This window comes from Triturus cristatus, chromosome 5_1 (genome assembly GCF_964204655.1).
Source record: "Triturus cristatus chromosome 5_1, aTriCri1.1, whole genome shotgun sequence".
NCBI lineage: Eukaryota > Metazoa > Chordata > Amphibia > Caudata > Salamandridae > Triturus > Triturus cristatus.
In genome coordinates, this window is record NC_140587.1 from 602,857,956 (window position 1) to 603,002,134 (window position 144,179).

General features: G+C 45.4%; 1 protein-coding gene across 2 annotated transcripts; it reads right to left on the bottom strand.

Annotated features, from left to right (window-relative positions):
* Nucleotides 1–485: 485 nt before the first annotated feature.
* On the bottom strand, nt 486–107,498 carry LOC146831256 (lectin-like). Of its 2 annotated transcripts, none has more exons than XM_085604119.1 (6): nt 107,423–107,498; nt 101,792–101,862; nt 95,051–95,139; nt 38,519–38,659; nt 18,683–18,794; nt 486–738 (listed from the first exon to the last, which is right to left on the bottom strand). In XM_085604119.1, exons 2-6 carry the CDS (start codon nt 101,847–101,849, stop codon nt 653–655), a joined length of 486 nt encoding a protein of 161 aa, XP_085460245.1. In that variant the 5' UTR covers nt 101,850–101,862; nt 107,423–107,498; the 3' UTR covers nt 486–652. The 2 variants fall into 2 exon arrangements, with proteins under 2 accessions (XP_085460245.1, XP_085460246.1); XM_085604120.1 differs by lacking the exon at nt 107,423–107,498 and adding an exon at nt 104,505–104,654.
* Nucleotides 107,499–144,179: the final 36,681 nt, after the last annotated feature.

Sequence of the window (144,179 nt, forward strand, 5' to 3'; positions counted from 1 at the left end):
TAAGCCTGTTTTCACTGATTTACTGTTTGAAGTGTTGCACAAATACTTTACACATTGTCTCTAAAGTCAAGCCTGACAGGTCTGTGCCAAGCTACCAGAGAGTGAGCATAGGTTAATTTAGGGTGTACGTCTGCCTTACCCTGACTAGGATTGTGGTTACTGCTTGACTAGGGCTCATACTGCAGTAATATAGGAACCCAATTTCTAACATATTTTATTATGCGTATTGGATCTTTCTTCACCCCTGTAAATTAGCAGTTTTACATTTTCAAGGTGTATTTCATTCTTTAAGTCTTTGACATCAATAATTGACTTCTCCCAACTTCTGGTACGGAAATAGTAGCCAGGAAAAACAAAAGAGCCTCAGTAGTTTCAAGGTTCGTACAGGATCAAAGACAACTCTCACATGGAAAAAGTGTGGTAAAGTGAAGACATTATATCAAAGTGTACAGCATATATTCATGAAAATAGAAAACGAAACCGCATTTGTTTTCAGTTTAAGTACTATGATTTTATTTTTAAATCAATTGCCGAAAACCCCAGTATCTGATTATCTGACATGTGGTTATGATAAGTAAGGATTTATCATTTTTCAGCTATTTCCAATCATTCAGGCAACAGTGTGTGGTCCTTTTAGATATGGCTGGTGTGCTTATCCTACAAAATCAAGGGGGCTATACACTTTACACACAAAAGACATGGATCCGCTGCATTTCTCATCGTTCCACATTCCAGGTTCTGTTAAAGATACAAAAGACATAACATATTTCAGTCTTTTCCAGGATGCCATACAACTCAAGGCAACATTTAAAGTTAAACATCAGAAGAAATCTGCTCCAGAACATTACTGAATCTCCTTGTTGATGTTTGTATCAGATGTTTGCATTACCTGCACTGCGAACAATGGGGCTCAGACCAATCACAACGCCTCATTGCAGCATTGTGATTGGCTGTGGGGAGCCTTGGAGTCCAGGTGCTTCTTGTTTGCACCAGAGAAACCAAGAAGAGGATTGAGGAGAGGTGACTGCCAGCAGGTAAGTGCTTTTTTTTTTTAATCCCTCTTTTTCCCCTTTCTTGCCCACTGCTGCTTCCAGGGAGCAGCCGCCACGCCACATACCAGATAGATAAATGTACAGGTCTGATTGACTATGTAAGTGCTACAAATTTGAACGTTCTGACAAGCCAACAAATGCATGCGATTGTGTAGAAATAATTCCATAGAAGCATGTTCATAGAAAAACATCATGACAACTTGATAATGACGTACACTTGGACTATGCAGATGGAACAGAATGAGAAGACGATACCAAGGGAAGAGGAAACTTGGAAGAATTTCAACTGAAAGACTTATTTAGAGTTTGGTGGCCAAGATACACCAACACACACAAGGCAGCTAGCTGCTACAATGCCATAGTATAAGTGCATTAGAGCCTCTGGGAAGAATTGACTTTTCATTCACACAATACAATGCAGTCTGGCAATGTGCTGTGCTGTGGTGTGCTGCGTGAAAGGGAGAGAACAGAAATGCGCCATATATACTAAGATATGTTGCACTACTGCTCTCTCACAGCGCTTGCACACAGTTTGCTACCTAGCATCACTCCAGTCACCTGCTTTATAAGCAGGATTGTTTTTGTGCAGGGAGGAATATCTTCCTGCACAAAAACAATCCTTAGAAGCACATTCCCCAGGTATACTAATGTTTGTAAATCTGCGTTTGCATCAATACATGAGGAGATGCATTGCAATGTCGATGCTCCAAACATTTAACGCCTACCCAATGCAAAGTATAACAAAGCAAAATTATGCACTCTGTTGGGGTACTTTCTATTTACTAAACCCTGCAAAGTCACACAAATCATCTTTGCATGGCTTAGTAAATGCCAAAAAGGATTTTGCCTCAGGGCTGAGCCAAAACATGACATAACTCGATGCAAACATTAGTAAATCTGGGCCTGCGGCACTTATGTTATGACCGGTGTGATATATGTGATGTTTTGACAGAGTATCTTATCTTCCAGACTCTATATAAGGCTCTGAGATTTTAGCAAAACCATTCAACTCACTACTGGTATGATTTGCTATGACTTAACAGGCATTAACAAGCACTTACTAAATCAATGTCACCACTCCTGGGGAGAGAGAGTGAGGGTAAAAGGACTTGGCTGAGCAAGAGTAGGAGTGAAACTAATGAAGATTACAGAAAAGTAATCTGACATTACAGCATCGTTTCTGTTTCTTTTTCCCTCTTTACCTATTGAGGCTATCACAGGTAGTTTAAGGCATTAATTGGGCAGGACAATATATCATCAGAAATGTTTTATCCTTTTTTACTGTTAAGAGAGATTAGTAAGTAACAGTACTCTGAACTGGAAACCTGTAAGCTAAAATGTTTAACAAAATTGTTAGGATAGCCTATATTGATGCCCTACATATATCAAAAAAGATAATCTATGTGCTACCATTTAGGAAGGAGAGCGACACCTTGTTAAATGAACTGCAACAGCAGACAGTATTGGTGTACTTGGTGCATCATAAGCCATAAAAATCGCTAAGTGTACCCACTGACTCACAGTGTCTACAGATGGCTTGAGACTCGGATGAGAAGTGCTACAAGAAAAAAAACAGAGTCACATTTGCATAATTTAGCTATCCTTTTTCAGGTATTCCTTGACCGTCCTACCCAGGTCCAAGGTACGTGGTACGTAAAGAAAGTTCTTCATCAGATAAAGAAGGACAGAAGAAGGGAAGAAAGATTTCTTGGTTATGATGGCATTCAGAAGTTACTTTCTGGAGAAGAGTCTGTGAAAGATGTAAAGGAAGATCCTTCAGAAAAAATTGAAGGTATGACTCTCAATTTGAAAGCACACCAATCTCTTCTAATCTTTGTGGAGCAGTTATTGAGATTAAAGAAACGACATTGATAGATAACAATTTTATGGACGCTTCCTCTAGTGATTCAGATGGCAAGTACTGTTAAGCCCTTCAAAACAGATGGTGATGGTATAGTGTTCTGGCCTCTAGGGTAGGCCAAGTCAACACCATTTAGTAGGCAAGGAGCCAACTCAGGTAGGGGACCTATAATCTCCAAAGGAGGATTAAATGCTGAAATTACACGAAAGATAGAGGATTATAGAATAGCAGACTCAGGTCTTTACAACCTGAACAATGCATCAAGGGGGGGCAATATTTATTGTATGATTTTAAAGTGGAGGGGCTATGAGCCTGTTGTGTTACTTATACAAACTTCTGATTAAGACCCAATCTACAAAAACCTAATCTCTCACAAGCCAATCCTTCAATTTAGGCCGGTCAGGGTAAATTGAGGAAGGCTCAAAAACCTCAATGGAGATGGATGGTCTGTGAGTGTTCAGCCATTGTACAGTCAGCTGCTTGAGAGAGGAAAGCCAGAATTTACTGGTCCAGTAAGGAGTTATGTGAATTACTTGACAACTTACCCTGCAAAGCTTGAACAAAATCTTTCTAATTGAGGGAATTGAGGCAAGGAATATGGGAGTCCAAGAGGTCAAGTAGATGACAGAGCATCATAAGCTAGGACCTGCAGATCCCTTTCTCTGGAAAACAAATTGGGGAGTTGGGCATCTCTTGAGTTGGCAAACAGATCTTTTACATGTTACCTGAACCCCAGACATACCTTCTGAAAACAACCAAATGACCATGAAGCAACAGGTTAATGCTGTCTCCTCTGCCGCTTCCACATCCTCTGCATTCTCCACAAGATCTTCTGATGGATCTCCGTCTCCACCAGGAAGATGGCCTCCCGAGCCCTCATCTCTAGCCGCCTTGGTTACGGCAACGCACTCTATGCAGGAACCACCAAACAACTCCTAAACTGCCTCCAGACTATCCAGAATTCAGCAGCAAGACTCATCCTCAGACTTCCCAGAAGAACCAGCATCACACCTCATCTCAAAGCTCTCCACTGGCTCCCTGTCCAAGAAAGATGCCTTTTCAAACTCCTCACACACTCCTACAAGCCTCTCAACAATCACGGACCACCCTACATCAACCAGCAAATGACACTCCACCGACCAATAAGAGAGCTATGCGCCTCCCCCCTCACCCTGACCCACATCTCCCGCATCCATCAGAGCCGCTGTGGAGGGTGTGTCTTCTCCTACCTCACGCCATGTCCTGGAATGACCTCCTACTCCACTCACACCCCTCCCCATCGCTTGAAGACTTCAGGAAAAAGTTCAAGACTTGGCTTAGACTGAGTTTCACAGAAACCCAGCACCTGGAGGCCCCCTGGGGTGACAAGTTGTGCTCTACAAAAACCTACTGATTGATTGACTGATTCCCCAAAGTCCGATTTAATGTGACATGCACCCAGGCGGCTTCCTTACAGGTTGTCCACCTGCTTCCCCCATCCTTTCAGGTACCCTGGCCTACAGCTGCTGCAACTAACACAGGAATCAGACTCCCTGTTAAGAGGTATTAACTCTCTCGGGAGGCAGAAACAAAGGCCTGCCAGTGTGGGAGGTATCACCTCCCTCTATGAAAAGATGGCTAATGACATGGCACATCAATGCAGTGAGCTTCCAAGTACCCACTGCCTCTCATATGCAATCAAGCTTCTTCCCAGAGAAAGGGAAAGTCACCCTCTGCCCATGTACATTTACATCCTGGGCAGCCAGGAAAATTAGATAGTCAGGAGATGTACATCTCTAGAAGGCTGGCCACACCCATAGGGTGGGCAACCTAGTCTATTTAGCAAGGAAGAGTTTTGCCATTTTTAAAAGTGGCAGAATACAGGCTTCTGAATAGAAAAGGTGCCACACTCCACAGAAACTGGTCACCTCAGTGTCAGATTAGCTGATGGAGCTGGTAGCCCCTTGGGTATTAGCTCCCACACCCATAACGCCACAAAATATAGGGTTTAAGAGGCTCCACTGGCACCAGAATCTCAGATCTGCTTGAATTGCAACCAAGGACAAAGAAGAGACCCTTGCCTGTAACTTCAGGACCTGCACAAAGCAAAGGCACGATACCCTGCATCAGCAGCAACCATCCTGTAACTGCATGACCATGTCTCATCCTGGACCAGAGACTGGCTCCTAAGGAAAGAGAAACCTCTCTGCAAGCCAATTCCAGAACTCTCTTGGACCAGAAGTACTTCTCACCTGCAGTCTGCAGTCAAATCACACTCCCAGAAGCAAAGAATTATGGGCCACCAGGACTGCCAAGGGAACACCCAAAAGTAAATGGTCTAGTGCATTGTGGGGAATGTGGTCCTGACCTCCAAAAGGTTTCAGGTGGCTTCAGTTTTTCTCCTGACTCCAAGACATCACAGTAACCGAAAACTGTGTTTGCTACTACCAAGGCTTGTTGGTGACCAGTCAGGCTACCACTACCTTTGTTCAACGTTGTGCCTCAAGGTACATCCACAGTATTTTCAACCTGCTGCCTCAGTTTCCCTGTTGTCAAGTTTTGCATTCCTTTCCACACCAGCGCCATCCAAGCAGAAAAATCAGCACCTTGGAATTCCACGTTCTGCACCAGGAACAGCCAGGACAACTCTCCACCGAGGCCCTATGAGCAAGGCAAAATTCAACTGACTGTCGGAGCCTGGTACTGGGACACACATCCCCTTAATCCCGAGTGTATCTAGTGTGTCTTCCCATTGACCGCATCATTATCGTTTAGCAAGTGTTAAATGCACTGATATTTTTTGTCTCAAAATCCATAACTCCGTTTATACTGATCCCACTATCTTTGTTTTGGTGTCTGAAATAATATAAAAATCTGCTCTATTTTTATAAATTGGTGTCAGATTTCTTTTGAGTTGTGTCAATTACTTAAAATTTATTTTGGTACTCTGAAATGCTGAACACAGGTTTCTCTAGTAAAGCCTGACTGTTTTGTGCCACGCTACCAGGGCTGAGCAATGGATTTATTAGTGTGAATCCAAAGGACCTATTTAGGACATTGTTGGTGTACTGCATACTGAATCCTAACAATTCTCACTACATAATACTCCACTTTCCTACAATGAGGAATTGGGGCAGGAGTATCTGAAGACATCTTGCAACTGAAGCCTTTGCTCTGATTGTTTTCTATTTTGCTGAGATCCAAAACTATCATTAACCATCTCAACTTAAGGGACTGTATATCACTTGATTTTGCACCACAGAATCCCATGGCTGAATTATGTCAAAGTATGTTTTGACAAGATGGGATGACTTAAGGTCTTTGACCGTCCCAATGTCATAGTGAAAGGTGATGCTGTTTGGACTAATAAGGCTTTCATGGCTTAGAAATTGGATGAGAGAGAATCACATGAATAAAACGAGTCATCTGTAAGAGGCTCTATGTCTTGTTAACATTCTCTTCGTTCACAGATCGTTCACAGATCCACCGAACCACCATTGTTTTTTATGGACTCATTTGAGGTTGAACGTGATGCATCTTCTGTTGGCCATCTCTAAGCGGAGTTTGAACTGTCTTAACCTTGTACCATGTAAATGCAATCTTGTGTCAACTCAGGACACTTTGCAGTTCGTTGTGTTTTGTCCTTTTCATAAAACTTTGCAGAAGTCTTTTATTCTCCCACTGTTGGCTGATAAGCATTTTAAACGAGTGAGACATGTGTTGTTGCACTTACAGTTATCACCCATTTTTAGTACCTGTGTTTATGTGGCTCATTATCTGAGTCTGATTATCAGATTGAGGAATTAATTGTGAATTGATTGATGTATTGTTCTTTTTTTATTGATGTCTTTTATGGTTTTATTCTGTTTGTGACTGATAAAGATGAATTGAATTGGTATAACGTATGCCAGTTCCAGAATTTTGAAATTTATGCCATTCATAGATCATTGAGTGACCCATTTGTGAAAAAAAACTCAGTATGATAGGGCTAGCATTTTGTCATGGTTGGCATCCTCCTATATGCTAGGTCGATAACCTTTATGCCAAAACTACCTCCATAGTGCTAGTACACGCATTCAGGCACTGTTGTCCTACGTTTCAAACAAACGGATCGACCCTGGAAAAGAAAAGTAATGTTCCTCTAGACCTAATGCGTCTCCTACTATAAGGAAAGCACACAGCTTTGTTAAAATACCCCTCACCCCCCAAAAGGACCCTTGGTGGCATGCTTCATCATCGGGGTCTTCCCGTCCCGCATCGGGGTCTTCCCGTCCCGCATGCGTGTTCCCATAGTACTCAAGAGTTTTGATACAGATCTCTATCTACAAACACTGGTAGACAAGAATTTGTGCCAAAATCTTGCAAGGCTCGTGTATAGAGGAAATATTTTTTATTTCTCCTTGTATTTCTTAATTGTATGTGTGCTACATTGTAAAGCACACATACAAAGTAGAAAAACCTTAAAGAATTGGTTTATTACTTGAAGATTCCTTTCTAGTACAAAACCTATGCTTCAGAGAATGCATAAACCCTTGCACTTTGGCACAAAGGTATGTGATTTGGCACATGGCTGTCAAATGTGTGCCAACACACGAGGAGAGAAAAAATGAAACGTCTTAGTAAATATGATACTCTTTTTTTCTCTCTCCAATTGACGCACGGTAGCGCACCAACTTTGGTGCAGCAATACTTTATACCAAAAAATAGTACATTTGGGCCTCAATCTCACAAACTCACAAATTCTCACTCACTACCTACCATGGACTCTCGCTCACTTTCACTCATACACACATGCTTACATATACAGACACACTTGCTCACACAAGCACAAGCTCTCTCTTAAAAACACTCTCACACACATTTTTTACATTTTTACATACCACATCTGCCACCAAAAATCCCATTTCAGCTTAGTTTGCTCCATTTCTCATTACATTAATAGTGAAAAATTCAATATTATTCACTATTATTATAATGAAAACCGGCAGAAAATTAGGAATGCAGACCTTCCCTGTATTCTTGGCACTGATTTTTCCACCTCTGAGGCCAGGGGTCTCGAAAGCAGTGCCAGGGGTTGCAAGGGACAAGCCAAGGGTCGCAGCTGCAATCCCTGGTGACCCCTAAATGACATCCAGTTTTTTTTTGGCTATTAGGTTTATTGGTCTGGAGAATTTTGTGAAGCATATTTTATTGGCAAAGATTATTAAGCATCTCTTAGGGTTATACTCCCCTGGAATCAAGTTGAATTCAGGCCCTTTGTTACATTTTAGACCTTGAATTTCTTTACACTATATCTGGGAAGAACCACTTATATGGGGCCTCCATAGCCGTGTTCTCTGATTCTTTATGAGCAAATAAAAGTGGTAGCAGACTTTTTTTTGTAAATGATTTTTCTGAAGTGTGATATTCCATCATCTGTCCGTATATTTACATTTATATTTGATTGTAGGTTGCTTGTGCCATTTGTGACTAGACACAAGAATTCTGAATCCAGGGTCACTGTTCCATCTATTAGAGGTGCCATTGTGACATTTCAAATTCCTTTTTCTTGAGTTAGGTTATTGTACCCGTAAATGAAATTGGCTTACTAGTTGAGGGGGGTGAAACCCTACTCGAGCAGTAGCCTCAATTTCTGTTAGGGAGAAACACACAAACCCCAAATTAACCTACGCTTAGCCCCCTGATAGCTTGGCACAGAGCAGACAGGCTTAAATTAACAGGCAATGTGTAAAGTATTTGTGCAACACTTCAAAAAGTATAACAGTGAAAACTCCAGCCAAAAAGATTCCACACCAAGTTAGGAAAATAGCTATTAATTTAGTAAATAAAATAGGAGCAAAACAACAAAACGTTATTGAGTACAGCCAGTGATATTGAATTTTAAAGAAATAAGTGAAAATACTACAATATAGCACTAAGCACCAGACAAAGTTCAGGCCAACTGCAATGGAGCAAGTACAGGCTACAGGGACCACATTGATCCCGCCAAGCAAAAGTAGTTTAGTCCAGGTTGTGTCAACATCGAAGATCCTGTCGATGCAGCCAAAGTGATGGTTGATGTCAAAGCAATGCTTCAGAGTTGATCCTCGCATCGGCAGCGATGCGCTGGCACTAATCAGTGCATCAGCGTCAATGTATCGGCTCCCATGAGTGCCAGGGCTGCCATGCAGAGTTTTCGTCATCGTTATTAAGGCTGTCATTGACAGAGATGTCATTATCTCGAGTTGGGTGAGCGTCGCGCAGTGCTGGCTCTGAAGGCGATGCATCGATGTCGACCCTTGCATCAGAGGAGATCTGCCAGTTCTGATCAACAAGCAGAGGCGATGCACCGGTTCTGATCCACACAATCAATTAATCAATCAATCAGTACATTTGTAGAGCGCACTACTCACCCGTGAGGGTCTCAAGGCGCGGGGGGGTGCTGCTACTGCTTGAATAGCCAGGTCTTGGGAAGCCTCCTCAAGGTTAGTAGGGCCTGGGTCTGCCATAGGAGGATGGGGAGGGTGTTCCAGGATTTGGCAGCGAGGTGGGAGAACGATCTGCCGCCGGTGGTCGCTCTTCAGATACGGGGGACGGTGGTGAGGGCAAGGTTGGCGGAGCAGAGCTGACGGTTCAGGGTGTAGAAGGTGAGTCGTCTGTTGAGGTATGCCGGTCCGGTGTTGTGGAGTGCCTTGTGTGCGTGGGTGAGGAGCTTGAAGGTGATCCTCTTGTTGATGGGGAGCCAGTGCAGGTCTCTCAGGTGTGGTGTGATGTGGCTGTGGCGCGGTATGTTGAGGATCAGGCATGCAGAGGCGTTCTGTATGCGTTGTAGTCGTTTCAGGAGTTTGGCCGAGGCTCCTGCATAGAGGGCGTTTCCGTAGTCCAGCCTGCTGCTGACAAAGGCCTGGGTGACCGTTCTTCTTGTTTCGGTGGGGATCCACCTGTAGATCTTGTGGAGCATGCGGAGGGTGTTGAAGCAGGAAGTCAAGACGGAATTGACTTGCTTGGTCATGGAGAGTGTTGAGTCGAGGATAAACCCCAGGTTGCGTGATTGGTCGGTGGGTGTCGGTGCTGCTGCAAGTGCGGACAGCCACCAGGAGTCATCCCAGGCTGAGAGGGTGGGGCCGAGGATTAGGACCTCTGTCTTGTCCGAGTTCAGCTTCAGATGGCTGTTCTTTATCCACTCGGCTACTGCCTTCATTCCTTCCTGGAGGTTGGTTTTGGCAGTGAGGGGGTCCTTGGTGAGGGAGAGGATCAGCTGGGTGTCGTCTGCACAGGAGATAATGTTGAGGTTGTGCAGTCGGGCAACGTGGGTGAGCGGTGCCATGTAGACGTTGAACAATGTGAAGCTGAGGGATGATCCTTGGGGTACACCGCAGATGAGCTCGTAGGCTTCGGAGCGGAAAGGGGGAGGCGGACGCTCTGGGTTCTGCCAGAGAGGAAGGAGGTGGTCCAGTCCAGAGCCTTGTCTCGGATCCCTGCTTTGTGGAGTCGTGTGTGTAGGGTGCGGTGCCAGACAAAGTCGAAGGCGGCTGATAAGTCCAGGAGGATGAGGGCCACAGTTTCGCCGTTGTCCAGCAGGGCCCTGATGTGATCGGTGGTGGCGATGAGGGCAGTTTCGGTGCTGTGGTTGCTGCGGAACCCGGACTGGGATGGGTCCAGGATGTTGTTCTCCTCGAGGTAGCGGGTCAGCTGTTTGCCGGGAGCAGGGAGATGGTCCGGAAGTTTTTGAGGTCCCTCGGATCCGCCTTGCATTTCTTCAATAAGGCGTTGATCTGGGCGTGCTTCCAGCTCTCTGGGAAGGTTGCGGTCTCGAAGGAGATGTTGATGGCCTTGCGGAGATGGGGGTGCGATGGTGGCGCAAGCTTTGTTGAAGATTTCGTGTGGGCATGGGTCTGATGGAGAGCAGGAGTGGATGGTGTTCATGATTTTGATGGTGTCGTCGTCATTTATGTTGGTCCAGGCAAGAAGGGGATCGATGTGGGTGGTGGCCGCGGGGTTTTAGGTGTCGGTGGTTGTCGGGGTGGTCAGTTTGTTAAAGCTGTCATGGATGTCTGCGATCTTGCGTTGGAAGAAGTTGGCAAGGGAGTCGCACAGGTCTTGCGATGGTGGGATGTCGTTGGTGTTGGAACTGGGGTTGGAGAGTTCCTTCACGATGTTGTGCACGTTGTTGTCGAGTCGGTCCTTGAAGGAGGCCCTTTTGGCGAATCTGATGAGGTGCTGGTGTCTGCGGATGGCGTTCTTGTGGGCTGCGTAGCTGTCTGGTGTCTGTTCGCGGTGCCATTTCTTCTCTCGTGTACGGCAGGTTTGCTTGGAGGCCTGGAGGTCTGCGGCGAACCAGCTGGCTTTCTTGTTAGTGTGTCTGTTGGAGGGTTTCTCGATCGGGACTAGAGTGCTGGCGCAGTTGTCGATCCAGCTTTTGAGGTTGCGGGCGTCGGTGTTGGCATTATTGGGGTCGGCGGGTTGGCTTCGGGCGAGGGTGGTGTTTAGCTGGTCTTTGGTGATCTTGCTCCAGTTGCGGCGGGGGATCTGTTGAGTGTGGTGGTGCATGGTGGGTTTCCGGGAGGTGAAGTGGATGCAGCGATGGTTGGTCCAGTGGAGTTCGCTGGTGTGGCTGAAGGTGACGTGGGGGCTTGCGCAGAAGATTGGATGACGCGTGTGGCCGGCGGTGTGGGAGCTGTCTGAGTCCGAGGTTGGCGAGGTTGTCAATCAGGGTGGTGGAGTTGGTGTTGTTGTTGTTCTCGAGGTGGAAGGTCAGGTCTCCGAGGAGGATGTAGTCTGTGGAGGTAAGGGCGTGTGTGCTGACGAAGTCGGTGATGGAGTCGCTGAACTGAGGCCGGGGACCGGGGGGGTCTGTAGACGAGAGTTCCTCTGAGGGTGGTGCTGGGATCGGTGTGGATCTGGAAGTGCAGGTGTTTGGCGGTGCTGAGGGTGTCGTCGGTGCTGGTCGAGACCCTGAGGGTGTTCTTGTGGATGATGGCGATTCCACCTCCACTCCATTGGTGCGGCCCCTGCGGGTGATCTTGTAGCCATCCAGGATGGCTATGGCGATGTTGGGTGCCAAGGAGGCGTTCATCCAGGTCTCTGTCAGAAATGCGACGTCCAGGGAGGAAGTTTCGAGCAGGTCCCAGAGTTCGACGGCGTGTTTGCGTGCAGAGCGGGTGTTCAATAGTATGCATCTGAGATGGTTGCGCCCTGTCACTGTGGGCGGTTTGGTGTCTCGGAGGCTGGTGAAGCTGCTGCTCCAAAAGGAGAAGGGTCCTTTGGTTTGCTTCGGGGCAGCCAGGAAGCAGGTGTGTGGTCGTCCGTTGTTGAGTGTGTGGAGGGTGTTGGCGTCATAGTGGCGTCGGGTGTCCTGGCATTCAAGGGGCCCAGGGGGTTCGGCGCTGGGCGCGGTCCAGGCGCAGACGGGCACAGACGGGAATGTGGTGCAGCCGCGCAGTGGCTGCCATAAGAAGGGGAGGTGGGATGGAGGAGCAGCTGGGAGGCGGGAGCGTGGCGAATGGGCGAGCAGGGGGGCCGGGCCGCAGGGGACGCATCGGCGGGAAAAATGGGCGAGGAGCGGGGCACAGAAGGCAAAGGAGCGGGGCACAGAAGGCAAAGGCAGGGGGCACAAGGCGAGGCAAAAGAAGGGGCACAGAAGGCAAAAGGGGCACAGGGTTGCTAAACAGGACAACAGTAAATAAACAACGGTACAACAGCAATTAAAAGGCAAGACAACCGAGGCAGAGGGGCCTCGAACTTACGGCAGCGGCGGTGGCAGCGAGCACAGGGACCAGGGCACACAGGTGGTGCTGTGCTGCGTGGGGGAGTGACCTGCCTGTGAACTGGGTCAAGGGTCGCTCTCCTCACCGCACATTGACAATGGTGCTGATGCGCCTGTTCTAGTGAGGATGCATGGGTTTTGACTGAAACAAGCAGGCCCACTTCCAAGGATCTAGGACTTGGATGGCCCTAGTTGACAGTACAGACTCACAGATGGCAGAGCCCAGGTGCAGAAGCAGGATATTTGGAAGTCTTTTATGTGCCTGAAATCTCAAATCAAGAGGTCAGCCAACTAGCCCTTGGAATCACTATGGTTTCTGGGGCTCAGGTGATGCAGGTCCAGTCCTTCTCAACCAGACCAGGAGGGCAGCAGGCAGCAGATCAACACAGAAAGAAAGCAGTTCTTCCAGAGCAGCAGTCCAGAGTGGCAGTCCTTCAGCAGCTCAGCAGTCCTTCTTCCTGGCAGAGTATCTTCAGGTCCATAAGTGTACTGAAGTGGTAGGGTCTGAGTTCCATTTCTCAGTGGTGACTTTGAAGTGGGAGAGACTTTAAAGAAGGGTCTTTGAAGTGCACAGAGGTCCTTCCTTCCTTACCTGGCTCCAGACTCATTACAGGGGGGAATGCAGTCCTTTGTGTGTAGAAAGGACACAGCCTATTCAAATTCAAGGTTGTGCCTAGCTCCTCCCTCCATTCCTGCCAGGATGGAGCATCAAGTCACACCTAGGCTACCATTGTATGTGACTGTCTCGGGAATACACAAAGCCCAGCTATCACCCAACCCAGAAATGCGATCAGAGACAGACGGCAGGCACACAGGGCTTAGAGCGAGAAAATGCCAACTTTCAAAAAGGAGCATTCTCAAAATTATAATGATAAATTCAACTTTGCCTTTAAAGGGAATATATCATTATAATTCCATAGGTACCAAGCATGACAGATCTATTCCCTCTCAATTAGCAATTACAGTTTATTAAATGTAATAGGGAATTCCCAATGTTATCCTATTAGGGGGTAGGCCTTGCAGTAGGGAAAAACAAATTTGGCTGTTTTTCACCATCGGGACATGTAAAACTTAAGAGTGCATGTCCTACCTTTTAGCTACACCGCACTCTGCCCTATGGGCTACCAACGGCCTAACTTAAGGGTGGCTTATATGTAATACAAGGTGAGGTTAAGGCTTGGGACGGGGTTTTACATGTCAAATCAAAATGTTTTAAAGTGCTACCTAAGTGGGTGGCACAATAAGTACTGCAGTCCCACCGGTGTTGTGCTCATAAAAAACAAGGGCCACCCTACTCACAAGGAACCAGGGTATATATTAAATATCCAGAGACAATGGTACCTGTGGAAAAATTGAAACAATAACAATGGTACTGATAATAATGGTAATAGTTAAGCACAATGGCATGGGTAAAGATGCACAAGCACAGAAGAAGAGTCCAAAAGCTCAAAGAATAAAATGCAATATTGTTAATGGCAAAATTGATATTGAATGAGGAAAAAAGTGTGAGGTTTCCCAAGTAAAATTAGAACCTATATACAAAAGTGACAAGTTGTGACATACACTGAGGTTTCAAACATACAAAAACGACCATCTGGTAAATATACAATATTTATTCACAGCCTTCAGTAACACTGATGAAAGATGAGTTCAATGGTTCATTTTAGAAGCGTGTCGGCAGCGTTTTGACTTTACAAACAATAGGAGGTCTCATCAGGACCTAACAATGAGAGACACCTGAAATCAAATAATTAAAAAATGGGGGATTCAGTGGTCTGAAAAAAAACAGAAACTGCAAAAGACTCAAAAGGGTATTGGGGAGGGTAATTACTTACATGGGGTCCATTTGAGCGGAGACAAAAAGGGTATACATAATGGTTAACTGAGATTATTTGAATCTAGTTAGGGAACTGTCCAGAACTAATGGTGGTAAAAATTCACCCCTGTAAGTGGGAGTGGGTCTGACAGTCTTTCCTGTGTGTATTCATGAACACATCCGTGATCAGTGACGAATTGTCAGGTGGGAATCCTTATTGGTATTTTACTTCTAGAGGGTTAAGGAAAATATGGATGAGCGTATAAAACAGTGATCTTATACTTTTACTGCCAAACTGAAGGGTTTAAAACTCCCGATATACAAAAATGGCAACAACTCTTACTGCTAGTGAAGAATGACGGAATTAATTTGCATCAGGGAAGTAGGCCACTTAGTCAGTCGAGCAGCATGCTAGTGGGAATGCCGCTTGTCGGAGGACCACTTCAGTCTGCCTCCATCTAGGTAATGACCTGAATGCAGTGCGCGGCTCCCATAACTAGTTATGGAATGGGCCACATGACATGGCTAGACTTTACTTGCGATTGAGAGTGCTGATCTGGCTAGAGCTTACTTGGAATCAAGAGTGCCGATCGTCATTACTCTCTGTGCTTGATGGAGCTTGCCAGAGAAGTTTCTATTGTTGACTAAAGTTTTCTTTTTTTTGGACCACGCGTGAACGGAACAGTCAAAAAGAGGGGCATTTAATGTACACGCCCTGGGTATATGGTATACCACTCTGCAAAGGGCTTATAAGCAAATTAAATATGCCAGTTGGGCATATGACAATTAAACCATGTTTAGGTGAGTGAGTATGAGCACTTTAGCACTGGTAAGCAGTGGTAAAGTGCACAGAGTCCTGCGGCAAACAAAAACAAATTCAGCAAAATTGAAGGCAAACGTTTGGGGTAAGACCACCCTAAGGCAGGCAGGTCTAATAGGGAGCAATGTGAAAGGATTGCTGCGAACCATGCCACCTTGCTTCATCATAATCCTCACTGTCAGCCCCTCATTTAACATGTCTTTCATTGAAGTCTACAAGTACTGTATTGAGACCAATTTCACACTTTTTACTATTGTTTTTTGGGTTTCTTCAAAAGACTCAATTTTTTCAGATTGCAAAGGTATTCCAAGAGGTGCATATATGTTATCGACGAAAATGTCTGGTTAGGAGAAAGCCTTTGAGAGATTAATTCCATACATAGGTCAATAATGCAGCTAATTTGGAGTCTACTTTTTTCCTGCTGCATCTGTTTGCAGTTTATGAGGCATGTTAGATGGAGTTGTTATATAGCCATGAATCCTCTAGAGCTATAATTGAGTAGAAAGTCAGTGCTGTCTAGCTAACACAGTTTGCTTGAAATCGCTGTTGTTGTACTTGACTCTCTCTACAAAGCACCCCGAAACCTTTTGCCTTCACCCTCCCTAAAGCTGGCCTACACCTCATTTGCATATTCAATTTACTTCTAAGTCCCTAGTATAGGGTGCTATATTTACTCAGGGCATGTAAATGATAATGATACAACTATGCCTGCAGCACTCATAGTGCCATGCATTAATGTAGCAATTTAAAACATGTCTCAGCCGTGCCATTACAGCGTATTGAGCAAATTTAAAGTGCCAAACCTGTCAAAACGAAGACCTAAACCATCCTCTTTAATGCATATGTCACCCCTAATGGAGGTGCTAAACAGTCAGTACAGAAGGGTGCTTTGTATTTAAAAAGTATGACATTCATTTTTAAGTTTACGTGTCCTGCAGTGAAAAACTCGTAAATTCATATTTCACTACTGTAAGACCTACCTCTCTGTTAAGATAATATTGGGTTAACTTATTATATTTAATAAGTGCTACCTTTTGATTGGGAACTGGTGGATATGTCATGTTTGGACTCCAAAATATTGTTATTTAAAATTCCTTTATATGGTAAAGTCTGATTTTCGATTAACATTTTTAAAATGTCACTTTTAGAAAACTGTCATTTTCCTGCACTAAACTTATGGAGGCCTACTCGGATTTTCCATTTACCTAGACCTGTTATTTGCTCCCCCATCAGGAATGCCTATTAGGCCAATACAGTGAACAATAGGATGTGGGTATAGCGAGGAGAGGGCCACCCTGCCAGATTTGCTGTGTGATGAACTGTTCTCTGCCCCCACTTACATTTCAAAGGGCTTGCCTGCAGCACACAGAGGAACCTGGCACTAGTATTTTTTTAATCCCAGATTTATTGGAATCTTTGCAAGGAAAGGGAGGAACTTTCCAGAACTAGATGTGGTGGGGAGATGGGGTAGCCTAGAAGATTTACCCACTTCAAAGACTAGCACCAGGTATAAATATTGGACCCTCAGAGCAGCTCTTCAGTACACTCCTGGACCTGGGAACATTACAGAAGAGGGACTGCCTTGTTCCCCAGAGGACTGCTACCCTACTGCTTGAAACCTGCCTTATGCCCCAGAGGACTGCCATGCTGCTTGAGGCCTACCTTATTCTCCGGAGGACTGACCAGCTATCTGCCATTGAAAACTGAACCATCTCACTATATACCAGACTACCTTTGTGACTCAAGGTTCAGTTGGCTGACCTCCTGGAATGAGCCACAGAGATAAAACAAGCACAAGAGATCTTCCTGCCACTGCCAACTGGCCTGCTGCAACTGGACCTGCCTAGGCCAGCAACTGGGTCTACCTGAGCACTGCTGGCCTTTGCTAGAGTGAGTCCTTCCTAAGGTGTTGGATCCTTGGCTGGCATCATAGTGCACTACCTTATTAGAAAGTAATAAATCCTGAAGTTATGACCTCTTAGCAACAGACTTTGAGATGGTAACATTTTCAGTGCGACTAACCTGGTCCCGCGCTCCATTGTAGTTGGCCTGTACTTGTGACTTTCGCTGGTCCAGCACGACCAAATGACTTCGAGTGGCACTTTGTACTTTTAGGTGCTATACATACCTAAAACTTTAAAATTGCATATTTCTGGGTTCTATATTTGATCTCTTTGTATTCATTAAACTTTACTGTATTTTCTTAATCGGTTTGGGATTATTCTTGTGTTGTGTTTTCATATTTTTAGTGTTTGTGTGCTGAATAAACACTTTCCATGGTGCCTCTAAGTTAAGTCTGGCTGCTTTTTGTGCAATGTTACCAGAGGATTAAGTAAAGGTTAATTTAGTGGCATATGTGGTTCACCCTGACAAGGCTTGTTGTCATTGTTAGAGTAAGGCTGAAACCCTATCAGTAAATAAACCAATTTCTTATACCTGTGATGATCCAGGAGATCAAAGATTGGAATTTGGAAGCTAATCCTTTCACCCCAGAGGTTGGTTCTTGTGTTATTTGTCAGGTGGTTGTGTTTTCCTGGAGCTGTTTACATTAGGCCATTGGGAGTCCAGTGGGGGAATAGAGCTGCGGATAAACTGTTCTGACCAGTGTAGTTGTTGAACATTAATTCTTCATTTTGCTTCCCAAACCTTTCAACCTTCTGGTTCGCTGACCTGCCTACATCTGCTGCTGATGCCGTCAATACTGCTGACTTCGTTCAACCTGATATGGCTCTGCTCAATTGTGTTCCACTCAGTCTTGCGAGGTGGCCAGTGGTGCTCCACAAATTGCCAAATGAGTGTCAATGGTCAAAATGAAGGCACACATGTGGATACATGTGAGCACTAAGGACACCAGTCAAGCAGGAGTTGTGTATTGGAGTCTGCATAGTGATGAGGGGACCAAGGGGGTATTAACAAAACTACCCATGGAGGGCCATTTTTGCTAGTTTTTGGCTGACATCCAGCATTGTTCCAATCCATATCAGGCTCTCTTATTAGGTGTCCAGCTGACAGGCACCATATAGCTAGGTGTCAGGTGACACTCATCACACACCCATTCCTGTGCATTTCTCCACCATCCCCACTACTGTACTGGAATCTAGACCCGCACTTTCTGTGGGTTGTGAGGGACTTGTGAGGAGATGACATTAGGACAACAGTCACAGTGTGCTGAAAAATCCAGAAGGAAGGTAACCTGGCCAGGCAAGGGAGGCCTGAGCTAGGACATTTATAAATAACACATGCAACAAGCAACAAAGCGCAAACCGCCAGCTTGGGAGGCTTGACAGGACAGACACTACCAATCTAGCTGAATTAGGGACTAACAGTATACAATATTATAATCGGGGCAGTTACTGTGTGGTATTCTAGAAGAAATACCATTAATTTGAATGAGTGAGTTCTCACTTACTGTCAAAGTTGAATTGCAGGCAGGGCTCCCGTCCACCTGAATTGTTGGGTTCTCGCTGATTCCATTTCTGGAAGTCCCACGAAGAGCCATCCGTCCACATGAAGGACCTATCCTGCAGATGGAGATTAAAAACACATATTTACTGGAATCAGATATGTGTTTGTAGATATTTAGGGTCATCCTTCTTTTGAAACCTCCCTAATCAGACCAGTGTGCCATTGCAATGTCAAAAGTAAATGAAACATGAGCCTATTGGCTGTTCATAATAGTTAAACTTATCTTAATGTGGTCCCAAGGTTCCCAGTTGAAGGCTTAAACCATTTCACCAAACTTTGTAATCTGGTCCTACTAAGCAGCATTCTAAACTGGCAAACTCCATGCTTTGATCAGACAAAGCTGTAACTATTTGTCTGTTGTAGATTTAGCAGTGCTTCATTGAGCTAGTGCTTGACAGTGGAGGACACCTGGGGCCTGACACTTATTTTTAATCATCAGATAATTCCCGAGAGCAAGAGAGGGAAAAACAAACAAACAGGAAAGAAGGAGGAAGAGAAAGAAGGGAAAACTGCTATCAAGAGAGAGTGCAGGAACTTGCAAGAGTGAGATGAACGGGCAAGGAGTGCCTAGTAGTGGATTAAAGAGGCCTGAGATAGATTCCGGACTACGCAGGCTTGGTCTTTGATGTGCTAACATTCAATAGCCCCTACTGCAAACTTCTGAGAAGTGCTTGTGGCACCAGCACTCATTATTTTACCAATTATGCACTGGATAAAGGGCTTGTACACGATGCACCATTGCCGAAATGGAAAATGAAGACAGGATTTGAATAGAAGTTACTGGAAATAAAATAAAGACGAGGGCTGGAAGTACTGAACTCATCAGGGAGGTAGGATTTTCTACCATTAAGTGCAAATGACTGTAAAATTTGTAAAGTAAAAATAAACAAAGGAAGGAAAAGAAGATGTGACAGACAGCAAGGCTTCATGCAATACGTTTCTGGGAACTGCCTACCCATAACTACTTTGGCTCCTTCAATCTGCAGAGAGGCAGACATGGGTGAAGGGGTAATATATTGCAGGACTACTTTTCAAAAATTAGAGATGGAAGTGGGAGTAGTATTCAGCTTAATGCTCAAGTGTGTGAAATAATCACATTTACAATGACGTGGAGCTGCTAAACATCAGAGAAATAGAACTGATGGTCTGTGACAATGATTATGAGTTAGGTGTAGTGGTAATTAGCACATGAAAGGGTAAATAGCGCATGACTTTAAAGAATCGTCTGATGATGAGTTAAAAACTGTACGTGATATTAATGCATGTGTTAAATGCGAAATGTGTGTTATACTTATAATTTGAGGATTTATATAGCTCGGCTTATCACCCTTAGGGTATCTAGGCACTGTCCATGGGCACGGGGGAGATTAAGTGATCTGACCAGAATTACTGGATGTTGAGCCGACGCTGAGACGCGAACCTGGATCCCCTGCTCCTGAGTCAGCAGCTCTGGCCACTGCACCACATCCTCTCCCTCCCTGTTATTCAGAGCATGTGATAAATGCTGCACCCAATAAATAGCATGTGTACAAAATATCAGAAAGTGTCCATTTTCAGCCATTGAAAGTTCCTGAAGTGAGGACAAAAGGACCTTAGGACACCCCAAAAGTACAACTCCTTCCTGTGTGGTAGTGTGCAGACATTCATTTTGTGCAGGCAAAACACAATGAAGCAAGAAAAACAGAAAATACTGCCATCCTCGGGTATCATTCAATCATCACAATTAGAAACCTGCCAAACCTTGCCATCATGGGACCAGGCCGGGAAAAGAAGTACAAGTTTATGGATCCTGAGCAGGAGCTCATGGCTAAAGAGATGGTAAGACACCATGATCATCTAATGTGCCATCTCAAGCTGAAGATGCCACCAAAAACAAAGAAAAGCATGTTTAGTGAGCATGTTTGTTGAAAAAGAAAATCGACAAAATCAATACTGAAACAACATCTTCACTAGATGTTAAGAATCTTAAAAACTGTTTCTAAACCTTGAAATTCTGTGTACTTAAGTGAGTTGCCAAGCACAAGCACTAAAGAATAGCACCTGATGGTAGTTCTCCACCTCAGCTGTACCTCAAGATGGGCAAAGAACCAATAATGACCATCCTCAACATCTCTGGAGTGGAGGACATGAAAGAAGTTCTTGAAGTCAGAGGAATCCAAGTTAACAGTCATGAGAGTCATAATGGAATTACAGGCGGCTGTTAAAACATTGACTTAGCAGAGAATCCTCATCATTGTGAACAGTAGCCAATGTAATTTGTTACACATATTCACATTGATCCTTGTATATGTCAGAGGGGCTAACAACTCTTTAGAGTTACTGCTGACAAGTATAAAGATTGGGCTACAATAATTATAATGCACTCTAATATTGATGATGAAGGATTAATTTGTTTGCACAGTACCTTAAGTTAGATGTTTTTCCACAGTATGACTAAAGGTGGAAGGAGCGCACTTCCTGGCATTCCAGCACACTAGCCCAGATGCATTGTGGTAAATGCAGTGCGTGATAACACTCACTTCAGTTGAAAAACTTCAGTGTTCACCATTGTTTGTGCAGTCAGTGCTGGGTATCTCTAGATGTTTCAGGATTGTTGACCTTCTACAGAAGAGATTAACAAGTCAACTTTGAGGATGCTGGCAATGCTGCTCACAGACTTCTCAGGTTTAGTACCACTCCCAGAGCATAGGTACATCCCGGAGCTCGTCAGCCCAATAACTCAGCAAGGAGCCAATCACAAAAAGAGTACAGAAAACACTGCCTGGCATACCAGCACACAATTAGCCCAAATGCTTTGTTTTATTGCATTGGATCCCATAATTGTGCTCCAGGGTATCCGTCTAGAGGAAAATATGTTTGGTATGGTGCTTATATTGAGCCTGTGTATCCTCTCGATCTCAAGCGGTCTCATGTTTATGTGTTCCAGTCTTACTCTGCCCCCAGCCCAGGTGGAATACCACCAGCCCTTAACAAGGAGGACCCAGCCTTCTGGGTCACTCGGCTTGGCCCGCTTTACTTATCCATCCTAGAAAAGAGCTCCGTCTCAGCCTCATGGCGGGGATCAATTCTCGCTCCGATCATCAAAGGCGGCGACAAAAAATCTCCATGGAACTACCACTTGATTGCCTTAATTCATGATGAAGCGAAGTACTTCGCAGGTATACTGCTGGACTCCCTACGATCATGGGAGTCAAACTCAATTATACCACCAAATCAGACTGGATTCACAAACAACACCGGGACAACTGTTAATCTTATTACACTCTCCCTCTTGATCGACCATGCCGAATCCAACACTAGCCCCGTATACATGGGGTTTATAGACTACAAATATGCCTCCAACAGAGTCAACAGAAGGAAACTGTGGCAGAAACTCTCCTTGCTGAACATTCCAAACAGCCTACTTAGGGCTTTGCAGCTTTTGCACCATGACACATGGGTCTGGATTAAGATCGGGGACGGCTCACGACTGTCAGACCCATAGCAACAGTAATAACGCAAGGCCTCAAGCAAGGCTGGGTCCTTGCTCCTATGCTTTTTAATCTATTTTTGTCCGAACTCTATGCAGTTCTAGACTTAGTCAATTCATATCCACCCAAATTGGGTAGCCTTTGTTTATCCAACCTACTCTACGCTGACAATCTGGTTCTTCTTAACCACACAAAGATTGGCCTACAACGTCTCCTGATTTCGACCGCCATATATTCCAACAGGAATGGGTTACAGATAAACAAAAAGAAAGCCAAAATCCTTGCGGTCCGCACATCTGGGACCAAAAATACGGTATAGTCCCCAAACCAGGTAAGAATAGAAGCAACGAGATGTCACAAGTACCTAGGCGTCCTCTTCAACAACAATGGCAGGTATGTGAATCAGCTGGCAGAACTAAATTACAAATGTATTGCGCTGTCCTTTGCACTTAGATCCATCTACAAAAGACTAAATGACCCAACACTCACTCCAATCTTTCAAGTGGCCCAGGTACAGGTTATCCTAACCCTAACATATGGGTGTGAGGTTCTAAAAGGGCAAGGCAGCGGGTAATTAGACAAAGCAGTTGCACAAATTTACATAACAATCTTCTAGCTTCCCTCTTACACGTCACCAGCACAAATCAGACTGGAATTCGGCATCTGCAGACAGGCACTGGCCAGTATGGCGGCCTTCCTAATAAGCTGCCACAAGCTTAAGGCATCCAAGAAAAGCAGCCTGGCTCACTACTTATGGATCCAGTTGAACACAAGTCAATGTTCGGCGGGGCATTATTACCTGTCCTGCGGCCTCAGCTCTCTTGGCTTGACAACCTTTGGGATTTACAAGTTAGCCAACATGAATTCAAGAGGCTAGCAACAATCAGCACAAATCAACTTTCCTCATTAGAAGACAGGGCCAGCCTCTCCGTACGGAACAACGGTTGGATGACTCTACGCACTTACCCACAGCTGAAACCCCAGAGCTACCTATCTATCCCTTTTAACGAACATACTAAGCTCCAGTTCCTAAGGCTGAGAATGGGGTTGATTCCCCTGTCCTGTCACCTCCCAAAATGGAAAAGAGACTGTGACCAGGAAACGTGTCGGCTCTGCGGCCAACACAGGGAAGACATAATACTTGTGATATGCTTGTGTCCTAATCTCCTAGAAGACACATGGACCCTATTACGAAGGGGTTGGATTGCAAAGAATATAAGATCTTGCAGAGGAGTAGTTCTGGTGTGCCTTGACCTCTTGAACACTACTCTTAACTAGGCCTTGGTCAGATTTATGGATCGTTTCATTAACAAGCTAGAGGAGGTGAGATGTGCACACGATGGTCGGGCAGACAACCTGACTCCTCACCTCACTGAGATTACCGCCCCCGGTCACTGACCAACAGACATGCTCTAGACCCACCATTAATGCATGACATAAGCTGAGGAGTCTATTTGTCCATACTGTTTTCTCATACTATTTCTCCCCTCTTCTTGGGAAGATGCCAAACTCTCCTCCTTAACTGAACATAATCCACAGTGTGTCATGGACTGTGCATCAAGAAATAGAGCTTTTTATGTCACAATGACTCTCTTTTTCTTAATTCTCAACTGTTTAAACTAGACCTCAGATGGACACTGAGGTCTTGTTTAAACAGTTGATTAGGCTTCCATAACGCTTTTAAATTTTATATCAAAGCTAAGTACTTAGCAATGAGTCTCTGTTATTGTATGTTGTTGCAAGGTTTTTAAAAAAATCACGCAATAAACCAATTTTCAATTTTTACTCTGTCACTCCAGCCTCTTATCCTGTGTGGCTGCGCCATTTGATTGATGGGCTGGTTCCAGCCTCATGCTTCATGGTTTGGTACCAGACCTGGATCTGGTATAGCATGATAAAATGGCTTAATGGTGCAGCATGCATTTCGGTGGCCTGCAGACTGGAAGTGTGAGCTGCTGCAATCAACCTGTTAGGGCTTCACCGGCCCCTGGCTGTTAATGTGGGTATGGCCCTGGATGCAGGTGTGTGAAATTGTATTATTTTCAGCTCAAATAGTCCTTTTTTTGCATTATTGTCTTGGTGTTTGAATTTTCTATTGTTTTACAGCTTTCTTTCATTCCTTACACTATCATGAATTGTTACCCCCTGCTTTTGACTGGAGGTATTTTAGGGTGGTATTTCCAATGGTCTTTAATGACCTTTCATACTTTTAATTGGGTGCTATTTACCATGTTATATTTTTTGCTGTGATAAATAGTACATAAGTTACTTAGCGCATATGTTAAATGGTGCACATGGACTGCAGACATGCAGTATTTAGTACATGTGCTAAATATCACATGCAGGGATTAGATGATTCATTAAAGTGAGGCGCTATTGACCCCTTCATGCAGTAATTACCACTATGCCTAACTTATAATAAGGGCCATAATCAGTGTAATATAACATGTGTTATTTACCAAAACCCATGGTATTGGTTTGTACCCGATGTTAAAGTTTGATGTTTTTTACCACCAAACTCGTAATCCAACCCTGGGTGGATTAATGGAAAATTGTGTCTGATTATTAGAATATGGAAGACTCTTGCAACCAGCATTGAAAGATGAAAGGCATATGGCCGATTTCCTGCCACATTCCTGTCCTTCCTCAAGGAACCCATCGCCAGGAAAACCAAAATGAACAGGACCAGCTTTCTTCACTAAAGAAAGTGAAACGGTTCCCCTTTGAAAGTGACAGCAGATCTGCTGCTCACGGCGTCAAACTTTCACATTTTCATGGTGGCAAACCCCTGATCCATGGCCTCCATGACTCTACACTGCATCCCTTAAAGTCATCTTCCATCCTGCAGCACCTCATGAAGGGCCTGAAAAATATGACCACATTTCTGTCACCCTGATAGAGCCCCACTGTTTCTCCTGAAAGTCATCACATGGCATGGTTCCATATTTTGTGTCAAGACTTGCACATTAATTAATTTATACCCCACACTCACAACAGTTTTACCTTTCTCTCAAGCATCCTTAAGAGGTGAACAAGATTTGTCCCTGGCGCCTATATCTCATTGTTCCCTGTGCCTGTCACCGGAGGCCCAGTGATGTGTGACTGCTTCAAGGCATTCCCTCTTCTGTACTTAGGAAGCAGACTGCTTATTCTCTGCTGTCAGATGTGGCTCTTGAGAGGCTAATTCAGGCAGTGAGTTTTCCATCAAAGACGAATCCATCGTGACCAGAACATCTTGTTGCTTACATTTCTTAGTCTTCCCATCTATCTTAATCATATCATGGCAGGCTCAGCAGACTGTACTGAATGTCCAATGTTTAAGTCTTGATCTCAGTGCAAGGTATTTTCTTATGTTCTGATCGGTCTCATACGAAAATCTTGAGAAATGTAGATCTTGTTTTACTCTTCTCCATACAGAAAAGGAACAAGTTTCTTCACTGCCAGGATTACTTGGTGCGCTTGCGAATGCCTGATGAAGCAGGCAACCACTACCTGTGGATTCACTTTCCTATTGTTGTTGCTGTTTTTTGATCCAATGTGCTCTCTGTAGTTCCAGTGGTGGATCAAAGGTTATTTTGGTGAGGCCGGAATGAAGCAGGCGAGGAAATCCATCATATTAACTTATTCAAGGATCTCTGGGATCCCTGACAAGCGAGTGCTATCTAACCTATTTCTGCCTTGGAGTTCAGTTGTCTTTGTTTACATATTACAGTGATCAAGTATTTAAATTTCACCAGTTTTGTTCAATAGATGATAATTTGTCTGCTGCCCAGATGTGCAAGTTAAATGCTACTATGTTTTTTCTTATGTAGAGGACGCTGTGTTTTCTTCCATGTTGCTAATGATAGTTTTAATCAAAGGCAGCTCTTTAGTATTGTTTTCAGAGTAATCTCTTGCATCATTGTTACATGTTCTTTGGCAGCCTTCTAAAATGTGCCTGTGACTGTTTGTTTGAAAAAAAATATAGTTTTTCTGGTGTCCGTTGCAACATTAGTGTATTTGACCCTTTTCCTGAATTACAGTTTTTTTCAAATAAGTTTAGGGAATTTTCTGGTACTATGAGCTTTATAATCCTTCTTTCGTCATGTCTCTCGGAGCATATCGAGAGAGACTTTCTCTTTCATTCGTAGGTCTATCTATCATCTACTTTACGTTTTGCCTCTAATGTATCACCCTTATGATACCCTTTTACACTCGTGTTTCTGTTCCTTGTTGTTGTAGGATGAATATGACCTCTATTCACTGGTCCATTGCTGTTGCCTGCTTCCTATCCTCAGGGTCCCCCCTAAAAAATTCACTGTTTTCACCTGGTTATTTTCTCTGCTCTTTTCTGTGGATGCTTTTTACAATCCCTCTCCTCCTCCTCGCTTTTGTCCCCAGTTGTTAAGTCTTTACATATGTCTCTAAGAAGAAGGCGCTCATCCCCGTATTGCTGAGGTTTCGTTTTCCTTGTTAATCCTCAGCTGTTAACATCAATATTTTCCTTCATGTATCTTTTTCAGAGTGTTTCTGCCTTCAGCGCTGCATCCTCCGTATCAGTGTTCCTGTACCTCGTTATTGTCATGTGCCAAATATTTATGCCGTTCATTACCTCCTCGTCCGTCTTCCCATCCCATTCCTTAACAATGAGTAGCTTGTCTGCGCTTCAGAAACCCCTCTCTTGAAAACATCCCTGAGCTCCTTCCTCGTAGCGAGGGGGTTGTAGCCTGCGGCATGACTAGGTTTGTGACGCAAGGAGGTATCCCTATGATGAAGCATGACACCTGTGGTGTGTGAGGGAAACCATCCTCAAAAGGGACTCCTCTTCCCTTCACCCCATCCCAGCACAGTTGTCTTTACCCACACGTTCGCCCAGCCTGACCTCGAACCCGATGGCTCTTTGTGTGATAGATATTATTAGGATTGGGGAGTTTGCCCTTGCTGGTCCATAATAAACCTCCTCAGTGACTTCACAGCTCGCCTCTGAGGTCATTGTGCTGGAAATTATCACATGTTCATCTCCTAGCGGAGTCTCATTAGGAAGTGTGTGTTGACCATGCTCCAGTGAGCACCCAGGTTGGTTTGACATTTGGTTCCTTCACCTGCCAGGGCTCCTGGTTTTGCATTTTTTTCTCCACAGGAGCTGAATGCAGCTCTCTACTAGGGCATTGCCACTGGTGTGTCCGTTGCCCTTCTATAGCAGGCCGGGCCTGCTGAGTGGAGTCCTCTGCGAGAACATACTTTTTTGTGCGCTTCGTCTCCCTGATCACTTCTGCCCGTGGCGACCTGCCTCTGTGAGCGGGGCTGTCCCCTGCGCATTCTTGTGCCATTTTATGACAATGTGTTTGGTGTCCCCGGCCCCTGTTGCTCTGCCTAAGCAAGCATGGCTTGAGGTCTCAGGATTTGGCTCCTTCATGTCCCTCGCCCGCTGTGCTTGGCATTTTTGGGCAGGGCTTGGGGGTCTCCATGTACTATTTGCCCTTCTGTTTTGGGCATGTTGGTTGTTTGCCTCTTGTCGGGGCTCTCACTACGGTCTTGTGGTGAGGGGGTTGGGTTTGTTGTGGCCTGATTTGTTTTCCCTGCATTTCTTATGGGGGTTAGAATAGGTTGGCTCCACCCCTGGTCTGTACTCCCCAAAAACCTTTTTGTGGTATGGTGCAGTATGTCACCTTTGCTACCTTGTGTTTTTAACACTGCAGTTTGGATCCCTGCGAGCCCTTTAGACGTTTCCTCCTTCTAGGTTTTGTTGGCCAAGTTCATTTGTGCTGTGTCACTTGGTATGTTTGTCATTCTGTACCCCTTGCCCGAAGGATGTGTGTGCCCAGTTAGGGCTGGTCTGTTCCCATGGGGGTCAAGACTGATTTGCATTTGTCTGAGTCTAAACTGGAACGGCGTGGCGTGCAAAAAAACATTGGATTCAACCCAGATTGGTGACTGGAGGTGAATGTTTGATTAATGCTGCATACCCTTCCTGCCCTAAGTGGGAAGGGTATGCCCAGACATGGTCCGGTGTTCACTATGCCACCAGATTCAAGCTAGCCTGGCTGGTGAGGGGTGGTACCCGGAAACCCATCCCAGGATGCTTGTTTCTGGTCAAGGGAGGACCTGGCCTGGCAGTTCGGGCTGGACTGTTCCCATGGTGAACAGAGTAAAGACTGATTTGCATCTGGCTGGGTCTAAACTGGAATGGCATGCAAAAGAATGGATGGAATTAACCCAGATCAGAGACTGGGGGGTGAATGTTTGATTAATTCCGCATTCTGTCCATCATCTGTTCTTTTTGCAATTGGCTGCAGAGGCAGCAGCTTTTTGCTCCTGGATATCTCCTCCTTGAGTCCCGCTGCAGGTTGTGTTGGGAAGAAGAGCCAGAGGGTTCATTGTGTTCGGGATTCTGCATGAGCAGGCCTACTGTGGAGTCTTGGTGGCTGTTAGTTTCCCCTCATCTAGCACTTTTGCCCCTTGTCTTTTTGTCTGGCTGTTTGTCTTTCCTTCTTTCTCTTGGCGGAGATGGTACGTGGAGTCTGTCATCTTTTGGTTTCTTCTCCCGACTGGTGGCGCCCCTCTCAGTCTGTTACGGGTGATTTTGGTTGGATTGCGATACACTTCTGTTTTTTGTGCCTCAGTGCCCTTCTGAGAGCATGTGCATGTGCGCTGTGCACTTGCACTTGTCGCATGTATTGCATATGCTGGACAGGTCCTTTTTCCCTTGTTTTCTGTTGTAGTGTTCTTCTGTGGACATGTTTTGCAGTTGCTTTCCATTGGTGGCATCGCCGAAATTGGGCTTGCCAGGTCTGGTGGTTTAGTGGACTATTGAATCCATGGATGGGGCCTGTGTTTGGCCTCATGGTCACTGGTTCAGATCCTGGTGGGCCCATTCAGATGTTCCTACATCTGAAGTCGATCAAATGGGTGCCATGGTGTTGCGTGGCTATAGTCATCTGTTCTTCATCGCCAAAGTGCCCTTCTGGGTAAATTTGCATTTTCCTTTTACTTATGTTGCACTCTCCTGGTCTTTGTTGGGTTTGCCCCTCCTGTGAGGGGTTTTGGTACACGGGATTTCTAATTTTTTCCATCTGGTGGGCTTTGGCTGTATCCTGGCTTTGGTTTTCTCCCGTCTGTCAGGGGTCACGGGGAACTGTGTTTTAACGGACTCCCAGTTGGCATGGTTATTTTTTGTGTCTTGCAGGTGGATGTTGGTACCCTTCCTTTTTGTTTGCACCTGCTTACTGTGCAGGGGCCTGCTCGATCTTTAAAGGGACTGTTCCCACAGCTCCTGTGTTTTGCTCCTCATATCCCTCATCCTGATGGACGCCTTACTGCAAATTTCTTTCCATCTGGTTGGTCTGCTCTTGCCTCACGCTCCTGCCATTTCTGTGTGCTTCTTTTGAGCTTTTCATCGCCACCATGTGTTTTTCTGACCCTGTTGGACCCCTTGGATCTGTGGTTCTTTGGTGCTCTCTTCCATGTGTTCCACCATCTTTTCTGGGTTCTTCTTTTTCCCTGGGTGTCTGCTAGTCTGTGTCCGTGACCTCCACACTGCCCAAGCTCTCAGGCTCCATCTCTGTTTGTTCCTTGTTTTCCGGCTTCTCCTGGATCAGCGGTTTCATTCTTGAGCCCCCCGAGAATGGGAGTTTCTCTGGTGGTGGCTGTCACCTCTGGCTGCATCAAGGGCTCATTTTTTTCTTCTCCCTCAATGGTTTTGGCGTGCGCTTGGGAGAGTGGCACTACTGAGAGATCCCTGATCTGCTGTTCTCATTTCTGGGCTCTCCAGTCTATGTCCTGGTGAGTGTTGGTGGGCTTGTGGCAGGCCCTGTCTCTGTTTCACTCCTCTCCTGTTTTCTGTGTTCGGACGTCCGTCCTGGTCATTTGCGCCTCAGTCGACCGGCATGGGGGGCAGTTGTACCGGTCCGTGTTTTCCGATTTCTCCAGAGGATTGGCTAATTTGCAAGCTTTGGGGAGTCTCCTTTCTCTCTTGGCGGTCTCTCTTTTGAAGGTGGTGACCAGCCTTTCGTTTCTTTTGAACCTGGGTGTGCCCCTTTTCTTTCAGCCACTTTTCTCCTGGTTTGGCCTTTCCTGGCTGGGTCTATTTGCAATGGCGGTATTAGCCCTTCTCTCTGTTTGGTTCCTTTGGGCTTTGGCCTGGGCATTCACTGCTTCCTTACTCACATTGTCCTTGCTTTCTGGTTCCTCAAGGGGTTTAACTGGTTCTGCAGGCAGTTCTTATGTTTGTTCCCTCCTGGTTCAAGACTGTGGTTTCCCCTTCATGTAGGTTTGTCTGCTTGTCTGCATTAATTGGTTCCTGTGCATCCACCTCTGCTGCTTGCTTCTCTTGTCAGCTCGTCCTCTCTCCTGCACCTCAGGCTGGCAGTTTGTCGCTGAGATGGTTGTCCCTGTTGGCTTGGGGTTTTTTGCTTGCGGTTCTCTCAAGGACCTTGCACCCTGGCATATTGCTGTCATTATTGAGGGTGCTTTAGCTCTTGGTGTAGGGGGATGGGTCTGTCTCCTTTTTTCATAGTGCCTCACTTTTTGCAGAGTGTTTTTGCTTCTGTATCCTGTCCCCTGCTTTGTGGCCCCCACCTGGGGTCTTCCATATGTCTTCTGGCATTTCCTGGTCCTACTTTGCACCCCTGTTCTCAGTTGGTCTTGAGGGCTTTTTGTCCTTCTGGTGTTTTCTCCTGCATTGTCTGCTTCTCCGGAGTTGTGGGTATTCCGTTCTCTGGATGTGTTGTGGGCTATTTTCATCTGCCTGGATCATACCTATGCATTTGGGCGGTGACTTTCTTATGTGTTGCCTGTGGTCTCTCTAGGTGGGGTCTTGGGCTGTCCTTGTCCCTTCTGACTCATTGCATTCTTTTTTCACCGGCTGGACCATGTTTCAAATGGCCTCCTTCCATGATGTTTGTAGTGCTGCTACATGGACCTCTCCCCATGCTTTTGTTTCCTCTTGCCATCTTCTGCTAGGGATGGTGTCTTCTGCTACTTTTGTTGCTTTTGTTTTGTCTGATGCACATGCTTTGTGATTTGTACTCTTTTATTTTTGCCATAACACTGACCTGTTGGTTTTTATTTCCTACTTTTGGTCTTTGTGTTACATTCACTATTCGCTTGGTTATGGGCTTATTGTTAAGAAATGGGACGGGAAGGACGACGAGGAGGTAATGCCCGATTACTCACTGGTAATCTTCATTACTCCAAATCCTGGTCTTTCCCTTTCATTCCTGAGCTCGTCCCTACCTCCCTGTTTCTGGTGATTGGTTGAGGTTTTTCTTCTTCTTGAGTTTCTTTGGCATTCTCAGGATTTGTGGATGACACGCTTCCCCTTATCCATGCCTGGCCATGTAGGCTGCGCCGTATTGGGGGAAGCATTCATCTTTTCTAAGTAATAGGTTTCTGTAGAGCAGACAAGCTGCTCATTCTTAAGGTATGGAATGGGAAGACCTGAACTCGGAGTAAAGAAGATCACCTGTGAGTAACCGGGCATTGGCAATAACATTCCTCTTTATATTTCTAGGTACTTTGTTGACGGGCCGATGATTTGCCTGAAAGCTCCCTTTTCTATGTCTTCCAGGGGCTCATCCTCCTGCCCTCCCGGCATGCTTCTCTCCACTCATGCTTCTCCTTGTACCTGTCAAAGGACAATGAGGTAAAGTTTCCGGGCTCCCTGTCTGCAGGCTCCTTGGCAGCAATTGATTTTGCAGTTTTAATCTTATTCAAATGCCCATTTTCCCAAGCTTAAGAGCCCTGGGGTTTGATCTTCAGTTGGTATCCTGATGAGAGGGGCCTGGAAAGGTACAATTGTTCACCTTTAAGGTGACTCTGGTGAGTAGGACCTGATGGTACCATAGTGCGTTCACAGCGTGCAAGTTGCCATAAACAAATCTTAATAGCATCATCCTACACCTCCTTTTTGCCTCAGGGAGCGAGAGGCATACATAATTGTGTGGGTCTATCAAGACGTAAGTCCTTAATGCACAAAATCTCAGGAAAGAATAAAAACAGCAGATATGTAGTAGTTAGATATGGGAACAAAGGAAGAAGATAAGGCAAAGCAGTTGCCTGGTTGTATAGCAATTGACTCTTCAATTATGCACTGTAAAATGCACATTGCCCCCCAAAATGCAATCATGTCAGACCAAATCTTTTCAAATACACATCCCCAGCAGGGGCGAGCAGGTGGTGCCAACAATATACATCCTCTCCAAGGGTACCAAAGAAAACATGTCATAAACATCTATTGTATGCATGCTTCCCTTCTGCCTCACAGTGGAATATGAAATATAGGCAGTTTGATCCTTAAGTACATAACACCAGGACAGTGCATAATGCTCTGTCCCTGCTGGGGCACCTGTCACCAGGAGAGATCCCCTTCAATCATCAAGTAGAGGCAAATCAGAGTAGGGCAGAAAGGTTCAGGACCACTAGTAGGTTAGTTCCCATTTCTGCCAGCCCCGTACCCAAAAGATAAAACATCCCAAGAAGGGGACATAATAATCAATACGGTCCATTTTTTGTGTAGCTTCCATTGTCTTCTGCTTAACAATTTGGCAATTCTATTTTGTCTTAGGAGAGGGTAGGTGGGTGTGCTTTCCAAAATGTGTCTCCAGCTGCAGGTGCACTAGTCAACGAGGAGTCACTCCAAGCATGATTCAGGGATGAAAAGGACGAAGCTCTGTATGTTGCAGATTGAAAGCACCCCATCTGTTGTGCCCTCCGATGACGTCACTCCACTCACTCACAAGAGGCACCACCACCGGCCTCCTCCAGCTTGCTCCTAACCGTGGCACAACTAATGGTGCACCTCTGCTATGTGCAATGTGCGCCCACCCATACTCCCCAGCTCCAGGCTCCGCCCACTGCTGGTGCTTTTTTTTGTTTTCTTGATTATCTCAGTGATTTTCCTCTCAATGTTATGTGCCAGTGTCTCTAAAGTAAGATTTTCTGATGGGTCTGGTTAGCTTGCTTGAAGACATGTGTATCCAAAGGGGGCTGAACACTTGGTAAAGGAGAATAGGAAAGGTATGTATTTAACTGCTGTTAGCCAAAGTATTGTTTGAACCCAATGATGGGTTTTTTGAAAGGACAAAGTTGTTCTAGATCTGATCTCCATCAAACTGGGTCTTCTTCCTCAATATTTCGTCCTTAACCAGATCAGGTGAGAATAGTTAGAGTGCAGGTTTTGGAGGGTGTCATCTTTTAAAGAAGTTTGGTCTCCAACCTCTAGAAGACTTCAAGTAATGTACATAAAGCTTCGATTTGATTATTTTCTCCACCACTTTGGACAAGCCAGTGTGAGTTTTTTGCTTCGCATTCATTATGCTGACACCAGTGCTTGTAGAGGTGGCCTTGAACAGGAAGAATTTGAAATGTGTCTTCTGATCAATTTTTATTCTAGGAGCTGTCCAGCCACTGAGTAAGTCGCTTGTACAACTAAGCAATAATATGATATAACAGAAATTAGTCATGGTTTTTGATCATGGTAAACATTTTTAGAGGTGGAAATGTCAATTCTTTTTGGTGACCAAAAAAAGCCACGCAACATGGTATCTCTGATGATGTGAGGAGGTTTACGGAGAACTCTATTCTGAAAAGGCAGGACTGGAATGAAGTTAAACTCTACTGAGCCTTCTTTCACAATGGTTTCTGGACTAACTTGTCATTTTAGTAAGTATATGCATTCACGTTTTTTTATGAATATCAGCTGCAGCAGGGGGCAGCTGTTTTATGCATTTAGGGCGAAGGTCAGGAATTTGTCCTGATATTGGTTTTCATTTAACATAGAACTGTGATATTGGCAACATACATGGACATAAGAGTATCTACCTTAATACCCCCTAATAGAGTAAATCTCTTTGCTGCAAAGCTGACAGAACATAAGCCAATATTAGCATCTTGAAATACTTCGTGAAAAGTAGTGTTTTCTATCATATAAACAATTTCTATGATGACTACATCTTGGATTCTGAGATTTTGCTACCTGTACTTGTCATCTTGTCAGATGCAAAATATATTGATTTAGATGGAGAAGCAAGTCCACCCAAAGATGTACTTCACACAAGAACTGATCAGTGAAAGGTTTTTCCTGACCTACGGTGTGATTGGCGGTAGTTAGTTACAAAAAAATTGCAAAAGGAGGGCATTGAGTTTCTAGTAATGCTGTACATCTTTAGAGGTACTAAATTTAAAGGGCAAAGCTTGATGTCTATAGCCTATTTTGCACCTAAAATAGTTTAATAAAATGGCTGGCGGAGGTTTTTTTTTTGCACCACTCAAAGACGTCATGATAAACCTGACAGGGTTTCATTCATGTTTTATCCCTTTGACTGTACAAGTGCCTTGAAATGTACAACTGTGGTATTTCCTATTGATTTGAGGACATAGCATGCTGTGGGTTGACACCTTAAGAGATCCCTTGAGGTTTGAATAAATCATGCAAAAAGGACATCTGGCACTGGAGGGAATTTTCTGGCTGCCATATGGGCCAACATTCATTGATCCTCATGACACTTTCTATGTAAATCCTCCCATACCGGGCTATTTATATACTGTTGCCACGACACGTCCACAAATATAGGTATGGATGCTACTGCTCTTCTCACGCACGATTTTAAAATGACACAAACTGTTGTCTTATCATGACTATTTGTAAACCTTCCTTTGAGTCCTTTGTTATACAATGTAAAGTCTCAGTTGGATCTTGCTTATCGTCATATTGCTCCCCTGGTGGCTCAGGAACTACTGACCTTTGTAATTCTTAGTAAATCCTCTGGCTCCCTGTGGGATCCACTTCCACCTCAGGTGCACAAAACTGTCTGCTGTTAGACTCTAGGACACCTCGAGTGATTATTAATGCCTCATTATCCACTGGCTCTAAATCAGAATCTCAGAATTAGCACTCCTGTATTAAACAAAATCCTCTTTGGACCATACAAACTGGCCAAATATCTGCTGTTTTTTCACCTGCTCTAGCTCTCCAAACTGTCACTCATCAATGCGTAAGTGCCTCTGTGAATACCAAAATGATTGAGTGCCTTCTGTCAATACCAAAATGGTAGTAAGTTTAGGATTTTGTCTTAAGTTAGTTCTGTGAATCGTACCCAAACATAGTACGATCTGTAATAACGACATATGTCTAGGAAGGTAGAATAATAGTGAGAGACTGTCATAATGATGAATGGATTTAGGAGGAAGGGGTGGGGAGTGAAGAGGTGAGAAAGGAGGAGAGAGAGACAGGAGAAGCCAAAGAAGAGTAGACGACCGCAAGAGACAACCAGAAAGTTAATAGGAGATATTGTAAGAGAAACTAGGAGGAAAACTATGATGGTAAACCTTGCAAACATTCTGTCATATTAGATCTAAAAATGCAATTGCTGGGTAGCTTTACACTAAATAATGATGTAATGGCTGTGTGGCATGCATCTAAAGCTTTTGAAGAGAAAATAACGCCAATAAAAATACTAATGAAATCTAATTTGATGACCAAGCTTCTCCCTTTGTCATGTTCATTCTCCAAAGGAATTGAGGGTAAGTGGTGAGGAATTACTGGTGAAAGAGTGGGTGCAACCCAAATATCTCATGAGACAAGTGATTAATCTTAATAAAGGCAATACCCATTCAGAATTACTTCTTTCAAAAGGAGACCGCTTTTTATTTTGTTTACCAGGTTAGGCTGTAGATGGCATGTGACACCAGGCCTCCCTGCATTATATTATAACAGATGTTGACTTGTTATGAAATTCGCCTACTTCACAATTTCAGGTATAATTGTGATTTCCACTAGTGATGGAATGATTTAGAAATATCCTTGCTTATGTTTCATGGACAATTCCACTCATCAGAGGAGAATATTTTTTTAATTTAACTGTCTGCACGTTGCCATATATTTGCCTTTGGTAAAATACACCCCAAAATATCCATTATTTGCATAAAGGAAAGTAGGGTAGTAAAAACAGGACACAGCACAACATTTAAAAAATCCTCATACCGCCTAGGGCCAAGATACGGACACAAACACAATTAAAGTACCTGAAGTGAGGCATTGTCAGCCATATAACATCGCAGCATTTGAACAATACTCAGGTCTGCAGTCTTTTACGTTCTAGTGTTTACAGTTCATACTCAGTGGTCAAAAGATTCTGCTAGAACACAGCAATGCTTCTAGTTAGCTATATGTATGCCTTATGAGTCTGGGAGAATTAGAATCTGTCAAAAATATCCCAAACGTGAAGAATCTTAGTGACCTGAAATTTCACTACTTAAAATAAGGAACGTATCCGACCCAGGTGGAATAAAGAAATGGAGAAATCAGGATAACACAGGACTCATAAAAGTCTTGACACCCACTTTAACATAGTCATTAGGGCTCATGAGGGAAGGTTTGTGCCACTGTGCATTCTGAAACCATGATGATCAATGTCAGCCAATGGGACACTATAGTTGTCTATTTCATGTGAGAAATTTGGTGGTAAGGAAAAGAGGAATCAATAGCTGCTGGTGTAATTTGCTTTCTAAACCTTGATCCAATGGTTTTATTCATAGTAGGGCTATTGTGATAAACAGCTATTTATAAGTAATGAAGTTATCCTAAAACGTGTGAAGCCCAGTACTACTAATGTTCTTAAGGTTGTATGATTGGTGTTATTATTGCAATAGTTTTAAGTAACTGTGCAGATAAATAAATATGAAATAAGTAAGCTGGTGGTAAGTACTACCACAGAGGCATGACTGGGATGGAGATGGTGCACATTCATCATCTTATGTTGCAGATGTCTTGTGTAAACTCTCACTAGCTAGTGTGCAAGGTCCTGAATGTCTCACTTGCTCGTGAGAAGTACAAATGAGTCTGCTCAGTCTGGCTCTTTGGCTTCAGTAGCCTGCGCTTCCTTTCCACAAGAGCAGTTGAGCTTCCTCTACTTCCAGGGCTGGTCACAATACCAGGACTTGTAGAGCCCTTCATTTGGCCCTGTCATTGATAGTACCAGCAATACTCGTTCATGTTCCTAGTAAAAATTGGTGACATAGAACTTCTCATTGAAGTGCAAACAATTATGACTTACTGGCTCTATGTTTCCAGTGTTCATATTACTTGTGTGATATTGGCAGGAAGCCATAGTCAACCAAGTTTAAAGCTAGGTTTGAAATATAAAATGATTACCTATTAATTTATAAATCATTCATTCACTTGAAAGCATCTTGGCACTTACTGGAATCTTGACAGCGCCATGAGAGGGTTTTTATAGAGAAGACATTAATCAAACTGGTAAGATTTCCAATGCCTTCTTGGAAGGTTAAACAATAAGGCCACTTTCAGAGATGAATAGGGATGTGGTCCATGTGTTAAGGTCAAGATAGTGAAGGGAAAGCCCACCTTCCAGCCACAGTTACATTTTTGAACTTGAAGCAGTAAATAAAGGCTAGAGTGCAGGACTGTAGGGTGCCATATCAAGAGATTCTGCTCTTGATGCATGGGTTAGCAAGGCACTAGTACTTTTTATGCATCTAAAGAAGCCTCGACCTGGACCCTCTTCTTAACATATAGCTTGTGAACCTTTCCCTTGGCAGCAGTCACTTGTTCAAATCTGTTGCCACAAACTTTCCTTATGGCCAGCTTCTGGATATGCCGTGACGTGGTAAATCCAAGCCAGGCAGCCATAAATAGAGGCCTTGAAATAATCTAGTCAGGAATCCCCATACACTTGCATCTTCGAGGACTTTTTAAGTTGAATATTTGGAGGATTTTTCTGTACACTAAAAGACAACTGGGGTTTGCAATCACCATAAAGATTTGTACTTGATTGTTGATCACCTACTAGTGAAGCTATATTGGTCATGCAGTACCTAATTTGTAAAAGAAAATGTGCTGGGTCCCACATTTTCTTTTAGAAGTCTGCGTCTGCCACTTTTGAATATAAGGGGTGCTGAATACCAAGGCTGTATAGTCTTGATCCCACCTCCCGATGTCTCTTTCATACACTACCAAATGCCCCCTGCTTCTTTATCTCACTCCTCAGGTTCTTCTGCATCCCTCCTTTCTTTCTTTGTCACTGTTTTTCTGTCTTTCTCTTGCTCCTTTCCACCCTTCTTTTTTTTTCTCCATCTCTTACCCTTGGTAAAAGTCTGATGAGGAAAAATAAGTGCCAGTGGGCCACACCTGCAACCTACCGGCTCAAATTAAGCACTGTGTGTATGCGTCACATTTTCTCAAAAAGAATAACATGAATTATGTATAATAAGTGAATTTTTGCAAGCCACTTTTCAGTGTAGTAAATATTTTATTTTTAACATAGCAGAAGCAAATGGGCCACAAACCTTCATGCACTAGCGACTGCACTTACCTTATAGCAATCACTGGCACCAATCCATACTTGAGGGTTGCCTTTTGCACTGGTCAATACCAACTGCTGAATAAAATCATTTTCTTCCAGTGAGTGCACAGAAGCAAGATGGGCCCCGGAAGTAAGGCTCTGGCAATGGAGCTGAGGAAACAGAAGTTACTCACTGTAGGTGGTGCAGACTATAGGCATGATAAGTATTACAATCAAAGAGGGACACAGATACTTCACCTGTTTGGTGAGTGAGAGACTGTTTAACCTGTACATTGCTCCCCTAATCTTCTCTCTTCAACAGATGGAGGTCGGCGTATTTAACTATGCGGACGACCTCCAGCTTGTCTTCAATCTGTCTTCTCCTTCCTCTATTCTAAACTTTCAATCTGTCATGCTTCACATCAGGGACTGGATGAACCACAACCACCTTAAACTCAACCCTGACAAAACCGAGTTGGTGTTGACGGGTGGTTCATCCAGCCCCTGGTCCCCTCTTTTCTGGCCCCCTTCTCTTGGCCCCCCTCCTACCCCCGCTTCCTCAGTTAAAACACTTGGCATAAAACTTAATTCTCAACTCACCCTTCACTCCCAGGTTAGCTCTGTGGTATCTTCTTCCTTTCTTTCACTGCGCACTATACGTAGGGTGTCCCGTTTCTTCACTTTTTCTGCTCTAAAGCTCATCATCCTGGCCATGGTGGTATCCCGCCTGGACTACGGCAACGCCCTGTATGCCGGCTTCCCCGCCTACAGTCTGCGTCGCCTGCAACAGATCCAAAACCAGGCGGCCCGCCTGGTTTTTAAACTCCCCAAATTCCACCACTCTACCCCGCTCCTGAAATCACTTCACTGGCTCCCTGTGCGAGCCAGAATTGAATTCAAGCTTGCTTCCATCACCTTCCGGGCCCGACACGGACTCGCACCTGAATTCATCTCCTCCGAGATTGTCTCCTATATCCCCACCAGGGAACTTCGTTCGTCCTCCCAGTCCCTCCTCACCATCCCACGCTATCGGAGAAAGAAGTGGGGAGGCTCTAAATTTGCCACCCTCGCCCCTACCCTCTGGAACTCTCTTCCCCTTGAACTCCGCACCATCTCTCTTTACCCACAATTCCGTAAACAACTTAAGACCTACCTATTCACGAAATCTTTCGAATAACAACTCTCTTGTTCCCCCAGCTTTTTAACTAGGATCCTGTCAGTAATAGCGCCAAGAAACCGCAGGTATATGAGCGCTCTATAAGAAATTTTAAATTAAAATTAAAATTCAAATACTGAAAAGCTACAGTCTCAATTACTGTGAGAGGTAATGAGTTCAAGTATACAAAGTAACTCATTGACAAAGGCGGACTGATCAGAACAACAAAGTCCCACTCTCATGACCCATTTTACCAACGTCTTAGGGGCACAGGTAGAGGCATAATAGTAGCACCCATGCAGCAGTTTGGCATGTAAAACTCTCAAATTCTGCAGGAGACCCATTTTTTTACCCAAAGTATGATGGCTTCCAAAATATGTCTTGTCTGGTGCCACAAACATCCTTCAGATGACACTGTTTCCTACCTCTCATACAACACAAAGCATGTGCCCGAGGGAGAAGAAAAAAAGTAAAGACCCTGCCTGAAAGCTATGAGCTTTAATCCCATCCCCAACTAGCACAACTACCTTCTGTTGGCTTGAAGTAAACAATGCAGACGCACAAGGAAGGAGCTGTCAAGGGCTCGTGATAAAGGAACTGCATTAGGAGGATGGAGGAACAAATATGCATGAATAAACTTAAAACTTTTCAGCTCCATAGATCTACTTGTGATACCATGCTTGACAGGGCTAAACGTGTACTTCTCATGTATGGAGGCTGACTTCTGAAAAAAAGGCCTCTGATGTGCCGGAATGCTAACTCTTGCACTCTTGAATCTTTTTATTTGGGCACATAATTTAACCCTGTTCCTCACTGGTCAAAGATGCACTGAATTGGTTTCATTATAATACTGTAGAATTTGTTCTCTTCTACAATACTGAAGACAAACCACTCATTGCATCTCAATCCTTCTGCAAACTCTTACTAATCTTGGTTTCTCTGGCTCTGTTGATTATATCTGTCAAAGCTCAGGCCGTTGCTATGCCAGTTTTTGTTTCCAAGAGAACGAAACTTAGAAATGGTGTGCCACAAGTCTACAAGCTTTTACCTTCAATGTGTAATCTATTAATGAGGGAGTTGGCTTCCTTACTTGGCCAGGTTGGAGTATGTTTCTATGTCTACGCTGATGATTCAATTACTTACTGGTAATCTTCATTACTCCGAGTCATGGTCTTCCACGTCACAGTCCTTACCAGTGAGCACTTTGTGCCTCACACACAGAATTCACCCATAGCAAAAATAAATAAACCGTGCCTCAAGCCATATGACTTCCAGGGAAGTGGATAATCCATGGCCTATAAAGGAGGGACTGAAATGATATAACTTACTGGCATACCAAGCATTAAGATATATCACCATTTTACTTTTCCTCTTTTCTCCCTGGGAGGAAGGGAGGGAACCTGTAACTGTGACGAGGAAGACTTTGAGTAATGAAGATTACTGGTAACTAACCAAGTCATTACTTACCTAGTCTTTCTTCCTTGGCCCAGTCCTTGCCTGTGAGTGTATACCCAAGTTGTTAAACAAATTACACCATGCCACTCGAAGTAATGCAGCACCCAAATTATTTATTAAATCAGCAAATTCAAAATGCTTAATGAACTGAAGACAGAACAGCTGTCCCAAACTCAAAAAGAAAAAACCTTACCATTCTTAATCTGTAGCGAGTAGTAATTGTGTGCAGGGAGGACTAGGTTACGTCAGCTCACATGTCCTTTTAACAGCGAATCCTGAAGGGTGCCCTAGAGGAGAAAATACTGCTAGTGGAGCATCCCTGTATTTTGGAAGGAAGGTAGGGGTGGGCGCAAATTCCACTCTGCTGGTGGAGTTTGTGGAGTTTTGCCCACTCTGCGTTCTGCTTGAAACGCTGAATTCCATAAAAACTTCGCCAACTGACGCGGGGCAGAGTTTAGTCTAGCACGGCTGGTCAATTGACGAGAGTAAGGTAAGTTGGCGAGAGCGAGCAATAATTTGTGTCTCCTAGAATGATTTTTGGGTGCTAAAATGCCTCCTGGCAAGATCTCTCGACACAGGTGACTGCAGCAGATTGTGACAGTTCTCATTGAGAAAGCTGCCACTAGAGTAGAAAATCTGCTTGAGCATCAGAAATAAGCAGCACACTCTGGTGTGCCGTGTGGTGCTGATCACTTTAGGACAGGTCCTCCCTGGACCGGAAAACAAGCATCCTGGGACATCATCTTTTTTTCATCTGCTACAGTTGCCCTAATTGGGAAGGGCATGGGTCCCGTGCTTGCTATGCCACTAGATTCAATATAGCCTGGCTGACGATGGATGATACCCCAAAACCAGCCCCAGGATGCTTGTTTTCTGGGCCAGGGAGGACCTGGCCTGGCAGTTTGGGCTGGACTGTTCCCATGGAGAGGAGGATTAAGACTGATCTACATATGGAATTGTCTGAATTGGAGTGGGATGGTGAGCAGAAAAACAATGGATTTAACACAGTTCTGTAAATTGGGGTGAATGTTTGATAATGTTCAGCATTCCACGATCTTCTATTTTTTTGTATGTTGCTATAGTCACCCCAAGTTAGAAGGGTATGTCCCGACATGTGTCCTGTGCTCACTGTGCAACTGGATTCAAACTAGCCTGGCTGATGAGGAGCGATACCACAAAACCGGTTGCCGGATGCTTGTTTTCTGGTCCAGGGAGGACCTGGCCTGGCAGTTCGGGCTGCAATGTTCCGATGGGGAGCATGGTCAAGACTGATTTGCATATGGCTGGGTCCAAACTGGGGTGGCATGGTGCGCAAAACAATGATGGATTTAACCCAGCCCTGTGAGTGGGGGTGAATGTTAGACAATGTTCAGCATTCTGTCCATCATCTTTTTTTGATTTGCCAAAGACAAACTATTATCCTCTGCCCAAATCCTGATTAGTACTGCCCAAATTGCTAGTAAAGGTATTCTGGTACTCATTAGATGGTTCACATTGGCCCTCGTGTCCTGATGGTCTATATTGATCTGCTGTGCCCTTTATGCAAGGGTTCAACAACCTGCAGGCCTTTTTGGACAACTGCCAACTCCTTCCAATTTGAAGATGCCGGGGACTATGCAGGTCAATTGGTCCACCAGGATTTTTTTCCAATCCATAGCACTGACATTGTTGGATCCAACATTTCTCCTTTCTCCTGATTTGATGGATTGATCGACCATTGCAGTTTCTGGGAAACTGGGCCCAGGATGGGGACCAAGAGGTAATAGTTGTGAGACAATGGGTCCCAATGGGTCCCAAAGAATGAAAGAATGAGCAAGAGGAGGTTTCATAGGTGTATGTGAGTACAGGGTACTAAGAACAGAGCAGCCGCCATGTTACCCTGTACCCTGAAAACTCCCTCACTGATGCACTTGTGAAAGTCCTGAAGATTTCTCAAACATCCCATTATTTTTGCTGCCATGAGGGAGGAATAAATGCCTTTCCCACTTTTGTGTCGAAAAGACCCACAATGAACTGGAGCTCTTGAGAAAGAACCAAATGTGTTTTTAGCTAATTTAACATGAACCCATCATTATTCAGGCATTAGGAAAGCAACTGGAGGGCTTGTTGACCCTTCAGAAAAGAAAATAGGAGGCACAAATCAACCATCGTCCAAATAGGGCAAATCTAACAGAACAAAGGAATGAAGGTTCCCCATCAAAGGTGCAAGTGTCTTAGTAAAAACCCTCAGAGGCCAAAAGGAAGGGCACAGGATTGAAAGAATTAACCCAATGCAAAGAATCTTAGACACTTGTGAGAAGTAGGATGAACAGGGTTGTGGAACTAAGCTTCAAGCTGGTCAATAGATGCTAAAACCATGCCAGAGGAAATCAGAGGTGAAATGTGTTTTAAGCTCATCATTATGAATCTCTCATAAGGAATATGGAGATTCAAAGATTTTAAGTCTAGAACTGGACCTCACTCCCCGAGCTCTTTTGAACTAAAAACATTAGGAAGAAATATGCCAATCCCCTTCCCTGCTTTGGTACCGGATTGATGGCCACTACCCATGAAAGATATAAAATTAATTTTAAGAGCACCTCGGTCTTCGGGGGATTGCGAGGAGTGGGAGTTGAAATAAAAATATTGTACGGGGAGAGAAAAACTCAATCTGATAACCGTTGTTAAACCAGTTGGAGGGCCTGGCATCTGAAACTTTCTTGATTCTTCACTCAACTTCCCAATAGTCAAGTGTTAGGGTTGGCTGGAGTAGCTGGAGAACCTACAGGTTGTTGGTGGAACTTGTCAGTGAAGGGAGTGCGACAACCTCATCCCCTTCCCCTAAAGGGATAGTAAGCCCCTTTTGAAGTACATGCCTGACCAAAGCTCGATTGAATCCAAAGACTTGTCCTGTAGAAGGAGGTTTAACCGAGGCACGTATGTTACAATCCTTGGTTGATCTCTTTACAAGTTCTTCAAGTTGAGAACCAAAAAGATTAGAACCATTGAAGGGAAGGTGACTCCGGAGAGACTTCTGGGAGTTGTCTGCCTTCCACAACTGCATCTAGATGTGGTATCTAGAGTAGTTGATGAAGCCAGATATTGCCACAGCAGCAGGCAAGAAACCAAAAGTTATGTCAGATACTAATATGACCTGTTGCTCCATAACTTACAATCTCGCATTTCCATCCTCACCCTGCTGCAGTTCCTCAGCTAAGGATTGGAAGTTGTGAAGAATGGACTGGGTTGCATATATAGCATACACGCTGCACTCATTGTAAAATTAGAGTAGGCCATCTACTGTAACTGGCCATCTGGGAAGTTGAAGGAAATGCCTCTTGTAGCTTGTTGTGTCCCTGTAGGCTGAAGAGGAGGGCATCGTTATGACCCTTGAAGTACCCTGCTTTGTTCTGGGTACAAACTTCTCAGATCACAGACAACAGGTTCAGTCCTCTTGTGATCTTCCACAGGTCCATAAAATAATCTGAGGGGACTACTATGTTTGCCAAATGCATGCCTGACACCAGACTGTGAGTGGAGCAAACTCATGGACACTCTATAAACGATGAGATAAAAGCATTTCCTGTATTTCCTACTCCAAGCATTCCTACATTGCCCATCTCCACCTAAAACTAAAGGGGCAAAATCTTTCTTCCTCTGTAACAGAGATCCTGTACTCACCATAGAGTTGTGGCCAGGAAAATGAGCAAAAACTCATTTGCGGTCACTCAAAGATGGTTCAAGGGACAGATCCTCTTCCTCTGAGACTGGTGTGTAGCTGACTAGAGAAACAAATTAGTGGAAGTCTCGGGTGTTTACTACTATCACCTATAACTGTGTAGGCCTCCTTGAAGTTAAATAAGTTCCTGACTACATCCCAGATAGTAATCTTGCCAGAGGAACAAAACACCTCTCCATACCCAAGGCCTTTGTCTAGCCCTGGAAGCAAGTTAGCACCTCATCCAGGGGGCTATTCAACTCTTGCTAAATTGCTGTAGCTCATACAAATGGGTCTCTAAGTGATTTAGACAGGGAAGAGATAACTTTCTAAAAGTGCTCCTTTTCCTAAATCTATATGGCAAATCCAAATTCATCAATGAATTGTGCGTGTAATAAATATTTTAAAATGTCCAATATTAACCCCTTCGATGCTCATGATGGAACCATTCCGTCATGAGTACAGGGGCACGAAATCCCTCTGCTGCAGACAGCAGAGGGATTTCCTTTTCTCCCCTAGAGCCTCAGGAGCTGGGGAAGAGCTTCCCCAGCTCCCGAGGCCCCCTCCCTGGTTTCTGTGAAAGGACGATCAGCGCGCACCTCGCGCTGTCATCATTTCACAGAAACCGAAACTAAAATGAACCTTTAGGTACATTTCAGTTTCACTTTCTACGTGCTCAGGTGGCTATCTCAGCCCTCTGAGCACGTAGAGAGACGGGAGAGGTATCATTGGAGGGCGAACCCCAAGCAGGGATCCACCCACTAGACACCAGGGAGAGGGGAGCGGCCCCTTGGGCAAGGGCCTTTGCTCCCCCATATAAATTTGGGCCAATATAGACTTTCTGCCCCCCCGGGGGGACGATGGGGCAGTAGCCCCCAATCTGTCCCCCCGGGGGGCAGAAAGCCCACTAGATACCAGAGAATTAAAAAAATATATAATTTGGGGTGGGGGCTGCCCAATATGGGCATGCCAATGCCCCCACCCCCGGCCACAATATCTCAGACTTTCTGCCCCCCCGTGGGGCAGAGAGCCCACTACATACCAGGGATTTAAAAAAAATCCTTATAATAAGGGGTGGGGGCTGCCCAAAATGGGCATGCCAATGCCCCCACGCTTCCCGCTGCAAAGATACAGTCTTTCTGCCCCCCTGGGGTGCACATGGGGGCAGTAGCCCCCAATCTGCTCCCCGGGGGGCAGAAAGCCCACTAGATACCAGGGATTTAAAAAATATATATAATTAGTGGTGAGGGCTGCCCAATATGGGCATGCCCATGCCCCCACCCCCTGCAAAAATGACAGCCTTTCTGACACCCAGGGCAGTAGCCCCCAATCTGCCCCCCGGGGGGAAAAAGCCCACTAGATGCCAGGGATTTTTTGGGGCAAATTGGAATTAGGGTGGGGGCTGCCCATAATGGGTGTGCCAAGGCCCCCACCCCTGCCCCCCAAAAATTGCAGCCTTTCTGCCCCCCTGGGGGGCAGATGGGGGCATTAGCCCCAATACGCCCCCGGGGGGCAAAAAGTCCAGTAGACGCTGGGGATTTTTTGGGGCAAATTTTACTTAGGGTGAGGGCATTGGCATGCCCATTTTGGGCTGCCCCCACCCTAATTAAAATTTGCCCAAAAAAATCCCCGGTGTCTACTGGGCTTTTTGAATCCCAGGTGGGCAGATGGGGGCATTAGCCCCCATCTGCATCACCTTGGGGCCAAAAAGCCCCCAATACGCCCACGGGGGGGCAAAAAGCCCAGTAGATGCCAGGGATTTTTTTAGGCAAATTTGAATTAGGGTGGGGGCTGCCCAAAAAAGGCATGCCCATGCCCCACCCCCTCCCATGAAACAAATACAGCCTTCCTGACCCCCCTGGGGGGCAGATGGGGGCATTAGCTCCCAATCTGCCCCCCGGGGGGCAAAAAGCCCAGTAGACGCCAGGGGCTTTTTTTAGGAACATTTTTTAATTAGGGTGGGGGCATTGGCATGCCCGTTTTGAGCAGCCACCACCCTATTTAAAATTTGCCCAAACTCCCTGGGGTCTAGTGGACTTTCAGCCCCCGTGGGGGGCAGATGGGGCATTAGCCCCCATCTGCCCAACCGGGGGGGCAAAAAGCCCTCTAGACGCCTGGGTTCTTTTTGGGGCAAATTTGAATTAGAGTGGGGCAGCCCAAAACGGGCATGCCCATGCCCCCAGCCCCTCCCCTGCAAAAGTTACAGCCTTCCTGCCCCCCCGGAGGGCAGATGGGGCAGAAGCCCCCATCTGCCCCACCGGGAGGGCAAAAAGCCCAATAGACGCCAGGGATTTATTTGGGCAAATTTTTATTAGGGTGGGGGCATAGGCATGCTCGTTTTTTAATTAAATTTTGCTAAAAAAAATCCCTGGCGTCTAGTAGGCTTTCTGCTCCACCTGAGGGGCAGATGGGGGCATTAGCCCCAATCTGCACCCAGGGGGGGCAAAAAGCCCACTAGTCGCCAGGGATTTTTTTTAGCCAAATTTGAATTAGGATGGGGCTGCCCAAAACTGACATGCCCATACCCCCACCCCTGCAAAAATTACAGCCTTCCTGCCCCCCTGGGGGGGCAGATGGGGGCATTAGTCTCCAATCTGCACCCCGGGGGGGCAAAAGCCCAGTAGACGCTTGGGATTTTTGGGGTAAATTTTAATTAGGGTGGGGGCAGTGGCATGCCCATTTTGGGCAGCCCCCACCCTAATTAAAATTTGCCCCAAAAACTCCCTGGCATCTAGTGGACTTTCAGCCATCCCTGGGGGGCAGATGGGAGCAAAAAGCCCTCTAGACGCCGGGGGTTTTTTGGGGGCAAATTTGAATTAGAGTGGGGCAGCCCACAACGGGCATGCCCATTTCCCCACCACCTCCCCCGAAAAAATTGCAGCCTTCTTGCTCCCCCTGGGGAGCAGATGGGGCAGTAGCCCCTGATCTACCCCCCACCCGGGGGGCAAAAGGCCCACTAGATGCCAGAGATTTTTTTGGGAACATTTTTATTGGGGTGGGGGCTGCTCAAAACGGGCATGTCAATGCCTCCACCACCACCTGCAACAATTACAGCCTTTCTGCCCCCACTGGGGGAAAGATGGGGACAGTAGCTCCCAATCTGCCCCCCCGGGGGCAAAAAGCCCATTAGAAGCCAACGATTACGCTGGCAAAGTGCCTGGCTGTAGTTTTTGAAACCTAGCTCTGCCGCAACCTAGGGAAACCTACCAAACCCACACATTTCTGAAGACTAGACACCCAGGGGATTCCAGAGATTTATGGCTTGCGTGGATCCCCCAACGTTTCATTACCCAGAGTCCCCTGCAAACCTCAATTTTAGCTGAAAAAATCACTTTGTTCACATGTTTTTGTGTGGGAAATTTGTGACATCACCGAGCTGACACAAATTTTCTACCATCCAGTGTTCCTCCTCATCTCCCGATAAAAATGGTGCCTCACTTGTGTGGGAGGCCCAAGTACCCGCAACAGGCAAGGGTACAAAACGTATTGAGGCGACATCAAAATTGCCTATCACCAAACAACCTAGTTTTGCAAGGGCGGTCGACTGGGTTTTTGGCCCCATGCTCGGCAGCCATCTAGGGAAACCTACCAAAACCATACATTTCTGAAAACGAAACACCCAGGGGCTTCCAGGGAGGTATGGCTTGCATGGATCCCCCAACGTTTCCTTACCCAGAGTCCCCTGCAAACCTCAATTTTTGCTGAAAAAATCACTTTTTTCACATGTTTTTGTGTGGGAAATTTGTGACATCACCGAGCTGACACAAATTTTCCACCACCCAGCGTTCCCCCTGGTCTCCCGGTAAAAATGGTGCCTCACTTGTGTGGGAGGCCCAAGTACCCGCGACAGGCAAGGGCCGAAAACACAGTGAGGCAACATCAAAATTCCCTATCGCAAAACCACCTGGTTTTGCAAGGGGGGTCACCTGGGTTTTTGGACCGGTGCTTGGCGGCCATTTAGGGAAACCTAGCAAACCTATATATTTCTGAAAACTAGGCACCCAGGGGCTTCCAGGGAGGTATGGCTTGCATGGATCCCCCAAAGTTTCCTTACCCAGAATCCCCTGCAAACCTCAATTTTAGCTGAAAAAATCACTTTTTTCACACACAATTTGTGTGGGAAAGTTGTGGCATCACTGGGCTCACCCAAATTTACCACCACCCAGCGTTCCCCCAGGCCTCCCAGTAAAAATGGTGCCTCACTTGTGTGGGATGCCCAATTACCCGCGACAGGCAAGGGCCCAAAATGTAGTGAGTCGACATCAAAATTGCCTATCGCAAAACCACCTGGTTTTGCAAGGGGGGTCACCTGGGTTTTTGGACCGGTGCTCGGCGGCCATCTAGGGAAACCTAGCAAACCCATACATTTATGAAAACTAGGCACCCAGGGGCTTCCAGGGAGGTATGGCTTGCATGGATCCCCCAACGTTTCCTTACCCAGAATCCCCTGCAAACGTCACTTTTTGCTGAAAAAATCACTTTTTTCACATGTTTTTGTGTGGGAAATTTGTGACATCACCGAGCTGACACAAATTTTCCACCACCCAGCGTTCCCCCTGGTCTCCCGGTAAAAATGGTGCCTCACTTGTGTGGGAGGCCCAAGTACCCGCGACAGGCAAGGGCCCAAAACACAATGAGGCAACATCAAAATTGCCTATCGCAAAACAACCTGGTTTGGCAAGGGGGGTCACCTGGGTTTTTGGACCGGTGCTCGGCAGCCATCTAGGAAAACCTAACAAACCCATACATTTCTGAAAACTAGGCACCCAGGGGCTTCCAGGGAGGTATGGCTTGCATGGATCCCCCAAAGTTTCCTTACCCAGAATCCCCTGCAAACCTCAATTTTAGCTGAAAAAAATCACTTTTTTCACACACAATTTGTGTAGGAAAGTTGTGGCATCACCGAGCTCACCCAAATTTACCACCACCCAGCATTCCCCCAGGCCTCCCAGTAAAAATGGTGCCTCACTTGTGTGGGATGCCCAATTACCCACGGCAGGCAAGGGCCCAAAATGTAGTGAGGCGACATCAAAATTGCCTTTCGCAAAACCACCTGGTTTTACAAGTGGGGTCACCTGGGTTTTTGGCCAGGTGCTTGGCGGCCATCTAGGGAAACCTACCAAACCCATACATTTCTGAAAACTAGACACCCAGGGGCTTCCAGGGAGGTATGGCTTGCGTGGATCCCCCAATGTTTCCTTACCCAGAATCCCCTGCAAACCTTAATTTTAGCTGAAACAATCACTTTTTTCACACATTTTTGTGTGGGAAAGTAGTGGCATCACCGGGCTCACACAAATTTACCACCAACCAGCATTCCCCCAGGTCTCCCAGTAAAAATTGTGCCTCACTTGTGTGGGAGGCCCAAGTACCCACGACAGGCAAGGGCCCAAAACGTAGTGAGGCGACATCAAAATTGCCTATCGCAAAACCACCTGGTTTTGCAAGGGGGGTCACCTGGGTTTTTGGCCCGGTGCTCGGCGGCCATCTACGGAAACCGACCAAACCCATACATTTCTAAAAACTAGACACCCAGGGGCTTCCACGGAGGTATGGCTTGCGTGGATCCCCCAAAGTTTCCTTACCCAGAATCCCCTGCAAACCTCAATTTTAGCTGGAAAAATTACTTTTTTCACACATTTTTGTGTGGGAAAGTTGTGGCATCATTGGACTCACACAAATTTCCCACCACCCTGCATTCCCCCAGGTCTCCTGGTAAAATTGGTGCCTCACTTGTATGGCAGGCCCCAAGTACCCGTGACAGGCAAGAGCCCAAAACATTTTTTGAAAGGCAATGTTGATTTCCCCTCACTACGTTTTGGGACCTTGCCTGTCGTGGGTACTTGGGCTTCCCACACAAGTGAGGCACCATTTTTACCGGGAGACCTGGGGGAACGCTGGGTGGTGGGAAATTTGAGTGAGCCCGGTGATGCCACAACTTTTCAATGTGTGAAAAAAGTGATTTTTTCAGCTAAAATTGAGGTTTGCAGGGGATTTTGGGTTAGGAAACGTTGGGGGATCCACGCAAGCCTAGTTTTCAGAAATTTATGGGTTTGGTAGGTTTCCTTAGATGGCCGCCGAACGCCGGTCCAAAAACCCAAGTGACCTCCCTTGCAAAACCAGGAGGTTTTGAGATGGGCAATTTTGATGTCGCATCACTACATTTTGGGCCCTTGCCTGTCACGGGTACTTGGGCTTCCCACACAAGTGAGGCACCATTTTTACCGGGAGACCCGGGGCAACACTGGGTGGTGGGAAATTTGAGTGAGCCCGGTGATGCCACAATTTTCCCACACCAAAATGTGTGAAAAAAGTGATTTTTTCAGCTAAAATTGAGGTTTGCAAGGGTTTCTGGGTAAGGAAAAGTTGGGGGATCCACGCAAGCCATACCTGCCTGAAAGCCCCCGGGTGTCTAGTTTTCAGAAATGTGTGGGTTTGGTAGGTTTCCCAATATGGCTGCCGAGCACGGGGCCAAAGACCCAGGTGACCCCCCTTGCAAAACCAGGTGGTTTTGAGATAGGCAATTTTGATTTCGCATCACTACGTTTTGGGCCCTTGCCTGTCGCGGGTACTTGTGCCTCCCACACAAGTGAGGCACCATTTTTACCGGGAGACCTGGGGGAACGCTGGGTGGTGGGAAATTTGTGTGAGCCCAGTGATGCCACAACTTTCCCACACAAAAATGTGTGAAAAATGTGAATTTTTTTCAGCTAAAATTGAGGTTTGCAGTGGATTCTGGGTAAGGAAACATTGGGGGAGCCACGCAAGCCATACCTCCCAGGAAGTCTAGTTTTCAGAAAGGGATTCTGGGTAACAGACTCTGGTAGGAGGCAGTCAATTCACCCCATCCTGGAATACCCCTGGGTGACTAGTTTTCAAAAATGTATAGGTTTGCTAGGTTTCCCAAGGTGCCCACAGAGCTAGGGTTCAAAAACTACAGCTAGGCACTTTGCCAAAAGAGGGTCATTTTTCACTGCGAAATTGAGGTGTGACCACGTTGCGTTTTGCCCCATTTCCTGTCGCGGGCACTAGGCCGACCCACACAAGTGAGGTACCATTTTTCTCGTAAGACTTTGGGGAATGCGGGGTGAGTGGAAATTTGTGGATCCACGCAGATTCCGGAACTTTCCACCACAGAAATGTGGGGAAAATTTGTTTTTTTGAGAATTTTTTAGGTTTGCAAGGGATTCTGGGTAACAGACCCTGGTGGGAGGCAGTCAAGTCACGCCATCCTGGATTTCCCTGGGTGTCTAGTTTTAAAAAATGTATAGGTGTCTAGTTTTAAAAAATGTATAGGTTTGCTAGGTTTCCCATGGTGCCCGCAGAGCTAGGGTTAAAAAACTACAGCTAGGCACTTTGCCAAAAAAGGGTCATTTTTCACTGCGAAATCGAGGTGTGACCACGTTGCGTTTTGCGCCATTTCCTGTCTCGGGTACTAGGCCGACACGCACAAGTGAGGTACCATTTTTCTCGTAAGACTTTGGGGAACGCGGCGTAGGTGGAAATTTGTGGATCCACACAGATTCCAAAACTTTCCACCACAGAAACGTGGGGAAAATGTGTTTTTTTAGACACTTTTTCAGGTTTGCAAGGGATTCTGGGTAACAGACCCTGGTGGGAGGCAGTCAAGTCACCCCATCCTGAATTCCCTGGGAGTCTAGTTTTTAAAAATTTATAGGTTTCCCAAGGTGCCCGCAGAGCTAGGGTTCCCAAACTACAGCCAGGCACTTTGCCAAAAAAGGTGACTCCGGGGAGACTTCTGGGAGTTGTCTGCCTTCCACAACTGCATCTAGATGTGGTATCTAAAGTAGTTGATGAAGCCAGATATTGCCACAGCAGCAGGCAAGAAACCAAAAGTTATGTCAGATACTAATATGACCTGTTGCTCCATAACTTACAATCTCGCATTTCCATCCTCACCCTGCTGCAGTTCCTCAGCTAAGGATTGGAAGTTGTGAAGAATGGACTGGGTTGCATATATAGCATACACGCTGCACTCATTGTAAAATTAGAGTAGGCCATCTACTGTAACTGGCCATCTGGGAAGTTGAAGGAAATGCCTCTTGTAGCTTGTTGTGTCCCTGTAGGCTGAAGAGGAGGGCATCATTATGACCCTTGAAGTCCCCTGCTTTGTTCTGGGTACAAACTTCTCAGATCACAGACAACAGGTTCAGTCCTCTTGTTTTCTTCCACAGGTCCATAAAATAATCTGAGGGGACTACTATGTTTGCCAAATGCATGCCTGACACCAGACTGTGAGTGGAGCAAACTCATGGACACTCTATAAACGATGAGATAAAAGCATTTCCTGTATTTCCTACTCCAAGCATTCCTACATTGCCCATCTCCACCTAAAACTAAAGGGGCAAAATCTTTCTTCCTCTGTAACAGAGATCCTGTACTCACCATAGAGTTGTGGCCAGGAAAATGAGCAAAAACTCATTTGCGGTCACTCAAAGATGGTTCAAGGGACAGATCCTCTTCCTCTGAGACTGGTGTGTAGCTGACTAGAGCAACAAATTAGTGGAAGTCTCGGGTGTTTACTACTATCACCTATAACTGTGTAGGCCTCCTTGAAGTTAAATAAGTTCCTGACTACATCCCAGATAGTAATCTTGCCAGAGGAACAAAACACCTCTCCATACCCAAGGCCTTTGTCTAGCCCTGGAAGCAAGTTAGCACCTCATCCAGGGGGCTATTCAACTCCTGCTAAATTGCTGTAGCTCATACAAATGGGTCTCTAAGTGATTTAGACAGGGAAGAGATAACTTTCTAAAAGTGCTCCTTTTCCTAAATCTATATGGCAAATCCAAATTCATCAATGAATTGTGCGTGTAATAAATATTTTAAAATGTCCAATATTAACCCCTTCGATGCTCATGACGGAACCATTCCGTCATGAGTACAGGGGCACGAAATCCCTCTGCTGCAGACAGCAGAGGGATTTCCTTTCTCCCCTAGAGCCTCAGGAGCTGGGGAAGAGCTTCCCCAGCTCCTGAGGCCCCCTCCCTGGTTTCTGTGAAAGGACGATCAGCGCGCACCTCGCGCTGTCATCATTTCACAGAAACCGAAACTAAAATGAACCTTTAGGTACATTTCAGTTTCACTTTCTACGTGCTCAGGTGGCTATCTCAGCCCTCTGAGCACGTAGAGAGACGGGAGAGGTATCATTGGAGGGCGAACCCCAAGCAGGGATCCACCCACTAGACACCAGGGAGAGGGGAGCGGCCCCTTGGGCAAGGGCCTTTGCTCCCCCCATATAAATTTGGGCCAATATAGACTTTCTGCCCCCCCGGGGGGACGATGGGGCAGTAGCCCCCAATCTGTCCCCCCGGGGGGCAGAAAGCCCACTAGATACCAGAGAATTAAAAAAATATATAATTTGGGGTGGGGGCTGCCCAATATGGACATGCCAATGCCCCCACCCCCGGCCACAATATCACAGACTTTCTGCCCCCCCCCGTGGGGCAGAGAGCCCACTACATACCAGGGATTTAAAAAAAATCCTTATAATAAGGGGTGGGGGCTGCCCAAAATGGGCATGCCAATGCCCCCACGCTTCCCGCTGCAAAGATACAGTCTTTCTGCCCCCCTGGGGGGCACATGGGGGCAGTAGCCCCCAATCTGCTCCCCGGGGGGCAGAAAGCCCACTAGATACCAGGGATTTAAAAAATATATATAATTAGTGGTGAGGGCTGCCCAATATGGGCATGCCCATGCCCCCACCCCCTGCAAAAATGACAGCCTTTCTGACACCCAGGGCAGTAGCCCCCAATCTGCCCCCCGGGGGGGAAAAAGCCCACTAGATGCCAGGGATTTTTTGGGGCAAATTGGAATTAGGGTGGGGGCTGCCCATAATGGGTGTGCCAAGGCCCCCACCCCTGCCCCACAAAAATTGCAGCCTTTCTGCCCCCCTGGGGGGCAGATGGGGGCATTAGCCCCAATACGCCCCCGGGGGGGCAAAAAGTCCAGTAGGCGCTGGGGATTTTTTGGGGCAAATTTTACTTAGGGTGAGGGCATTGGCATGCCCATTTTGGGCTGCCCCCACCCTAATTAGAATTTGCCCAAAAAAATCCCCGGTGTCTACTGGGCTTTTTGAATCCCAGGTGGGCAGATGGGGGCATTAGCCCCCATCTGCATCACCTTGGGGCCAAAAAGCCCCCAATACGCCCCCGGGGGGGCAAAAAGCCCAGTAGATGCCAGGGATTTTTTTAGGCAAATTTGAATTAGGGTGGGGGCTGCCCAAAAAAGGCATGCCCATGCCCCACCCCCTCCCCTGAAACAAATACAGCCTTCCTGACCCCCCTGGGGGGCAGATGGGGGCATTAGCTCCCAATCTGCCCCCCGGGGGGCAAAAAGCCCAGTAGACGCCAGGGGCTTTTTTTAGGAACATTTTAATTAGGGTGGGGTCATTGGCATGCCCGTTTTGAGCAGCCACCACCCTATTTAAAATTTGCCCAAACTCCCTGGGGTCTAGTGGACTTTCAGCCCCCGTGGGGGGCAGATGGGGCATTAGCCCCCATCTGGCCAACCGGGGGGGCAAAAAGCCCTCTAGACGCCTGGGTTCTTTTTGGGGCACATTTGAATTAGAGTGGGGCAGCCCAAAACGGGCATGCCCATGCCCCCAGCCCCTCCCCTGCAAAAGTTATAGCCTTCCTGCCCCCCCGGAGGGCAGATGGGGCAGAAGCCCCCATCTGCCCCACCGGGAGGGCAAAAAGCCCGATAGACGCCAGGGATTTATTTGGGCAAATTTTTATTAGGGTGGGGGCATAGGCATGCTCGTTTTTTAATTAAATTTTGCTAAAAAAAATCCCTGGCGTCTAGTAGGCTTTCTGCTCCACCTGAGGGGCAGATGGGGGCATTAGCCCCAATCTGCACCCAGGGGGGGCAAAAAGCCCACTAGTCGCCAGGGATTTTTTTTAGCCAAATTTGAATTAGGATGGGGGCTGCCCAAAACTGACATGCCCATACCCCCACCCCTGCAAAAATTACAGCCTTCCTGCCCCCCTGGGGGGGCAGATGGGGGCATTAGTCTCCAATCTGCACCCCGGGGGGCAAAAGCCCAGTAGACGCTTGGGATTTTTGGGGTAAATTTTAATTAGGGTGGGGGCAGTGGCATGCCCATTTTGGGCAGCCCCCACCCTAATTAAAATTTGCCCCAAAAACTCCCTGGCATCTAGTGGACTTTCAGCCATCCCTGGGGGGCAGATGGGAGCAAAAAGCCCTCTAGACGCCGGGGGTTTTTTGGGGGCAAATTTGAATTAGAGTGGGGCAGCCCACAACGGGCATGCCCATTTCCCCACCACCTCCCCCGAAAAAATTGCAGCCTTCTTGCTCCCCCTGGGGAGCAGATGGGGCAGTAGCCCCTGATCTACCCCCCACCCGGGGGGCAAAAGGCCCACTAGATGCCAGAGATTTTTTTGAGAACATTTTTATTGGGGTGGGGGCTGCTCAAAACGGGCATGTCCATGCCTCCACCACCACCCGCAACAATTACAGCCTTTCTGCCACCCCTGGGGGAAAGATGGGGACAGTAGCTCCCAATCTGCCCCCCCGGGGGCAAAAAGCCCATTAGAAGCCAACGATTACGCTGGCAAAGTGCCTGGCTGTAGTTTTTGAAACCTAGCTCTGCCGCAACCTAGGGAAACCTACCAAACCCACACATTTCTGAAGACTAGACACCCAGGGGATTCCAGAGATTTATGGCTTGCGTGGATCCCCCAACGTTTCATTACCCAGAGTCCCCTGCAAACCTCAATTTTAGCTGAAAAAATCACTTTGTTCACATGTTTTTGTGTGGGAAATTTGTGACATCACCGAGCTGACACAAATTTTCTACCATCCAGTGTTCCTCCTCATCTCCCGATAAAAATGGTGCCTCACTTGTGTGGGAGGCCCAAGTACCCGCAACAGGCAAGGGTACAAAACGTATTGAGGCGACATCAAAATTGCCTATCACCAAACAACCTAGTTTTGCAAGGGCGGTCGACTGGGTTTTTGGCCCCATGCTCGGCAGCCATCTAGGGAAACCTACCAAAACCATACATTTCTGAAAACGAAACACCCAGGGGCTTCCAGGGAGGTATGGCTTGCATGGATCCCCCAACGTTTCCTTACCCAGAGTCCCCTGCAAACCTCAATTTTTGCTGAAAAAATCACTTTTTTCACATGTTTTTGTGTGGGAAATTTGTGACATCACCGAGCTGACACAAATTTTCCACCACCCAGCGTTCCCCCTGGTCTCCCGGTAAAAATGGTGCTTCACTTGTGTGGGAGGCCCAAGTACCCGCGACAGGCAAGGGCCGAAAACACAGTGAGGCAACATCAAAATTCCCTATCGCAAAACCACCTGGTTTTGCAAGGGGGGTCACCTGGGTTTTTGGACCGGTGCTTGGCGGCCATTTAGGGAAACCTAGCAAACCCATATATTTCTGAAAACTAGGCACCCAGGGGCTTCCAGGGAGGTATGGCTTGCATGGATCCCCCAAAGTTTCCTTACCCAGAATCCCCTGCAAACCTCAATTTTAGCTGAAAAAATCACTTTTTTCACACACAATTTGTGTGGGAAAGTTGTGGCATCACTGGGCTCACCCAAATTTACCACCACCCAGCGTTCCCCCAGGCCTCCCAGTAAAAATGGTGCCTCACTTGTGTGGGATGCCCAATTACCCGCGACAGGCAAGGGCCCAAAATGTAGTGAGTCGACATCAAAATTGCCTATCGCAAAACCACCTGGTTTTGCAAGGGGCGTCACCTGGGTTTTTGGACCGGTGCTCGGCGGCCATCTAGGGAAACCTAGCAAACCCATACATTTATGAAAACTAGGCACCCAGGAGCTTCCAGGGAGGTATGGCTTGCATGGATCCCCCAACGTTTCCTTACCCAGAATCCCCTGCAAACGTCACTTTTTGCTGAAAAAATCACTTTTTTCACATGTTTTTGTGTGGGAAATTTGTGACATCACCGAGCTGACACAAATTTTCCACCACCCAGCGTTCCCCCTGGTCTCCCGGTAAAAATGGTGCCTCACTTGTGTGGAAGGCCCAAGTACCCGCGACAGGCAAGGGCCCAAAACACAATGAGGCAACATCAAAATTGCCTATCGCAAAACAACCTGGTTTGGCAAGGGGGGTCACCTGGGTTTTTGGACCGGTGCTCGGCAGCCATCTAAGAAAACCTAGCAAACCCATACATTTCTGAAAACTAGGCACCCAGGGGCTTCCAGGGAGGTATGGCTTGCATGGATCCCCCAAAGTTTCCTTACCCAGAATCCCCTGCAAACCTCAATTTTAGCTGAAAAAATCACTTTTTTCACACACAATTTGTGTGGGAAAGTTGTGGCATCACCGAGCTCACCCAAATTTACCACCACCCAGCGTTCCCCCAGGCCTCCCAGTAAAAATGGTGCCTCACTTGTGTGGGATGCCCAATTACCCACGACAGGCAAGGGCCCAAAATGTAGTGAGGCGACATCAAAATTGCCTTTCGCAAAACCACCTGGTTTTACAAGTGGGGTCACCTGGGTTTTTGGCCAGGTGCTTGGCGGCCATCTAGGGAAACCTACCAAACCCATACATTTCTGAAAACTAGACACCCAGGGGCTTCCAGGGAGGTATGGCTTGCGTGGATCCCCCAACGTTTCCTTACCCAGAATCCCCTGCAAACCTTAATTTTAGCTGAAACAATCACTTTTTTCACACATTTTTGTGTGGGAAAGTTGTGGCATCACCGGGCTCACACAAATTTACCACCAACCAGCATTCCCCCAGGTCTCCCAGTAAAAATTGTGCCTCACTTGTGTGGGAGGCCCAAGTACCCACGACAGGCAAGGGCCCAAAACGTAGTGAGGCGACATCAAAATTGCCTATCGCAAAACCACCTGGTTTTGCAAGGGGGGTCACCTGGGTTTTTGGCCCGGTGCTCGGCGGCCATCTACGGAAACCGACCAAACCCATACATTTCTAAAAACTAGACACCCAGGGGCTTCCAGGGAGGTATGGCTTGCGTGGATCCCCCAAAGTTTCCTTACCCAGAATCCCCTGCAAACCTCAATTTTAGCTGGAAAAATTACTTTTTTCACACATTTTTGTGTGGGAAAGTTGTGGCATCATTGGACTCACACAAATTTCCCACCACCCTGCATTCCCCCAGGTCTCCTGGTAAAATTGGTGCCTCACTTGTATGGCAGGCCCCAAGTACCCGCGACAGTCAAGAGCCCAAAACATTTTTTGAAAGGCAATGTTGATTTCCCCTCACTACGTTTTGGGACCTTGCCTGTCGTGGGTACTTGGGCTTCCCACACAATTGAGGCACCATTTTTACCGGGAGACCTGGGGGAACGCTGGGTGGTGGGAAATTTGAGTGAGCCCGGTGATGCCACAACTTTTCAATGTGTGAAAAAAGTGATTTTTTCAGCTAAAATTGAGGTTTGCAGGGGATTTTGGGTTAGGAAACGTTGGGGGATCCACGCAAGCCATACCTCCCTGGAAGTCCCCGGGTGTCTAGTTTTCAGAAATTTATGGGTTTGGTAGGTTTCCTTAGATGGCCGCCGAACGCCGGTCCAAAAACCCAAGTGACCTCCCTTGCAAAACCAGGAGGTTTTGAGATGGGCAATTTTGATGTCGCATCACTACATTTTGGGCCCTTGCCTGTCACGGGTACTTGGGCTTCCCACACAAGTGAGGCACCATTTTTACCGGGAGACCCGGGGCAACACTGGGTGGTGGGAAATTTGAGTGAGCCCGGTGATGCCACAATTTTCCCACACCAAAATGTGTGAAAAAAAGTGATTTTTTCAGCTAAAATTGAGGTTTGCAAGGGTTTCTGGGTAAGGAAAAGTTGGGGGATCCACGCAAGCCATACCTGCCTGAAAGCCCCCGGGTGTCTAGTTTTCAGAAATGTGTGGGTTTGGTAGGTTTCCCAATATGGCTGCCGAGCACGGGGCCAAAGACCCAGGTGACCCCCCTTGCAAAACCAGGTGGTTTTGAGATAGGCAATTTTGATTTCGCATCACTACGTTTTGGGCCCTTGCCTGTCGCGGGTACTTGTGCCTCCCACACAAGTGAGGCACCATTTTTACCGGGAGACCTGGGGGAACGCTGGGTGGTGGGAAATTTGTGTGAGCCCAGTGATGCCACAACTTTCCCACACAAAAATGTGTGAAAAATGTGAATTTTTTTCAGCTAAAATTGAGGTTTGCAGTGGATTCTGGGTAAGGAAACATTGGGGGAGCCACGCAAGCCATACCTCCCAGGAAGTCTAGTTTTCAGAAAGGGATTCTGGGTAACAGACTCTGGTAGGAGGCAGTCAATTCACCCCATCCTGGAATACCCCTGGGTATATAGTTTTCAAAAATGTATAGGTTTGCTAGGTTTCCCAAGGTGCCCACAGAGCTAGGGTTCAAAAACTACAGCTAGGCACTTTGCCAAAAGAGGGTCATTTTTCACTGCGAAATTGAGGTGTGACCACGTTGCGTTTTGCCCCATTTCCTGTCTCGGGCACTAGGCCGACCCACACAAGTGAGGTACCATTTTTCTCGTAAGACTTTGGGGAACGCGGGGTGAGTGGAAATTTGTGGATCCACGCAGATTCCGGAACTTTCCACCACAGAAATGTGGGGAAAATTTGTTTTTTTGAGAATTTTTTAGGTTTGCAAGGGATTCTGGGTAACAGACCCTGGTGGGAGGCAGTCAAGTCACGCCATCCTGGATTTCCCTGGGTGTCTAGTTTTAAAAAATGTATAGGTGTCTAGTTTTAAAAAATGTATAGGTTTGCTTGGTTTCCCATGGTGCCCGCAGAGCTAGGGTAAAAAACTACAGCTAGGCACTTTGCCAAAAAAGGGTCATTTTTCACTGCGAAATCGAGGTGTGACCACGTTGCGTTTTGCGCCATTTCCTGTCTCGGGCACTAGGCCGACACGCACAAGTGAGGTACCATTTTTCTCGTAAGACTTTGGGGAACGCGGCGTAGGTGGAAATTTGTGGATCCACACAGATTCCAAAACTTTCCACCACAGAAATGTGGGGAAAATGTGTTTTTTAGACACTTTTTTAGGTTTGCAAGGGATTCTGGGTAACAGACCCTGGTGGGAGGCAGTCAAGTCACCCCATCCTGAATTCCCTGGGAGTCTAGTTTTTAAAAATTTATAGGTTTCCCAAGGTGCCCGCAGAGCTAGGGTTCCCAAACTACAGCCAGGCACTTTGCCAAAAAAGGGTCATTTTTCACTGCGAAATTGAGGTGTGACTACGTTGCATTTTGCGCCATTTACTGTCGCGGACACTATGCCGACCCGCACAAGTGAGGTACCAGTTTTTCTCGTAAGACTTTGGGGGACGCGGGGTGCGTGGAAATTTGTGGATTCACGCAGATTCCAGAACTTTCCACCACAGAAATGTGGGGAAAATTTGTTTTTTTTGACAATTTTTTAGGTTTGCAAGGGATTTTGGGTAAGAGATCCTGGTGGGAGGCAGTCACCCCATCCTGGATTCCCCTGGGTGTCTAGTTTTTAAAAATGTATAGGTTTGAAACATTTCACTAGGTGCCGGCAGAGCTAGTGTTCATAAACTACAGCTAGACACTTCGCAAAAAGAGGGTAAGCTTTCATTGTGAAAATGTGGTGTGTTCACGTTGGGTTTTGAGCCATTTCCTGTTGTGGGCACTATGCCTACCCACACAAGTGAGGTACCATTTTTATTGGGAGACTTGGGGTAATTCAGATTTGTAAACAACTGTTATTACCTATTGATTTTTGATGCATTTCTGCCTTCCAAATGAAAGACTTTGTGTAAAAAAGAAGTCATTTTGAAAAATGACCGATAATTCTTATGCTAGTATGAGTATTCCCAATTTCGAAAATGTGCAAATATGAATTGTTTCTAAACTCTATAATTTGTTCCCATTTCAGAAATACATAGGTGTCTTTCATACCGATTTTTCCATGTATACATTTTCCCACAATAATTGCTTTATACCCGGAACATAATAAAACAACATTGCAAATTGCTGCTCAGTTTTTGACTCTGGGTTCGTCGGGTTCTTGGTGAGCCTACAAGTCCTATATATCCCCACAACCAGGAAGGTCCAGCGGATGTAACGGTATATTGCTTTCAAAAAGCTGTCATAATTAGAAGAAATTACAGGTAAAAACGTTGACACAAAAGGCTGTTTTTTTCAACTAATTTTCATTTTTTCCCATATTTAACTGTTAGTTTCTATAAAAAAAACCTTGATGGATATACACAAATGACCCCTTGCCGAATTCATAATTTTATCTACTTTTCAAAAATGTATAGCTTTCCAGGATCCATTATTGCTTTCAGACCCATTTCTACCATTAACTGGAAGGAGGTTGAAAGCACAAAAAATAGCAAAAGTAGGCTATGTCCCAGAAAAATGCCAAAACTGTGTAAAAAATGTTGGTTTTCTGACAAAAGTCTGTCATTCCCTAAAAGCTGTGAAAATGGTGATTTCAGCCCCCCAAACCCTTTTTTGATACCATTTGCAGAGAAAAACCCAGACGCTTTCATTTGCAGTCCCATTTTTCCACAAAAGAAAAGAATCACTGTATTTTGGCTAATTTCTGGGACCCCTCCAGGGGAATCCACAAACCCTGGGTGCCGTTAGAATCCCCATGATGTTGCAAGAAAAGGACGCAAATTTGGCGTGGATACCTTATGTGGTATAAAAGTTACAGAGGCCTAAGCGCGCACTACCGCAAATAGCCCAAAAAAGGCTTAGCACGGGGGGGAAAAGGCCTAGCCGCGAAGGGGTTAACTTTCTAGATGTGTCCTAGCTGTAGAGAACAATAGTACATTTAATGTTAAATGCCCATAATTTCCTATCGAACATCCAACAAAAGTAGATTTTAAGTAATTTTTCACTGTAAGTAATGTCTTACATTAAGCATTTACATGTCCTACTTTTAAAACCATGCATCCTGTCTTATGGACAGTAAGGACGGACTTGTAGTGACTTATTAATATTTAAAAGGAAGGTTTTGGCATGTCATAAGGGGTTATGTTGACTAGTCATATTTGCAGTTTAAATCTGTACAGTGAGGTTCCAGATGGTAGGCATGCAGTTTTATTTACACTGTGGTGGATGGCACAATAGGCGTGCCAATCCATTTAACTTACAGGCCCTGGGTACATTCTCATACCATAGATATCAGAGGCCTATATGAATTAAATACGCCAACCAGGAGTATGGCCATTTCATCATAATGAAAGGTGGAACACAGGAACTGCTGGTAAACAACAGTAAAACACCAGGTGTTCTACAGCTAGTAAAAACAGTCAAGACAAAATTCAGCAAGTACACCACTCATAAGATGGCCAGTTCCAATGTGTTGCAAAACCAATTATTAGAGGGAGTCAGCGGGGGTTAGAGTATGAGCGGTAATTTCAGTTCACTACCATTTACTCACGTGACAATAGTGAATTACAATTTTCCTAGTTTATTGTGAGCCGTCTTATTTCAAAGATAGCTTACAAAGTATTAAATGAGCATTAATATGAATGGCATTACAATATTTAATTGTGAGGTAGCCAGATTTCTGTATCATTTGAAATATTTAGTTAATTTCCACAGTGTTTTCTTTGATTCAAGGCAAACATAGCAAGGTTTAATTTTTACAAAATGTGTTGGTTCCACAGTGTTCTTTCTAATGAATGCTATTCAAAATGTGTGCAAGTAAATGGAAAAGGGAATGTGAAGCTCCAGAGATTTCAGTTGGGAGGGACTGGTAAATCAACTGAATAGTAAAATCCTGCTGTCTTCCTGAATGACCAACAAAAGTAATATTTACTGATTACATGAGAAGATATCTCACGTATGTTCACTGTGAATATAAATAGAAAAAGTAAAAACAGGGTTCTTCAGATGCCTGTCTGAACCTTCATTTTCGATCTCTACTGAGGATTAAGGCCAACAAATGTTTCCTCAGCTCTCATATACTACTTTTTAAATGGACAAATATTTTCACCACAGAATAATCACACTGCTATGAGACTGAGACTCAATGTTAGTCAGACATTCTCTTTGGTAGAGGAAGAATTGGTTATAGTACACCTGAAGGAGCATCGCCTAACAAATTGCTCACCTTTTTAAGTAGAGAAAGATTTGAAATTGTGCTTTTATCAGAAGTCACAAAACATTACTTTAATTCAGTCAGCCGGCGTTGTAGATATTTATCTGGTGAGTCCAATTTACAATAAATAAATGCATTTCTCACTCAGGTACATAAGCTATTTTTAAGTAGGGAAGACTTTTTTTATAGAATACAAAGATGGCAGCAGTAGGCCGTTGTCACTTTCAAATCCTGATAGACAAAGGTCTACTTGAATTCAAATAAAAGTCTAATATTGCGGACTACATCAGATGGAAGAGGTGGTGGACTCGTAGTCTGGGGCCACACTATAAGCACCCAAGTATTGAATGGGAATTCTGGCTTCTATAAGTTGCACTGCACACTCTATGCAGTAGCAACATTAGAAAGCTTGGACTATAAATCTACAAATGTGTACACACTGTGTCTATGCAAGGAAATTATAGAGCAAGCAAAGACACAGCTATGAACTCTCACACAGTGGACCCCAATACATGCATTCCACTTCTAGTATGCTTCCAACCTGAGGGGCTTATTTATGAGAGCCCGCATCCCTTTGCACCACGTCAGGTGCTATATGCACGATGCAGGGCAAGGAATCAGATTTATGAAGGCCACCCTGCTTGGCTTTGAGTGGCCTCATACATCCTGAGTAAGGCAATGTTGTGCAAATCATTGTGTCTCCATACTCTGTGCCCAGGAGGCATTCCATAGGCATTACGGTGGGTTTTCCCATGTTACACCCATGTTTTTTTACGCTGCCCCAGATTTACAAAATCATGTAAACCTGGGGAAGCACCAAATCTATACGCCTCCTGAGGTGAGGCATTGCAAGGAAAAATATCTTTATTTCTCCTTGGTTTTTTTTCTTTATATGTGAACTGCATTCTGCACACAAGGGGCCCTTCCTGCACAAAAACAATCCTGTATGCAACAGAGCCAATCTTGCACCATGGTGCAAGGGTGCCTACGTTGATGCTAGACTGCCAAAACTGCACCAGCACAGAGAGAAAGGACAGGAATGCACCGTATTGCATATACGCTGTACATTCTTTCCCTTTCACTTTGGCGTGCGGCAGTGCATCAAGGGGCCTTCCTGTGCTGCCCTATGCCAAAATTCCCTAAATGAGGACCCTCAATGTCTTGGCCTGTTGTGGAATTTGGTCCTCTTGCTGATGTAGTTGGTGAACTGTGAGCGAATCCGAATTATAAGGTTTGAGGCTCTGACAAAGCGAACAAACTAGAAAGGAAACAGCTGCATGGTGGTTGCTGGAAGTGATGGACCAACCACGGATCGGTCCAATGGTGAGTACAGTCACTGGGTTAGGACAGAGATGGGGAGATATCCTTCGGGATGATTGTTAGTACTCTATAAACAAATAAATAAATAAATAAGAGATGCCACAGTTGGCAACTACTAGCTGGAATGAGGGGGCTTTGGTCATAATTCTTCATCACATGGAGATCCATGTCCAAAGGAAAAATCTGTATAACAATTTTAAGAACAATATGTATCTAGAAAAGATTTGGTGGAAAGGCAGCAGTTCAGCTATAAATTACGTCCAAGGACTCACTGAACTATGTTGTAGTTTTGTATCAAGGATAAAATCCTGATTCATGCACTAAGACAAATAGAAGTGTCTATCAACAAAATACAATTTTGAACTGAAGGTGCCCAAGAGGTCTGAATTATGCAACTTTCTGATCTACCACCTAGGATGGTACGCTGTCTCATTTTGTTAATAACTCAACTGATTACATTTGGAGCATTCAGAAGCCCCTAGGTCTTCTAGATGAGGAGCCCAGGAAAAATAGAGGATGAGAAGACTGCAAATAGCATTAATTCCAATATATTTAAAACCTTCCCACTGTAAGACACAAGCCTCTCAGCATATAGGAGGAGCATAAGAGGTTCTGATACACCAGTGGGAAAATGGTATACCAGAAATGTCCATATTATATTTAGCTTTTCCTAAGAGTCCTGCCTCATGCAGAATTCATAGTTCATAAAAACATTATCTGTGAGATTTTTTTCAGCAGAATCCCACAGCTGCTCTTCAAAAGGTCATGGGAGTGAGATGAAGAACAAGCACTTGTCAGGAAAAGACACAACTTCACTAGGTCTCTAAAGAATGAAACCTTTTCCTTTCCACAAACCCACTACATCAAAGACTACTGCACGGATTTTATGACCCAGTGTAACTTTCATTGTACAGTAGCCTCAGACTACCTCAAATGGGGATGAGTGATGTCCTTATATATAAGCAAGAAAATCTGAAGGTACTTTTGTTCATCCTGTTTACCCTGTTTTTGCTAAGAATATGCAGAGTGACACTGTTGGTCTTGGCCCTTTTGGCAGGGTCATCCCCAAACTATTCACCTTCACTCTATTTTTGTGCAGAATTGATTTTTGTTTTCGGCTCTATGACTCTGCACACTTTACCACTGCTAACCAGTGCTAAAGTGCTTGCTATCTCTTTTTTAAACATGATATAATTGGGTTATACTAAATTGGCATATATAATTTACTTGTAAATCCCTAGTAAAGTGGCACTACCTGTGCACAGGGCCTGTAAATGAAATGATACTAGTAGGCCTGTAGTACTGATTATCCCACTCATTTAAGTAGGTCTTTAAACATGTCTCAGACCTGCCATTGCAGCCTGTGAGTGCAGTTTTAAACTGAATTTCGATTTGATATAATACACCTTTTGCCAGGCTCAAACCTTACTTTTTAATACATATATGTCACAGTTAGGGTAGGGCCCAAACAGCCCAGAACGTCAGGGTGAAGTTAATTTAAAAAGTTGAAAATGCGCTTTTAAGTTTTACATGTCCTGGCAATGAAAAACATTTAAATTTGTTTTTCACTACGACAAGGCCTACTTCCCTAATAGGATAACATTGGAGTTACCGTATTACTTTAATATGTGGTAACTTCAAATTGGGACCAGATAGACAGGTTGTGTTTGATGTCTAAAGCATGGTATTTGATAGCCCTCTTTAATAGTAAAGTCAGATTTTTAGACTGTGAATGCTATAATGGCAATCATTATAGTCAAGTGTAGCATTGACAGAGAAGGGCAGAGAGCCCTGTTGACAGTTAAGTTGCAGTTTAATCCCAATTCTGAAAACACCACTTTTAGAGTGATACCATTTCATTGTCCTAACCATTTGGAGCCTGCAGCCTGTTACTGGGTCACATGACTAGGTGTAGCTGGCAGTTTTTCTTTCTGTATTGCTCCTAGACAGTGAGACAAAGAGAAGAAAGGTATTGGCAGGATCGGCCACTATGAGTCAATGAGGAGAAGGAGCTGTCACCTACCACACTTGCACATTACAAAGGCTCTGCGTGAGCACTCTCACAAAGGTCTTGTCACTAGTCTATTGTGACACCAGACAAGCTAAGGCCAGGACAGGGTGGAATGGGATGCCAGACACCTTAGGGGGTGGAAACCTCTAGAAGCTTCCTCCAGATCAAAGTGGGGACTAGTTACAAATGTTGTACCTCAGACACCAACTCTTCAGTACACTTCTGGACCTGTGGAAACTCTCCCTAAAGAAGGACTGCTGTGCTGCTGAAAGAACTGCCAATCTGCTGGACTGCTGTTTTGAGGTACTGCTGTGCTGCTGTGCTGACCTGCTGCCCTCCTGCCTGTGTGAGAAGTACTGGACCTGCATCTGTTGAAACCAGGACCACTAGAGTGACTCCAAGGGCTAGGTGACTGGCCTTCTGACTAGTGCCTCAGGAACAGAAGGCTCCAACGATCTTGAATCCAGCACCTGAACTCTGGCTTCTTTGATTCCTACCCTGCCAAGTGGTGCCATCCCACTCCTGGACCCTTGGAAGTGGGTTAAAGGTGCTCTACTGGCCTATGTGTGGACGCAGCAGAACCAACACATCTCCTCTTCTGCGTAACCCCAAGCAGGACCATTGCCTCTGCTATTTGGACTTTTGTGTCACAAGGACTCAGCATCGTCCTTGCAGCCCGCAGCCTTATTGGAACTTTGCTGTGCATCACATCCTCGACACAAGCCCTCGCATCGAAAATCCCTTATTGGCGCCAGACACGACAACAATGCCAGACTCATCATTGCAGACTTGCAGCTTCGCAGACATCACGCATCACACTGACTGCATAACAGATCTTCAACGCAGGACTTCGCTCCTTGATAAAGGTGCAGGACCTCACATCACAGCCTCACAGCTCCTCAGAATGGACACATTTCTTTGGTTGCGTGATGCAACTTCAACGTTGGACCTCACAATGCTACACAACCAGGATTTAAGTAATTCTTTTTTAGCCGGCCTGAGTGGGTCCCATTAGCTAGCCCATGCTCCATCACGGTAGGCCTTAACTTGTAACTTAAGGCCTAATTTAGATCTCAGTGGATGGACTACTTTGTCACAAACAATCTCCGTAGGATGTAATAGGATCGTAATACGGAGGATGGGATCTCCGTCACATTTGTGGTGGAGTATTGCCCTCTGCCTAGATCTAAATTATGCTCTTTGCCTTGTTCTAGTGTGATCAGATTCTCAAGGTTGGCGCTTTGTGCTTTTGGTGCTATTTTCACTAAAATCTTTTAAAATTGGATATCGTTTGTTCTAATGATTGGATTTTGTTGTTGTTGTGTTCTTGTTTTATTTATTGAATATAATATGGTGTTGGATCATTTTCTGAGGTGTTATCACATTATTAATGTTTGAGTGCTGCATAAATTCTTTACACTTTGCATCAAAGTTAAGCTTGACTGCTCTGTGCCAAGCTACCAGAGAGTTGAGCATAGGATAATTTGGCGTCCGCTCGTGCCTGATCCTGACAAAGATTGTTGTTGCTACTTGGGTAGGGTTTCACCCCCTTTGACTAGTTACACAATTTCTTACAGACACAAAGATGTTTTTCTAAATATTTAACCGTTTAGTAAAAGATAACATTGATTTCCAACGTCTTGCATGTTAACAATATCCCTCTTTAACTTTAGTTAAAATGCCTACTTTTTTCAGTGTATCTCCATTGATTGTCTTTGAATATTTAGTGGCAGTAAGCCAAAACATTTTTCTTACTACAGGCCTTCATTTATTCTATTTATTGTATTGTTTTTAATTGAGTTCTTGCCTACTTAACTACCTCTCTAATAGTAAGCTGCAAGCTTTTGAAAGTGTTCAGTTTTGCTAAAATATATTTTCACTAATTTCAGTTGAGAAATATGCAGAAATGTAATTCTTGAAGAATATAATACGAATGTGTGACGTTACAACGCAAACATTTACAACGCATGCCTTTACAACGCAGTTTTTACATCGCAACATCCTTTACAATGCATTTCATTATATCGCATGACACTACATCGCATTTTTAGGAACTACCTTTACAACGCATTCCATTACATCGCATAATACCTTTACAACGCATACCATTACAATGCAAACCATTACATTGCATTTAAGGTAAGCATTGGATAGTATAGCGGTAAAAATTACTATTCTAACTTCAGTGGGTGCAATAGTAGGGTAAGTGTTGGATAGTGTAGGGGTAAAAATTACTATTCTAACTCCAGGAGGTGCAACAGTAGGGTAAGTGTTGGATAGTGTAGGGGTAAAAATTACTATTCTAACTCCAGGGGATGCAACAGTAGGGTAAGTGTTGGATAGTGTAGGGGTACTATGCGTTGTAATGGTAGGAGAAGTGTGGCTCCGTGGAGAAGTGTGGCTCAATGATTAGAGCGGCAGACCCTGATGCAGAGGTCTAGCCCGGGACCAGGGTTCAATTCCCCGCCTCGGCGGGTCTTGGGCTCAAAACATTCCACGGACCTGATAATTCTCGCCTCGGTGCCTTTCCAGTCATGGAATCCCACTCTGCAACTCTGGGCAATAGCTTGCTTAATCTCCACAACGGCCCCCACAATGCTAAGGATGCCTGGCCTCCACCTTGGGGGTGCCCAGGAGTGGACGCCTCACAGGGAAAGCCAGGATGGGTTCCATAGCGGTATTCGTACAAGCTCCTTGAGACCCTTGCGGGTGAGTAGTGCGCTATACAAGTATCATTTTACATTTACAATGGTATGCGTTGTACTAGTATGCATTGTAATGCCTGCGTTGTAGTGACATGCGATGTAGTGCCATCCGTTGTAATGGTATGCGTTGTAATGCCTGCATTGTAGTGACATGCATTGTAAAGGATGTTGCAATGTAATGACTGCGTTGTAAGTGTAGTGCGATGTAATGACTGCGTTCTAAAGGTTGTTTCCCGAATAATACATTTAATACAAATCATTTGTCACAAGCTTTGTATTAGAAATGCTTCTCATGTGTTTTTTTTTAAGTTGTCACATTTCTGCCTTATATTGAGCTACGTATGTAGCTTAATCTGCTTAATGTGCCAAGGGCTCACAGATAACTGTTGTTACTCACACCTTCTTTTTCTGGAGTGGATATGACCAACTGGTATTTTTCAAAGGATTCAGAGCATCAACTTCTTCCTCTCATATTTGCTTATCAACAAGGACCACGTGCATCATTTGAAGGAAGAATTAAGGTCGGAGTGAAGAGTCTACTATTTCATATGAAATGGTAGCAGTTGTGCCCATGAGAGGTGAGATTCTCAAGGGCTGAAGATATCTGGTTTTGGAAGGAGTTTGAATAGAGGGGGAGAAGAATACCAGTAAGTTTCAGAGCTGCCAATTTGGGATTCTGTAGCATACCAAACTCTGATATGACTTGGACTCTAAAGTCCTTAGCAGAGATAGGAACTGTGTTACAATACAGTAAAATATACTCAAGGATAGTCCCAGAACATTTGTCTCATTTGTTTATGGGTTGTCTCATATCAAATGTGAGGAATCCTGTTAAAATGTTGTCCAGCCACTTTCCAGTTGAAAAACTGAATTAAAATAAAGTTAGAAGGTGGCTTGCAGTATATGGACAGCTTCCTATCTGCCCGATGAAGGGCTCTGTAAAGGAATCTCAAACTTAGGTTGCCTTGGGTCTCTGGAACTGGAAAAGCCAGTCTGAAGATTAAAGGAACTGAGTTCATTCTTGCCCCACTTCACTGAGACAAGCCTGTTGCTGGAAAATTGTGAAACTTTCAAATGGCATTCACTGAAACTATTAATTTGCCTGTATCAATCAAAAGAAGCCCAGTAAGCCTTGTCCGACTTGAACTCATGGACCAGTCTCCAAGGTGCCGTATTAAACGGTTTGGAGACTTTTGCTGCACAAGAGAAGAAGTTTTAACCTTTGAAACCCAAGATGCTCGGAACAACGTCCTAGCTTTAACCAAAGAAGACCCAGCTGGTCAGTTCCTTCAATGCTTTTTTCCACAAAATTCTAAGCTTAAATAGGACTGTATAAAAGAGGTACCCAACCAATTGGAGCTGTGCCTAGCTTAGCCTTCCAGTCTTGCCCAACTGATGGATTTCGACCTCCAGACAAATGTCAAAGTTCAAAGGTAAGCCATGAGAGCTGGATAGACATCAAAAGTATACATGAAGAAGACGTGACCTGAGCTTGTGCCATTTTCTGGTTTGCCTTCTCTAGCCTTTTTGTCATAAATTTCAAAACGCTAGAGGGACCATTAAAATATGTATCTGACTTTGTGATGACCTACTTGGCTACAGCTATTTGCTTGGCTCCAGTGGTGATATTTGAAAAAGTAGCAAAGTTAAAGGTAAAACCGTTGACCGAGACAACCACACTGGTCACACTCAAAGAATGGCTAGTTCTCATTCAACCTCACTCCATTGACTTGCATTACATTTTCAATTCGTATTGTTTTAATTTTATTGTTTTCAGTCTAATACTTTGCATCTTTTGATCCCTACAAATGTTTTTTAAGCATTTTGGTGTAATTTTAATCAACGACTCATTTTCTTTCTAACTCATTAATTTTATAGTATAATGGTTTTCTGGAGCTACTATTCATGAACCACAATTTGTCTGTGAAGAATGTCTTGATACTCTTGACAAAGTACCAATTCTAAAATATGGATCCCTCATAGAAATTTGTTTTTATTTAGGAAGCTTTTGATTTTCAAGACGTTCACCTGCAGCTCTTATCAAGATTGGGATCTAGTTTAACACTGCAGTGTTCCACTAGCAAGCATGAAGATGAATAGAGCGAGCGATGAAAAAAGAAGGAGATAGCTAGCTGAGTCTATAGTTAGGTTTTTGTGCAAAGACATACTGGCAAGGACATTTGATTAAGGAAAGAAGCTGGGTAATTGCCTTTCTTGTTGCTTGGCTGTTGAAGCCACAGCCCAGGGTGCATCAATTTGTAACCATAAAAGATTAACTCAATGATGCTTAATGTATTTGCATCATATCATGAGACCATATGTGCTCCTCACACTTTGGTGGAATCAATGACTATATGACAAAATCTAGACGACGTGGCCTTTTCTTGGGTTGAGAAGCAGCATAGACAGGTTCTGAACTTTCTAATATAATTATTGAAGATATACTTGGCTATTGACAGGCTGGCTTGTGGGAATACCCCTGGCTCTGACACCCTAACTGCAGAGTTTTATAAAGCATAAAAGACTGAACTAGGCTCACAGAATTTTGTGTTGTATAAGGAAACCTCAGAGTGTGGTGAATTCCCACCATCCATCAGAGAGTCAATCGTCATAACTCTTTGAAACCCGGCAAGGAATAACTTCTATGCCAATGATTTAGATCACTGTCATAAATCAATATAGTAGAATTCTGGCATAAATACTGACCAGTAGGCTAAACTCACTTTTGTTATTGCCTAATCAGTTTTGTTGCATCCAGGTTGGAGCCATGTTCTTCAATCTACAAACCTTATTTACAGTGATATATCAAATAAGGTTGCAAATCCTAGCCTTCCTGTGTTTTTTTATGCATAGGTATAAGGCCCTTTCTTTGAGTTATGTTAGAGAAGATGAGGCTGGAGTATTTTTTCCTGTAGTTAAATGTTGTACACCTAGCCAACCACCAGAGTGAAAATTAATGGTCATATGTCATCTCTATTAACGATTGCTAAAGTACCCTGGCAGGAAACACCCCTGTCCTGCTCCTTTTTGCCATAGTTATGGAGCTTTTAAGCTGTGTGAACTGCATTCACATAGAAGCATATGTCTTTTTTTTACTCATTGCCTGTTAATATCTGTGTATGCACAACTTTCCATTAAACAATAAAAGACCAAATAGATATCTTCCCCCAGTCTTTCAGGAATTATACAATTTGGATTCTATGTTGGGATCTTTATCAACTGGGGCAAGCCAGAACTATTTTCATTGACTGATATCACAGAACTGGTTGTGGTGGTCTTCCCATTACATGTGCATTGACTCTGTAAATTAGTTTGGGTAAAGATCTATAGATTGCATGATGTAGTTCTTATTGATACCTATGGCCAAGTGATGAACTCACTTTCTATTCAAATAGGCGGGTGGAAAAAGTTTCAACTCTCAATTATAGGGTAGAATTGCTATAATAAAATGGTGGTTTTGTTGAAATTCTTACACCAATTTAAGTCATGCCAATTCCTCTCACAAGGTTTTTTTTTCTTTCTGTTAGTTTCATTTACTTAGGTTACTGTGGGCAGTAAGCAGCCAAGGGTTATTTGAGACGTTCTCACCTTATGATAGGAGAGGATATTCTGCACCTGATTAAAAACAATATATTCTATGCGGCACAAACACAATTTGCAAATCTGTGCACCACCCAGTACCAGGTATACTACATGTAGTAGTTGAATAAAGTAGCATAGGTCTCGTCTATGCAAGAACTATTGGCTTTGCCTATATGTTTTAGTCATATTGTACACCAGCGTGGCTGCTGACCAGTATGGTTAAATGTTAGTGGGGTAAAGGAGAGTGGTTTGGAGTGCAGTGTCATAAAGCGGAGTAGAGTGGAGTGTTAGGGAGTGGCATGGAGTAGCATAGAGTGCTGTGGAGTAGGTTGAATATCATGGAGTAGGATGAAGTGGACTGTCATGGAGTTGTAAGGGGTGTTGTGGAGTGACATGGAGGAAGTAGAGTGTCAAGAGCGGAAAGGCGAAGAGTGGAGTAGATTTAAGTGGCACAGAGTGAAGTAGAATTGAGTGGCGTAGAGTGGAGTGGCAAAGAGTGTTTTGGAATGGTGCAAAGCAGAGTGGAGTGTCATAGAGGGTGTTGCGTAGAGTGGAGTAGAGGGTTGTGGAGTAGAGTGGCATTGAGAGGAGTACACTGTGGTAGAGTGGCGTAGTGTAGGAGGGTGGAATTGCATAGAGTGGACCAGAGTGTTGCAGAGTGGAGTGGCATACACTGTCATAAAATAGAGTGGCTTAGAAAGGAGTGGAGTGGCATGAAGTAAAGTTGAGTAGTGTGCTGTAGAATAGAGTAGAGTAAAGTGGTATTGAGTGTTCTAGAGTGGAGTAGTGTTATAGAGTAGCATACAGTGGAGTAGAGTTAAATGGAATAGAGCATCATAGAGTGGTGTATTGTAAAGTGTAGTGTTGTAGAGTGGAGCAGAGTGACCTAGAGTGAAGTGGTGCAAAGTACAGTGGTGCAGAGTAGACTGGCATAGAGTGTAGTGTGAATTGGTTTTCAGTAAAGTGGTGTACAGTGCATTGACATAGAGTGCAGGGATGTAGAGTAGAGTAATGTAGAGTGCAGTGGGGCAGAGTGGTGAAGAGTAGACTGCAGTGCTGTAGAGAGCAGTGTTGTAGAGTAGATTGTTTCATAGTAGAGTGAAGTGGTGTAGAGTGGAGTGGTTCAGGGTAGAGTTGAGAGGTGCAGGGTAGAGTTCAGAGGTGTGGAGTAGAGTGATGTAGAGTGGTGTATATTGCAGTGGTACAGAATAAAGTAGAGTGGTGTGGAGTGATGCTGAGTGTAGTGGTGTAGAGTGCATTGGCATACTGTGCAGCAGAGTGGCATAGCGTTGAGTGGTGCAGAGTAGAGTGCAGTGGTATAGAGTGTGATGGCATAGAGTGCAGTAGCATAGAGTACAGTGGAATACTGTGCAGTAGAGTAGAGTGTACAGAGTAGAGTGGTGCAGAAAGCAGTGGCATAGAATACAGGGGTGCAGAGTAGAATAAAGTAGCAGAAAGTGGAGTGAGGTAGAGACTGGTGGTGTAGAGTGACATAGTATGCATTGGTGTGGAGTAGAGGGTGTAGAGTAGAGAGGCATTGAGCTTCATAGCAGAGACTGCAGTCTTGCAGACTAGAGGGTCGTAGAGTGCAGTGGTGTAGACTAGAGTGGCACAAAACAGTGGCAGTGACGCAGAGCTATGTGGAGTAGAGTACAGGGCTGCAGTGTAAAATAGAGTAACATAGAGTACAGTGACATAGAACAAAATGGTATAGAGTGGTGTAGCATGCAGTGACATAGCATGCAATGGCTTTGAATTCAGTGGCAGAGAGTGCAGTCTTGCAGTGGAAAGTGTTGTAGAGTGCAGTGACGTAGAGTAGAGTGGCACAGAGTAGAGTAGTGCATAGAGCAGTGGCATAGAGTATAGTGGTGCAGAGTAGAATAAGGTGGCATAGCGTGCAGTGCTGTAGCATGCAGTGGCATAGAGAACAGTGATGTAGAGTGCAGTGCTGTAGAGTGCTGCAGACTAGAGTATAGTGGCATAGAGTGCAGTGGTGCACAGAGGCTTGCTTAGAGTTCGGTGTCATAGAGTGCATTGTTTTTGAGAAAAGTGATGTTTAGAGCATTGTGCAGTCAGTTAGAGTAGAGTGGCGTAGAGGGCAGTAGCATGGAGTAGAGTGGCGCAGAGTAGAGTGGCATAGTGTGGTGCAGTGCTGAGTTCAGTAGAGTGCAGTAGTGTGTAGCAGAATGACCAAGTAGGCATTGGTGTGGAGTGCAGTGGTGTAGAGTAGTGCAAAGTAGCATGGCATAGAGAAAAGTGGCATGGATAACAGTGGGGCAGAGTACAAAGGCATAGAGTGCAGTGGTGTTAAGTGTTACAGAGTACAGTTTAGTGGCGTAGATTGCAGTGGTGAAGAGTAGATTGGTATAGAATGCAGTGGCATAGAGTGCATTGGTTTTGAGTAAAGTGGTGTTCAGTGCATTGTTGTAGATTGAAGTGGCACAGAGTAGAGTGGAGTGGTGCAGAGTGGTTCTGAGTGCAATGGCACAAAGTGCAGTGAAGGTAAGTGTAGTGGCATAGAGTAGATTATTTCAGAATAGAGTGGTGTGGTGCACAACAGAGTATAGTGGCAGAAGTAGAGTGGCGTAGAGTGCAGAGTAGATAAGAGTGGCGTAGAGTGGATAGGCATAGAGTGCACTGGTGTAGGGTTGAGTGGTACAGACTAGAATGCATTGGCATGGAGTGCAGTGGCATTGAGTGAAGTGCAGTAGAGTGGTGCTACGTAGCGTGGCATAGAAAACAGTGCATAGAGTAGAGTGGGCCAGAGTAGAATAGAGTGGAAGAGAATGCAGTTATGTAGAGTACAATGGCATAGAGTGCAGTGGCGTAAAGCGTTGCAGAGTAGAGTATAGTGACACCGAGTGCAGTGGCGAAGAGTAGATTGGCGTAAAATGCAGTGGCGGAGAGTGCATTGGTTTTGAGTAAAGTAGAATAGAGTGCATTGGGGTAGAGCGCAGTGGCGTACATTGAACTGGAGCAGAGTAGAGTAGCATAGTGGAGTGGAGAAGAGTGATGTGGTGTAGAGTGCAGTGAACAAGAGTGCAGTGGTGCATAGTAAAGTAGTGTGGGGTAGAGTGCAGTAACATAGAGTAAAGTGAAGAAGAGAGGTGTAGAGTGAAGTGGCATAGAGTGGCGTGGTGCAGAGTAGAGTGCAATGATGTAGTGTGGAGTAGCGTGGAGTGACATAGAGTGGAATATGCATAGTGTGGTAGCACACTGACAGACAACACATCTTCAATTGAAATTACCATTTCATTTGCACTAACATATGGTTTTACTGATAAAAGTATACAGCGGCATACACGATGATGGTTGGAAATGCCATCACCTAGTGTATTGATTTGTTTTGATCGTATTCAAATGTATGTTTTATCCACACTTCAGAATTACCAAAAAAGTGCTACGTTTGTGCTTTTTAATTCTAATATATTCTGAATACCTGAACAGTTAATTTATAGATATTTAAAAAAAAATGTGTGAAAGAAGAAAATAATATTGTACAGTCTTCAAGCCCTCCTTCAATAGCCAGCATGAATGTCACATAAATCCTCTCACTTTGAAGTCAGATAAAAAAAGAAAGTACCAAAATCCCTGGAAGACAGAGCCTGACATTTGACCTCTGTCTTTGAATGCACAGCAAAAGTGACAAAAGAAGAACAATATGTAAAGGCCTGTTAAAGAGCTCCAATACTAGTGTAAGTAAGGGAAGAGGCAAACTCAAGCTCGACAGCCTAAAACAAATAGCATTAGCAAATAGAAAGCAAGCAAATGTGAGTTACAAACCACAAAGCCAATAGTAAGCAATGGGTAGAATGCATTCCCTGGGAAGCTTTCCGAATGTCCCCAAGATGTTGTTAGCAAACCAGAAAGCTGCACTGTCTGGTAGACTTCAAACTAAAAATGGCACATTATAGACAGTGTTGGTGACAAGAATGCCTTATGGTCAGTACAGCATTGATTTAATGGGTACCACAAATAGGGTGTGGTTGGAAATTACTTGGCCAGATGGGAACAACAAGCTGAACGCTTCCCTCTCACCTTTGGCTAATAATCTGGTGGTTCCGCTCACTAGTGAAATTGTAGTTGAGCATTCCTTTGGGGGAAACAGTTTATGGGGAAAATATGTTGAGAGAGCACCTTCCTGTGTGTAGATCAGTTTAAGAAGAGGGACAGTGTTACCCCTCTTGACATATTTATCTTTTCAAACTACAACATATATTGCAAGATTGAGCTTCATTCTATCTAGCCGAAGCCCCAGATTGGGAGCTTCTTCACCTATAGATTAAGACTTTAGACGCTTGCTGATGAGCGGCCGTAAGGTATGAAAAGTCTAAGGAAACTTGGACAGAGGTGGGATGAAGGCAAAGAGACAAACTGAAGATGATTTCGGGATGGAGATTACATATACATGTCTGCTGTACATGAACCAAGCTGATATCCCCTATCATAGTTATAAACTACTTCATTTTAAATATTTGCAACAGCTATACTACACTCTGCTGTCCTTAACTGGATTTGAAGCCAAATACAGCTCTGAATATCACAGGTGCTGTACCTGCAGGCAGAGTGTTTGACCTATCCCTTTTTACAGCTTTATCACCAATTTGACTTTTGCCTCCTATTTTTCTGACCTTTTTTTGTTGGGTATAGGATCCTGGGAACTTTACCACTGCTGATCATTGCTAAAGTGTATATGCTCTCTGTGTTAATTATGATTGGTTATCCATGATTGGAGTGTTTGATTTACTGGTGAGTCCCTAATAAAATGCATGGTGTGTGCCAGGGCCTGTAAATCAAATGCTACTAGTGGGCTTGCAGCACTGGGTGTGCCACCCGCGAGTAGCCCTGTAAATGTATTTCAGACCTGCCACTAAAGTGTCTGCACAGGCAGTTTTAAACTGCCATGTTGCCCTGGCAAGTGTACTCACTTGCCAGGCCCAAACCTTCCCTTTCCTTACATGTAAGGCACCCCTAAGGTAGGCCAAAGGTGCCCCGATGGGAAGGGTGCAGTGTATGTGAAAGGTTGGACATGTACTGGAGTGTGTGACATGTCCTGATAGTGAAATACTTTGTATTTCGTTTTTCACTGTTGAAAGGTTGTCTGTCCCATTGTCATTGGGGCTGCACTGTAACATTTTTCTTGTGTAACTTTCAATAGGGACAAGATAGAGAAATGGATTTTAGGATCTCTGAACTCAAATTGTATTAACCCACCTTTTGTTGTTAAAGGTGGTTTTTAAATTGTGTGTTTGAAAATGCCACTTTTAGAAAGTGGGCATTTTCTTACTTGACCATTCTGAGTGCCTCTTACTGTTTGTGCTTTCAGCGTTTGGTTTGGGAGTGATAAGAGCTGGGGATGTGCATTCACACTAGACAGACACAAGGGGGGGTTTGAGTCGTGCCCTGCCTTGCCTGGGTGACTCATCACTGGTCTGCATTTAGAGTGGTGGGAGCTGTTTTGCTTGCACCTGAATAGACTGTGAGCCCTTTGCGCAATGCTGTCTCCACCCCCTTTGGTCATGGTGCACCAGGGAGGACAGGACTGGTTTGGACTGGGTTCAGAGACCCTTGCCACAAAGAGAACAATGAATAAAATGGGGTATCAGTATGGAACCTAAAACCAGCTGCGGTTCATGCAGGTAACAGCAGTGGGGTGATGGGGCCGCGTGGTGGGATATTTTGAGGGACGATGCAGAGGGAAAATTAATTATTTAATAAATTATCCCTCAGCATCATCCCCGAAATCCCCCTCCACGCAGCCCCACCACCCCAAGGCTGTTACCTGCACGTACCGCAACTGCCAAAACCCAAGACCTTTTGATTACTTCAAGAAACAAGAGGACTCTGCTAAGAAGAAGAGCGGAAAGACTGTGAGGAGCACTGCCTTTTCTCAGTGAGGGGTGGGTTTGCCTGCCATTGCTATTTCTGTCTGTGGTGAAAAAAAAGAACTGACTCTTTTTGCCCTGCTGTGGTATCCTGCTTGGCAAGAATTTCCAAGGGCTTGTGTGTGCTGGCCTCCTGTTGAAAGTCTCAAGGATATAAAAAACGTAAAGAAAAGTAAACTTGCTACATCTACCAGGAGGGCTGAAGAGCTGTGTGAGGAGCACTGCCCCTACTGTGTGAGGGGTGGGTTGGCCTGCAGTTTCTGCTCCTGCAGAGGAAGGATCGGATTGTTCTTACCCTGGATGCTAAAGTAAAAACTTGGGAAGAGTGCTTTTTGTAGGAGCCCAGCACGTGGGGAGTGCTTTTATTGCTGCTGCAAACCAGAGTGATGGACTTAGATAACGTGGAGTGTTTGAGGGTGCTTCCCTCATCCCTTTTGGTGACTAAAGGTGAAAGCGCATGAGAAGCACTTCCTATGCAGGCCAGTGCTGCAATTTACTCATGTTTTTGTTCCCTCTTTGAGCAACGGGAGGTGACAGCTGAGGTGAAGGGAGTGTTTCCCCCATATTTTTCTTATCTGCAGCTAGTTCTCTGCTACATTGCCCAGGATGCAAAGTTTTGCAGTGCCCAGGCAGTGAGGATCCCGTCCGGGAGTTCCTCTGCTTTGTTGGGGCAACACTGACACCAGAGGGAGGTGGAGCCCAACTGCCAGAGGAAGCCAGAGCCTTGCGGGCTCCCACAACCCACCTCCTGACTTGAAAAGGCAGGAGGAGGGTGCTCGTCAGCGGTGGGTCTCGCTGAGGAGACAAGGGCGGGACAAAGAACAGTCCCAGTGAGTTAGAAAGAGCAGTCCCGTTGAGGCTGGGCCTTTTGGAGGCATGGCTGGCCCCTTTGACCTGAGTGGCATGGCCGGGCCCCGGACACATTTGTGTTGGCGGCTGCGGTTACACTGCCTACCTTAAGGGCATTTCTTTGAGCATCATATTCCCTGGACCAGCAGCAACTGCACTGCATATTCACGGGCAGCTGCACTTCACAAAGTATTCCACAGGTGGGGGGATCGATTGAGGCCCCCCTCCCTCTGTGAAGTGTGTGCACCCTCCTTTTGTTGGTCGGGCGCATACCCTAGGTACAGCGACTTGGTTGTAGGGAAATGTGGAAAGTCGACGGAAGGCCTGATCCCTGGTGACAGTGACAACGGTACCAATTACACTGCATTTCTATTCCATGCCCTGATGGTTTCATGACAGGTGCAATCTATAAGTGATTGCTTTATGGCACTAACTGAGATGTTATGCACAAATGTTTTCAGGATGATTTTTATGACATGTGCAACTTATAAGTCCTTGATATAGTTCACTAACTGTTATGCTTATGGCAAAGTTATTTATGATCTATGCATTATTATGACAATTTCCTAGTTGGAAAAGTGATTTATGTGATTGTGTTCTAATGTATTTTATGTTTAATACAAAGGGTATTTTTTTTTAAACCTTGTAGAGTCTCATTTTGTGGTGTGCCTAGTGTGTCACTGATGTGTGTGTGTGAGTGTGTGTGTTGCTTAAATGCTTTATACATTGCCTCTGGGATAAGTCTCTGGGATAACCCTGACTGCTCTGCTAAGCTACCGAGCGGGTGAGCAGGGGTTATTTTGGGTGTGTAACTCCCTTACCCTGACTAGAGTGATGGGGTATGCCTGGCTTAGGTGCATACCATAGCCAACTAGAAACCCCATTTCTAACTCAGAGTTTTCCACACTGCTTGGTACAGTTCACAAATCCTGGCACACAGACTAGAGAGGTGATTGAATGGATCGCTGAGATTGCGGAGACTGAGATCCAAGATTACCCATTGATAATCCATTGATAACACATCTGGGTATGTTCTGGATACTCCAGTGGTTTCTAGTCAGCTGGTACAAATGATGCTGTTGGTGGGAAAAAGAAGAGTGGCATTATGTGGGTTACAGACCTCAAGTCCCAAGGTGAGGGTCTGGCTACTAGATGCGACCATGTCTCAAACAATAGCAAACAAGCATTGGAAATGCAATAGGTCTTGCATTTGTTGGAGTTGGAGCTATTGGCTTAATATAAATGCCAATGTGTTTTATCTATGCAATAGATATGCTCTTCCTACCTTAATAAAATAAAGAATCCTGTTGTGGTTTTTTTATGTGGTACACCAACAAGGGTGCAGTAGCCCTGGGAGTGAAAATGGCAGTTCCGACTCCACGTTAAAATAAGCAGTGTTGTGAGGATGCAGTACCACAGGCTGTCACTAAGTGTTCCTTGGGACCTCTTTGGGCCACATATGGTACTGTACCCTGCAACATGACTAGGCAAAGGGTATGGCGCAGCTGTTAGAGCTGCCGACTATTGAGCTGGGGACCCCGTTCGAGTCTGCTGTCAGACTCGACATCCTGTGATAATGGGCTGATTGTTTCATTTCCCAGGGCCCATGGCTAGGTGCTCTATATAAATAAAAGCATTTGTAAAGCAACAAAAAACTAGCTAAACAGCAGTGGCCTCTGAGGGGTGGTGGGGGCCTGCGAGCAGTTTGTCAGAGGTGGGAGGCATGGAGAGACTAAGGGATTTGAAGCAACCGAAGCAGTATTATGGGAGGGGCACTGGGGAGGCACGGGAGATAAAGTGACGGCAAGCAAATGATGCAACCGACGTTTCACTGCACAAGTAAACAGAACAGTTAACGAGCAAAGAGACAGGCCAACTGAAAATGAGTTCTCTCCAAGTATAAATAACCTGAAAAGTAAGAACACATGTAAGAGGGGCGGTCCTCATGGGGGGATACAAAATTTCAAAAGGACTACTAAGTGTATTCACCAATAAAAAGCCAGCATTTATAAAGGACAGCAACCAGAACCAATGAAAAAGAGGTGTGTTTTTCGAAACCCATATACTAGATACAAAATGTCTTGAAGAGACAGCTGCCTAGGCAAAACCTAAAAAAGTACCAAAGAAAACATAGCTTTTGAATTCTAGTGCAGCCGAAATACAGCTATCTAGCCAGCAATTATACATGGCAAATAAGGTAATATAAAAATAGACAAGCATTGCTTCCCGTAAAACAAGAAGCAGCACGCAGTATGGAAATATATAAAAATTTGACAGTCGGTTGTAAATACACAAGGCCTGGCCATCCTGCTCCTCCTGGTAAACAGTCTCTGCAACTGTCAAACCAAAAAATATCTTCTTGTGTACTTGGCACCGATACATGTTAGTCTTCTCACATCATGTTTCCAACGAAAGAACGGAGACTCAGAAAAGTAGGTTGTCCAGGATCACACAGTTTAGGCAAGAGAGGAAGCAGTGTTTGTGACTCTTGGGTCCTGAATTGAGGGGCCAGAAATACACCACAAGACCACACCTCATCCAAAACACCTGGGGAATACTTGATTTTTAAAACAGGAAAGAGACTTCAAGCAGCAGACTGCACAGTAAACCCCAGTCTGTACCAGCTAGCCTCACCAGAGGTGCACTGAAGTGAGAGGCCAGATTCCACTGGCAGGGTGCACAGCAACTCAACCCCTCAGGCATGCCCCACTTAGCTCCTGGATATCCTCACTGGTGATTAGCAGCGCTCTACAAATTCATATAACATAACATGACATGGCCAAACACCTATTGTAGTAAAGCTGTAGTGTGATTTGAAACAATTTTTTTTTTTTTAATGTGTTGAACTACAGATCCATTCTTCTCTGGGGTTAACCAGAGTATCTCGGAGTCAGGTATGGCTTCGCTTACACCTGGTGGTAGGAATGAACCAGGTTTCAAGCTCAGGAGAATTTACAATAATGTTCTGCACTGGGTAGGGTGCCCCCTCACTTCGGGTCATCGCGGACACCGTCCTCCACTTTCATGCGACAACTTGATGCAAACTGGGAGTTGAAGTCGTCCACTGAGCTAATTATACTAATGCAAGTCAATTCTAAGATTTGCAAGTCAAAGGTCCAGGAATGCAAACAGCGTCCATGACGCCATTGAATACGGTGTTCACCCCAGCGTAGGGATGTGCTGGCCATACATGACACCAGGAACACGGAAGTGGGCTGGAGGACAGAGGTTGCTTTCAGTGCTGCATGGACAGAGAGGGCCAGACCTGAAAGGGCCCCGCGGAACAGAATACTCTTTCCTTATAGACGCGTGTAAGGATTGGGGCTGCAGAAAAATCCATGGTGCTGTGTCAGAACCTGACATGTTGGAACGTTTCGGAACTACCGGAACAACCAATAGCTTGTACCCACTACTTTGTACACATGCGCTGTGAAGCGGATCACTTGTCCCTAAATTTGACCCTCCTTTTGCAATTCTCCAATCTGCAGAGTGCTTCCTCTGACGCTGAGGGTGGAGACCAGACATCAACAGAGCAGACAGACACACCCTCCAGGATATCTTTCAGTAAATTACAAACTGAAACAGCACAGGCGGTTGTGGTGCAAGCGTCCCTCACACAGACCAGTTACAGCTTAGGCCGCAGTAGTACAAGCCTCCCCTACACAAAATAGTTCTGGTGGTTACAACTACATGCATATCTCAGGGAAAAAAAACTAACAGAACTACAGGCAATGGCAGTACAAGCGCCCAGACTTCCGCACAAATGCAGTAATTCAAGCACTGCAAGCTTCTCTCACACACACAGGTGACAAACAGCATCAGAAGCAGCACTGCAGAGTAACACGTACAGCACAGATGGGAGCAATCTGTTAGAATGTACAGCACAGACAGCAGCAATGTGAGAGACACACACAGAATGTACAGCACATGCAAAAGCGATGTGAGACACACACAGAATGTACAGCACAGGCAGAAGCGATGTGAGACACACAAGCACACACAGAATCTACAGGGCAGGCAGAAGCAACACACACAGAATGTACACCACAGGCAGAATTAATGCAATCATTCCTTGTGCATAAGTACAACAGTGCAAGTATACCAAGCTTTCTCCACACTCGAAACAGGAGGAGCTGCACACGTGGCAGCAGTGCAAGATGAACTCGCACACTTCTACAGTATGAGCAGGTCCACTGGAACTGTGTGGTCGTGAAGGATCCAATTATGTGGCTGGGTTGACTTAAAAATGCAGCAAGAAAAGCAAAATTATGCAGCGTAATGCAGCACATTTTGTGGTAGTATTATTTCATTACTTTGTCATTTTTACATGTTAACTCTCTCTTGGCAAAGTGTTACCTCTTTTGTACCAATTTAGCACCACAGTACAGTAACAGGCAATTGAAAGGAAACCAGTGTACCTTTATGCAGGGCCTTCCCTGCACAGCAACGTGTCGCTGCATTTATAGTAACTTGTGATCCGTTTGAACTAGAAACGTTTTTTGATAAAAATCTGAAATTATGCAGCAGATGGATTATGTGGCAGAGGCCACCGAATTGCATAATTCCAGTGGTCCCGAGTATGAGCGAGAGCTGCACAAAGGCAGGAGTGCAAGATTAACTCACACGTGCACAGACAAGGTAGAAGAACAGGGACAGTGCAAACACTCCTCGAACATACCGAAAAGGTGCTAAACAGACAGGGCAGTGCATGCGTTCATCACACACAGAACAGGAAGTGCACACAGCAGCAGGGCAAGCAGGGCCGGACTGGCCGTAGCGGGCACCGGGCAATCCTCCAGTGCGCCGCACGGGTGGGGGCCGTTTTTGTTTCAAAGGCCGTTTTTGCAGCATAGTTGCAAAGTCGGCCCTGTAATAAATTCGTCCGAAAACCGGTCCTCGTAAAGAGCTCGGCGGCACCCCCAAGCCCCGAGGGAGGGGGGGGGAGGCCGGCCGAGCACTTTGCCAGGGCCGGTTTTAGTTCCCAGTCCGGCCCTGAGGGCAAGGTTCCTCCTCTCAGGAGCATGCACAGCACAGGTGGCAGTGCAAGCTACTAAACAAAGAAAGAGTACCGCGCCTGAAGTGTTTACTTCATTACATTACTCGCGTGTATTCCATTAGCGTCTACAAACCTTCGATCCTAGCTCTCTGCGTCTTGGCCTTCACATTTCATAGGAAGTCACCTTCAAATTAACCCATTAATGGACACTGCAGAGATACTGCTCTGCTCCATCAGCCCTGTTAACACATGACTGACTCCACCCAACCCTGCTTGCTTTTCAGACCCACTCTTGAAACCTCCATGCTGACATTTAGACAGAGTCCCTCGGCCAGTCATGGTAAAATAGGTGATATCAGCACCTTGTATTCCTTGGCAATGCTTAGAAGCGGGCGTGGGTACCGAGTGTTGCGTCATAATTCTACCACCCACTCACACAAAATGGCTCCGATTTGGGCATCTGCAGCAGAACCTTGCACGCACCCTGCAGTGCAGTTGTGAAACCCAAGATTAAGTCTGCGAATGTCACCAGGTGTATTGAAGAAATCTGTGTGCACACAGCAGCTACGGGTTCAAATCAAAGCAGGGCTGACTCTGACGTTCATCCTTTCCATGGTTGAGAAAGCATTACCATTTCGTTAGGTAATAATGACAGCACGTAACATTGTAGTGCAAAGAAACGAACAGCTCGTAAAAAGTGCTATGTAAATGGCACATTTTATTTTTAATAGTCATTTCAAGACAGAGGCTGCGGGCCCCGCCTGTGTTTGGCGCCAACTCTACCTTGGCATGGGCGTACACAAAAACACCAGGGCGCCCATGTTTTCATCCTGGACCGATAAATAAACCTCAAGCGGGGGAAACAGGATTCCCATTCAACTCTTTCCACCAGGCCCGCACTAATGAGGCGCTGAGCTCGGTATTTCAAACACGTACAGCGCGTAACGCTGGGAGAAGGCCCACTTCGTAGCACTGTGTTATAGCCGGTAGAGATATAAAGTTGTGTTCATCTGGGAGGGGTTGCAGGGCATCATCGAATGCAAACATATGGTATAGCTGGCTCCTGAAGAAAGTAAAACCTATAGGTGCAGTTGCTGCAGGTGATAAAGGCCATATAGTACATTAACTCCTGGAGAGAGTGACGTCACAAGGAGCTATGGCCCCCGACGAGAAAAGGAGCTGATCCCTTAATCTCCTGAAGCCCAAGATGATGGGACAAGCTCCAATCAGCCTTGTCCTACGCAGCCTAGGTCTAAGGCTGCTGATAGGTTGCAGTAAAGAGCGCTCAGGGTCGCCTCACCAATGTTAATGTTGAGTCCTTGCTTTTGGGTGGGCTAAACCTAAATTCAGACCATCATCATGCAAAAGGTGGTAGCTCCTAGCGGTGTACTTTACTTACAGTTCACTAGTTAGCTTTTCTAGGTTTAAACTAAAAACAAGTTTGAGAAAGGCGTGGAGGGAGCATTGGAAGGGGTTCATGGTGTCCGCACTGGGCTTTTTAAACACGGGGGTTTTAAAAACAGTTTTTAAGAGAGAAAAAAATCGCACAATGCCGTGGTGCAGAGAAGCAAACAAGTCTGTAAGTACCTCAGCAGAGTAAATAATGTATTTGATAACACCGCAGACCTGCTAATCCCCACCACGCAAAAAACCCTCTTCATATAATAAATAGGAGAGAACCACGAGGGGCTGGGCTCGGAGGGGCGGGGACTTGAGACCATTTCCTCCCCATTCATGAAACTAGTTCTGAGGGGGCAAGCCCAGTGAGCGCAGGTCACTTCCCTTGAGCCGCTCTGACCCCCTGAAAAAACTAGGCACATTGAGATATCGGTACGCGCCTTTTGGTGACGTGTGTGACTGTCTTTACCTGTGGCGCCATCTAACGTGTACATGAGCAAGGCCCAGAAGCGCAACTAAAAGGAAATTTCGGGAGGGGGGTTAATGAAAAATTTGGGGAGGGGGGCTAATTCTTCCAGCAATCTGCAGGGTAAAGATGCAGGGGCTCTAAGAAGGGGAGAAAGAACAACAAAGCCTCATTAATAAGTAAATGGTCTTTTAAAGAGCTGTGAAGTACTCGGGTGCGGCTGTGTGTGTACCCGGGAAGCTGTCTCAGTCCGGGCTAACACACACGAGGGGGGGTGGAGGGGATCTAAAGCTCTTTGAGCCCAATGGTGCGTTGCGCGCCTGGCGAGGTGAATGTACTCATTGATATACCTGACAATGGTGGCCATAAGCGCCTGATGTAAACAAGGATTTGCAATGCAAAAGGTCTTGCATTACTGAAAGTTGGAGTTATTGGTGTTGCATTATTTTCAATGGCAATAGCTCAAATTCTCAGCAATGCGAGACCTATTGCATTGCAAATACTTGTTATTTTGTGGCTTGTGTTTGCAATAAAAAAAATAACCACTGCACAAGCTTGGCAATGTCCGATCTGCTGGCTTTGCCAATGCTTGTCCTTTGCAGTTATTAGAGGCTGTGTTCCAGTGGTGGCTCTATTAATAGTGCAGCGCAAGAGCTCTCAGCAACCCAGCTAGTGATTGTTTATTTACTTCCAAACTAGCGGAAGCAAGCCCAGCTACTTTGCTTGTATTAGGGCCATTGCACTCTTGCACTGTGCTCCTTCTTGTGTCCTTGCAGTTGCAGGGCAGCACTAGCATTGGTGAAGCAGTTGCAGGGGCACCAGACCAAAATGTTTGGGGATGGCACCGTTTGTTTAACTACCAATAGGTGGGACAACCAGCCTTAATATTCCATGTCCTCACAGACACATTTCATCAAGAACTACTGGGTGTGTTAGTTCAGCTGAAACAATGAAGACTACAGAACCCACAATGCACTAAGTGTCATGTTTTTTGTGCCATTATTAGGGAACATGGCACTAGGGTGACCACCTCACCCCACACCATCACCAGCACTGTTTGCATTCCTGGGCGTTTAACTTTCAAATAGGCATCAGCTGTGTTAACTCCATGGAAGAAAACCAATACTACAAGACCCGCATGCATTAGGTTTTCACATGAAGGCCTAGGATTCTTAAAGATGACTGTGATGGCATAGAGTGGAGTGACTGACCACTCTACATGGCGCCCCTTCCGCGTCGCTGTGCAGTTCCCATATGCCTGTCTGACTTCCTTGCGTTTAGTGAGTGGTGCTCCGCGCTGCTCTGCAGGCAGGGGGCGCTGTTCTGCTCAGCAGCAACTGCTGCGATCCCTTTCTCTTGGTTTCCTGACCAACTTTTTCCATTTCTTCTATGGATAATAAGTTCATGAAGGTAATTAATTGCACCACCCCCTGCTCCCAGAGGCGCAGCTGGGATGGCGTTTGTGCTGTACAGGTTGGAGGCCTCTCGCCTGGAGGCTGGTCTCACTGGTGATGGGGATATGGGGGTATGCTATTGAGCAGAAGTTGTTGAGGGGGAGGGGAATCCAGTGCAGGGTAAAATTGTGTTGTGTTATATAGGTACAAAAAGCGCTAGCTGTGACTAGGGTCTTAGCCAGTGACCCAGTGGCAAGCCGGATGATGGGTCATGTGGGAGGAGCTGGTGATGCAGCGCTTAGGTCCCCAAGAGAAGGTTTGAAGCTAAGCCTAGTCACACTCGCAGTTGATGTGTTGGTTGTGGTCGGGTGGAAGGCAGAGGTCTCATCTGTCAGTCAAAGCAGAAGGAAATCACACGGAGTCTGATAATTGATCCTCCTCACGCTGTTAAAAACAAATTAAACACGCACTCACGGGCTGCACTGCACGTAGGGACTGCGTGCGTGTGGCTGCTCGCTTCCACAGCCATACTTCATGGGAGGGAACTTCCCTGAAAAGGTGGGACTTGCACCCACCATTAACCATTTGCAGGCTCCAATTTTCAAATGACACACGCAAAAGCCAATCCAACATCTGGGAGGAGTCAGACTCAAAGTAGAGATAACAGATCGCCTACAGAGTGCTGTATAGGCTCGACCTAATAACAGCCAATCGCTGTTCACCCCTCACAGCAGTGAAAAACAGATGTTTGTGCTCTGACATCATGAAGGGGAGCACTGACTTCACTGCGTACCCCCTGTGCTCTTTTGTGCTTACACCTCATTGTTCCTGGGTGGATTCTTAGATAATTTGGCACGCTTGTGAAACTTTCTCATAGTTTAAGGAAGTTGCATATAACCTCTACCATGCCTGCCTGCATCCAGTGCGCGCTCTGCAGCGGCCCTCTTTTACTCATTGTATTGTATTGTAATTGCATTTATGTAGCACTTACGACCCCTGACGAGGCGTCGAAGCGCATTTTCGGCATGCTACTCCGGGACCCATAGAGGATTAGTGTTGAATTAGTATAGTGAAATATGCAAGTAAATTTTAAGTGGTGGATAGGTTCGTCAGTTATTTGGATACGGAAGGATAGCAGAAGGATAGAAGAGGAAAAAAAAGGTTTGTATATATATTGTGCTTGTTACCCCTTATGGGGTGTTGAAGACCGCTACTCCGGAAATCCATAAAGGATTAGTGCTGAATTCGTATGGTGAAATATGAAAGGATTTTGAGTGGTGGACATTAGTCAGTTATTTGGAGTGAGAAGGATAGCGGAGGGATAAAAGGGGAAGAAATGTTTGCATTCATGTAGCACCTGTTAACCCTGATGGGTGTTGAAGTTCTTTTCTGGTGAGTAGGACGCTACTCTGGACCCCATAAAGGATTAGTGTTGAAAATTAGCATAGTGAAATATGAAGTAATTTTGGTGAATTAGTATAGTGGAATATGGAATTTGAGAAGTGAACATGTTAGTCTGTTATTTTGATTGAAAAGGATAGTGGAGGGATAGAAGAGTGAATGATTTTTTTTGTAGGTCATAGCAGTAGAAGGAGGCTTTTGGATAAGTTAAAAGGGGTTTTTGAGGGGAAGAGTCAGAGGGAAGACTTTAGAAAGGTTTGTTTTGGGGGATCGGTATAGTAAAAGAGGTGTCAGATGATGCAAGGAGGGGTAGAGTAGGAGAGAGTCTAGAAAGGGTTATTTTGGGGAGCATAGTAGAGGTATGGGGTTTGGGATCAATGAGAGAGTTGATGTAGAGGATATTTTGATAGATGTATAGGGGGAGAGATAGGGTAGTGCATTGGAAAGAGTAGTAGAAAGAAGTTTGAGATGAGTCAGAAGGTTGGGCTAGAAGATATATTGAGAGAAGTATAGGCTGAGAAATATGGCAGTGCATTTGAAATGCTAAATTAGAAGAAAGTGATAAATATATAGATCCATAAGTACATTGAAAGTATATAGATGCATAAAGGAGGTTAGTATATGTAGATTACAAATATTGATAAAGGTACAGGATGAGAAATAGGGTAGTGCATTTGATATGCTTTTTCAGGAGAAAAGTAACAGACACACAGATCCAAGTACATGGAAGGTACATAGATGCACAATGGAAGTAAGTACATGTAGACCAAAGATGATTTTTATGTATTTATTTATTTATTTTCAACAACATCATTAATCTACAAGTTTATACAAAGCAATACACAAAGATAGGTACATATCTATCGGGAGAATAAATGCTTACATACAGAGGGATATGCTGTAAATTTCTGTTTGCGTATGGTGCTTATGTGGGGAAGAGACAATTCTTGAGTAGTTTTCTGATGATAAGGTGGTTGTTGGTGGATCTTATGTTGGGGTGTTGGGGGGTGAAGAGTTCCATAGTTTGGCTGCTTGAACAGAGAAGGATGTGCCACCCATGTTTTTTTTCTTGTATCTTGGGATTTTGAGGCGAGATGCCCTTTTAGAGCATAGGTTCCTTTGTTGAATGTGTTTGGTGATTTTATTTCTGATGAAGAGCGGTCCCATTCCATATATTGCTTTGTGGGTGATACAAAGTAACTTGAAAATTGATTTTCTGGCAACCGGTAACCAATGCAGGACTTTCAAGGCAGGTGAGATGTGGTCTCGCGGTTTGATATGCAAGAGCAGTCTGGCAGCCGAGTTCTGAATCCGTTGTAGTCTTTTCATTGTTTTAAATGTGATCCGTGGTAGAGGCTATTGGCATAATCGAGTTTGGACAGAACAAGAGAGATGGTAGCTTGGACCTTGTGTGCAAATCCCAAATCAGGGAAAATTAGTCACAGCGTTTTTATAGTGACAAAGCTTGATCTTGCTAGTTTGTCCACTTGGGCATTCATCGACAGCTTGGAGTCCATGGTCATTCCAAGGTTTCTTACTTCCTTCTATACTTTAGGCGGTGATCCCAGTTCATCAGACCAGGTGGCAAGCGGGTAGTAATGTTTCCAATCGCCACACGTGAGTATGTCCGTTTTTGAAGCATTCAATTTGAGAAGGCTCCAAGTCATCCACTAATCCACGGCTCTGAGACAACTGAAAATCGGGGATGGCATTCCAGTTGAAGGAGTATTTGGGTGTCATCTGCATAGTTATAGCACGTGAGGTGAAATTGATTGATCAGTACCGGTAATGACTTCATGCAGATGTTGAAAAGCATGGGCGGGATGAAAGAACCTTGAGGGACCCCTGCTTTTGTGGAGTATGGTTTGGACGAGAAAGGTGGGGTATGGATGACATTAGTTCTGTTTTGAAGGTAGGACGTGATGCAGTCTAGAGATGTTCCCTCTACGTCTTTGTTTCAGAGTGTCATGGTCAACTGTGTCAAAGGCAGCCAAGAGGTCCAAGAGGAGTAGCGCAGAAACCCCATTGTGGTCAACTGTATTCTTTAGGTCATCCCTGATGGCAAGGAAGGCAGATTCAGTGCTTCTTCCCAGACGGACTCCTGTTTGGAAGGCTGAGAGTATGTCATTCTCTTCAATGATATTCAATGTACAATCCACATCATCCAAATAGTGCAGCTTTTATAGCCTTTCTGGGCTGTCTGCTTACAATAAGAAGAGATATTGCAGAGTGTGCATGCAGCCTCTTTGGGGGTGTCTGCTTACACTAAGCACATGTATTGCAAAGCTTACAGCCTCTTTGGGGTGTCTGCCTGCACTAAGCACAGACTGTGCAGAGCTTACAGCCACGCTGGGGTGTCTGCTTACACTAAGCACATAAATTGCAGTTTACAGGTTCTTTGGGGTGTCTGCTTACACTAAGTACACGTATTGCAGAGCTTACAACCTCTTTGGGGTGTTTCCTTACTCGTAGCACAGATATTGTAAAGCTTACAGCCCCTTTGGGATACCTGCTAACGCTAAGCACAGGTATTGTAGAGTTTACAGCCTCTTTGAAGTGTCTGCTTACACTGAGTAAAGGTAATGCAGAGTGTGCAGCCCCTCTGGAGTGCCTGCTCATGCTATGCACAAGTATTGTAGAGTTTACAGCCTCCCTGGGGTGTCTGCGTACGCTAAGCACATATACTGCAGAGTTTAGAGCCTGTCTGGGGTGTCTGCTTACGCTAAGCACAGGTATTGCAGAGTTTACAGCCTCTCTGGGGTGCCTGCTTACGCTAAGCACAAATATTGTAGAATTTACAGCCTCTCTGGGGTGTCTGCTTACGCTAACCACAGATATTGCAGAGTTTACAGCCTTTCTGGGATGTCTGCTTACATTAAGCACAGATATCGCAGAGCTTACAGCCTCTTTTGGAGTCTCTGTTTACACTATGCACAGGTATCAGAGAGCTGACTGCCTCTTTTGGGGTGTAAGCTTACACTAAGCTGAGTTTGCATGGGTGCAAGGGCTGTCACTCCGCTTCCTCCCATTGCATACCTAGGCGCAGCAACATTGGATGGAATAAAAACACAGCTCTAGTCTTCCATCCACGACATCACACTGATTCCCATATAGGCCACCCAGCAATTCTACAGTTTCTAATAACGCATTGGCCTCACTGTAGCTGCTGCTCGCCGCTGGTGCATGTAGGCGCCTCGTCAGGGGTGTGACGCATTATATAAATACAGCTACAATCCAGACGACACGATAATACCATAAAGTGGTGTTTCAACTTGCATTCATTTGACCCACCCTCCCTTTATTGTGAACTTTTAAGCGCTCTGTACTGGCTAGGCAATGTATTGGGCGCTTTGTACAACCTAAATAAGATGACGAATATGTTAGATGTTTTTTATTTACACGTTAGGAAATTACATTTTTTTTCCAATTATCAGTGTTTTTATGGAGGGTTACCACAAAGCAAATCAATGCAATTATGACGGTCTCAGCGTATCCCGAGGGTATTTTATGCTCTCCAAGTGGTGCATTTAGCATGTCCGACTTCTCGAATTAAGCCATGTTCACACCTGCTTACCGCTTTCTTTTAAAATCTACAAAAAAAATTAAGGGAAAAAACCCGACATGATTTCTGCGCCTGGCAGCCACAGTCCTGTGAGTTGGTGGCCTTGTCCTTGCTCAGCACAAAGGGAGCCAGCGGCCTGACCTTTCCCTGCTAATTACTGCACAAGGCTGGGCTGGAGCCCCCCAACTTCAAGGCCCTGCGAGGGGAGGAGCACAGGGTGTCTGCCCGTTTGCAGCTGTGCGCGGGCTGGCTTTAGCTTTGCTTAACATTATGCTGCTTCAGACTTGACAGAAGGGATTTTTTAGTATTATTATTATTATGGCAGAGCAGCCTTGCAGCGAACTGGTTTAAGCAGCTGCATTGTAGGAACGCACAAATAAGTTATTATTGTCTCTTTAGAAGAGGTTGGGTGTGGGGAGTAGGGGAGAGGGCAGCTGACTGCTGTTGATGTCTATTGTTGACTTGCTATCTGCCAGATAAGAAGAAAAAAACAAGCAACGCTAGGTGGGAGGTCGAGGGTGTGAGAATGACGACAGGGAAGCAACACCAATAACAATCAATGCAAATGCAAAGTCTGTTAGGAACCTGCTGCCATTACTGAAGCCGGTGTCCTGTGCATGCTGTGTCCATTAACTAAGTAAATAGTTCTTGGAACTACTAATGAAAGCTCCCAAGTTAGGGCACATGTAAAAAGGCCAGTCCTGATGGGGGGTAACAACAGGAGACAGGGAGGTAACTAAGGAGGGACTAATAAGCCTATTGACAAATCAGAAACCAACATTTACAAAGGACAGTCACAAAAGCCAATAAAAAATAGGGGCGGAGAGTGGCTGCAGCTTCTAAAAAATACCTCAATGCAGCATGTCTCGAAGAGACAGTGCAAGCACTGCCTAGGCGAGACCTAAAAAAAACATTTGGCTTTTCAACCTGAGACGACTAGGCCATTGCACATATAGGACTTGTTCAGGCATTATCTTCATAAAAGAGGTAGGGCCTGACTTACCATCCACGGGATGGATGGATAGAGGGGTGCTTATCCAGGAGAAGATCACAAGACATCCCTTGGTCATGGGTTCATATAGATTGGTACATATTTCACTGTATAGCCCTATCAGAGATGGAACCCAATGCAGATATGAATATGGCCATGTCTAGTGAAATACCTCTTAACATTGCACTCAAATATACTGAAACGAAGTCCAACACTGATGTTGAAGGATTAGCATTGATTATGTTTTACTTTGGTATGCATTGGCTGTCACTTTTAACTCAAAACACAATATAAAGATCATTATTAAGAGAGAAAAATAGCAATCGGGATAAAGATAGAAAAGGTTTCATCAAAAAGACACCAGAAGAAAAAAGAAAAGGGGATCATAAAAAGAGATGAATAGAGAGATGTATGTATAAATGAATAAAAGGTGGAAACTGATGTGGCAAGAAGGAAGTTAGAAAATGGATAGAAAAAAGGCAAATTGAAAGAGAAGACTGAGCAAGTGAGAGGAAGGCAAGAAAGAAGACTCATGTTAAAAAAGTTACAACTGTTGCAGGAAGTCTGATGTGCATACTTTCCCTTGCCAGAAAAATTCTTGTCTTACCTCTGCTTCCACCCAAGTTTTGGAAATCGGAATATATTTGTAGTAACTTGAAAAGCTGGTTGCCCATCCAACTGGGAAGCTGTCTTGTCCTGTTAGATTAATGGAGAATAACAGTCTTCACAGACGTGCTCAGTTTGCTGTAGAACACAACCTGAGTATGCTAAAGACATTGTTACATCTTTATTTGAGAATGTCATAGCAATACTGTGTACTGATATGAAACATGTTTTCCTGCTACAAACTGACTTTGAATTCATTCTAAAGATTTCACAATGTGATCAGTGCAGAAGACAAGTAAGAAAACAGACATCTGCTCATTTCAGGCTCCAAAGGGAATGGGTCTTGTCACATTTCATCAGGCCCATGAGAGTGTACTTCATAGGGTTTGTATTTTGGTTACAGTGTGTGGTGTGTGCGCCTCAGTGTCTCACTCAATTTGCAAGATAAAGGTGAAGTGTTTATTCTTTTCTTAGTACCAGTGTATATCTTGTCCTAGCCACTGTGGGTCAGACGTGCAAAGCAATTTTGCGATTGCAAACCCTGCGGTTCAGAAAATCTCATTGTTTGCTATTAAACTCCTTTGACAAGTCCGTATAGCATTTTTGACTTGCAAAACTGTCATACTAACAGATACTGAATCACTATCAGGAAGCGGCAAGCAAGGGAAAGGTTCCCTCTTAAGTGCAATTTGGTATGATATGTGCCAATAGTTTCGTACTGCAATTGCGGTCGTAAACCACTGATCAGTTACCAACACCTCAAAGACAGCGTTAGTTAATTCACACACAGGAAGCCTTAGCCTTTGTGAGTGGTGTTGCCAGGCTGAGGGGGAGTACCAATCGTCCAGAGTACCCATGTTTATGGACCAGCTATATGTTCCCAACCAGGAAACTGTTTTTGTTTTTTATAAAAGGCAGTGGTGGTTCTTTTAGAGGAGCAGGGGATGCTTTAAAAAAACGTTCTCTTTGAGAATACACGCATTAGGATGGCAGTCTGCTGCTCCTTGCAGGCCACTATCCTGGTGATTGCAGCCATTCCCAGGGTGGATGCAAATGGCGCTCTCCTTAATAATACCTGTTTGGCGGTTCATTCTGCGAACTACTGAGACTAGAGATTTTGCAAGTTGATCTATCAATGCACAGGTCAAATTACACAATTAAAGACTGGTTGCAAAAAGTTAATGCATAATCTGCAATCCTTTTTTGCAATCAGTACTTTAGTGCACCTGGACCTCTGTGTTCCCTGCCCCAGTGCTGATGCATCCTATGTCACCCTGTCAGTGTATTCAATATCACCGGATATTCCGTGTGTTACTGTGTCCTTGAGTCAGTGAGCTTTTACTGTCCCGTCCCATGTTCATGTATTCGCTGCTTTAGTGTGCAACTCTCCCAGTTCCAATGTTGCACTGTGGTTGCCTTGCTATAGCAGTCGGTGAGCTGTGGTTTGTATGCTTTAGATGCTGTGATCCCAGTTCATGTATTCGCTGCTTTAGTGTGCAATTCTCCCAGTTCCAATGTTGCACTGTGGTTGCCTTGCTATAGCAGTCGGTGAGCTGTGGTTTGTATGCTTTAGATGCTGTGACCCCAGTTCATGTATTCGCTGCTTTAGTGTGCAATTCTCCCAGTTCCAATGTTGCACTGTGGTTGCCTTGCTATAGCAGTCGGTGAGCTGTGGTTTGTATGCTTTAGATGCTGTGATCCCAGTTCATGTATTCGCTGCTTTAGTGTGCAATTCTCCCAGTTCCAATGTTGCACTGTGGTTGCCTTGCTATAGCAGTCGGTGAGCTGTGGTTTGTATGCTTTAGATGCTGTGACCCCAGTTCATGTATTCGCTGCTTTAGTGTGCAATTCTCCCAGTTCCAATGTTGCACTGTGGTTGCCTTGCTATAGCAGTCGGTGAGCTGTGGTTTGTATGCTTTAGATGCTGTGATCCCAGTTCATGTATTCGCTGCTTTAGTTTGCAATTCTCCCAGTTCCAATGTTGCACTGTGGTTGCCTTGCTATAGCAGTCGGTGAGCTGTGGTTTGTATGCTTTAGATGCTGTGATCCCAGTTCATGTATTCGCTGCTTTAGTGTGCAATTCTCCCAGTTCCAATGTTGCACTGTGGTTGCCTTGCTATAGCAGTCGGTGAGCTGTGGTTTGTATGCTTTAGATGCTGTGATCCCAGTTCATGTATTCGCTGCTTTAGTGTGCAATTCTCCCAGTTCCAATGTTGCACTGTGGTTGCCTTGCTATAGCAGTCGGTGAGCTGTGGTTTGTACGCTTTAGATGCTGTGATCCCAGTTCCCCATTCAGTATATTCAGTGTCCTGCTGCTTGCTTATCCCCTCCTCATATGAGAGTGGATCACTGTTGGAGCACTCCATCACTCTATGCCATGCTGTATTCGGTGTGATGTAGTTGTCCCACTGGAGCTGTATTTGTAGTGTTATGCTATTGATAGCATGTTGTAGTTCATGTGCTATGTTTGTGGTAGTGTTTTAGTCCTGGCAGTGTTCAAGTCTGGTAGCACAGGGCTGGGTTAGTATTGCAGATTCAATGCTAGTGTTATGTCTGACAGCACTGCTGGTGCAATGCTATAGTTGCAATTCTGCAGATGCATGGCTATTGTTGCAGTGCTGCTGTGTTGTAATCAGTGTAGTAGTTGAAGTGCTCTGTGCCATAGCATCAGTGTTTATGTAATTGTAGTGTTAGGTTTGTAGCATTATAGTTGTGTTGCTGTAATTTCAGTGTGAGGTTGTAGATGTAATGTTATAGTGATTTATTGTAGGGGTGGGCGGAATTTGCGGAATTAACCTTCGCAAATTATCGCGAGAATGTTTAAAATTATCGCAAACAAGCAGAAATATCGCAAAGATGCGGAAGTTTTTTTCCGGCATGTTCGCGAGATTTTCTGCATGGTTGCGGGTCGCCAACTTACCCATGTGGTTGCTTGCGGGCGCGGCCATCTTGTTTTGAGTTGTTCTCGCGGTGCATGATCGCGAGAAGAAAGACGTGATCGCGCGACGCATGACGTCACTGCGGGCGCGAACTGTCGCGAGACAGCGCAAATGGCTAAAAACAATACAACATCTCATGGAGAACGCGACCGGATCAAGAAAACTTGTCGGCGAACGCAGGGATTCAGGTAAGGCGATCGCGCGCGCGCGAGAATGTATCATTTTACAGCGCGAGCAAGAAACAAATTATCGCCAAGCTGCGGAAACCGGAATTTTTGACATTTTCGCGCTCTCCGCGGAACGCAAAAATGTCAAATTATCGCAATTTCCGCGAACGGAACGAAATTTTTGCCCAGGCCTAATTTATTGATGTAGTTTTGCTGGTGTAGTTATGTAGTAAGCATTTAAGCTGTAGTATTTTAATGAAGCAGATTTGCAGTACTAATATTATTATAACAGTGTTATTGGTGCGGCTGTAATGAATATGCAGGAGTTTGAATAGAAACATGTGGCATTGGTATTCAGATGTTTGGAGGTCTCTAAACTTTTCTTCAACTCCTAAGTCAGCGGCTCTGCCAAGGTGGCAGCCATAGTGAGATTAGAACTGCCGGCAGCCTGTGAATGACCAATAACTGCAACCCTGTCTCCGCGGGGGCGTGTTTGTACTGTCCTGGTGGATTCCCTTCGTGTGGGAGGCCGACTGAGAGTCAAAGGTTGGGAACCATAGAATATAAGTGACTGAGCTTAAAGACAGTGTCTAGGCACTGGGTGTAGAAAGACTCTCTTCCTTGAGATTACAGATCTGTATTGTGGGTCTGGCTGTATTCAACAGCTTGTAGTGTCATACATTGAGCTCCTCTTTATCAGTATGAACTGGCGCATTAACAGAAAGAAGGCCTTAAAGCTCTAGCCCCATTGAATGGAATGAGAGTGATATGATGTGGACTGGGGATAGTGGGTCACCTTAGACACCTGGGTGATATAGTGACAGGGCTCTTTACAAACATATAGAAACATTTTAACAATCAGAAGAAACAATATAATGTGGAGAAAGTGCACTCTTTTAATCATTGATTCAAGCATTCATTAAATGTTGCTAGAAAATAGGACTCAAAATGTCAAACAATATCATGAACAAATCTATGTCTCAAGCGTTAACAGTACAAAACGTACTACATATACTACAAGTAGTCTAGTGACGCAGTGCTCGGGTGAATGATATGTTATGATTGCAATGGGCTGATCATCGGCACAAATTACATCAAACCCCATAAATACTATAGGGTTTATTCACAAGCCCCTTGCGCCGCCGGTGCGTCACTTTTTCCCATATTAAAAGTGACTCAGCGGCAGCGCAAGGGGATTGTAAATAAGACCCTTTATGTGTGGAAGACAACTAGAAGCTAACTTCTCCAAAGATTGTTTCTGAACTTGGTTACCAATAGTTTGCAAATGTGCGTCCGATCCGATTTACAGATCAAACATTAAAATGCACAGTTGCATTTAATTTTACATAACAGTGCTTGTGAACCTGGCATATATTCGTACTCAATGAACTACTAGGACAATATGCAGTCTAAACTACATACATACATAATATGTATTCTGGGCGACTGAACAATGATTTACAAAAATGGTAGTTATGGCTATGTAGAGAATAAACAAAACTTATGTGAACATAATTTGCATGTAGACTTTCTATCTTGTGAGCTCATTTATCATGCATTTCATTATTACAGCTGCTTTGTATATCAATTCAGATGTCACTACTGGCTATTTAGTTCCAACAATGTACATTAGCTCTTTAAACAAATACAATTGTATACACTCAGGGCCTGATTCATAAAGGGAAACATATACTTGTGTGTAGGTTGACTATTTTTTTGGTATTTATAAATTACCAATAGTAATTTTATGATTTCTGAGGCTCTACACAAAAAGAGAAAGGCCTGCGTATCCTTTTATGTGCGGAGTCTCGACTGCGGACGTTCCGCAGTCGTAACATTAGTATTAGTAAAATTAAACTTCGAGGGGCATATTATCAAGGAACGGCGTTAAAATTATCGCCGCTAAAGTGGCAATAATTGGCTTGCTAATATGCCGCAGAAGCCCATGTTGACACCAGAACATGGGCTTCTATTGGAATTCTCAAGGGCATATTATCAAGCCCATTATCGCCGCTTTAGCGGCAGTTTTCTGCCGCTAAAGCGGCGATACTTTTACGCCGTTCCTTGATGACATGCCCCGTAGTGTGTGAATACCAAAAAAGTAGTAAACATACACTGAAGTATAAGTTTACGTTTGTGAATCGGGGCTGAAGGATTATGAGCTTTTCTAGTTATTTCCTAGTCATTGTAATGTTTTTTGGCAATCAGTGGTTACTTTTGATTATACCGCTGCTAATATGAAATATTGTTACTCGGAAGCTTGAGAGTCACTGTAAGCGCTCTGCATAATTGATCTTCACCCAGGTGATTTTTGCCTGTGTTCATCCTAGACTTGCAAACAAAAATATAAACAACAAACAACAAACTGACACATGAGAGTATGAAGCCGCAGATTGGGAGACTGAAACCGAGTTATGTCAGAATTTTTTTGCTTTCAAGATTTAGTGTCACTAGATACGCCAACAATGCACACGCCTCCATGAAGCTCATAGGCCTGCTTGCACCTTGAGAGAAACACATACACACCTGGATACAGTCCTAACTCCAAACGGTCAGCTGTTTTTTTCTGTCCAGACAACTTCAATATGATCCATTACTAAAAGAACTATGGGGCATATCAACAACAACCGGCGATAATTATCTCTAAGCGCATTTAGCGCTAGGATAATTATCGCCGGCTAGCATGAATTTTTATCGCTGAGATAGCGTGCTATTAGCAACGCTTATCTCAATAGCGATACAAATCCTCACGCTAACAGGCTAACGTGAGATTATCGCTGGAAACCCAGCGATAATCTCACGTTACCTTGTTGATAGGGACAGGCAAACTTAGCCATGATATCCTCCTTCCATAGGATATCATGGCTAAGTCAGAAAAATACCAGACGTAAAAAAGCAGCGTTAACCGCGGTTAGCGCTGCTTTTTTTGTCTCTAACAGGGTTAGCGACATTCTTGATAATAGGAGAAATGTCGCTTAGTGACATTTCTCCTATTATTTTACTCTGGAACGCCCCCTTTGCATCTCATTAGAGATGCAAGGGGAAGTGTAGAGTAAAAGGGTGCTAACATGCAATTTTGCATGTTAGCACCCTATTGTTGATAGGGCGCTAGTTTTATCTCTCCTTTTTTGGCTTTTAAAGCCAAAAAAGCAGAGATAAAGCCCTTGTTGCTATGCCCCTATATGACACAATTCTTTGTATGCCAAGAAAACGCAGAAAACGCAAGATGTATTTGTCTGATTTGAAAATACATCGCTAATAAAGCTAAACAGTTCAGCTTTAAGCAATCCGTGCTGTCATTCTTCGTAGGCATGTCAGCCTTCCAGAGGTTGCTTACAGTAAACCCTGCAGCTTGAAAGCCCCTGGAGCTACTTTGAAGGTAGATCATTTTTTTCTCTTAACCAAGTCTTTCTTTTCCTTTTCCCACGTCCTTTTCATGAAGTCCTTAGGACACTCTCAATAAAGCTTTTATGGTGTCTGTACCCCACATGTTGTCCTCCTCATCCCTTAACACATTAGTGTTTATTGTGTGCAATAGGGCATCCAATTCAAAGAATACCTTGCACTAAGTACAGTTTTTATTACATCTAAAAAAGTGGTGAAAATGCTGCTGTGTTAATAATAAAAACACCTTACCTGCGCTGTATGAGAACATCGCACAGAGCAGAATTATTTTGCCAACAACTTCCCGCATGTTTGATTATCTCCTGAAAAGAGGAGCAACTAAGAGTCAAAATACATACTATACTCACTGTCAGTATCTTAGACAAAAAATACTCACTAGTGAAGATGCCAAAACACAGGACATTTTAGATTGGCTCACAATTCCATGTTGCCCGGGTTGTAATGTTGATAGCGGTAAATAATGGCATCAGGCGGGGAGGAGGGCATGGAGCACGGTTTGAAGGTGGGGTAATAGGGGAAGTGGGAGAGAGGGGTAATAAGGAGACTAAAGGAAAATACAACCCAGGGAATAAAGACAGGTTTTTGGGTAGGGCCATCCTTGAGGATGCTGAGTTTCTTGTGACAGGGGAAAATAGGGAATACAATACTTGCACATAAATGACAGGAAAGATCAGGAAATATGTCATGCAAGAGGGAAGGGGCCTTTGATGTGACTCATAAACATCAATTTACATTCAGTATGAGGGAGCTCTTTGCCCATCCACAGCCTTTCCCTCAGGATACAACGTAAACATATAGCAAGTGCTTTTTCAATCACCAATGCATTGGCTATGCAGTACAGATTACAGACGACGGCCAATACACTAGCTTAGAGAGAACCATTAAGTCAACGTTTATATAATCTCTAAAAAACCTGTAAACTATAAAAACAAGCATTTGCAATGAAACCAGTTTCACATTTGGGAACTTATATGTATTTAGCTATGCAGCACATTAGCCTGGGTGCTGAAACATCAGCTGTTCTTTAACATGGAGGGAAAATAAGCAGCAAACTGTGTGACACACCAGGAATGGGAACACATTGAGAGAAAGATTTCCTTTCAGCAGGAAATGGTATAGTCCTAGCTCTGTTTTTAATATAAATTCAGGGCCATCAGTGGTCATATCACTGAAAATGCAAGCTTTGCATGAAATATTATTGTCTAATGGTGCTCGTGGAAGACAATTTCTATGGACTGGAATCTAGAGAATGCTAAAGTGATTCTGGTATTTTACTGACCTCTTCTGGTCGTTTTCTATCAAGAAAGTTAAATAGAGGCAGTTGCCAGAAAGATTAAAAAAAGAAAGTCCCTAGGCAGAAAGCAATTCTGGTACTTTACTGACCTCTGCTGGTCGTTTTTTATCAAGACAGTTAAATAGAGGCAGTTGGACAGAAAAAAAAGTCCCTAAACGGGCTTATCTCCAGAACCCACAAAGTGCATACACATATAAGTATATACTAAAGTATATAAGTATATTCCAAAGTATATACAAGAGGTCTCGAATGCTCGACCTAAAAAGTGTTCTATACAAATGATATGCAAGCGAACAAAAATACCAGCACTACAGTTTCCCAAATTCTTCATTTGATTTTTTTCTTCTATATCTTCTCCAGATAAGTTGTGATTTCTGAAGAGAGCCAAAGTAGGAGATTACATGGGTCTTAGATGAATTTGAACATGAGACTCACCATATGCGTATCTCATGGGTTTGGGGAAGAGGCCTGCAACTGTGTATCTAAAATCATGTGCGACACAAACTACAAAGTTAACAAATGGCAGGATGGCACAGCTCGGTGGACATTCTGCCCAACACTAGGTCAATGTACAAGTCAGCATTCCTCTTGGCAGAAGATCAAATATGGAACACTAATGGACCAAAATGATTTCAAATATTTTCAATCATTTTACCTATGTTGCCTATACAGCACAGGAATTCAGTGAAATGGTCCATGAGAGGGGAGAGGTTTTAGAAATATTTTACTAGATTAGTGGCCTCATTTAGAGTTTGGGGATGTGTTACTCCATCACAAAAGTGTGCTTTGCTACAAAGGTAATAGAATACAAAGTACTTGTAATAAGGTGGCAGGATATCAATCATGTTTGTGATGGAGTAACCCTTGTGCCACCCTCTAAATTACACCCTTAGTCTCATAACCATTCTCTTTCTCTCCACATGCATTAGAGCTTCTGTGACACAACACTCACAGGTCACCGTCAAGCATTCTAGAGTTTTAGTTCCCCTCTTTTCTACAAAGCTCCAGTTACTGTCAATGAACATGCATACTTCCCATTCCTAATCTCTCACCCTCTTAGTGCTGTGTTTTCTCTATTGTGTTGAACCCTTTAGCCCCGCCTCACTCAACCTCAGATCTCTGTACAGATCCTGCCAAGGCCCCTGTCCTCTCACTGAGCCCCATGAGGCTCACTTGGACTCTGCAGCTAGGGGGGGTCTTAGGGCCTGATTTTGAGTGACTCTGTTAATTCCGACCCGTGAGCAGGCCCCTGTTTTTAGCTTGGGTCATAAATACAAGTTAGGCTGTAAGTAATGCATTCGATAATTTTCAGATGCGTTGAATACCTCAACTGCTGTTAAATTTAGGCAGGTCAAACCTTCGAAATTTTATGTGGGGAAAATCATGCGGCATTTACCGTGCCATGTGGGTTTTGTTGTGTAAAACACCAAAACCCACATGCAATTCCCCACAAACTCGTAATGGGTGTTATTTATTGCACCCAATGAATAATGTACCCCATGGTGTTGTTATATATCAGGTGCCATAAATAATACCTAAACTCGTAATCAGACCCTCAGACCCAAAAACACGGAGGCGTAAACGCTCAAAAGGCACCAGAACATGCACATTAACATATTTTTTTGTACCCTTATGTAAGGCATTTCTCACCTAACGTTAGGCTGCTCATGTCAAATCAGTAAATGCATTGATAGAAGAACTTATGCTACACGTCCAATTTCACATATGCAGGAATAAAATCCATCCTTGTGAAGACTGCTTGATGGAGGCTCCTCTATGGAAGGGTTTGCTGCAGGACTCCTTCCATTGTGTAATGCTGTGCGAGCTCTGGGACAGGACAGTGCTGGACACCTCATTATCCCCAAGGCTTTCTGTTCGGTGCTAGGCATGATTACTGATGCCGATTGTGACAAGACAGGTTTGGCAGGATTTCACGGATGACGATGGCCTGTGGCTAGCTTGGTTGTTTGGTCATGGTTACAGAGTATTCACGAAAATAGGTTAAATAATCTAATTAAAAATTAAAAAATAGCCACTCTATTGTGCATACATCTCAACACTCAAATGATGCTTAATATGACTTTTTTCATAATACCTACATCCGCGCCATGCACGCGAGTGTGGGTTATGATGCAGCACAATCTCTGTTACATTAATGTTGGGCAGTTTTTTCTTTTAGTTTTGTAAAAAAAAATGTACATGACAAAATGAATGTACCAGTAAACAGAATTTCTGTATAACTTACTTTCTAGAAGTATTTGAAGCTTTCTTTCTTTGTCTTCACCCCAAGGTGCTAATAGCAAAGCATCAAGATAGGTATTTACATTAACTATGGTGTTAGCGTTCAGGTTTGCCAGGGGCACTTCTCAGTAGTTGCTTCTCTTTGAGGAACTTCTGCATTCCAGAAACTTTGTGTCAAGAAGGCAATACAAAAGCAAGTATAACCTTTTGCATTGTCCCACGCCGCTGACAGACATCGCTTTTCTCGCCAATCCTGTTTAACAGCTATGAGGGACCATTGACTTGCATTATTGAACTCTGTAACCTTGGGTATCACTTGTATGTCCACAACTTCCAGCTCAAATGTCAGTGAAATATTTCCAGTACTCTGATCCCCCCCCATCTCATCTATGTCTAAACGTTGTATCACTGAGACCAGTGATTTTGTAAGGGGTTTGACATTCGTGAGAACCACATACAATACAATCCTCAAATCTCATGTTTCAACACACATAATAACATTACCTTGGCATGTTACTGCATTTAGGAAGACCAGGCAATGGAACACATATTATTGTGAAGGGAAATAAAGTCCACCTCTAAAGCCAGTAGCTTGTGCTTTAGTCTGATGCAATGGGGAGAAAACTAAAAAAAAACGTATTGAAATCTCTTTCTACGGTCCAGTAAATGTGCCCCCGCTAATGTTCCTGTAGTGCATTATCAAGTTAAATAGGCCAGTGGTTCAACATTGGTAGGTCATTTACATAAAACTAGAGGATACTAAGTCATGAAAGTCATGAAAGAGGGTTGCATCAATAAAGGGAAGGGAAAGAGCCTTATTAAAAGCTTTATGAGGAAGAAACATAAAAAGGCTCAATAGATGGCAGCCGTGCTGTCAAACAAGAGAATATATATGCTGCTCTACATTACAAGCATGTTACAAGTCACCAAGGCGTCCCGTGATCATATAGATGAACGAGGTCGAAGGCAGAGTTCCTTTATAAAGCCATAGAACTCAGATGCAGCTTACAATATCTTTTTAATGAATGGCAGAAGGTATTTCATTCCTTAATATATATGGTTACTGAATGAATTGACAAAAGCACACTTTGGTTATATATACATTCTTAAAAGTATATTCTCAGTATTGAAATTAACTGGGTGCATCAGGGTATCGCCCTCTGATCCTGGGCAGGGGAACACATTCTTAATATATATGGTTACACCATTATCCTTTTCACAAACCACTTTAATCCTTTGGTCTCTTACTCTTTTGTGTTCGTAGCAGACATGAATATAGTGAGAATTTATACTGTAATACTGTAACAGACTAAAAAGCAGCTGGTAATTTTTGCAAATAGATAAATCAATTAATGTAAATCAGATTAAAAATGCTGTCGCTCAGATTGTGTACAACCATGCAGAGATTTCATCCTTCCTGTAATGACCATGTGAAACATGTTGCCACAAAATCTCCTTTCTAGTGAAACCTTTTGCTTCTCAGGAAAATATATGAGGGGACTGAATAGCCAATTCCTTGCCTTTCATCCTAGTTGCAGACTCTAGCATCAGGCATTGTGACCTCCGAACTCGAGTGTAACAAGCATTAAGAATGCAATAGATATCGCCTTTCATTAAGTTAAAGCCATTTGCTTTGCTATACAATACCATTAGCAAAGCAAATGGCTTTAACTTAATCAAAGGCGAGACCTATTGCATTTTCAATGCATAGGTCTCGCTTTTGGGAACTTATAAGTATTTAGTTATGCAGCACAATATTCTTGGTGCAACAACATCACCTGTTGCATGGCTAAAAACTTATAAGGTCGCAAAGGCGAGACCTATTGGCTATGCCAATGCTTGTTGTTATTTAGAAAGTGATGTAAGGTAAATAAAGCCCTGCTTCCCTGCACCGACCGCCAGTAGAGCAATATATAAACAGTCCCTCTGGTAATAAATGGTAGCTCCATGGAACACAAAAGGAAATAGGACCGAAGGCTCGTCCTCCTTTCAGGTCTTTGACAGCTGGGTTTGCTTTGGATGTTGGATTTCACGCTGTTTGCTGGTTGTGACTGTGGCATGGTAAGGTCGCACCCGAATAATTATGGACTGTGGACGAGTGCTGATGGCTCTCCCTTTTGAAAGGCAAATAGTGATGTGACAGCAGAGCTGTAAAAAGCTAAGTAGATAAAAGGCCCGCAGGCTTCCTTGTGTTAGAGCATTAATCAATAAATAAAGGTGAATTCAGGCGAGGGAAAAGGGTTTAACCAGCAAATCAACTGTAAATAGAGCAGATAAAAGTCTCCTGCCTCTCTTACATACTTGTGATAATGCACCCTTGGCCTTACCTTGTACCTTGGAGCAAGAAAGCAATTGGAAGACAAGATCCCGTCTGTTCAGAGCTTCATGGTCGAAGGGCTCTTATTAGGTGACATCAGCCACACCTCTCGTTCACCAGCCAATCACTGAAAAGAAGGCTACTGTGCAATACACGTCGCCAGAGGGGACAGAAAGAGCATACCTTTGGCCCTGTGCCACCAAATATTTCTAGACGTCTCCATGCAAATATCCTCGTCTTTCGTTTCATTTACTTTGACCTACTGACTGACGCACAAGGTGTTCCATGCTGGAAAAAGCATCAGACACTTGAATTTCCTTTTCCTCATCTCCTTTCCTGTAGCTCCAGCTTTTCCCAAGTCTCCTGCATGAAACAACCTCTCACTAGATGGTGTCAACTGGGATATCGTGGATCAAGTCATTGGTAGTGACATATATCACATCAGTGAGTGTGCCATTTTCATGTCAGCTGTTATCTCTTTTGCAGGGTATTGTTTGCTATTATTTCTATTTTTTCAAACCTCGCATTTCTTATTTCCATCCATCTGGGTGTTCGTAGATGAAACCTTACAAAATGTAACAACGTCATTTCCCTTGATTTCCATTCGTTTGTTGTCTAAGTTTATAAATTATGATTAACTCAAAGGTGATGTTGAATCTCATGTTGAAGTCATTTTCACTGTGACCACTTCCCTTTCGTACCGTCTAAGGGGCATATCAGCAACAACCGGCGATAATTATCGCTAAGTGCACTTAGCGCTAGGATAATTATCGCCGGCTAACGTGGATTTTCATCGCTGAGATGGCGTGCTATTATCAACGCTTATCTCATCAGCGATAAAAATCCTAGCGCTAACTGACTAACGTGAGATTATCGCTGGGAAAGCCAGCGATAAACTCACGGAGTGTGGCGTTAGCTTGTTGATAGGGCCTCACAAATTTAGCCATGATATCCACCTTTTATAGGATATCATGGCTAAGTCAGTCCTGAAGCAGGCATAAGGAAAGTAGCGTTAAGAGGGGTTATCGCTACTTATCTTGCCGCTATGCTTTATAGCGTGGGGCTTTATGATAGGAGAAATGTCGCTTAGCGACATTTCTCCTGTGATGTCAGGTCAGGAACGCCCACTTTGCATCTCATTAGACATGCAAAGATGGGCGTTAAGAATTTGTGTTCTAATGCAAGGTTTTACGCGTTAGCGTGACCTTCCTAATTAGGCGATAAAATTATCGCCACTTTTCGGCCGAAAACGGCCGCAAAAGCGGCGATAATTTTCTATCGCCAGCTTGATGATATACCCCTAAGTTTTGAACGGCAGAGACATGTTAAATCCATCAAACCTGGAGCGCCACAGCAAGCATCTAATGTTTGGTGGACCATGACATTGCTGTCTAGAGCTTATGTCATGAACACAACACATATAAAGATAAGGGCTTTGAGACTCCTCCACCAGCCATTGGTAGCTGAGGGCCATTCTGCTTCACGACTGCTTGTTTGAAGTGTCAGTCCAATTTTGGATCAGCCCGTGGAGTATCCTCTCTACTGGGCTCATTGGTCAGCTAGTTCATTAGAGCGTTAGATGTATCAATTCACCCATGGACTGCTCCAATTGTAATTCATGGGCTGAGAAGCGTCCCTATATTCAAATGAAATCCCACAGTTACAATCATCTAGGCTGACTGCAGAGCAAGTGAGCAGTTCCGCCATACACCGGGGCCAACGCTTGCTCCTCTTAAATCCATCTTTGTGAGAAGTAAAGTGAAGTTAATAAAATGTCACCAGTAGAAACCAATCATTATCATCATTTAGACTTGTAGAAGAGCAGGTGAGCAGTTCCAGTAGCTGCAGAAATGAGAAACCCCCAATCAGACAGAGGACCATTCACGCTGGGGCTCATCCTGAGTGATTTTACTTGTGCTGGCCTCTCTTCTTTTTTTGAGAGAGGTACAAAATTACTATAGCAGCATTTACATTGATTTCAATGACTGCCACGTTTTATAATAAAGTATAAATACTGTCAGCAAAAATAAAAATGCAATATAATTAATGTTAACAATATATTTATGTTTATCTAAAATTCTTGAAGAGTCCTTCTTCTATCTCTATTTATTCTCTAGTCTCATTTACTCCTGCTGCGTTGGGCATATCTCTTCTACCTCTGAGCATACCCACCTGTTCCGGTGTGCTGTGGAAACGGTTGGCCACAGTAGTTCAACTTCACTCCTTGGACACCATATTTTCAGCATCAAGTGAGGATGACAAGAGGCTCAGTCCATTACTGCAGGAGACCCAAAAGTGAGTGAGAAAGCAATTCCTGTAGCGGGGGCTAGAGAGAAAGAGACAGAGAAGTGGTAAGAACTGATTACAGAGTATGGAAGTGATTTACAACTTTGAGTTTACATTCACCCCTGCCTCTAATCTAGAGTACCCCACCATATCATCAATACTGAACCTTCACATTGTTTCTATCCTCATCACCTTTTCAGTTGCTCGGCTCCAACATATCTTAAGGCCAATACTATTCCAGCCTGTCCCTTGATAACTCCAATATATTTCTCCAGCAAACCTCTTGGAAGCAGTAAACCCACACATATCTCTTCCGGAAAAATAATACAGCCCCATCAATTGATTACCTCAAGATCCTCTAATCCAACTACTCTGTCTCTGCCTGCAGCTAGATGCCCAATGCGGACAGTAGTACTCACAGCACTGTCCCTCCCAGCTTCACTGCCCTCCTGTTGTCCTGAGATTGCTCTTGCTTCCCACACAACGCCATAGCCCATCTCATTAATTCATTGAATCCTTCATCAATGCACCAATGCACTAGCTATGTACCACCACTATAGGAAAAACTCAGGACAGTTGTGTCTGGGTGGTAACTATTTTTAATAAGAGCGTTCCGAAAAAACTCTTTCTCACACATTACCTGCCTACACTACCTTATATATGTAATTTCTCTGCCCCAGTCACAGGGATATCAAGGGATTGTTGGGCCAGCTGCCACTTCAAATGTACTCTATGGGGCCGATTCGGATCCGGGTCGGACAGCTCTTCGAGACCTGTTCGTAGCCTTACCGTGTGACCGACACGTACCCGTAGCCGGTCCGTCCTGTAGATGAAGTACGATGCGCATAACTGCCAAAAACACGACCGACACGTAGGCTGTGATTCAAGCTTCATTCTTCGTCCGAGCCGTAACTCTGATCGCCGAACCGAGTCGCCCGGAAGCAGTATCCATAGCAGTCTCCGCCCTGACATGTACGATGCGTACTTCCTACGTGCCGGATGGGTCGCCACGTACGGCACATCACAGCATCCGGAAAACAAGCATATCAGCTACGATTCACGCCACAACTCAATACATGGCTACGAGACGGACCAGCTTGCAACGGATGCGAGACAGAGCAACTAGGAGCGTGTACGACACAAACACATCATGAATCCCATCGCGCAGGTCATACCAGTACTCTACATCTATGACCCGATCAGGAACCGATGCAGACGGCGCAGACGGTAAGTCAGACACCTACCACACAAACAAACGACACGTACCCGCAAAATGGTACACACAGGGGATCCACATCCTGCCCACTAACAACAGGCCACCATAGGGGTTGCATGGCCAGCACCACTACCACCCCCACCCATAGGGCTTATGTTGCCCATCACCCCTGCTACCCCCACCCATAGGGGACCTGTTGCCCATCATCCCTGCCACCCCCACCCATAGGGGACCTGTTGCCCATCACCCCTGGCACCCCCACCCATAGGGGCCCTGTTGCCCATCACCCCTGCCACCCCCACTCATAGGGCTTATGTTGCCCATCACCCCTGCCACCCCCACCCATAGGGGACCTGTTGCCAATCACCCCTGCAACCCCCACCCATAGGGCTTATGTTGCACATCACCCCTGGCACCCCCACCCATAGGGGCCCTGTTGCCCATCACCCCTGCCACCCCCACTCATAGGGAATATGTTGCCCATCACCCCTGGCACCCCCACTCATAGGGCTTATGTTGCACATCCCCCCTGGCACCCCCACTCATAGGGCTTATGTTGCCAATCACCCCTGCCACCCCCACCCATAGGAGACCTGTTGCCCAGCACTACTGCCACCCCCACCCATAGGGGACCTGTTGCCCAGCACCCCTGCCACCCCAACACATAGGGGACCTGTTGCCCATCACCCCTGCCACCCCCACTCATAGGGCTTATGTTGCCCATCACCCCTGCCACCCCTACCCATAGGGGACCTGTTGCCCATCACCCCTGCAACCCCCACCCATAGGGGACCTGTTGCCCATCACCCCTGCCACCCCCACCCATAGGGGACCTGTTGCCCATCACCCCTGCCACCCCCACTCATAGGGCAGATGTTGCCCATCACCCCTGCCACCCCTACCCATAGGGGACCTGTTGCCCATCACCCCTGCCACCCCCACCCATAGGGGACCTGTTGCCCATCACCCCTGCCACCCCCACTCATAGGGCTTATGTTGCCCATCACCCCTGCCACCCCTACCCATAGGGGACCTGTTGCCCATCACCCCTGCCACCCCCATTCATAGGAGACCTGTTGCCCATCACCCCTGCCACCCCCATTCATAGGAGACCTGTTGCCCATCACCCCTTCCACCCCCACCCATAGGGGACATGTTGCCCAGCACCCCTGCCACCGCCACTCATAGGGCATATGTTGCCCATCACCCCTGGCACCCCCACTCATAGGGCTTATGTTGCACATCACCCCTGGCACCCCCACCCATAGGGGACCTGTTGCCCATCACCCCTGCCACCCCCACTCATAGGGCTTATGTTGCACATCACCCCTGGAACCCCCACTCATAGGGCTTATGTTGCCCATCACTACTGCCACCCCCACTCATAGGGAACCTGTTGCCCATCACCCCTGCCACCCCCACCGATAGGGGACCTATTGCCCAGCACCCCTGCCATCCACACTCATAGGGCATATGTTGCACATCACCCCTGGCACCCCCACTCATAGGGCTTATGTTGCCCATCACCCAGCCACCCCTACCTATAGGGGACCTGTTGACCAGCACCCCTGCCACCCCCACCCATAGGGGACCTGTTGTCCAGCACCCCTGCCACCCCCACTCATAGGGCTTATGTTGCACATCACCCCTGGCACCCCCACTCATAGGGCTTCTGTTGCCCATCACCCCTGCCACCCCCACCCATAGGAGACCTGTTGCCCATTACCCCTGCCACCCCCACTCATGGGGCTTATGTTGCACATCACCCCTAGTACCCCCACTAATAGGGCTTATGTTGCCCATCACCCCTGTCACCCCCAGTCATAGGGGACCTGTTGCCCATCACCCCTGCCATCCCCACCCATAGAGGAGCTGTTTCCCAGCACCTCTGCCACACCCACTCATAGGGCATATGTTGCCCATCACCCCTGCCATCCCCACTCATAGGATGGGTGATGCGCCACACATCCATCATACTCCAACATTAGATATGTCAGCAAAATACATCACCCCTAACATAATGACAACAGTGAGTAGTCTGTGACAAATGCCCACAACAGTGATTATGACTTCAAAAATACAATGGAACTAACAGCACATGTGTGACCAACAAATGAGTGTGCCCTACACAAGGCAAGAATCACTATAGCACTATGTCAATGTAAAAAGAACACCCCCTTACTGTGTAGAATAAAAGTTAAGTGTGGGCTTCCAAACCGCAGCAAATTTCGATTATTTTGGTGATGGGGTCTAAACCCTCCCCTCATCACAGTGACGAAAAGGTAAGTGTCATCATGGTCAAAGCTGCAATTGCCAAACAGCATGTATGATTCCGGTCCCAACACATCAAACACTCCTGGGGCATGGTAGTGGTTGTGTCCCATACCCACAGAGATGTGGTGAGGCTAACAGTGCTGTGAGAACATAACATACTCTCGACTATGTGCAGACAAGCACCACCCATGGGGGCTGACAATGCATACAGTGTACAATGACACAAAAGCAGAAGTGACCATCACAAAGCATACACACATCTCGAAAATAGACACACTAATCAAAACAACCTGTGGAGACTGTAGGTGTCAGATCACAAACTCCATTCCATGCCAGTAATGGCACCTAACAACCAGGATGAATGTGCACAATGATGTGATATGACTCACAGGGACAGCAGGGAAAATCACAGAAACAGCATCCAGACAATGGCCCACAATAGCAATACCAATGCACTGATGCAGATGCACAAACACAAACAGGCAACCTCACACTGCACATCTGACACAACATGTGTGTGTGTGTGTGTGTCTCTGTATCCACAGCCAACTACACAACACATGAGGGGGGCTGAACCACAGTGACACAGATGTGGACACAGTGCCATACAAAAGTAAACCATCATTGGGACACCCTTAGTGGGCAATCAGGAATTGTGAGATGAGAGGGAGCACAACAGACACATGTGACACAAGCTGGAATGAACACCATCTAACACAGCAAGAGACTGACACACAACAGCGCTACCCCCGGGGACCAGACATTGGGGTGACACAAGCATGCATGACACCTCCACTGTGATGACAAAGGTAGTTGTCGTACAAACTGGGAAACACAGACATGTGTTCTGTTCCACAAACGTATATCACACATACACAAACACAAATCACTCAGCATGGCCCGTCATCCAGGGACAAACGGGAGCTAGGGGCCCATCCATGCACACATTTACATCAGTCCACCTTCAACACCACACACCCTGAACTGCAATAAAGTGCATCTGTGAAGCACACATGGACAGGTGACATTGCACATGCACCCATGACAAACATAGGAATGTTGGGAGGAACTAAGGTGCACAGACTCATCACACAAGGACAGTTTACAACCCTGGTGAATGACAGACATACTGCACAGTATGTGGTACATGCCCATGACGTCAAAGCTCACGTAACCTTCAGAATACCTGCCACAGTCTCGGGGCAATGCAGAACCCTAGGAGAACCACAAGGCACACATGCTGACACCTGCAAACATTGCAGCCCTGAACCCGACAAGTGGGAGCAGTCACACACACATATACATGTCTCAATCACTGAAAGGTACCACCTAGGGACAACTACATGATATTGCGAACAAACAAGTGCCTTTGGGACCCCTGACTGTGTCCCATCTGCGTCTGACATCATCACCACTCAGAACTGACAAATCCCAATGATGAAACACCAATTAACAGTAGTGTGTCATGCACCCACACATCTGGTAGCCCATGGCAAAGTTGTGGGATGAACACAGTACCACTCAGCAAGCATCAACAACAGGAACATATCAAGGGAACACTGCATGTGTCTGAAAAGGGATGTGGACACACACACACATGCTCATACAACACACACCATGGGCCCAGGCTATGTCACGGGACAACACACTTACTTGAGGGGACCCAACTCCTGTGGAAGCCCAGCTGTGCCAAACATAGTCACAGCACGCCTCAGTCATGTCAGCAGAACACTTGGTCAGTCAGCCATCAGTTACCACACAATGAAGGCTCTGGTCACAACAGCCTGGGTACAGGAGTCTCCCCTAAGTCATCTGCACATACTCAAAACATATGTACAGCAAGTTTTACAGAGGACCCAGTTGCTACTATACCAATGATGCCCACTCCTGTAGGTCCAGTGGTGATGCGCACAAAGTCAGGGAAATAGACACATTTGAAAATGGGAAGCACATCATATGTGCATGGGTGCAAGCCAGAGATGTGAACATGCAAATGAAATGTTCACAGAGATGTCCACAAATAGTTGATCATGACACACCCAGGTAGCTGCAAAGGATGACATGGACACCGACCAGAATAGGATACATATCTCAAGGACCACATGGAGTACCTCACATCAACACCTCAGTATTCAACATTGAAAACCAAGGATTACAGGTGCAAGGGCATGTTAAACATCATCAACCTAATGTACAGCTAAATCAAGTTCACAGGGATAAAGAAAAAAGCTTTATTCAGCATATTAAAAGTTAAACTTCCATTCAAACAAAAGGCCATTATCAAATGCCAAGGAGTAAACTAGAGTGACAACTGTCACACGTTGCTTACCTGCACTGCTAAGGACAGGGGACATCCCCTCGGAGGGGCATACATGGGGGCAGGCCAGGCACCGCAGGGACAGGATCAGGGTGCAGCAGAAGGAGGCAGTGAAGAGGTGGTGGATGCAGGACAGACACTTGCAACTGCAGTGGAGCTGACTGAAGTGGTGGGTGCAGTCACAACTGTGGGGCACAAGTCAGATGGGGTGGGTGCCGGCACAACTTCAGTGGGCAGGTCAGATGGAGTGGATTGGGTCCCCACTGAAGTGCCCAAGTGAGACAGGTGATCGTGGACTCCACTGCAGTGCCTAAATCCATGTGAGCGGAATGGGGTGCAGTTGAGGTCGGCAGGACAGAGGGGGGGACACGGTCCCCACATCAGTGGCACTAACCGTCTGACCAGGTGTGGAGGTGTATCTGTGGGTGGGGGAACCCGGGGCAGGGAGTGGCGGCGGAACCTCTGGAGTGGTGGCCTGGGAGATGGAAGACGGAGACTTCGCCTTGGAGCTGCGTGGCGGTGGTGGGGTCTTGCTCTTCTGGCTCCAGGGGGACATGCGGGTGGGGGTCTCAGTATGACTGCGCCTGGGGGAGGGTGTCCGGGTGTGAGGGGCACTCACCTCTGTGTGTGGGGACTTCCTCTTCCCCTTGTAATCTGGATCTGCTGGGTCAGTGGGAAAGAGGCCAAGGTCACAGGAAGAGCTTCTGTGGAGATGGGGTTGCAGGTGAGGAAAGGGAAGGGGGCTGGGAAGGAGAGTTTTCGGAGGACTGCGGAGTGGTTGTGGATGACTGTGTGTGTGTCTGCAAACCATCCCCTGTGAGTGTGGTATCAGTCTCCTGCGCTTGCTTGTGTGCATGTCTCGCCCTTGGTTTGGATGTTTGTGCTGCCTGTGTCTGTGGCTTTGTGAGAATGTGCAGGTGTGTGTGTGCTTGGGACAGGTAGGCTGCTAGGATTCGTGGGTGGTGCGGGGGTAGGAGGGGTGCGGGATAGTTGGAGGAGGGACACTGCTGCCATCAGGGAGGAGGCCACAGACTGATTGGTCCTCTGTATGGCAGACACGCCCTAGGAAATGCCCTCCATGAACGACACCAGTTGCGTCAACAGACTTGTGTGTGCATGAAGGACCTTCAGCATCGACGTCTGCCCTACATGGATCTGTCTAAGTAAATCCACAGACTCCTCACTCAGGGCAGCAGAGGACACAGGGGCAGGGGGTGCGGTGCCTGGCACAAAAGAGATATGCTCCCAAACATGGGAGCCTCCAGGGACCTCCGGGATGGGAGCCGATGGGAGTGTGGTGATGGTGGTGGTGGGGGCGGTGGCGGGGACAGCCTCACTAGCTGGGGTATGGTGGCTGCTGACACCCACCTCCACAAGGGAGTTATCCTCAGAGCTGCTGTGGCCCTCAGCTGGGAGGGATGGTGCTGACGACTCCTCTGTGTGGCTCCACTTGCCATCCGTGCCACTGGGTCCCCCGACTCCTCTCCTTCTGTCCCTGTCAGGCTCTGTGGCTCCTCCTGGTCCGTGGAGCTGTCCCCTCCTGTGGCCGTGGATGTATCTGGATAGGAATAGGAAGTAAGAGAACAACATCAGTCACCTGCACTAACTGCACACACCACAGTGAGTACATCACATAACAGGGCAAGCCCTGGAATCATCTGCTGAACACTGCTTCAAGTGCCAACACTGTTTAGAATAAGTCAATTGTCATTCTCAACATAAACTATGGCACACATATCCCTCCTTGACATGCACACATATGTCTGTTGCATGTTGGATGCTAATACACCAATGGCCCGACATGCACCACCCACACATTAGTTGGACATGCAAGTGAACATGTAGGAGTATGTCACTATACACACAGCACATCTCTTGCTACTGACTCAGTACAGGTGTCCGGATGAAGGGATGGTAGAGACTCATTTCACATGCTTGTGATGTATGCCAGCAACACACACTATGATGTTCTCATGTCCTGATGGGAAATGCCACTACGGGGTGCATGGTGCACACTTGAACACAATGCAGGATCACTCATAGCAAGTTAAATGCCATGGCACTGGCATGCCCTGAAAGTCAGTCAACACTGTCTCCTGTCACAGGAGCAGGGCATCCAGATAACAACAGTATGCACTGTCTCACAATCATAGCTCAGGGGTAAAGCTAACTCTGCAGATGACAGGTGCACTTGCCCATCCCCTGCAAACAACATATCCAGGACCCAGAAGACCCCACATCATGCAAACCAGACATCTGAGTCTCTGCAAACACAACTCCCTGTACATTAATACATCACAGTCTGCCATGCATGTAACCCAGCTGCCTGAAGGACACAGTTGCATACACCATTGTGCGCTGTCAGATGATCACACACCTATATGTCACACAGGTCTTGTCTCTCACAGTCACATCGCAGATGTCCTGCTGACCCTCAAAATCAAGCACACCCCAGTTGTACGTAACAACAAGCCACACTTTAATGACACAGAGGCAGACACCTGAAGGCACATGTCACTAAGCAAAACCTGTAATTTGATACACAGGAGTGGGATCACATAGTGTTTCTAAATGCCCTTGAGGAGGCATGACTGCCCAGGTCTACGTGAAACAGTGTTTGGCCCTGGACAGTAGTCAGGTGGCTAAGCAAGTGTGACATACTTGATATACATAATCCTGAGGCCCCAAAATTGGAGTCCCCTGCTGCATGGGTTTGTTTTTAATACCCCAGCCACATGTGGCGAGTCAGACCAGCAATTGGAACACATCTCAAGGGCACACACAGATCACATGTCAGATATCAGGCATTGGGCAAACACTTGAACCACCCATGAAACACACAACAGAGTCACAGGAACAGATGCTGACCGGTAGCTGAAGCATAGCTGACTGCAAGGACACAGTGCCCTAGTGACACAAGCAACAGACTGTAGGGGCCACAACTGTGGAACAGATGAGTAGGGTGCACACCATGGGCAAGGACAAATCACCTGCATGTCTGACATGTTAACAATGCCTGGGAAGTTTAAGCTTGCACTAATGCACTTTAGCAGCAGGACTCCTGTTCATTACATGTACCTACACACTTTGGGTGATGAAAGTAGTCGGTGAGAATGCTTGTCACTGGTGTACACACTGCTAGTACTGCTAGTCAGACAACATGCACAATTAGGAAGGCAGTGGACTGCACACTCACCTGCTCCCCTGGTTTCCCATACAGCTTGCTGTACTGTGGAAGGAGCCTGGTTCTCCTCCTCAGTGAAGGCTGGGGCCCTCTCCAGAGTACGTGCCATAGCAGGAGCCAGAGGATGCAGAGACAGCAGCGGTGGTAGCAGGGATGTGGTCCAGTAGCATGTAGTGCAGGCAAGTGAGCTCTCTGGGGGCCAGCCAACCTTATATCTGTGCTGCAGAGGCAGAATCTGTGCCATGTATCCCAAGTGATAGGTCCATCACGGTTGCATTCTATGAATCTGGCCAATCCATGGAAAAGTACGACTCGTACACGCCTTCCACATCGTTAAAATCTTCACCTTCATGAAACACTAGTAATTGCAACATTGTTGTAGGCATCCAAATGAATTTCCAGCGCACAACTCGTACAAGTTTTGAATCCGCATCCGTCTCCATGACAGTCCAGAGCCAATGGGTGCGCCCGGCTCAGTCAACTGACTGTACAACACGTATTTTGAAAATACACATGCACCCGTCTCCACACGATTCAAGGGCCAAGGCGTACGCCTGTCTCGGACCATGCCTGCCCGACGCGTATGCATGATTGTCACCCGCGTCGGACCTCATAGCAGTCAATGGCAAAGCGTACGCACGGCTCGGTCATGAACCGTGCAATGCGTATGCATTGTCACCCGCGTCGGACTGAGGGATAAAAGGGTAGATTTCCCGTGTATAAGGATTATCGGACCTATATTATGTTAGCATGATGTATTTATACATACTCTCCCTGTTTGCTATATATGCTTTCCCCGGAGGAAACTCGTTTATTTCCTCCATGTATATCGATTGCTAAAAAAGTAGGCCGAGAGCCATACAGACGCCATTTTCTGAACATGTCCTCGAGCATGGGCCATGATCACGTGTTGATTACGTGCAGTTGTCCGGCCCCAGCTCATCATGAGTTACTGGTAGCAGCTGAAGGTAGGCTGTTTATTTGACTATTTTAAGAATCAAGGTTGCATCTGGCTTTGAGGGTGATAAGCGCATTCCTGGAGGCCCCGTGTCTACACTCCCAGGCACCAAGACGAAAGGGAGTCATCCTTCCTGACCTCATCAGTAATAGATAGTTAAGCCTTTGTACTGGTTTGATGAGAGCCATATATGGTCCTTTTCTGGAGCTCGAGGGCCATCTGGTGTTTTTCCTTTTACAGCGATTGTATGTGTTAAACCGAAAAGTATATAATCTCATGTTTGACTACGAGCCAACAGTCTTCTCGGTGCACCTGATGGGTGAGGTTCGGAGAGGCTCCTCTATAGAGTATTTTGTGTAATAAACGATTGAACCTTCTTCACTGCCAACTGACTGATTATTTGGTAAATGGTATTGGGACTATTGGTAGGTATAGTCCTTTAGTTTGTTGTTATGGTACATCAGTTGGCAAATCTGGTGGGACTCCGCGACTGGGTCGTCCTTCCCATAAACGGGTGGTAAGGACAAGGGGTTATTCTGGTCGAGCGGGCGGACAGAAAAGGATCCTTTGAAATTTAGCCATCTTTGGTATGAACTTACTCCGCTCTCACGATCAGAGTATCTCCAGCTGCTAGTGACCCTTCACCAGAGTCCTACGGGCGTAACCCAGAAGCTGACCATGTTGGTCTTCAGGAGTTGGCAGTGGAGAACACGTGGTTTTACCTGTGTGCACCAGGTGAGGGAAATTGTTCAGATGTCTTTAGCATGCACTGTTGAGCAGTGCTTTTGAAGCAGTTAACTGTGTAAGTATTTGGTGGTCAGTGTACCACGGAGAATCTTGGGGGTCTGACAGGGCAGTGTTGTGGCTGCATGTATAGATGCTCCGCGGACCTTTTCGTGAGTAATAGAGACGCCGATCGGACGCCTGGTGTGGCACGTGTGGTGCGCACCCGGCCGGACTGCTGTCGGAAACGCCCGTGGCTGTACCTGGGTAGCCTTGGGAACACGTCTAAAGCGATGCTAATGAAGCGGGCTTAGTCAGAATAGTCTCGAGAAAGAACCAGGAAGGCTGCGGGATGGTCCGTAGATCGGTCTGTGGTTATACCTGTCCGACGGTCTCTTGGTAGTGTTTGGACTGCTTGATTTTGGTATCTGTCGGTCTTGGAATTGGAATTTGATTGGTTCTCCACGAACAGGAGTCAACGGGCTCTGTTCTTTGTTTGAAAAGACGCCATTTTGAATATCTTTTTATGTATATATATATATTATTGTCTTGTGTATGTTTGAATGAGTGTGAGGTTGTATGTTTTGCGAATGTTTGAACATGGCCATGTTTGAAAGTTTATGTTTATGATCAAATGTGGAATGCATGACGACAATAACCATGCCGTGTTTTAGTAAATTGAGATGCTTTGGATGTTGTTGTCGCGCTAATGATACGCGTTTGGCTGAAAGTCAACCTGCTCTGCCAGAGGGCAGCCCAAGTTATGATATGTATGTAAAGCATGGTATTTCGCCTCTCTTGTTCAATACACTATGGCATAAATATACTAAAGATAATGTGGAATTAACAGTGGCCCTTAACTGGGTCTTTTGATGAGAAAAAAATTAATTTCTTGCAGGATCGATTATTTTCTAAACGTAGTCGACAGTCAATGTTTGACTCCTTAAGTTTGTGGCAGAAGGAAGCAAAGCGTAGCCGTATGAGGGAGGAAAAAGTATTCAGGATGAAAGGAAATCAGACGATTACGCAGAAAGCTATAGCTTATGATAAAGCACATACTGAACAGGGGATTGATTGTGCAGACAGACAATTTAGATTGCAAGTGGATAAGACCTATGTAGCTAGGACTGAAGCAGAAGACGAGATAGAGGATTTGTTGGATACTCGTCCACCTCCGCCTTTTGCTCCGCAGCGTATATATCCCGTTGCTTCCCCGACTCTAGTGCAGGCCCCTTTAGCTTCTGCCCCCGTTGTTTCCTCTTCCTTTGCCTCTCCGGGAACGTCCTCTGTTTTGTCTCCCTCAGAGTCCGAGACGGCTGCTTTATGGCCTGTTACATTGCCGTCTTCCATTATGTCCGCAGCTGTTTTGTCTCCCCCCACCTCTGCGTGGGCTTCCCTTTCTGCGAGCACGACCCCACTCCAGCTGTTTCAACTCCATTTCATGTTCCGGGGGATCTCGACTCACGGAAATTGTTTACCCGTTCAGCTGTGGGATTGAATGAGAAACAGATGATTGAGGATCAGTCATCCCAGTGGATGCGACAGCCTATTTATACTATAACTGAGATATGGGAGACGCTTCGAGACTATGAGCCTGTTATGCAGCAACATACCTTGAAACACATGGCTGCACGTATGATCACTCTCTGGGAACAGTGTTTTCCAGGAGGGATGCCCCCCAAGTGATGTATGACATACGGGCCAGGGCTCATAGGTCTGAACTTAGCCCAGATGACGTGTATAGAAATGTGGAGGTTTTATTAAATTATCGAGGACGGTTGCATCAAAAGTGTCCCTCGTGGGATTCTCAGCATCCTATGCAAGAAGTTCATCCTATCTTTTATCCTGAAATACCAGAACTAAAGAATGACCAGGGCGTGGTGACTAGACCTCATGTAGAAGCCCAAGTGCAGGAGCAATGGGTTTACACCCCCTGGAAGAGGAGTGAAGTCATGACCTTAGCCGACAGAGCTATTTTTTGCATTTTGAGTTCCCGTTGATGTATAGCGTCAGGTGCATGATCAGGACCATGTTCAAGAATTAGGCGGAACATGGGAGCAGATAAAGGATTGGGACAAGGATCGTAAGCCAGGCAATAAGCCGAAACTTGAATTATTGGCATTACCTGGCCGTATTATCACTTACATGCATTCCTTAATTCCACCTCGTGAGGTGGATTGGGACAAATTAACCGCTTGTAAACAGGAGAAAGTTGAAAGTGTTTCTGATTTTTTCACTAGATTTGAGGGCGTATTCATTGATTTTAGTGGACAGGATTTATCGTTGGAGGGCGGTATACGATTATTTAGTAATCGTTTTGTGACCAATTTGTTGCCAGAAGTTTCTGCACGGCTCCAAGCCGCTGAAAGTACCTGGACCACTTCCACGCCCTCGGTAATATTGATTATGCCCCAATATTACGAACATAGAGAAAATGAGAGTAAGGATAAGACGGAAAAGAAAGCGAAGGATCTTAAAACACGGGTGTTGATTCAACAAGTTGTTCAAGGACGGGGCAGAGGGAGAGGCGAGAGAGGGTTAGTTCCGAGGGGGGCGGGAACTAGGCGAGGCAGCGGGCCGGCTGCTGCTTTGGGAATAAATCAGTGTGCTTATTGTAAGGAAGAAGGGCATTGGCGATTTCAGTGTCCGTTGTTGCTGGCTCAGAACGCGGCTGCGAGAAGAAGAGGAAGAGGTCGGGGAAGTGTGGATCGCAGTGATAAGCGCCGAGAAGAGGCGACGCTAGTTGGACAAGAAAATAATTATTTTGATAATCCAAGAGGTAGGCAGTATTATAATGAGGAGTGTGGAATGGATGCGACCGAAGGGTATGCGTGTACATAGGAAAGCCATGGACAGAGTGAGGGCCAGGTGTCCGTACCTGTTGATCAGCAAGGACCTTATGTAGAGGCACATTTGATGGGGACATCTGAAAAGTTTTTTGTCGATATGGGTGCAATGAATAGTTCTATTTCTCGTTCCCTGGTCCCAGGGGCTGCTCTGTCCGGGCACAGTAATCTTTCAGTAGGATTCTCGGGAATTCCGGTGGTGAGCCCTATCTCCAAACCTATTCCTTTTACAATTGGTCCTGTTACGATAGACACCCTGTTTCTTTTGACTTCCCACTGTGGCGAAAATTTTTTGGGCTTGGATTTGTTGAAGAAATTACATGCTAAGATCCATTGTTCACCTGATGGTGTTTACTTGACTATTAATTCCCCTGGTAAGCATACTTTGCAGTGTTTTACTAAAAATGAACCCCCTCCCTCCTGAGTTTACTGCTATCCCAGCAACATTGTGGGCCACTGGTGACACTGATGTAGGATTATTAAAGATTCCGCCCGTTTCTATTACTTTGAAGCAAAATGCTCGGCTTCCTCGTATCCCACAGTACAAAATTTCTCCGGTAGGCGAGAAGGCTTTGCTCTACATCATACAAGATTTGGTAAAAAGGGGTGTGGTGGAGGAGACAGCTGCTAATGTGTGCAATAGCCCCATTTTGCCTATCTTAAAAAGAGCCCCTGTTGGAAGCGATACTGATTATGCTGATACTCATCGTTTTGTGATTGATTTGCGTGAAATTAATAAAATAGTGGTGCCCCAATTCCCTGTGGTCTCAGATATCACTACTATTCTCACTATGATTCCCCCTACTGCCAAATATTTTTCTGTGATTGATTTAAAGAATGCTTTCTTCAGCATTCCGATTCATCCTGATAGCCGCCATATTTTTGGCTTCTCCTTATCTGGTCGCAGCTTCCGGTTCTGCCGAGCTCCCCAGGGGTACACAGAAAGTCCTAGTATTTATAGTCAAGCTTTGAAAACGTTGTTGGATGATTTGGTCTTGCCCCCTGGTAATGTGCTTCTGCAATACGTAGATGATTTGTTAGTGGCCTCTGATACCGAGGAGGGTTGTAAGAACGCCACTGTACTATTATTGACTCATTTGGCTGCTAATAGCAATAAAGTCTCCCTTTCTAAATTTCAATATTGTCGACAAGCGGTGACCTTCCTCGGTCATCTACTGTCGAAGGAGGGGAGGAGACTAACCCCGAGCGTGTGACTACCATTTTAAATATGTCTGTACCTCGTACTCAGCGTGATGTTCGTGCATTCCTCGGCATAACGTCTTACTTTCGCCAATGGATCCCTAATTTTTTCCTGCTTACTAAACCTCTTCTGTACTTAACCACTAAAGACGTGCATGAACCTTTACCCTGGACTGATGCTTGTCAAGATGCTTTTGACTCTTTGAAATCTGCGCTTTGTACTGCACCTGACCTTGGTACTCCTGACTACCGAAAACCTTTTGTGCTTTATGTACACGAGGCGGACGGTTGCTCGCTTTCTGTGTTAAAACAAGGATTTGGTGGTAAGCAGAGACCTTGTGCCTATTTCTCGGTGGTGTTGGATAACGTCGCCAGAGCGCTTCCTAGCTGTTTAAGGGCCACTGCTGCAGTCGCGGTGGCTATTCGACAGTCGGAAGGGCTCGTTCTGAACACTGACCTCACAGTGATGGTACCGCACGCTGTGGACACATTATTGAACAGAACAAAGACTCAGCACCTTACGAGTGCGCGTCTTACCGGATACAAATTGACTTTGTTTGCTCCACACATTACGATTAAATGATGTGCCACTCTGAACCCTGCCACGTCACTACCCCTCCCTTCAAATGAAAAGAATAATGATGTTCATGATTGTATATTTCAGACTGAGGAAGAAATGAAGGGACGAGTAGACCTGACTGACACTCCTCTATCTGACCCTCAAGGGGAGTTGAACGTCGATTGTTTCAAGGTACCAGATGGCACGACAACTGCTGCATATGCGATAACTACTCTTCACACTATAGTTGAGGCTTCTCGAGTACCCTATCAGTCAGCACAGGCAGCTGAATTAGTGGCACTGTTTCGGGCCTGTGAGTTAAGTGAAGGACTGAGAGTAAATATTTACACCGACAGCCAGTACGCCTTTGTTGTGGCTCATAGCTTTGGCAGATTTTGGGCAGAAAGAGGTTTTCTAACTTCTCATGGTCAGCGAATGCAGCATGGCCCCTTGATTTTGCAATTACTGACAGCGCTAACATTACCAGAAATAGTGGCTGTAGTCAACTGTAGTGCGCACAAGGCAGTGGTTGATGCAGTGGAGGAGGGTAATGCCTTTGCCGATCAAGTAGCTAAAGAGACTGCAAAATCCAAATTGACCTCAATGTTCGTGACTAGTTCTGCTAGGTGGGTGGCTGAAACAGAGATGTTTGACAATACCATGGAGAGTGTCCGCGAAATACAGAAAGAAGCTACCCCTATTGAACTGGCTCACTGGAAAGAGCGAATTGGGAGATTAGATGCAGATGGTTGTTGGATTGATCTGACAGAAAAACAGCGGTGGCTGCTGCCTAATGCATTAGTGAATGCGGTGGTGAGAATGGCACATGGTTCAGCTCATATTGGGGTGAAAGGTATTTGTGCGTTATTAGATCCTGTATGGTACAATCCCAACATTTCTAGGACCGATGCTCATTTGGTACAATATTGCATGGTTTGCTTACGACATAATCCAGGGGGCAGGGAGCCTGTTCTGAGTGGAAACTTTGCACCACCATCTTTGCCTTTTGAGGTGCTCCAAATGGATTATATCCAGCTGGAGCGCGTGAACTATTTGAAATATGTCCTGGTCGTGGTATGCACTTTCAGTAAATTGGTGGAAGCCTACCCGACAAAAGAAAATACTGCTCTGGCAACAGCAAAGGCGTTGGTGAAGGAGTATTTCCTTCGCTACGGATTGCCTCGTGTGATCTGGAGTGATAACGGAAGACATTTTAATGCAGAACTCATCACACATATATGTAATGGACTACAGATTATACAGAAATTCCATGCGGCTCGACACCCCCAGTCCGCTGGGTTGGTCGAGAAGTATAATGGAATATTAAAGCTCAAACTAGCTAAAATTCAAGAAAGCACTGGATTAAGGTGGCCAGATGCTTTGCCGCTGGCATTAATGTCAATACGAGTTACCCCACATTCTCGCTCTGGTTTGTCTCCGTATGAGGTCATTTTTGGGCACTCTGCTGATGTTTGGGGCGTCCTGAGGCCCAGAACGTTTCGTGATATAGAGTATCCTATGTTGACAGACTATTTGTATGCTTTGACTAAAGATCTTCATTCCATTCATCAACAGGTCTCAGCAGTTTTGCAGCCCCTGCCAGAGGGTCCTGGACATCGCTTGGAACCAGGACAGTGGGTTCTGGTCCGTAACAATCAGCGTAAATCCAGTTTGGATCCTCGTTGGTCCGAACCATTTCAAGTCCTGTTGGCCACGCGGACGGCAGTGAAAGTGAAAGGCAAGCGACACTGGATTCATGTGTAACATCTGAAAAAACTACCCCTTCCACTTCCATATGACCAGCGAATCCAAGACGGGGTTCTGACTCAGGAAGGTGAGCGAGTTCCTCGATTCATCCCTTTTTCTGACACCCAGGTACTTGGAGAAGAACAAGGAGAAGGTGCACCAGGCTCGGAAGGGGCTCTGTTATCAGTACAATCGACCGCCCCAGATTCTGTTGTTCCTACAGCTAACCCAGAGGCTCGCAGTACCCCTGTTTCACTGGGTTCGGAATCCTCTGTTTTGTTCTCCTTTCAAGGAGTGCCTGGCCATATTCGATACAACCTGCGGCCCAGAAAACAACACGGTAAACCAGGTGAACATGGTAGGAGATAGGGAGAGACTTGAGTGATAGGGTACAGACCTGTGCTATGAATGTCTGTTAAATACGCTTCTGGTGTACTGAGCGAGACACTGGACTGAACGCGCTGAGAGCCTTGAACATTTGATCGCTCTGTTCAGAAGGAAAGACTGAATTTCATATTAAAAGGGGCTCAGGTTGTGTTTTCTTCAAGGGTTGTGTGAGAACATAATTCCAACGTGAAAAGTTTGTTTGGTATCATCTGCGATGAACGATAGGAGCCTGCCTGTGAGGCTCTAAACGGACACAGGAAAGGAGCACCCTCTGGCAGGTTGGACTGCATTGCCCTAGATTACCGTTGGACTTTTAGTTAGCATGTATCCCTTTGCTCGTTTTGTCCCCGAAGAGGAACGTACTTTTGTACCACACTATTTTCCTACATATATGCCTGTTTTTTCTAGTTGGAGCAATCGTGTTAAAATTGCATTTGTAGCTACTATAGCAATATTGCTAATTATATTACTGGGAGTATTCATATACTTAGAATTTTGCGACCCTATGCATACTGTTTTAGGAACAACTACCCCACCACCGGAACATGTGTTTCACACTTTAACCCCTCATAAGGAAAGACATCGTCGGACCTATGTATAAAACACAGTGCTACCAATACTACAAATTGCTGGGTTTGTGGTCTTTTACCATCTGTTATGCACAAGCACGACTTGTTTATATCCCTACCTTTGTCTCATCTGGGAAGTTGTGAAGCTTGGTTCAAATTGCTTTCTATGATGTATATGCATCACACTGTAGATGCTCTAAGGTTTTCAGAAAAGGATTATGAAATGATTTTAGCATATATTGAGGTTCATCAAGGATTCAACCCTGATGGGAATAATGGATGGGGAACCTTTGATCCGAATACCTGTATGAATATTAGGGGTGGGCGGAATTTGCGAAATTCACTTTCTCAAATTATCGCGAAAATGTTAAAAAATCTCCGCAAACACGCAGAAATATCGCGAAGATGCAGAAGTTTTTTTCCTGCCCGTTCGCGGTATTTTCTGCATGGTCGCGGCTCGCCAACTTACCCATGCGGTTGCTCGCGGGCACGGCCATCTTGTTTTCACTTGTCTCGCGGTGCATGATCGCGAGAAGAAAGACGTGATCGCGCGACGAATGATGTTACTGCGGGCGTGGACTGTCGCGAGACAGCGCAAATGGCTACCAACAATCCAACATCTCGTGGAGAACACGACCGGATCGGGAAAACTTGTTGCGAACGCGGGGATTCAGGTAAGGCGATCGCGCGCAAGCGAGAATGTATTATTTTACAGCGCGAGCAAGCAAAAAATTTCCGGCAAAATGCGGATTGCGGAAATTTTGACATTTTCTCGCTCTCCGCGACGCGAAAATGTCAAATTATCGCAATTTCCACGAGCGGAACGGAATTGTAGCCCAGGCCTAATGAATAGGTACATAACGCATGAAAATACCACTTGGTTGAAAAATGAAATTTCGGACTTTGTTGAATTCAATTTCACTCAATATTTCCGACACTTTCAGGACCGTATTGTTACCGAAGATAGGGCTATTCCAGTGCCTGTATTAAACAGTACTTCTATGTTTTGTGTTCAAGGAGCAGGGTATATATCAGTAGGAGAAAGCCGATGCAATTACACTTATCGATTGCGTACATTTAGCAGCCCTCCGTTGTTAACCCCTCCTAATGTATATTTTGTTTGTGGAGAAAATGCCTATACTTGGCTCCCAAGAGGTTGGACTGGACGTTGCTACCTGTCTTTCCTGTACCCTCCAGTCTATATTGCCCCTGCAGATTATCACAAGGATCACGGACTAGATAAACGTAGCGTGCTTATCAGGAGAAATAAAAGAGTGATAGATACCACCGATACGGATCAGGCTGATACTCCACTGCAGAATTTCACCGACATTATGAAGGGAGTATTACCCTTTTGGGGGCCTATGCTTACTAGCCGAGAAGTATGCCGTTTGTCTAGAGTAGTCGAAGGGGTAATTAACACTACTGCAGGAATACTGACCAGCATAACAGTAGAGCTGCAGGCAACCAGACTCGTTTAGCTTCAAAACCGTATGGTTTTGGACGTTATCTTGGCAGATCGAGGAGGAGCATGCCGTGTGATCGGCAGCTCCTGCTGCGTTTATATTCCTGACTCAGCCCCCCTCTGTTCATTTGGCTATACAGAAGCTACATCGATTAGCTTCCGAGATACATGTAGAAACTGGAACGTGGGCCCTCTCTGGTTGGTTCTGGGGTTTGCTGTCTACTTGGGGATGGAAAATTCTGATGGTGCTGGCATGTATAGCCGGTATCATATTCACGTGTTGTGTTTGTGTACAATGTGGATCTGCATGTTGCTCTAATTGCGTGACAAAATTCACTTCCTCTATATCTGGCCCATCCCCAACAGCGGTAAATGCTCAGCTAGCTCAGCAGGAGCTCAAAGACCTAATGAAGATTGATGAGGGAATATTTGCAGATTTCATTGTTTTAGTTAGCTACATAATGCTAAAAGGGCCATACTGAGGGATAAAAGGGTAGATTTTCCATGTATAAGGATTATCGGACCTATATTATGTTAGCATGATGTATCTATACATACTCTCCCTGTTTGGTATATATGCTTTTCCCCGGAGGAAACTCGTTTATTTCCTCCATGTATATCGATTGCTAAAAGAGTAGGCTGAGTACCATACAGATGCCATTTTCTGAACATGTGCTCGAGCACGGGCCATGATCACGTGTTGATCATGTGCAGTTGTCAGGCCCCAGCTCATCTAATTTACTGGTAGCAGCTGAAGGTAGGCTGTTTATTTGACTGTTTTAAGACTCAAGGTCGCATCTGGCTTTGCGGGTGATAAGCGCATTCCTGGAGGCGCTGTGTCTACACTCCCAGGCACCAAGACGAAAGGGAGTCACCCTTCCTGACCTCCTCAGTAATAGATAGTCCAGCCTTTGTACTGGTCTGATGTGTGCCATATATGGTCCTTTCCTGGAGCTCGAGGGCCAACTGGTGTTTTTCCTCTTACAGCGATTGTATGTGTTAAACCGAACAGTATATAATCTCATGTTTGACTACGAGCCAACAGTCTTCTCGGCGCACCTGATGGGTGAGGTTCGGAGAGGCTCCTCTATAGAGTATTTTGTGTAATAAACGATTGAACCTTCTTCACTGCCAACTGACTGATTATTTGGTAAATGGTATTGGGACTATTGGTAGGTATAGTCCTTTAGTTTATTTTTATGGTACATCAGGACCTCATTGCAGTCAATGGCAAAGCGTACGCACGGCTTGGTCATGAACCGTGCAATGCGTACGCATTGTCACCCGTGTCCGACCTCATTGGTGTGACTATTCGACGGATTCAACACACAATTACTTGCCAGGGACACCTGTGCACACCTACCACACTACAGCATTGGCCACACAGTGTCTCATGGCATGTAAGGCTGCATTCCCTGGGTGTTTGGGGGGGCCACATTTGGTTAGTTGGGTGGCACTTTTGTGCAGCCACTTCCAGGCTGTGCACGTGTACATGGGGGCAGAATCCTTGGTGTGTGGTGCACATTATCACTGTGATGTGCAAATGTACAGTAATGGGCATGAGTCACGGACACAGTTTCATGTTGGATATGTTTGGGCCATGACACATACACCCTGAGTCCTGGGGGTGATGGCATGTATGTCACAGTGAGACGTGTAGCCACAATACTGATGTGCACCCACAGTCTGTGTGCATGTTGTGTCTCAGATGTGTCTGATCAAAGGTGCCCAATGGGTGACAGTCTCCACATCCATGTGGTATATGCATCAACCTTGATGGTGTATGTGTGTGTCTAAGAGACGTACATGTAGGGCCTGCAGGGACAACTGTGGCCACTACCTGTGGGACTCACGCTTGCCTTGTGGTGTGTACGTGATACACTATGTCCATGCCAGTGTCGATGTGGCAATACAGGGACCCTGGGTTTCTGCATGGCAAAGATCTGTGATGCCTGGGAGACATCAGGCCTCACTTTTCACTGTGGCGTGTGTTTGGAACATCACAGCAGTACAGAGGTCGGATGACACAGCCAGATGATTAGCCATTGCACTACATGGGACTCATGTGGACATGTGGATTTGAGATGTGAGGTGATGGTCATGTAGGTGACATATGTGTCCATGCCCAACAGCACACAACTCAGTACATTGTGTAATGTCATGATCTATCATGTGATATTGTTATTGAGCCTGGTCATGGCCACATGGATGGATGAACCGACAATCTTCCTTTGTTAATCTCTGTTCTGCAGGGCACCAGCTGTCCATTGAGCGTTTCCAGACCTTGCAACCACGCAGGAACGCGACTGCATCTGATGGTACCGCTTCACCAGGCCACTGATTGAGGAGTTGGCGGAGCAGTTGGTGCCACATCTGCTACCTGGCCGGACATACCCTACAGCACTGACCCCAGAGGTGAAGGTGATGGCAGCCTTGCACTTCTTTGCTACTGGTACTTTCCAGTACACTGTGGCTACTGCTGGTGGTATGTCACAAACTATGTTTAGTCGGGTGCTACGCGATGTCTTGGAGGGGCTGTTGCATTTCCTAGACCTGTACATCAAGTTCCCGAGCCCAGTTGAAATCCCTGAAATAAAGGATGCCTTTTATACACTGGGGAGGATGCCGAACGTCATCGGATCTATTGATGGGACACATGTGGCCCTGATACCACCACAGGCACATGAGAAGGCATACCGGAACAGGAAACATTTCCACTCAATCAATGCTCTGGTGGTATGTCTTGGAGATATGTGTGTGCACAGTTCCCTGGTTCTGCGCACGATGCCTACATAATGAGGAGTAGTTGCATTGCAACACTGATGTCACATATGCCAGCTCAGCATGCCCGGCTTGTCGGTGTGTATTGACTGTTTATCATTGTGTGTGTTTGTCAATGTTGTATTCCGCACTCCTACAAAACTCAGCTACTTGTTCATTTTTGTGTGTGTAGGTGACTCCGGATACCCCAACTTGCCGTGGTTGCTGACACCCCTCAGGAATCCTGTGACACCAGCCGAGATGCGCTACAATGAGGCACATGGTTGGAGCAGAAGGGTGATTGAGCGGACATTCAGCCTCCTGAAAAGCCACTTTTGCTGCCTGGACAAGACCGGAGGGGCCCTCCCATATGAACCTGCAAAGGTGTGCAAAATAATCCTTGTATGCTGCATGCTACAAAACATGGCAGTGCGGAAGAAGGTGCCTCTCATCCAGGATGACGATGACGATGACCAACCTCCGGCACCTGTGAAGGATCCCGGCCTGGGCCAAGATGCCAGTGATGATGAGGATGAGGGTGACGTCCGCTCACAGCTCATCAACAACTTCTTCACCTGAATGTGAGTTTCCAGGGTTGTTATGTCAATGTATGGAGTTAGCCTGGAATGTGTTGTGGCTGCTCTGTTGCTGTCTGAATGTGTCTGTGTGCCACTTGACTGGATGCGTGCCGTGATGTGTCCATTCAGGTGGTGTGTACTCCACAATAGGGTAGTACTGCTAACTTGTTTTAGTATAGGTATCTTGCGACATGTTTTGTGCATGTGTATTGCATTTCTCTCCTGGTGTGCTTTTGACTGTGTCTTGTGTCTGTCCTTCACAGGGTAATTTGCCTGTTATATGTTCAACACTGACCCCCAACACCCAGAGTCCGACACCAGTGTGGGAGTAGTCAATTGACATCAAGTGATGTGCCACACACCCCTGGACTACAATTCTCAGACACTCTGTGACCGTGTGTCCACCGTAACGTACAATAGCCTTGCAACTATTTTTGAATAAACATGTTGCTGATGTGTAATGAACCTGTGCTATGCTTTGTTAGGTGCGTTGTCTGTCTTCCCACATCTGACTGACATTTGCTTACCTCACCTGTGGACTTGTTACCACTGACTGTGGATAGGTGTTGTTGTTGTGCATACCTATGTGTTTCAAGTCAACATCATTGTGTGGGATGAGTAACATGGCCATGGTGAGTATGTGTTGTGGTGCCATAGTGGTGTGTCTCCCTCACATGTATCACATCACCATGACTCACCTAACGTTGGTCACATTGTTGTAGTATTTGGCATGCACTGTGTTGTGTAGCAGATCGACATCTCCATGACACATGACAATTTGGAATCACAACTCATAACTCTTTGATGGCAGGGCTTCTGGTATATAGACCCCCAAACACCGCGGCCACCTATTGGCCGACATTGTTTGACTGCATTGCAAACCTTTCTGTACGATACTCTAATATCACCGTTCTTGGTGATTTTAATGTCCACATGGACACTGCGAGTTGCTCTTTAGCCACCCAATTAGGAGATACCTTAAAAAGCTTAAACCTGACGCAAAAAGTATTATCTCCAACTCATGCAGCCGGCCATATTTTGGACCTCCTTTTTACTAATGACCCGGTCATTAAGGTGGAAGAGCCTCTACCTGTAACCTGGTCGGACCATATGTTGGTCACGTTTAGGATGAGTCGGAAGCTCTGTGACAGCCACAGCAGGTTTATCACAGAGAATAGAAGAAATTGGAGGAAGGTTACGCTTGAATCTATGAGGGATGAATTATATAATACTTCCCCTGTATTGTCTGGGAATCCTATTTTAGATGCTCCTCTTTTTAATTCATGGATCATTGCAGCCCTTGACAAGTTAGCACCGATTAGATCATGTAAAGTGTCTAGGAGCAAACCATCAGCACCATGGTTTAATATGGAGCTCCGTAGAGAAAAAAGTCGATGCAAGAGACTCGAGCGAGTCTGGAGAAAGGACTACGAATCCTCAGCTAAAGGGGTATATAAGACAGTACTGAGAAAATTCCATATTTTGAAACATAGGATTATGAGAGACTATATGGCAAAACAAATTATGGAGGCTGACAACTCTCCCAGAGAGATTTTTAGGATAGTAGAGGGTTTCATGAAACCCCAGATCCTAAAAAGCACGATCCTACCATCTCTGGCACTCTGTGAGGAACTTGCTGCATTCTTCCACAATAACATTTTGACCATTTGTTCGGCCTTTCCGGTGGCAAAAATGCAGGATGTGGCATCTGTCGTCACATAAGACAAATGGTCAACCTTTCACCGGTTTGAGAAGGAAGCATCTTTGAAGGAATGAATGAAAGTCAAGTCAGGTTCCCCTCTTGACCCCTGTCCGGCCAGAGTTTTTAAACTTCTAGTGCCCATACTCAATAACACCTTGATTCCTCTCTGGAACACCTCTTTGGAGACTGGATTTTTTCCATCTGACTGGAAAAAAGCCTTTGTCCGGCCTATCCTCAAGAAAGAGGATGCCAACCCAGCAGAGCTAAAAAATGTCAGACCTATATCTGTACTGCCTGCTCCAGCAAAAATCCTAGAAAAGGAAGTCCAGAGGCAACTCTCAGACTTCCTTGAATCTAATAACCATCTACATGATTCTCAGTCCGGTTTTAGGGCAGGATACAGCACAGAGACAGCTCTCCTAGAAGTTGCAGAGTCAATTCGTGAAACCCTTGACCTAGGAAACTGTGCAATGTTGGTGCTGCTGGACTTATCCGCAGCATTTGACACGGTCTCCCATAAGATCCTCCTGAATAGGTTACATCATGTAGGAGTGACGGGGACCGTGTTGCGATGGTTTCAGTCATTTCTGGAAGGCAGATCGCAACAGGTTTTTCTACATCCTCATGTTTCCAGCTCTAGGTCTATGTCACAGGGGGTGCCACAGGGCTCGGCATTGAGCCCTTCACTTTTTAATGTCTATCTTGCGCCTCTGGTGTCAATTGTGGAAAAATGGGGTGTGCGTGTTGTCTCGTATGCAGATGACACGCAACTTGTCTTCTCTTTTAAAGAACAAAGCAAGACAGCCTTCACTAATTTTAGGCAATGACTTTTGAATATCTCTTCTTGGATGACAGATAGCTGCCTAAAACTAAATACTGATAAAACTGAGGTCTTATATTTTAATCAACCTATTCCGCCACTTACCGAGCTATGGTGGCCAGTAGAGTTAAATCCTCCTCCGGTACCTGTAACCTCGGCGAGGAATTTGGGTTTCAGGTTCGATTCCCAACTTACAGGCAAGGCACAAATTATGCATGTCTCCTCCCAGTGTTTTTGGAGACTGAAGGCATTACGTAGATTTCTCCACTTCCTACCTATGAATTGTAGGAAGTCAGTGGTCTATGCTCTTATCACTTCCCAACTTGACTACGCTAATAGCCTGTACATTGGCCTCCCTGACTATCTAATGAGGAGACTTCAGCGTATCCAAAATTCAGCAGCTAGGCTCATTAGAAATGTGCCCATACGATATCGCATCACTCACCATTTGCGTAGCCTGCATTGAAAAGAGTTCAGTTCAAAGCTCTGGTGTTGGCTCATAAAGCAATAAGAGGGGTAGGTCCTCTTTATCTGAAGCGGAGGCTCCAGAAATACCATCACGCAAGAACGCTTAGATCAAACAGTCGCAATCTTTTGGTCACCCCGCGCTTTAAGAAGGCAAGGATGGGTGGGCGTGCTTTTTCCGTCAAAACAGCGATGTTATGGAATACATTGCCGAATGATCTCCGGCAGCTGGATGCGGAACTGCCTTTTAGGAAGGCCCTGAAAACTTGGTTGTTTGAGCTACCTTAGAGACAGCTACGTTCTCTAGCCTCTTTTCTCCCCCCCTCCAATTGATGGATGCTAGCACAGGGACACTTCCGTTAGAAGTAGCTGTGCACTTTAGAAATGTTAATAATAATAATAATAATAACAGAGGCAAGTATGGTGTACTGGTGAGTTTATTTTCGAACATGTGGTGGGTGCTGTACATTGGTTTTGGAATCCAAAGTTCACATTAAAGTTGAAAGTGCTGGCAGATGAAATGTCCACAGTCATCTGCTACATTGGCCCAACATGAACCCTCCATGTCATGTTGGCGAGTTGTGTGCGATTGAACAAGGTGAACGGGTTGCGCACATTGTCCAGAACAGGTTAGAGGCTCTGGGGGATGTGCTGGGACATCTGCCTCTCACATGTCCTTCTTCGGACGACCCCTCTTCTTCCAGGGGGGGGATCCTCAGGTGCAGGCCTCTGCGGTGCAGGGGACTCTCCGCCAGAGTCCTCCTCTCTCCCTGTGGCACTGGCAGATGGTGTTGCAACAGATGTTGTGGCCACACAGGGAGGTGTGGACAGGTTTGTGTTGATCTGGCGGAAGCATTGGAGTATGTCCCGATGCACCACAGTAAGGGCATCCCAGTTGGCCTCCATGCGGGCATGGTGGGCAGCCTGATCCTGTTGCATCTCCTTGAGGATCCCCACTACCTGGCCAAATCCTCCAGTGCTATTCTGGTACGCATCTATGATGCGTGCCAGTTGGGGGTCATCATGCAGTCCAGACCCGTCTGCAAGGCGCGCCCTCTGCCTCCCACCCCTCCCAGCACCCCTATCCACATGGTCAGGACCAGCGGTGGGACGCACAGGTGACAATGGGACCCCTTGGGTGGTGTTGCTGGTGGTGTTTGCTGTAGCTTCTGGGGGGTCCTGTGTCCCTGTGCTGTGGGTGTTCAATGGCCTTGGTCTGTCCGTGTTGGCGGGGGTGCCCTGTCGGTTTCCAGATGCTGGAGGCGTGGGTACAGGGGGTGCAGATGTTGATGCTGCTGGTGCTGCATGATGACTCACAATGGAGGGGCCAGGTTGGTTGTCGTCATCCGAAGAGGACAGAGACAGAGTCAAACCAGAGAGCTCAGTGTCCACCAGAGTCTGGGCCTGGGAATCCTCTTCATTTGGTGCTGAGTCCCCAGCACCACCTCTGTTTAGAAGAGACACACGATGTGAGTTATGTTTCTACATGCATCAATGGTTCACAAACATGACATTTTCTACTGTACGACCAGATGCCTGTCTGTACACTGCTTTTTCCCAGCTTGTCACAGACAAAGTTTGATATTGTTGTTGCCCATGTCCCAGCATGGCCTTGTGCTCCCCACAACAGAGCCCAGTGTCAGACATCCTGTCAGTCCCTTCCCACTCCCTGTGGGGTGAGTATGGTTCAGTTGGAACTTGCTGGGCCATGTGGGTGGGTGTGGATTGTCTGTGACTGCGACTCCCATCATACTCTTGGCTACACCCCCTTCCCAGCATGCCCATACTTCCTCCCTCTTGACTCTGCTTCCCTGTGAGGGGGTGTGTCAGCAATGGCAAGATGGCTGGCTGTGAAGTCCTGGTGTTTGTTGTAGCCCAGTTCCCAGCAGGGCCTTGTGCTCCCCACAACAGAACCCAGTGTCAGACATCTTGTCAGTCCCTTCCCACTCCCTGTGAGGCGAGCATGGTTCAGTGTATGCTTGCTGGGCCATGTGGGTGGGTGTAGATTGTCTGTGACTGCGACTCCCATCATACTCTTGGCTACTCCCCCCTTCCCAGCATGCCCATACTTCCTCCCTCTTGACTCTGCTTCCCTGTGAGGGGGTGTGACAGCAATGGCAAGATGGCTGATTGTGAAATCCTGGTGTTTGTTTGGCTACAAGTCCAAAGAGAGACCCTGTGCTTCACACAGCTGCACCCAGTAAGGGGTGTCTTTTGATGATGTTACACAGAGATGTGAGTCAATGCATTCTACCCGGTGAGTTGTGTGGAGTTTGTGTTGAGGGGGGTGTTTCTCCACATGCTGGTAAGTATGGTCAGAGCTGTCAGTCCTCCTTCCCACCGGCCAGACATCCCACCATGAAACGTGCTTCCATTGGAGGGCGTGCAAGTTGTCTTTCAGGATGTCAGTCAGTGGTGTCCTGCTTCTGATTTGCGCACATGCCCTAGCAGGGCCTTGTGCTCCCCACAGTCAATGTCCACTCCCTGTGATGTAGGCATGTTTCAGAGAGGTCTTGATGGGCCAATCAGGAAGGGGAGCATTATCTGTGACTACAAACCCCATCTTGCTTTTGGATACACTCACTTCACCTGCATCCCCACTATTCCTTCCTGTCAGTCAGCTGCACTGTGAGGTAGTGTGTTTGTGGTGGCAAACTGCCTGGCAGTGTCTATTTAGCATTGTGCCACTGCCTTGCTCTATTTGTTTGTAGGTTGGTGCATGTCATGACACAGTTCCAAGTCACTATGAGATGGCAGGTATTGTGTTTGTCTAACTGGCATACACATCTTGGGTTGATTTTCTATTGGTTACTGTAGCTTTGCTTGCGGTGCATGGTTGCACTGTCCCCTTGTCACACAATCTTGGGTATGTTGTTTGTGTACTCACCAGTCTCTGGTATGTCTGTTAGCCCATGGATGCTCTCTGGTGGTAGGATGTCCCGCACCTTCTCCTCCCAGGTCCTGAAGTAGACTGGTTTGGCAGGAGGGCCACCGCCGGTGCACTGACTCAGGGCGTGATCTTTTTCGATGAGTTTCTTGACCCTCCTGTGCACGTCAAACCACCTTTTCTGGATATCGTCCTTTGTGCACCTTGCTGATGCTTAGGCGTTCAACTTGTCCACAATCCTCACCCACATCTTTTTTTTCTGTGACATGGGGGTCCTATGGACCAATGTACCAACCAAATGTGGCTCTACTCTGATGATCTCGTCTACCAGCACTTCTAACTCACTATCTGTGAATTTTGGATTCTTCTTTGGGGGCATGGTGATGGGTGGTGGTGGTGAGGGATGTGTGTGTGAGGGTGCAAGTGAGGGTGGGTTGGTGTTGGTTTTGCTGGCTGTATGTGTGTGTGATGTTGGATGAGGTGCTGATGGTGTGTGAGTTGTGTGATAGGTGAGTTGTGAGTGTGTCTGTGCTTGCTGTGTAATGGTGTTTGCTGCTGGCTGTGTCTTCTGTTTGCAAGGGATGATGGTAGTGACTGTAGTCCTTTATATATTTGGAGTTGTGGGTGTGTCTTTGTCCCAGGGTTTTTTTATTTGGTATTTATTGGCTTTGTCATTGCTTGTTTTGTCCCTTTTCGTCTATTTTCCTTTGGGTTTTGTAGGCATGAAGGAGACGTTCATCTGATGGATACGGATGCTGATGTTGTCTCGAGCAGGCTTCTCCGCCTCGTTCACGATGCCTATCTTCTGTGTTTCATACGCGTTGGTTGTGAAGGTCTCTATTGCTTGTGGGCCCAGTTTTCTGTGCGTGTCGGTCGTGCGGCTTGGTCTCCGTGCGAGTCGGTCTGAGTATCCACACATTGCATCGTACTGCGCGGATCGGACATAGCGGGTACGGGTCAGTCGGGTTCATTCAGGGTTTGTATCGGTCGGTGAAATTCGCGTCGGATCACTATTTTTCCTGCGGCTCGGTCGTACGGCTTGTATTCCATACGTGTCGGTTGTAATTTACACGCGTTGCATCGTACTGCACGGGTCGTACGGCGCTGGTCCATGGCGGTCAGTATCCGGTCCGGGTCCGTGTCGGTCGGTTCGTTTTGAGGCCGGAATCAGAATCGGCCCCTAATGTGTAGTACTATTTCCATGCGCATGACTACAGCAGATTTAACCATCATCACCACGTTTTACCTGAGTTTGAGTGTCAGAATAAGGTATACCCATAATATCTGACATACATATTTTTTCCTGAATATATTTACCAACAACAAAATTACAATTTTTTCCCCAAAAGTATCTCTTATTGGGTGTAGATTTTATATTATTACCAACAACAAGGCAATATTTTGTAGAAGATATTTAGGACATGATATTTATTGTAGACATCATTCTGCCAACGATACTTTCAAGGTTAGCTATTGTGCTTACTATTTGTCTTGCAGATTATTGTGAACATGACATTCAAGAGCATAAATATACTTTAAACCTGATTTAATGACCAAAAAATAAAATGATTGATCCCAGGCTTTACTGATATTCATATCTGAAAAACAAATACTGAATAAAGTTATTCAAATATTTTAATAGTTTACTTATTTATATAACTTCTATTCACTCACCTTATTAATTTATTTTCAAGTTCTAAAATATTTATATATTACTCCATTGAGGATCAGCAGATTAAGCATTCACTAAACAACAGAGAGCTAATATCACATATTCAACGCATTCCTGATACATACGTTTTTTAAGGTCTAGTGGAACACATAAATATATCGTAGGCCAGACTGCTCCAACCACCTATTGCTGATGCCCATCTAGACTACATAGAGTGCACAGGTGTCATACTCAACTAATATTTGAAACAATCGGACACTACAAGATGTCACCTTTACCCTGATTAGTCTATGCAATTGTAATTTTTGCATTTGGCAGGCCGTACCAATATTGGTACCAAAAAGTAAAAAAAATGTTTCAAATTCAACACCATATGCAATAACAGAGCCCCCAAAACCACATTAATCACTGTAGTAACAGTTCCTATCTGTATACAAAACATCATCCCACAATAATTAAGTTTGTAGATTTGCACTGCTGGCACATAAACATGCATTTACATGTATTGAAATTACACTTTTGAAGTTATCTTAGAGGTGGACCCTCCAGCATTAACCTGAGCTTAATGTTGACATATTACTAACTAGTAAAGTTTGCACACCTGACTGTCTAGAAAGATATTGCTAGGTTTTGCAGTCGGGCTTATCACCCGCTTGGTTCCGGAAATGCCACAAGCATTGAGAGGCTAGCCAGCACCGGGCCCACAACGAGGTCTAGGACATGCTTGGAAGATCATCCCATCCCCACACCAGGTACTGTTGGCTGATCCCACTAAAGAGGTGGATCCTACAGACTACCTACCCAGATCTCTCATTATCAGATGGAATAGCATCAGCAGCAGGACATTGGCCAGTAAGGTATACATTTATTTAGATCCCACAACTATAGATGTCATGTATTGTTGTCTCATGTGTTGTTTGGTTTGTCATATTCATGGTTTCAAGGTTCCAAGGTGGAATGCAAGTGTCTAAATAACCAAGTAGTTAACACATGACAAGTGATGTGCACTACTTAAATGTCCCCCATTTCTAAATATATACATAGCCATGCATGTGGGAACACATGAGATTGGTTTTAGGAGAGTATGCCTTGACTGTTTAGTCCCACCATGTTATCATGCGTTGCAGTCCTTATGACAGTGCTTTGCCACAATGTTGTGAACAAATCAGTTAAGAAGAATGTCTAATGACTTGAGAAGTTAAGTTGGATAATGGTCATATACATTAGAAACATAACATACATTTCTCTGATGCTGAGGAACTTTCAGATACATCTTACAGTTGTCTCATGCAAAACGTGAAGGCCTCATTTTAGCAACTTTTGAATGTGAGGCAAATTGGTTGGCATAACACTGTCATCTGTTGCATCGCACAGACATCTGGGTTTTTTTGTGTTTCTTTTTTGCAGAGTTTTATACAGCGAAAACTTGACCCGAATCCAATCAGGTATCTAAGTGCTTTACATTAAACCTACATTCCAGAGTGCCATTAAAAGGGTACTTCAGTGTGACATGGCATAAGTAAGTGGAACCATTGCTTTCGCCAATATGACTTGTGGAAATTGTGAAGTGTGGTACATGGATATGGGGGAGGGGAAATATGATACATCTGTTCCTTTGTTGGCCATAGTAAGCCACTGGACAATAGGTATATGAGAAATTCATGTTTGCAGGGGATATGAGAGTAAATAAAGGGCCAATGGAAGTACACTGTATAGGAATTGAAGTGAGTGTGACAATGAAAAATCCACTCAAACCTCAGCTGCAAGGCAGCTGCACGAGAATACAACCAAGGAAAAGGAAGGCAATTGACTCCATAAATGGAGAGTGTGTGCTCATCCAGAAACAGACACTCACAAAGAGGCACTGGGTGGAGGCTTCAGCCATTGATCAGGGGGTAGTCAGAGTTGACAACACATGCCAGAAGGAGTCTGATGACAGAGCTCCTCCTGGCCAGAATGAGCGTGTGGTATCTAAAGAGCTGGCGTCTCCACCTTTTGGTTTCATCGCAACCCAAGGACCACCAACTAGGTCCAGGCACCGCTATCACTGCAGCATGAGTTTGCCTCTACTGTCATCCCTCCTCCCATGGACATTAACGGCCCAGCACATCAGCCTATGAGGGTGCACTTTTTCCTTTACACCCTGTGCGCTCATATGTTCCCCCTGTGCAGTCTCATTGTCAGGATTTGCAGAACTTATGATTCAGAGTCTGATGACAATCCACCCCATTCCCCAGGACGTAGTTTTGCCCGTACATGAGTAAGCATGATAGCAGAAGGGCCAATCTCTGGAAGGAATGGGTAATGGGAATGAGGAAGAAAAGAGACAGAGTACCACAGCTACATCTACATCTCTCAAACTTCAGGGAACTCACTGTCGTGTTCTTACAGGTGTGAAAACAAACAAACATTCACAATAGTTCACAGTCAGACATCATGAAATGAAAAAGATGATTTTCATTACTATGTTTACTGGCATTAGAATTGTGGGCCACAGAGAACCTAAGCCAATGTTGAGGAAACTAGTAGTGGAAATGATGAACTCAAGGTTTCAAATATTCCTGGAAAATTGTAAGAGGAAGCAATGGGATCAGTGACTAAATATCAAGGGACAGAATATCGAGTCCCTATCTACAAACAGGTAAGTACTAAAATATCGAGTACAAATTATCGATGTTTAAAATATAGTTAACTAAAATATCAATTTTTTTTAATGTATTAAAAATAATATAAAAGTAATTAAATAATAAACACAATTAAATAAAACTTAGTTAAAAAAATGGCAAAAAAGCTTAAAATGTAAAAATAATGAATGTAATGTAAAAATAACATATTTTAAGACATATGTATTTACTTAATCATATTATAAAATAATTATTATTCTTAATTAAAAAATATTTAAAACAATATTAAAAATATATTTACATATATATATAAATAAACCTATTATATAAATATATAAATAAATAATATATAATATTTTAAATAATTAAAGTAATATTTTTTATGTTAATTAATAATTTACACTACATTAAGGTGCCGATTCCGATCCTGTAAAACCCGGGTACAAATGGTCATACGGAGCGTTTTCTCCGTACGACTCGTACCTGGGAATTCCACCGTACAAACCAGCAAGTACGATTCGTACAGAAATACCATTTCCGTACAAATCGTAAAAAATACTGTAAGGCTAAAAAATACATACAATTCCGATCCTGGAGAGCACGTACGCGACGTCCGCACGGAGTCAGGCAGCGTTTTACGGACCAGCAAGTACGATTCGTACCTACAGCACTCCGTACAGCTATATTTTTACGGGAGCCAGAAAGTGCTGGAAAAGCTAAGTATGCTGCGATGCACGAGGAAAAGGGGGCCCGTTACGCGACGTACACGCCATCACCCACATCGTACGTGTCATCATGTACGGCGCGTACCCCCCACCGGCGTATGTTCGCACCGTACCCCAGGCGTACCCCCCACCCGCGTATGTTCGCATCATACCCCAGGCGTACCCCAATCGTCGTGTATGTACGGTCCGTACATATGCGAGGATATGAAAAACCAGTATCGGAATTGACCCCTAAATATAACGAAATTAAAAACGTTGCATAGCTAAGGGAATTAAATTAGAATTCACACTTCAACAAATGCAAAAGTAGCGAATTTGTTGGATAGTGGGTGGGTACAAATTACTATTCCCACTCCCGTGAATGTAACAGTAGGGAAAGTGTTGGATAGCGGGTGGGTAAAAATTATTATTCCGACTCCAGCGAGTGGAACAGTAGGGAAAGTGTTGGATAGCGGGTGGGTACAAATTACTATTCCGACTCCAGAGAGTGGAACAGTAGGGAAAGTGTTGGATAGCAGGAGTGGATAAATTACTATTCCCACTCCAGTGAGTGGAACAGTAGGGAAAGTGTTGGATAGCAGGTGGGTAAAAATTACCATTACTACTCCAGCAAGTGGAACAGTAGGGAAAGTGTTGGATAGCGGGAGTATAAAAATTACTATTCCCACTCCAGTGAGTGGAACAGTAGGGAAAGTGTTGGATAGCGGGAGTGGAAAAATTACTATTCCCACTCCAGTGAGTAGAACAGTAGGGAAAGTGTTGGACAGCGGGTGGATAAAAATTACTCTTCCGACTCCAGCGAGT

Excerpts from the sequence above, each read along its gene's own strand:
- LOC146831256 (XM_085604119.1), bottom strand. The coding sequence starts at position 101,849 with ATGCGGGAAGTTGTTGGCAAAATAATTCTGCTCTGTGCGATGTTCTCA. Across the intron at positions 38,660-95,050 it reads AAACTTGGGTGGAAGCAGAG|CTCCATTGCCAGAGCCTTAC; the intron begins GTAAGACAAGAA and ends CTGTTTCCTCAG. Across the intron at positions 18,795-38,518 it reads GTGCCAGTGATTGCTATAAG|GATAGGTCCTTCATGTGGAC; the intron begins GTAAGTGCAGTC and ends CTCCATCTGCAG.